Source organism: Hyperolius riggenbachi, chromosome 4 (assembly GCF_040937935.1).
Source record: "Hyperolius riggenbachi isolate aHypRig1 chromosome 4, aHypRig1.pri, whole genome shotgun sequence".
Taxonomy (NCBI): domain Eukaryota; kingdom Metazoa; phylum Chordata; class Amphibia; order Anura; family Hyperoliidae; genus Hyperolius; species Hyperolius riggenbachi.
In genome coordinates this window covers 68198572-68342750 of record NC_090649.1, presented here as the reverse complement: position 1 = coordinate 68342750, position 144179 = coordinate 68198572, and the positions used below count along the sequence as shown (strand labels likewise).

The following is a 144179-nucleotide window of genomic DNA, read 5'->3' as shown; positions in this document are numbered from 1 at the left end:
TGGGCAGGGTCCTCCTCCTTTTGTGTCCTACCTGATCATGCACCTCCATTACTGTGCACCCATGCTATGCATTTGAGTGAACCAAACTTGCCTACCCCATGCTCCCATCCAGTGACTGACTAAGCATTACCTTGTACTCATATTGTGCTGTGTGATCTGGTCTTTCTTGTATTCCTGTATTGTCTTATTGCTGTATGTCACCCCTAAATATTGTCTGTAACCTAAACTAATGTCCAGCGCTGCGTAATATGTTGGCGCTTTATAAATACAATAAATAAATAATAAATAAATAAATGAATAACTGGAGCAGGGATATCCAGCAAAAAGCACCCAATGGAGCAGCACGGAGTAGGTGGGTTGAGTAGGAGAACAATGCCCTTGGCCTGCACTTGACCAAGACACTCCGCTAGGCAGATTGCTCACTGACGATCAGGAGCCGCTGTAAACACACTAGATTATCGGTGAACTCAGCCAGCCAGTTTGTGTACAAAGCATTAGGGTGAATGGGAACTTTCATTAATCTAACGATCGCAGGCATGAATGGCTGCCTGCGTCACTTCCGAAGTAACACATTACTTCCTATTTAGCCTACTTATTGTACGCTTATAGGAAATGATGCGCGAGGACATCTTGTGGCCAAATAGAAAAATTACATCTACATACAATAGGGAATAAAAATGTTTTAATATGTATTTCAAGAGGGTATATTATCATTAAATTATGGGCTTGTGATTAGTGATGGATGTAAAACTGAAAAAATGCACCTTTATTTCCAAATAAAATATTGTCACCATACATTGTACTAGGGATATAATTTGAAAATTGCACTAACCATGACAAATGGACAAATAAAATGTGTGGCTTTCATCCACAGTTTTATGTTTTACTTTAAAACTATATTGGCCAAGATCTGAGAAATAATGATTTTTTCCATTTTTTTCTTATTACTTCCGTTAAAATGCATTTAGCATAAAATAATTCTTAGCATAATGTACCATCTAAAGAAGCCTAATTGGTGGTGAAAAAAAACAAGATATAGATCAGTTCTTTGCAATAAGTAGTGATAAAGTTATTGGGGAATGAAAGGAAGGAGCGCTGAAATGTTAAAATTCCTCTCGTCCACAAGGTGAAAACAACCTGCAGGCCGAAATGGTTAAAGCATGATTTGTATCTACTTGGAATATATTCACAAAAGTATATAAAATTTTACACAGGGGAGCAGCGTCATGGAATATGTAAGCGCTTTATAAATCAATAATAATAATAATAATATGTGAGCACATAATTGAGGATAGATTATGTGATAGATTAAGTAGATAAGGTAATTATGTGAGCACATAACTGAGGTAGGCAGGACAGCTATGGCAATACATTACTGGGAGTGGATAGGACAGTTAGGGATCCACATAGCGGGGGTGGCAGTGATGTCATAATAACCATACATACCTACATAGGAAGCAGGCATTGTTTCTGCTGTTTATTTTAATTTCCTAATTGTGTTTTGATATTTTGGTATTATTGATATTCCTTCATGACTGCGTCTTTTTTTAGACTTTGGACTTGCCTCGCCCCCTCGAGATTACAAAAGAGCCGCCGCTGAGCACAGACGTAAAATGCCCATAGTATGTCGCAACAGGTTAATAGCTCTGGGAAAAGGAACGACACAAGCAACATAAACATGGGCTAATTGTATGAGATGCCAAAAATAACTCCATCGCTGGAGATGCGATGATAAAACAGGACAGGCGGGCGGGGGAGGGGGGTCTAACAGCCAGCGTGGTAAACAAGCTTGAGTCACGCTAACATTCTTACCTTGTCTGCTGTCATAAAAGAACATTTCTTTCCCCAAGATAAGTATAGAAAAACATGAGGTGGGCAGACTGCGGTCCTGTGTCCTCAGGCTAACCTCTCAAGCTATCATTGCTCTACCTCTGCCCAGCTTGCTGTGTGCCATACACAGCGATGGAGCAAGCCTGCCGCACAAGTGTCCTCTGATGCGGACCCTGACGGTCGTACTGAGGAGACAGGGCAGCGTGGCTGGCAGCCTGCACTGTAAGCTGGTAGCGTGAAGGTGCAGGCAGTGGTTTAGTGTGACAGAGTGAGACAAATATTGCAATAACGCTGCTGTCGGGAAAGGAAAGGGGCGGAGCGATGCATCAGAGGGCTCTGCAGCTTTCATTGTGTTGTACACTGCGCCCTGGGAACTAATTGGCACTCCAGGTCTGCGTCTGGAATGTCTGTCCCCTAAAACGGCCCTGGTGCCCATACAGACAAAACGCTGTTTGGTGATCACAGAGTCAAATATTCCAATAACGCTGCTGACCGAAAAGGGAAGGGGTGGGCAATGCATCGGAGGGCTCTGCAGCATTCATTGTGTTGTGCACCGGCGCCCTGGGAACTAATTGGCACTCCAGGCCTGTGCCTGGAATGTCTGTCCCCTAAAACGGCCCCGGTGCCCATACACACAGAAGGCTGTTTGGGTATCACCTCTGGTACTTATTCATAAAGCAGTAATGCTAACCCTATAGCTCAGCGTCAGAGAGGAAGCAGTGTTGCAGTAAGTAAATGAAGAGCGTGCCACTATCAGCATTTTGTCACATGATCTTGCCCACCTCCTCCCTCTGCTGCACAGAACTTTACTCTTGTGACCAGCACTCCAGCTACAACTCAGCAGAATTCCACCCTGCTCAATGTGCAAATAATCATTTCTTCCTAATCCTGCCTTCCCCATCAACTTGCTCTGCTTGAAATAAATATTTTTTTTTCTTTCTACAATATTTTAATGAATACACTGGGGAGTGTGGCAATTTACTCAATAGAAATGAGAGACTGGACTAGAGCTTTAAATAATTTTTAGACACCTCCTCAGAGAACAGTAGGGCCTGATTATCAGTTACTAGGTCTGAGGACTTTGCTCTTGTGCTGTTAAAGGGGAACTGAAGAGAGAGGTATATGGAGGCTGCCATGTTTATTTCCTGTTAAGCAATATCAGTTGCCTAGCAGCCCTGCTGATTCTCTGCTTCTAATACTATTAGCCATAGCCCCTGAATTAGCATGCAGCAGATCAGGTGTTTCAGTGTTTCAGACTTTAAAGTCAGATCTGACCAGACTAGCTGCATGCTTGTTTCTGGTGTTATTCAGATACTACTGCAGAGAAATAGACCAGCAGGGCTGCCAGGCAACTGGTATTGATTAAAAGGAAATAAATATGGCAGCCTCCGTAAACCTCTTACTTCAGTTCCCCTTTAAGTAAGCTAAACATCATCAGTTTTTTCTGTTCGATCATCTATGCCACAACATGTCCAATCAAAATGTGATCAAAAGTATCGATCAGATACTGTCAATTGGGGGCAGAGGCAGAGGTTTAATCGTCAGCCCACAGCGTTACACTGGATTAATCGGAGATCAATCAGTTACAGATCGATCAACTTTCCATAAGTTTTCTGCTAAAATTTTTTTTGCAAATTTTATGTGCGCTGTATTGAACGAATAGATCATGATCAGAGAGGGATCGATCATTTTGCCACATCCGCTGGCAATCTATGAGTGTATGGCTAGTTTTACAGATTTGTTTACTTGGACACTCATGTTTGCTAAAAAAAAACGTATGAGGTTAAGAGGCAGGCGGAGTACCTGACAAATGAAGGTTTATTGGAAATGTGTAATAAGAAAATATGATATTTTAGTGCAAAATACATTTAATATATAAGACAAAGACAAATAACATTTATATTGTGCTTTTCTCCTGGCGGACTCAAAGCCCAGAGCTGCAGCCACTAGGACGCGCTCTTTAGGCAGTAGCAGTGTTAGGGAGTCTTGCCTAAGGTCTCCTACTGAATAGGTGCTGGCTTACTGAATAGGCAGAGCCGAGATTCGAACCCTGGTCGCCTGTGTCAGAGGCAGAGCCCTTAACCAGTACACCATCCAGCCACTGCCTATACATATAAAGCTAGTGTAATACAAAAGATGATACCACTAGTCCTTAACCACCCTGGCGTTCTATTGATTGCGCCAGGGTGGTGGCGCAGCACTATTTTTTTTTTTGTTACAACATGTAGCTAGCCTAGCTAGCAGCGGCATCCCCCGCCCCTTCCGATCGCTTCAGGCGATCAGAGCAAACGGGATTTCCTGTTTGGATTCCCCCGTCGCCATGGCGATGATCGTAATGACGTCACCGACGTCGTGACGTCAGAGGGGGTCCCGATCCACCCCTCAGTGCTGCCTGGCATTGATTGGCCAGGCTGCGCAGGGGTCTCGGGGGGGGGGGTAACCTATTACGCGGCGAATCGGCGGCGAGCGGCAGCAATCACGTCCAACACGCAGCTAGCAAAAAAAAAAAAATTTGTGAAAATCGGCACAGCAGGGCCTGAGAAATCCACCGCGGCGGTAATGTACGAGCTGAGCTCGTCATTACCGCCAAAGTGGTTAAAACAAACCTGAAATGAAAAAAAACTTATGATATAATGATTTGTATGTGGAGTACAGATAATAAATAAAATATTAGTAGCAAAGAAAAGCATGTCATATTTTTCTGTTATATAGCTTTATTTATAACATTGCATCATACTGTCACTCTGTCTTTTAACCCTTTGAGGACCGGCTGCCTAACCCCCCTGAAGGACCAGGCGATTTTGCATGGGGGGGGCGCATTTGGGGGGGTCAGGCAGCCAGATCCCCAGTGTGGCTGGGTAGGTGTGTGGTCCCCGGTGTGGACAGGTGTCTCCCCTGTAGGCAGCAACTTTAACTCACCTCCCAGGCTCCAGCGATGAGCAGCTGTGGACCCCTCCGCTCCGGCTGGCATCCCTACTCGTACTGCCGCTCAGTTCCGGATTGCGGCTTGATGACGTCATTAAGCCAGGACCCGGCACTGACGTCAGAGAGAGCGGGGATGCTTGCCAGAGCGGAGGGGAGTGCCGATCGCCGTGGGAAGGTGGGTGGATCCTCTTCTTCCCCCCCCCCCCCCCCCCACCACCACCACCACAACCACCGTTGCATCACTAAACCGTGATCAGTACGATATGCCGGCGATCGTAGTGATCACGTGATCAGAAGCCATACACGATGACTTCTGATCACTGAGGGGAGTTGTCAGCTGTCATATGACAGATTAATCTCCCCTCTCGGGTGCACATGATCGCATCGGGAGCGGAAACGGCGGGTGGCGTAGATCCTACGGCGCATCAGGCTAGAACAGCCACAAGTGCGGCATAGGATCTACATTACTTGGTCCCCAAAAGGTTAAGCTATAAAACAAAGCAAAAATGATGATTCTTTGAACTTTCCTGCAGTAAAACCTTATCTCAAGCTGTCTCAGACTGTATAGCTAAGAGAGGCTCTTTTGTATACATAGCAACTGAAACTGTTTAACTCTTCTGGCACTGGAAAACGTTAAACTTTTTTTCTTTGCTACTAATATTCTATTTCTTATGTTTATTTTCGCTTCAGGTTTACTTAAACTCTTTAACTAGCAAGTAGTTTTCGGGTAGATCCAAGAACATGACAGTGCAAAGTAGAAAATACCCTGTAAGGCATCTGCCTCATACAATAGCCCTTTTTTGTGGCTCCTGAGCTCAGAATAAAAACCACTTCCACACGATGCCCATGTTTTGTCTCCTTCATCAGAATACATAAACACGGATTTTCCATCTCTACGGTTTCCCCCCTTTTGGACTGTTCACAATTCTAAGAACTCCACAGAAAAAAAGACAAATAAACTCAGGCCGTATGTTGCACAGTCACATCTTCTGCAGAGAGGAACGTTCTGGGCGGCCTCAACGCCAAGCTGGTCTGTTGTCTCACGGGGATAATGATGGCATTGCGGTGTCACCACAATCAACGTAGACTCCTTCTGCGCCCGGAAAGCCGTCATGAATGAGGAGGATGGAGGATGCTCAGATTCCTCTGTGTAGCTTGCACAATACTTCAAGTGCTATCCCTGGAAACGGATCAGCTAATTTCAGCTATAGGGGACTTCTTGGTCTCACCCGTGGAGGTATCGGTGCCAATAGTAATGCCTATAGTAATGCTTCGATACCTCTGTGGGCAGGACCTAGAGGTCCCGTTTCCGCTAATCCCCGTGTACTGCAGGCCGGCTTCCAATCCAGGAGGGGGGCTCTGTAGCCGCCGTGGTCACGCAGACCAGCACCAGGTAACAGGATTGTAAGTGTGGCGGTGCAGTGTATGACCATGCTACACTGCTCAGGCTGGGGGCCGAACGCTTTTCTGGGCCTCCTGCCTGCATCCCCTGGGGCATCATCTCCCTCTAGTTTGTGGAAGCTCATGTACCTCTGATCATCTGCTGGGCATAGTCCACCTGGGCGCATCCACCGGGCACTCTCTGCACGTCTTCCCAACCCCCCTTTATGGCCGACTAGAACCTGTGGACTCTTAACCTGCACCAGCCTTAGAACTCCCACTTGCTGGACAGGTGAGGCTTCCGCTGTGCTCAGAATTTGGGGACTCTGCGGGGGTAGGCATATGTCACACATTCTGACCACTTTTGGGGGAGAAAAAGTGTGTGTAATGGTCCGAAAAATATGGTACATCTCCCCTCCCCCCCCCCCCCCCAGTTGCAACAACAACTCAGAGGGGGAATAGTATTTAACATGGCTCCAGTTTTCAGCGGGAGCAGGGTGAGCTGTCTTTTAGCCTCACCCTGCTCCCAAATTCGCCCGCGGCCATTTTAAATGTGCTGGAAAGGGGCCTTGTGTGTCACTGTCATTGCAGCTGTGTAGTCTCTGTTTACACGCCTGGGAGATTAATTAGATAAGTGCTTCTTACATTCACCAACGTCTTTCTAAAGCTGTTTCAAGTCTACGGAGTGGATGAGTAATGTGTTATGACTATTTGCAAGCAGAATGTTTAATAATGGCTGAAAACCTCAGAGCTGGGCTGAGCGACCTGTTAATTCTAAGTATATAGCACTTGTGCCCATGTAAATAAGTGATATTTTAAGTTACCTGTTCCTAACTCCCCTTTAAAGCAGGACAGTTAGTCACAGAATCATATTCCATTTACTCACTGCTCTGTGTTTATTATGTGGCCTACATGCAGTCTGCATTGCAAGCATTCCAATGTAATCATAAATGTTTATGTGTAATGAATCTTATCTCATTCAGCCTAACTCTACTCAGGTACATAGCGAATGAGAGGGAAGCTTGTTATCTTCCCTCCCACTTTCCTGCTCCTCACTGATTAGCTAAGGGCAGCTCAGTGTGACACGAGGCTGAGAAGGGAAAAACACCTCACCCCTCTGCAGAAACGGCTGAAATGCGATCTATGCTGTGCTCACATGTGTTTACAAAGCAAGCTAGATATGAGAGTGCAGTTTCTAGGAGAAAAATAAAGTAAGGGAGGAAATTACATCAGGATTAGCTACAGTCAGAGGCAGTACAGGTGGAAAATGCCTGGAACAGTTTTCTCTTTATTTACTATATACTCTTCACTTAAATCAAAACACGGACAGTACAACATATGTTATGTAAGTAGAACAAGTATTTATCTACTTATGGGCCATATGCAATTCACTTTTTCTTCTTAGTTTTCTCTAAGTTGATATTTTCAAGTAGTAGTAGCAGTAGGGTATTGTACCGTGTTAGCCATCAGTAAAAGCAAGAAGTTTTGAATCAGGTTGATAACATTTATTGGCTAACTAAAAATGAATAAGAATAAGCAAGCTTTTGGCCTTGCAGCCTTCGTCAGGCTTACATCCTGTTAGTTAACTAACAGGATGTAAGCCAGACGAAGGCTGCAAGGCCGAAAGCTTGCTTATTCTTATTCATTTTTAGTTAGCCAATAAATGGTATCAACCTGATTTAAAACTTCTGAATTAATGCCTTTTAAACCCCCAGCAACCAAGAAAATACTCAAAATGACTTTCATAATACATTTTCTACTAGTGTTGGTACTTTTTCAATTGTGAAATGCAGAAAAGTTGTTTTAAAGAGAAGATGAAAAATTATCACCTAGGAGAAAACTTTGGAGAAAAAGTGAATTGCATATGGACCATACATGTGTTGTTTTTTCCTGAGATAGTATGGCTGTCCCTGCTGCTTTAAATTTTATTCTGATTCAGATTCATAATTTGTATTATTGATTCATAAGGCCCCAACATATTCCATGATGCTGTACAATATAAGAAATGAACATGGGGTACTTAATAATACCGACAATGGTATGCACCAATGTGCAAAAATGCAGAATTGGTACACATAAGAATAAGGCTTCCCGACTTTTCCATTTCCAAAACCTATTTTAATTTCTTTTTTTTTAGAGTTCCACTTTAAAGCCAACTCAAGCTTATAAAGTTCTTCTTAATATTGGATTGGGGAAAGGTCAAAGGAACCCTGAGCCATCAATAAAAATGAAACTGGTACATACCTGGGGCTTCCTACAGCCCACCGTAGGTTGGGAGGTCCCCTGGCGTCCTCCTGGCTCCATTACTGACGACTTTCTGACTGAAGGTCAGCAGTAAACTTCCTGGACAGGCACGGCAAGCGTCATCACACCGGCCGCTACACGTCATCATGGCGGCCAGTATGACAGTCCTGTGCATGCGCAGTTTTCGAACTCTGAACTGAGCATGTTCAGGACTGTCACGCCGGCCGGTGTGATGACGCGTAGCAGCCAGTGTGATGACATGTAGCGGCTGGTGTGATGACGCATAGCAGCCAGTGTGATGATGCGTAGCGGCTGGCGTGATGACGCGTAGCAGCCAGTGTGATGACATGTAGCGGCTGGTGTGATGACGCATAGCAGCCAGTGTGATGATGCGTAGCGGCTGGCGTGATGACGCGTAGCAGCCAGTGTGATGCCATGTAGCTGCTGGTGTGATGACGCGTAGCAGCCAGTGTGATGATGCGTAGCGGCTGGCGTGATGACGCGTAGTGCGCCCGTCCAGGCAGTGTACTGCCTACCTTCAGCCCGAAAGTCTCCTGTAAAGGAGCCGCCAGCGGGACAGGGACAGGAGCCAGGAGACCTTGCGGCCTACGGTGGGCTTGAGGAATCCCCATATAAGTACCAATTTCATTTTTATTGGCTGTTCAGTGTCTACCACAAGACCAAGGGCCAGCTTGACATTCACCTCATACAACTGCTAAAAACGTATTTTGTTTTTACTATAAGCAGGGCCGGCCCGCTCATGAGGCGGGGTGAAACATTTGCCTCAGGCGGCATTTCTGGGGAGCAGCACCCATCTGTCTATGGGTGCGGGGGGCGAGCTGGTGGGGTAGCGGGCAGAAAGGGGGTATTGGGCCTAGCGGTGGGGAGGGGGGTCGGACCCCCCCCCTCCCTCGCTTGGGTCCCTCGATCTGCGCTCCCCTCCAGCTTTAAAAAGTGAAGTACCAGCTCTATGATTAAGAGGCAACGGGCGGGGATCACTCACATTTTCCGCGTTCCAGCGTGCGCTCCACTGTCGTCACTTCCTGCAACGCCGCCCACTGTATTGTAAGTGGACGGCGTTGCAGGAAGTGATGTCAGTGAAGCACACGATGGAACGCGGAAAAGGTGAGTGATCCCCGCCCGTTGCCTCTTAACCATAGAGCTGGTACTTCACTTTATAAAGCTGGAGGGGAGCACAGATCGGGGGACCCAGGCGAGGGTCCGACCCCCCCTCCCCACCGCTAGGCCCAATACCCCCTTCCTGCCCGCTACCCCTCCAGCTCGGCGGCCCCCCCACCCACGGACGTTTTCTAATTTTTCCTCAGGCGGCAAAAAGTCTCGGGCCGGCCCTGTCTATAAGGCACTGTAGGCACGTGCCTACAGGTGCATGATCATGGAAAGTCAGTTCACTCCCCTCCCTGGGCTCCTCCCTCTTTCTCTATGCAGAGTCCCGATGAGAGTGTAAATAAGAGGTTACTCACTTGGCTCTCTGCATTCCACTGACCAGATCTCCCTTCAGTCAGGGACACCTCTAGCTACCTATGATTATGGGGCACCTCTAGTTACTAGCATGTGTCAAGTTTATTATTGGCATGTGTTTGGTTGAATGTTTTTATTCACCGATAAGGCTTACGTACATCTTGTGTTTTATTTTATAATGCTATGTCTGCACAAGCACTTTCTCAAAGAATAAAAACACTCAACAGTGATAGATCTTTCCCTGCTTCCCTTGTTTTCCCTTTATTTAAGTAAGTTGTCTGATTTGATTCAGGTGGCAAAGAATAAATGCTACTCCAAAAACGTATCAAAAGGAAATACAATTCAAACATCCACATAATAATAATAACAATATTATTATTATTAATAATAATATACAGAGAAAAAGAATTACAGACGCAAAATAAAATACAACAAACTGGCTTACAAATTATAGTAAACTTTTCCACTGTAGAATAAAAATTAAAAAAGTGCATGTAAAGCAAAAACATAGTAACATAAGCCATTATTTACAATGCAGGAAGTATTTTGTTTTTATAAAAAAAAAAAATTGGCATATTATTCTCAACAAATTACATTTTACCTCAGTAAGTTTTTTTTATTTTTCGCTTCTAAGTCAATTCCGTGCTGTGTTTCAACAATGGCAGGGCAAATTATAAGTTTGTAAACATCCTTGGTATACATTATTATTTATTTTTATTTATTTTTTTTGCATGGATGGACCATGGTATTGTACCATACAAACTTATTACAAATATGATGTGCTTTTCAAGGTTAACTAGTAAATAAATATTGGTTTTGTTAATGTGACTGTTGCTGGAATGAAACGTTCAGAGAGTGCTAAGGGTCTAATTACTAATGGCTTCCTAAATTCCAGTACAATAAGAGACCTATTATAGGCATTAGAGATAAATACAAATTGCCAATGTGAATGGATGAATAGAGAATGAAAGAGCTGAAAATAAAGGCAGAGGTTTTTTTCATTTTTTTTCTTCTACTTAGCTATGTATTACTTTCTCAGCACCAAGTAGGCAAAGCAAGTAGTAGGCTCCCTGCACACTGCAAGGCTCTCTGCACACTGCATGCGATTCCGATTTTGAATCGTTTTTTACATCCGATTCTGATTCCAATTTTTAATCGTTACTGCATGCTGCGTTTTTTCCTCCGATTTTCTGTTGAATGCATTCAGGGAAAATCAGAATTGCAAATCAGAATTGGAAACTGATTTGGGATCGCAAATCGGATTTGCAGTGTGCAGGGAGCCCAAATCTGTTTTGCAATTCTGTTTCCCATTCTGATCATTTTCAATTCCGATTTTCCCTGAATGCAACCAACAGAAAAACGGAGAAAAAAAACGCAGCATGCAGTAACGATTAAAAATTGGAATCGGATGTAAAAACGATTCAAAATCGGAATCGCATGCAGTGTGCAGGAAGCCGTAATGTGTTGAAAGTGCTTTATCATTTAGTACTGAAAAGTTATTTCATTTATAACAACCCTGTGTCAGGATCTCTCCTGTAGCATGTTCTGTCGCTTGCATTGGAGCTGCAACTGGGCAGTTCTGACTTGTCTGCTTGCATCTGGTTGCGCATTCGCAGTGAGTCTTATTGTCATTTGCTATCACTCTGCCGTTCAGAGCAGTGCAGGATGCTGTCAGGATTCCTCCTATGGTTTGCTGCAGTTGAACTGCAGCCAGACAGCCCTGGATTTCCTACATGCATCTTGTTGCATAGTACTGCATGCATTTGATATGTTAGTCTTTCAGCTAGCAAATGGTAAACAAGCCAGCTCAGGATTGAATGATTACCATTCAGCTGTGTGGAGATTTGCATGCTTGCATCCATCGGCTGATGCCAGCATAAAAGTCTGCCTCCCCTTTTAGACCTCGCCCATCATAGCGTTCAACTCTCTGAGTTGTCGTTGGGTCTATGCTGTGAAAGTTGTTATTGTAAAAATGTATAATGCCTTGCTCTGTATTGTCATGTCTGCTGGACGTTTGCTGACCTGCGGGGGTCAGTGAAGTCCTTCTGATCCTGATAGTTTGGATTCTGCCAGCACCACGTTGGTGACTGGTAGTATTCCTTCTAGCCTTGTTCTTGAGGACAAACTATAGCAGCGGTTGCCATTAGTTTCGCTCCTACCTGTTTGTCTTGTCTGTCTCAGTGTGAATGTTGCTGTCGCTGAAACAGCGACTAGATCGGGTGAGCATTCCGTCCATCTGTCTGTTTTGTTAATTGTCATTACTTGTGCTTTAGCTAGTGAGTTATTTGAGAGCTACATTTCATACATTGCGCATCAGCACGATATATACTGTATGTACTCTAGTCAGTCAGTATTGTATTATTTGTATATTGTATTGTGTACCGACCTTTGCCTGCATCTGAATTAACGTGTATGACCCAAGCCTCTATCTATTTATCTCATGAATTATCTCTCCTTATTTGTTTATCTCATGCATTAGCATGCCTTACAGTTAAAGTGGACCCAAATTAAAAATACAAGATTTCAGAAATAATATCTATTTTCTAAATTATAATAATAAATAGCAGTCTTTTTTCAGCTGCATGATGACAAATATAAAATATTTTACATTTATTGGAGGAACCCCTCCCTTCCTTTCATATTGCCGGGACAGAATCCGGCAAATTGGTTTCCGGCAAATGAGGAATTGCTAATGGCTGCCCCCAGTATAACCCTAGTTATGCAAAGAGAAGGGTGAAAAGCATGCACTGAAATGCTCATAGGCTTAAAGGAGTGTTTATTTATCTTTGTATGTGTCAGAGTGGTGCAACTAAATATTTTGAATTAAAAAAAATGTTTGGTTTGGGTCCGCTTTAAGGTGAAAAATAAGTAACCTTTGTGAATCAACCCCCATGTTTGATCTGACACAAGGGCCCTTATGGAATTAACTTTCTCTCTTGAGTTTTCTGCTAGGAGATCATTTTTCATCTTCAATCTACAATAACTTTTCAGCATTTTGCAATTGGAAAAATACCAAAAAGAAGTTGAAAAGGTACCATCACAACTAAGTATTTTCTTGCTTGCTGTTGATTTAAAAGGCATTTTATTGACCAGTTTGAAAATATTATTTAGGAGAAAACTCAGAAGTAAAAGTAAATTGTAGATGGGCTAGAGGCCCTTATTCAATGCAGTGGCGGAAATTTCTGTACAATTTTTCTGATAATTGATTGTTGTAGGATAGATTCTGAAGACATAACAAAAGTTGTTTAGGTGGTACCATTAATGACTAACTAACTGTACAAGATTCTTTAGCAAGCTTTCAAAACTTTAAGTTTCTTCTTCAGGCATGTTTCAGAGCTGGATCAGAACCGTACCTCTGAAACATGCCTGAAGAAGAAACTTTAAGTTTCGAAAGCTTGCTAAGGAATCTTCTACAGTTAGTTAGTCAGTCATTAAAGGTATCACCTAAACAACTTTTGTTGTTATGTCTTCGGATTCTCTCCATGACTAATACCGGACCACACGCAGTAGGATAGATGGTCAATTTCTTGATTTTTCTTAAATGGGTTAAAATTGAACATGTGTGCAATACGGCGGTGAGATTTTCAAATGTTATAAACATCAGAAAAATTAATTGTAATTCTTGAACTGAAAAGAAACATAGAAAATTGTGTTGTGTGGCCAGTGGCCACCTTAAACAGGTCTCAGCTGCTAAATGATGATCTTAGCAGACAGCACTGCTGCATACAGATTTCCTTCTGTTTCACACGCTACAATAAAAGTTTTTTTGTTTGTTTTTACAATAAAGTCCACAATTTAGTAAGTGAGACTTATTGTAGTGTTAGCAGTAAAGTTGGAGGAGAAGTGGGGGGAGGGGTGGGGAGGGGGAGTGACTTTGGCAGCCATCTTGCTGTTGGGGTATTACCTTGATGTTAAAGAGACACTGAAGCGAGACTAAATCTCGCTTCAGGTCTTATATATAGCAGGGGCATGTGTGCCCCTGCTAAAACGCCGCTATCCCGCGGCTTAACGGGGGTCCCTTCACCCCCAACCCACCCCCCGCAAAAGTTGGTCGGAAAATGGTCGCTCGTATTCTTCTTCCTGGAGGCAGGGCTAACGGCTGCAGCCCTGCCTCCAGTCGCGTCTATCAGACGCGCATCGCCGTCTCTCCCCCGCCCCTCTCAGTGAAGGAAGACTGAGAGGGGCGGGGGAGAGGCGGAGATACGCGTCTGACAGACGCGCATGGGGCAGGGCTGCGGCGATTAGCCCTGCCCCAACCAGGAAGCGCTCCCCCGCTGCACGGAGGGGGTTTGGGGGGACAGGGACCCCTGTTAAGCCGCGCTATAGCGGCATTTTAGCAAGGGCACGCATGCCCCTGCTAGCTATGAGGTCTGAAGCGAGATCTATTCTCGCTTCAGACTCTCTTTAAAAAGAATTAAAGTCAGCAGTAGGATATTCCTAGCTAAAGAAGATAATGCACTTTCTAATTAATAAACAATAAGGAAATCATGTGAAATGACAAGAGTGGAAAATGTAGTTTAACTAATATTGTTTTATGCATTTCTACATAACTCTCCCATGTTCTTCTGGGTGGGGCTAGACTTTGTGTCACATGATCTCATACAACTTCCTGTTTTTCTGTGTGTGATAGACAGCATGCAGTGGTGCTTTTTAGTCTATAGAATTATATTATTATTATTTTTATTATTATTATTAATGGACCACTATCGCAAAAAAGTGTAAAATTTAAAATAAATGTAAACACATACAAATAAGAAGTACGTTTCTGCCAGAGTAAAATAAGCCATAAATTACTTTTCTCCTATGTTGCTGTCACTTACAGTAGGTAATAGAAATTTGACAGAACCGACAGGCTTTGGACCAGCTCATTTCCTCATGGGTGATAGCCTTTATTCTTTATAAAGGTTCTCCCTGAAAAGGATTTATAAAAAAAATATGCTAGCCAGCCTCCCTGCACACTGTACACTTTTTTTGGCACTTAGATGGAGCAACTGTCATTTACTAAGTGCTTTTGAAAATAAAGAAAACACTGAGATTCCCCCATAAGGTTATGAGCTGGTCTAACACCTGTCGGTTCTGTCAGATTTCTACTACCTACTGTAAGTGACAGCAACATAGGAAAAAAGTCATTTATAGCACGTTTTACTCTGGGAAAAAAGTACTTCTTATTTGTATATGTTTACATGTACTTTAAATTTAAAGCCCCATCTACACGATACGATTCTTTGTACGATTCGATTACGATTCTATTTACGATCGGATTAATTCCGACATGTCCGATCTGGATTCGATTCGATTCAATTCGAATTGCCATTGTTTTGCAATAGCAAATCGAATTGAATCGAATCGAATCCTGATCGGACATGTTGGATTTAATCGGATCGTAAATAGAATCGTAATTGAATCGTACAAAGAATCGTATCATGTAGATGGGGCTTTAGATTTTTGCGATAAGCACCTGACATTCTCAGAACAACTAATTATTGGTAACAATTTTAGGCATTTTCACCTGTCCACAAGTAGTAATTTTTAATAGCATTAAATTGCAGAAAGATTTGTATGCAGTAAAAATCTACAGTATGTTTATTGCAATTCTGTAATTTAAGTGGAAATTTGCCATCACTCCACAGAGCTTTATGTCATATTTCTCTCCAACTCTCTTGTGCATTTCTGGATGGTAGTGTGCGGTTGTATTATATTGTGTTAAAGGACACCCGAGGTGAAAATAAATGAACGAAATAAACGATTGTATATATCTTCCTTCTCCTAAAAATGACCTTTTGTAAAGCCCAATCTACACGATACGATTCTTTGTGCGATTCGATTACGATTCTATTAACGATCCGATTACATCTGGCATGTCCGATCGGGATTCGATTCAATTCGATTTGCCATTGCAAAACAATGGTAAATCGAATTGAATCGAATCCCGATCGGAGATGTAGGATTTAATCGGATTGTAAATAGAATCGTAATCGAATCGCACGAAGAATCGTATCGTGTAGATGGGGCTTAAGATATTCCACAGTTTTATTTTATGTTTAAATCTACTTTTTAAGTTTTAACTGTTTTATTGTTTTTGCTCAATGACACATTCATTGAAGTATACCAGAGCTAAAATCTATGAGCTATTGACCCTTTTTATCTCTTTCCTGCTCTTAGAAGCCATTTTCTGCTAGGAAAGTTTTTTATAATTGGAATTTCTTATCGGTGAGGGTCACACTGTAGTTATTTCCTGACTGAGTCAGCCACTTACATACCTGATATTTAGCCTTTTCAGGCAGAGAAAGAAAAAAAAGGAACACAGGCTAGTTATTTGTGTGCTTGGCACTGTACATACACATGTGTATTTCATTATGTCACAAGTCACCTCGGGTATCCCTTAAGCTTCATACACACATATGAGGACTGTCACCTACAGGGATCTTGACTCAATTCTTTGGGAATGAGTCCTGTATAGATGTGTTGTTAGCCTGCACGCTAGCTACGTGTTCTATTGCTATGGAGGAGGGAGGATGCCCCAGCGTATGATGGAGTGGTACAGAAGTGGGCAGAGTGAGTAGGGGAAGAAGGCTGATGTGCCAGGCTAATTGCTCGCTGATGCATAGAAAGAGATCAGGACAGTGGCGTAACTACAAGGAGGCAGTGCCTGTTACTGCAGGGGGGCCCAGAGATGTAAGGGGGCCCCAACTACTACTTGACTCCCTCAGATGAGGTGTTTTTATGGTTACACTAGTTATGGGTGTGAAATAACGATTTCTGAACTTGTTTTCTGACACCTGCAAAGTTGAAAGGGAAGGGGTGTGACCATTGGGGGGCTCCATCAAAGTTTTTCTGGGGGCTCCATGATTTGTAATGATGCCCTTGGATCAGGAGCTGCTATTCACACACCAGGTCCTCGGCAGAGGCAGCCGCGACCGGCCACCTTACTCGAGAACAATCTAGGGCATAAATGTCAAACTCCGGCCCGGGGCCAAATCTGGCCCTCAGAGCCATTAAATTTGGCCCTGAAGTGGTTTCCACACTTTGCATTATGTTTGGCACACTATAGACCACCAGGGAAGCTATACTGGAGGTGAAGCCCTAGAACACTAGGGAAGCCATATTGGGGAAGTAGGGGGAAAGCACTAAACACTAGGGAACTGTATAGGGGAGGGCTGGGGCAACTAGACACCAGGGAACTGTATAGGGGAGGGTGGGGTCCTCTAGACACCAGGGAACTGTATAGGGGAGGGTTTGGTCCACTAGACACCAGGGAACTGTATAAGGGAGGAACACTAGGGAACTGTATAATGGAGGGTGGGGCCTCTAGACACTAGGGAACTGTATAGAAGAGGGGATCTCTAGACACCAGGGAACTGTATAGGGGAGGGGGGTCACTAGACACCAGGGAACTGTAAAGGGGTTGGAGGGGGGCCATTAGACACCAGGGAACTTTATAAGGGAGGAAGGTGGCCAGTAGACAATGAGGTTGGCCCGCCACTAGGTCCCAGTGTTCAGTTTCGGGTCACTTTGCATTTGAGTTTGACACCCCTGATCTAGGGTGTGTACAAGGTTTACGCCCAGCTTGCTTATGCGTGTCAGAGCAGCCATTTTGTTTGAATTACATGAGTATCTATTTTACTCCTTTTTGTCCCCTAACACTTTTATGGCAATTGAATGGCTGAATAACACACCTGTTTGCTGAGGAATGGGCATTGCTATCAAACCCTAACCCCAAGCTGGTGGTGGGTCATGGGAGTGGCCACAGAGTTCTTTGGCGAAGCCACGATGGCGGGTTGTGGAAGTGGCCAGATAGTTCTTTGGCAAAGCCACAGTGGAGTGTTGTGGGAGTGGCCACATAGTTATTTAACGAAGCCATGGTGGCGGGTTGTGGGAGTGGCCACAAAGTTATTTAACGAAGCCATGGTGGCGGGTTGTGGGAGTGGCCACAAAGTTCCAGCGTTCTTTGAACAAGCCACAGCGATTTTTGCTGGCGGGATAGGGCTTAAGAGTAATGCTTGTTTCCCATTGAGTCATTAACCCCTTCTGATCACTGAAGGAGTAAATAAACTATAATTCACTGTAGGTACTCTTTGTCAGACAAACAGCTACAGTGGTGGTGGTGGGGCACTAAATACCAATATACAGCAATATATATCAGTAGGAGGGGTTTCTGTGGGGTACCCTGAATGAATTTACTGCATTCTACTATGAGTCGTTACAGGTCCTCTTTTAGCTTCTTGGTATTTATATGATTGGACATGGCGATTGGTTCGTGCTTCATGGGAAAAAAGCATGTGTCTGTGCCTGCAACTGAACAATATAGGTGAAAACCCAACAAAACTTGGCGGACACAAACGATTGGAGCCATCGTACACCTGTCCAATCATTAAAGCGGACCCGAACTCAGAACTTCCTCTCTGCTCTAAAAGATGTGCAACAGCATAATAACATTTAAAGAAAAACATTTATTTGTTACAGCTGATACAAATCTTACAATGAATCCGCAGTGTGTCTACTTCCTGCTTTCATGGGAGCAGACATATTACATCCTGTATTTACAAATGAGCTCTCTGCTTTGGCAGTCAGGTGACACAGCTGAGAGATAAAAATACAGTTGTGATTAGACAAAGATGAGGGGGAATCATACAGGCTAAACTCTCTAAATACATACAGGATGCATTCCTCTATGTTTCCCTCCTGTTCAGGTCCACTTAAAGGGCTGGTGCACACCGAGCGGGTTTTGTTGCGTTTTTACAGCCGCTTGGGGCTGCGGATACGCTTGGGTAATGTATTTCAATGGGGTGGTTCACACCAGAGCGGGAGGCGTTTTGCTGAAACGCATACTCCCGGGGTGAGGCATTTTTTGGATTGCGGAGGCGTTTCTGCCTCCAATGTAAAGTATACGAAAAACGCAAACCGCTCTGAAAAACGGCAGTTCAGAGTGGTTTTGCAGGCGTTTTTGTTACAGAAGCTGTTCACTAACAGCTTTACTGTCACCATATATGAAATCTACTACACAAAAAATGCTACCCAAAAACGCAAACCGCTAGGTAAGACGCTTCATAAAAATAAGAAAAAGCGTTTCAAAAACCACTAGCGCTTTGCGGATCTGCTAGCGTGTTTTGGTGTGCACCAGGCCTAAATGATTAGAAAAGGTTGGCTGAAAACCGCCGAGGCCTGGCAGATCCAGCATAAATAACTTCCCAGTGATCCCTTCTGTTTGAGTAAATATGGAATACATGCATGTAAAACACAAGTATAGCAGTTTAGATTTGAATGGGATTTATTGTTTAAATTATGCAAAATGTTGAATTATACATGCAGGTTCCCAGAACACAACCCTGGCAAACAATGAAAACTCCCTGTACTTGTACTTAAGTGTGGCTAAAATGTTTTAAAAAGAGGTCCATAACGATAATCTAACATACATGCACTACAGATCTTAAAGTGACACTGAAATGAAAAATAAAAAACTTATGACATAATGAACTGTATGTGTAGTATGGATAATTAATAGAACAATAGTAGCAAATAAGAGACTCATATTTTTATAACATTGCATTGTTACCTAAAATGTAAAGTTTACAAACTACACTCTGCATTTTAAATGATGAAACAGAGCAGAGGTAATGATTCTTTGAATTTCCTAGCAGTAAAACCTTAAAGGGACACTGTAGGGGGGTCAGGGGTAAATGAGTTGAACTTACCCGGGGCTTCTAATGGTCCCCCGCAGACATCCTGTGCCCGTGCAGCCACTCACCGATGCTCCGGCCCCGCCTCTGGTTCACTTCTGGAATTTCAGTCTTTAAAGTCTGAAATCACTGCGCCTGCGTTGCCGTGTCCTCGCTTCCCCTGATGTCACCAGGAGAGTACTGTGCAGGCCCAGTATGGTCTGTGACTGTGCCGTGCGCTCCTGGTGACATCAGCGGGATTGAGGACACGGCAATGCAGGCGCAGTGGTTTCCAGACTTTAAAGGGACTCCGAGCAGTGCAGAAACTATGGAAAGATGCATATAATTTTAAAGCTCTCTTTCTCCTCTTTCCAATGATATATAAACCGCCACCCTACGCCTTTCAGTTTTCGCTATTTTCGCGATTGAAGTTGCCACGGCCGCGATTTCGATCGCGAAAATATAGATAACTAAAAGGCGTAGGGCCGCGGTTTAGGTGTCGTCAGAAAGAGGAGAAAGAGAGCTTTAAAATGATATCCATCTTTCCATAGTTGCATTGTATTACACAGGGCGACTTTTTCTCAAAGTCAGCAGCTCCATTCAGCAGAAAAAGTCGCCCTGTGTAATACAATGTAACTATGGAAAGATGGATATCATTTTAAAGCTCTCTTTCTCCTCTTTCTGGCGACACCTAAACCGCGGCACTACGCCTTTTAGTTTTCTCTATTTTCGCGATCGAAATCGCGGCCGTGGCAACTTCAATCGTGAAAATAGCGAAAACTAAAAGGCGTAGGGCGGCGGTTTATATATCAATGGAAAGAGGAGAAAGAGAGCTTTAAAATGATATGCATCTTTCCATAGTTTCTGCACTGCTTGGAGTCCCTTTAAAGTCTGAAATTCCAGAAGTGAACCGGAGGCGGGGACCGCAGCATCAATGAGTGGCTGCGCGGGCACAGGATGTCTGTGGGGGACCGTTAGGAGCCCCTGGTAAGTTCAACTCATTTCCCCCGACCCCCCTACAGTATCCTTTTAAACAAACAAGAAACAGTGAAAGACAGGTTGCGATAAGTGCTTAAAAAAAAAGCACTGTAAGCTGAGTTTGGTTGGAAAGCTCAGAGAAGCTCTTTTGCATAGATAGCCACTGAAGTTTCTTAACTCTTCCTGTACTGGAAACAATATGAGACTCATATCTGTGATACTCATGTTTTATTTCTTGTACTACACATACAATTCATTATCTCATACGTTTATTTTCACTTCAGATTCCCTTTAACTCTTGTTAAAGATACCGGCATGTCACCATTATTTTCATTCAAGAACAGATGCATTGTCATCACTGGGTACGCACTGTGTAATCAGCGTGTCCACAAGGATGATAAGCAGTGCAAAACACATCATTTACAACAAAATAGACTGAAATGAACATGGTAGAAACAGATATTTCAAAATGTGATCAGCAAACAATGCAGCTAGTTTACTATCAGTACAGACACAGAGTAACCAGTTACTGTACATGCTGGAGGCAAAATGCCAGTATTATAAAATTGGGCTAGTTAGTAATAGAAATGTACTACGTTACTGATCAGAATCCCATTGAAAGGGATCCTGTAGTGGCCATAAAAGTGGTAAAGTGCAGTTATTATGAACTTTGACTTTCTTCCCGCATGCTCATTAGAATGTTGGCGGAAGGCCCTCCAGTAAATCATTGGATGGTTCAAAAACAGCTGATCCATGCACAGTGTCCTCAGCCTCCTCCTTCAGAGTGACATAAATCCCGCCATCCTTACCTCATACATGATGAAAGCAAGTGAGTGGAAGGTAGGTGGGATTTAAAGGACCACAATCACACAAAAAAATGTAAAATTCTAAAAAACATACATATAAAATGCAAATTCTCTCCTAGAATAAAATACACTATAAATTACATTTTTCCTATGTTGCTGTAGCTTGCAATTGGTCATAAAAAAACAGACAGATTTTGGGCTAATCCATCTCCTCATAGGAGATTCTCAGTATTACCTTCATTCTTTACAAAAGCACTCCCTGCAAAGGATCTATACAAAGATGCCGGCCAGCCCCCCTGCTTGTTTGCACCCTATTTTGGCCGATCGACTGAGCAACTGCAGTTCTGTAAGTGCTTTCGTAAATAAAGAATAAAACTGAGAATCCCCCATGAGGAGATGGGCTAGCCCTAAAAGACATTGGCAAAACAGTAATTTATATGTAATTTTACTCTGGGAAAAATATACATTTTAGAACTTTTTAATTAAACATTTTACATTTATTTACAATCAGGGCCGGTTCAAGTAACAATTGGGCCCTAGGGCAAGATTAGCCTGGGGGCCCCCCAACAGACACCCCCCGAACCAAAAAGTGTCATGGACCCTTTGTTGCAGCCAAATTTTCCTCCTGGGCCCCTGAGCTGGCTGCTGACCCTCCCCCAATCACCTCCCAACTTAACAGACTCTGCAGAGTACCTGGGGAGCAACAGTTAAGATGGGGAGGGACATCCTAGGGGCCCCTTACAGGCTCTGGGGCCCTGGGGCAATTGCCCATTTTCTCCTATGGTAGCTCCGGCCCTGTTTACAATAGTTGTCCTTTATGTCGGGGAGGGGCAGGTCCTGTGTCTGGGTCAGCTGTGGCCTGGAGATCAGATAACCACAGTGGATACAGCGGCAATACTAAAGTGGAAGGGGTAGAAGAATCTCACGAATCTCCCCTTCGGGGGGAGGGGGGTCACCTGTAGTTTTCCACTTTTGTGGTCACTACAGCTTCTCTCTAAGTCATTTTAAGCACACTTAAGAATACGTACCGTAATGCATAAAGAGATCTCACACAATATAAAGCGAGAAGAAGGTAAGTTATTCTATTATCTATAACTACAAATGCTGTATGGTTCTGAGTGCAGCTGGAGTCAGGACGGATATCACTGGTTTGTGGCTCAGAATGGGGCACTATGGTGCCTTAGGCAAGAGCCTGTTTCTGATACTTAACCTAAACAGAAACTCCTCGAGACTGCGGTGCAGCCAGTACCTTAGGTGTACCATATAAACCAGACATCTCCATTGAGACAACACTCTGAAAACAGTTATTAGCGTAAGAAAAGCAAAATATCATGTTCCATCATCAGTGCTAACCATCATCAAGTCATCAAGTAAGAGCATGTACCTTTTATTCAGATCTAAATACATAGACATCAATATTTTTTTTCAGATAAGAAATAAGCCAAATCTTTGGAACCGAGAAGTGCAAGAATACTACAAAGGCAGTGCATATATTTTACACGGATCTGATCAAAAATAAAGATTATAGTGCTTAAGGCTTTCCATGTGACTTCTTGTTATTATTTTTTTAAGTAAAATACTTATGTTTGTTGCTACATTATATTTCTCATTTTATGACTCCAGCTAAATTATTTTAATGTGTCTAGTCATTAAATGACATTCAGCACATCGGAAGTAAAGATCCCTGGCATAAAATTCAGCAAATCACACCGTACAGTCTTTATTCTCAGTCAGGGTGACTTGCAATATGAGAAACAATGTTAAAGGGGTCTTCTTAAAGTTAACTATATTCCCTTGGAACCCACCTTTGTTATCCAAAACAGACACCACACCTTCCAAGCCCAGATTTACTTAGCCCATTAGCAGCTACAATAGAGTTTATTTCGTTTGAGATAAGTGCTGCTTTTGGCCGCAGTCGGCAGAACGTGTTGTGCTGTAAATTCTTGGAATGCTTTGATCTCTCTCTAAATGTAACAAATAAGAAATAAAAAAATGTTCTAAAAGAAATGGGCCTGGAGCATTTCCAAGTCCGTAAATAAATTGGCTGTTAAAGGGTTAAAGCAAAGCCTTCCCGATCTATCTACATAACTACCATTACTTCACAGGTCTACTCAGGTAACATCCAACAAGAGCCTGTTCTTGTGGCCGCCCTGCCTCTCTGTATGAACACGGTTGTACTGCACATGCACATGAGTGCGAACGCGCCGGTGTAGTAGTTTTAAGACGCTCGTACATAGAGATGAGGGTCGTAAAAGAGGGTCCTTGCCAGTGGTGGTGGGGTCAAATAGGAGGAGCCAGAGGTTTCCATACACTTAGGTAAATATCTAACTTTTTTTTTGGGGGGGGGGGGGGTGTTGTGTTACTGGTTGGGATCTGAGATCATCTGAAACTATGTTTGAACACATTAATTTTAAGCTTAATGTCCTTCCTTGGCTAAGCTTTGGTTTTCCATAGTTGCTACAAATCTCTTCTAACTAGTGGACACCAAGAGAGAAAGACCTCCTGGCTGACTATTTACCCTCAGCAACCAACTTAGAAAGCAGTATTAATCTATTTCAACACCGTGGAGGAAAGGTCCATGGGGGAATAAGCTAATGTAATGGTTAAGGGCCCTGCCTCTGACGTAGGAGACCTGGGTTCAAATCTTGGCTCTTCCTATTCAGCAAGGAGATCTTCGGGCAAGACTCCCTAACACTGCTACTGCCTACTGAGTGCGCTTTAGTGGCTGCCTTGCAAGCGCTTTAAGTACGACGGGAGAAAATCCCTATACAAAAAAAGAAATTATTATTCTAGCAAAGGTGAGCTCCATGGAATAAGAACTTAGAACAGAAAGCCCCTTTTAAAAGCACACCTAGACAAACTGAGAAGCCATTTTGTGAACTCAACCAATCTTCATAAGATTCCAAACTTGATAGCTACTAGTGAAATAACTGAGTGCCTAATGCCCTGATTGGACACATTCTGGTTCAGCCCACAAAATGTCTGCCCCATGAGAACTGGCAGGCAATAGCTTCTCTTCCGTATCTACCTAGACATAGGCTTGTGAAAAAAAAATCATTAAATTTGACATTAAACAAACATACATATTTAGGGACCTGTCAGCACATTTTAACATAACAAAAACTTGAAGGGTCCAAATATTATTAAATAATTATAAATTAAAAAAAAAAAGTGAAGAAGACAAAGTTCGTTAAACAGGGGAAAATAAAACAAAGTTTATACATACAGATAATTTAAAAAATAAACATAAAATTCATACGTTTTGAGCTAATATTGTTGCGTCTGGTTTTTTTTAACTTTTTGGCTTTTTTTTGCTTGCATAGGCAAAAGTTTTTGAGTTTTTTTTAAAATTCAGATTGTACTTTTTTTAAGGCATAAAAATGAAACTGAGATATAAGTGCATTTTTCAAAAAGTTCAAAGTCTGTACCATCATCATGATATGAAATTATACAAAAACATTAAAAACAAGGCATACATTTTGTGCAGCTTTCTCTATCAGTTGAAACGTTTCCCTTTTTTCCTGTAAGTCAGGTTTCAGCATTTTTCTTTTTTGGTATAGTATTGAGCAAGTCCATTTAAATTCCTAAAATGTTCTCCTTTTTTTTTCCCAGCAAAGTTACATCTGACGGTGTTTATTTTCGTACTCGTAAAAACTATAATTTTCTTTGGAATGCTTCAGTTCAATATAAATATTAATATAAAGAAATAGTTTAAGGCAATGTGGCTTTTAGCCCTTTTTTTTGTAACAAAATGGCACAAATGTTGACTAGTTCAGTTCTATTGCTTGAGATTTTCAAGGTTTTTTTTTTTGAGTCATACTCAAAAATGCGTATCAGATATGATAGGATTAAGGCACTTTGGTATTTATTGCGAAAGTTTTTCCAAACTCCAGGGCCACAGGAAAGGGTTGTAGGATCAATATGGCCTCCACACAGACTCATCCATACGACCGCTAGAATTTAGCACAGTAGGGGAGCTACTGTGGCTGCCGTCAGCATCGACACCATCATTCTGGTTGCCCAGATTGGGGTTTAGCAATGTGCTGCCGTTGGCAGTGGTGCAGGGAGGAAGCATCCGAGAGGGGGACCGGTCGCCACCTGGAACCATGGGGAACTGGTAAGATCCTGAAGATGTACCATAGTAAAGGTAAGGTGTGCTGCTGGTTTGGAAAGGTCCACTTTGGTTCTGAGAGGAGCCAGGGTAAGGCGGTGGTAGGTAAGTATGGTAATGAGTGGTTGCGGACATACCCAGCGACATCCCTGAGGTGACTGGTGGCGTGTAAGTAAATGTTGCGGGGTAGTGCATTCGTGGGTTAGGGAAGCGGCTATCCGTTAGGGTGGAAATGCTTGTAAACTGTCTGGGATCGGAAAACGGGCCTAGTTCCGAGGCACCTACAAAAGCAAATAACAAAGGATTATTATTTTGTTTTCAAAGTTAACTTTTCATTAACATTAAAAAATAACGTCATCGGCCACCACAATGAAACACGACAACTCTCTGTACTCGGAACGATTACCGTATATTATGGTCGATTTGCTAAAATTTGAGGACATGAGTGATCCAGACAACCTAGAGGCTTTTTTTAAAGCAAAGCTAAAGCAAAAATAAACTTATAAGACAATGAATTGTATGTGCAGTACAGCTAATAAATAGAAGATTAGTACCAAAGAAAAGAGTCTTATATTGTCTTCAAGTACAGGAAGAGTTAAAAAACTTCAGTTGCTATTTATGCAAAAAAGCTTCTCTGGGAAACTCGACCCTCCGGGTCGAATGCAGTCCTGTTTTCTGAAGCACTTAAAGTGAACCAGAGACGAAGCACCCTCATGTGTTTTACCATTTATATCAGTGGGAACATTAGAGAAAACACCTACCATGCTCTCTGCTTCATTCTTCACTGCTCAGCTTGCTTCTTAACAGCCCTGATAAAATCCCCGACTGAGCATTCAGTCTGGCTTTGCTCAGGAATCATTATACCTGAGTCTTCTGTGATGTATTTTCAAGCCCAAGCCTGCCCCACTTCTGGCTCTGCTATAATGACTCAGCTATAATGATTCCTGAGCAAAGCCAGACTGAATGCTCAGTCAGGGATTTTATCAGGGCTGAGCAGTGAAGAATGAAGCAGAGAGCAGGGTAGGTGTTTTCTCTAATGTTCCCACTGATATATGTGGTAAAATACATGAGGGTGCTTCGTCTCTGGTTCACTTTAAACAGCCAAGAAACAGCGAGAGATAGATTGGGATACGGTTTTACTGCAGGAAACTTCAAAGGGGCCTTATTTCTGCTTCGTTTTATAGATTAAAAGACAGAGTGTGGTTTTAAAACTGCAACTGTGACAATATAACGCAATGTCATTAAAAAAAAGCTATATGACTGAAAATAAAAATATGAGACACTTTTCTTTGCTACTAATGTTCTATTCATTATCCATACTACACATACAATTCATTATATCATAAGGGTTTTTTTTTTCGCTTCAGGTTTTCTTTATGCTATTTAAATATAAGTACACTATCACTATGTCATACAGCGCAGCCTAATTGGTTCATTCTAGAGCCCCTCCCTTTACCAGATAGTGAGTTGCTGTGGTAAACATTACATGAAGCTGGCGTTAAGCAGAATTAAGACAAGACAAGACAAATAACATTTATATCGCGCTTTTCTCCTGGCGGACTCAAAGCGCCAGAGCTGCAGCCACTAGGACGCGCTCTATAGGCAGTAGCAATGTTAGGGAGACTTGCCTAAGGTCTCCTACTGAATAGGTGCTGGCTTACTGAACAGGCAGAGCCGAGATTCGAACCCTGGTCTCCTGCGTCAGAGGCAGAGCCCTTAACCAGTACACCTTCCAGGCAGAATTAAAAACACACATTGTATTTATTAAAGATGCAATTCACAATTATTTAGGGAAAATTTAAGAGTGTGAAATAAAACTTGAAATGATAAGGGTTAATAAATCTCGCTGTGAAGTCTCTTGTTAGTCTCTTGTTAGCACTATGACAGCAGCGTAGGAGACCTAGCCTGGAGTGAAGCATGGCAGTGACAGGGAGGTTTGTTTACAGACATTTCCGTTTTCTCCCTCCGGCTGGCAAAGGCAGCAGTTTCGTGTACACAGCCTTCGTCATAGTTCCTTAGTCATGAGCAATGGGAAGACAGACATGAGTACACAAGGGTCCGCCCCCAGTGGCTACAGAAAGCTGGAGTGCCCAAACCAACAAAAGATATTGTGAAACACATTACACTGCACCACATTGAAATGAGTATGAGGCGTAGGCCTTGTACGCATGCTACATGAAACCGGTGGCCATTAATGCTTGATTCTACCAAGAATCTAGCATGTTTACAGCCCCCCACCCCCGCGACACCTCAGCATGCGATTACCACATGTGCCCATTAGCTGCCGAAAGAACCATAGCCATGGGGGCAAGGGGTGACATGTTCCTGGGTGCAGCACTGTAAGCTCCAGTGGCGGACAAAGCTAACGTTGGGCCCCTTTGCAGAATAAATGAAGCGGGCTCCATGTGAGTGGGCGTGGTCATAACAGATCATGGTTGGATCCAAACAATGCCGAAAAGATAAAAGTACATGAACCTAGGTCACATTCTGTAGGCACTGTATTAATTTAGCACACAATTTAAACTTGAATATGACTAGGATACAAGTTATTATAACTGTTTCTCTTGAGTTTCAGAGAGAAATAAATGGAGAAAAGTCTAGTGCAGTGATGGCTAACCTTGGCACACCAGCTGTGACAAAACTACAAATCCCATCATGCCTCTGCCTCCCCGAGTTATGCTTAGAGCTGTCAGAGTATTGCAATGTCTCATGGGACTTGTAGTTCCACCACAGCTGGAGTGCCAAGGTTAGCCATCACTGGTCTAGAGGATAATCAGGCCCTAACTGGTGCAATTGCATGGGCCCTAGAGGACATGGGGCCCCTTTGCGGCTGCACAGGCCTATGTCCGCCTCTGGTGAGGTCAGCACGGCCACCTCTCCCCCATAAGGGGGACAGGCAGCTCGATGGCTGCCCAATGTGCCCCTGCTTCTCTCCCTCTGCCTGCAGAGGAGTGCAGAAGCGTTAATAACAGCAAAAAAAGGGGGGCTATGTACAGGGGAACACATCTGGCTATCTGACCAAAGGAAGGGGTCACATTTGGCTATCTAACTGGGGAGAAGGGGGCACATCTGACTATTACATTTGTCTCCACCCATGACCACGCCCACATTCTGATGCATGACCACATCCATCTTGTCCAGAGGGGGACGCAAAAACTGTCTTTGTCCCCGTTGCTGAAAACCCTAGCTACACCTCTGATGGTCGGTGCTCCCCCTGCACTAGCAACAGCACGATTGCAGTACAGCGGCGCATCTGGCTCAGCGTCTGTTGCATCCCAGCGCAATGGACAATGTAATCGCAATAAATCGCTATTTTTCAGGATGTGCAATGCAACATATACAGCGTGAAAGTGGCCTTAGTCTTCAGGATTGTAGCTTGATCACATAAAAAGCACTGCTGCCCTATTTCTGAGGGTGGGGAGTACTTTAAAATAAGTGTCCCTTTAAATGAGAAACAATTTCTAAGGCTGAGCGAATGAAACGCTCGAGGTCTGTAAACTGCTGTAAAAAATGTCTGTAAAAAGCGTTTTCAAAGGTCGACAGCGCCGGTGACCAGTTTATAAGAGGCGGCTGCGTTTCAAATGCCTCCCTCTCTCGGCTCGCTGGGGGCTCAGCTAGGATTATGAACCTGGAGCTGACGGCGGGCCAATAAGAGGGCAGCAGGACGGGCCCTTCAGCTACTGTTATGTGAAGCAGTGCATGTGTACATGGCCACGCCCACTTGTAACCAGAAAAATCAATTCGGAGAGCAATAAATAAGCAAATGAAAGCCCGACTCGGGCAGGCTGCAGCGGTCACACCTCGGCTTTCTCTCCTGCGTATATTACGCTGCCCAGGTTTTGCTCGGGGAGGAGGAACAATTAAAATGCCATGTGTTTCCAGTTACCAAGCTGCAGTAGCCTCATTAAAATGCTCAGGTCTGGCTCTGTTCCAGCCTGTCTGCCTCTCAATAGCCGATTCATCCCCCCCCCCCCCCCCCTCCGGTATAAGCGGAATGCCGTGGCCTGGCTCGCCGCTCCATGACCGCGCTCCCTGTGCCAGGCAACGTCACTTGCTATTCATGTCACTAGCCAAGAGGTGTGCAAGCCATGGGACTATTATGGACTATTATGGACAAATTTCCCTCTGCCTGATCAGATGTTGCCCTTTCTATTCAGTCGCAGTACCTATTTGTATAATTATAACAGCAGGGACAGCCATACTATCCCAGGACAAAAAAATCCCATATATACAAGTAGATAACTACTTGCTCTACTTACATAACAGATGTATTGTACTGTCCATATTTTGATTTCAGTGAAAGTTATACAGTAAATAAAAAGAAAACTGTTCCAGGCATTTTCCATCTTAACTCCCCCTGATTGAAGCCAATCCTGATGTCATTTCCTCCCTTACTTTCTTTTTTTCTCCCAGAAACTGCACTGCCATATCTAGCTTGCTTTGTAAACACATGTGAGCACAGCACAGATCATATTTCTGTAGCTTCATACTGAACAGCCCTCAGCCAATCAGTGAGGAGCAGGGATGTGGGAGGGGCAATGAACCAAATAGAGCCAGACTGACTGAAATAAGATTAATTACAGTAGGAACATTTCTGAATAGATTAGAGAGCTTGCACTGCAGGATGAGGTTCCAGGCTGCGTAATAAACACAGAGCAGCGGGTAAATGGAATTTGATTTTGTGGCTACAATTATTGTGAAAAATTGTAAAATTTAAAACACATACCTATAAATGCGCTGTGGAACATGTTGGTGCTATATAAATAAATAAATAATAATGAAATGTACATTTCACCCAGAGTAAAATGCACTATACATTACTTTTTTACTATGTCGCTTACAGTAGGTATTGAAAATCAGACCTGACAGATTTTGGACTAGTCCATCTTTTCATGGGGGATTCTCAGTTATTGCTTTATTTATAAAAGCACTTACAGTTGCTCAGATAATCTGCCAAAACAGTGTGCAAACAAGCAGGGTGGCTGGCCGGCATCTTTGTATTGATTCTTTGCAGCGAGGTAACACTAAGAATCTCCCATGAGGAGATGGACTAGTTCAAAGTCTGTCAAATCTTTTGGTTTTTTACTACCTACTTAAGTGGCAGCAACTTGGGAAAAAGTAAGGTATAATGCATTCATCGCATGCATGCATTGAGAATACAATCGAGATTGTATACCATATTTCGAGTACCAGGATGGCTGGGGGTCTACAATTCGGCACAAAGTCGGGCTATAATTGTGGAGATCTGGACAGCACAAGATAATGGCTGCAGCTCCCTACTGTGCAAGTCTCCATCATGTCTCCAAACAGCTGTCCTACAGCAATTTCAATGACCCAAAACTTGTATTGCGACTGCACAATGTCAACGTGGGCCTAGCGTGATGATGCAAGAGTCAATGGTAATGATGGCTAGATCACGCTGACAATCTACACCACAGGGGCCCTGGATAAACGTGAATGTGGGGTCACCTGCAGCTTATAGGGAACCTGCAGTGAGAAGTATATGGAGGCTGCCATATTTATTTCCTTTTAAACAATACCAGTTGCCTGGCAGCCCTGCTGGTCTATTTGGCAGCAGTAGTGTCTAAATAGCACCAGAAACAAGCATGCAGCTAATCTTCTCAGACCTGACAATAATGTCAGAAACGCCTGATCTGCTGCATGCTTGTTCAGGGTCTATGGCTAATAGTATTAGAGGCAGATGAGCAGCAGGTCTACCAGGCAACTGGTGTCGCCTCAGGCTTCTTGCACACCAAGACGTTGTGTTAGGTGGCACGTTAAGGTCGCATAACGTGCACCTAACACAACGTATGGTGCTGCAAAAGCCGACGGTAGAGTGAGCCGCGTTAGGCTGCTCGATGCCCATAATATCTCCCAGAGTGGCGCTGATTGGCCAGCGGGACCACGTGATGCGGAGCGAGACACTCCGCATCACGTGGTCCCGCCGGCCAATCAGCGCCCGCCAGTGCAGTGAATATTAAGTAGCCATGTGCGCGGCTACTGTAGCTGGCTCTCCCCGCCTCCTCCGCCCCCCACTGCGCATGTGCAAACAGTCTAACGCGGCTATAGCCGCTCCAACGCCGTAGCATGCTGCACTTTGCACAGAACGTGCAGCGTTACATGTAACGCAACGTGGGCTGTGTGAACAGCCCACTTGTGTTACATTGCTGTGCGTTGGGGGAGCGTTACAGGCGCACTAACGTGCGCCTGTAACGTCTTGGTGTGCAAGCAGCCTAAAAGGAAATAAATATGGCAGCCTCCATATTCTTCTCACTTCAGGTTCACTGTAAAAATGCATGACATTAAAGTTGTAGCCCTGCAACCCCACACTTGGGGACCCCGTGGAGCTTGAAGGCCATAGGCAGTTGCCAAGTTTGCCCCTTTAAAAGCACCAGTCCAGGACTCACACAAAACAAGCTGTACAAGACTAGGAAGGCATAGGAAAACTCCTGCCTCTGTAAAATTGGCCTCAGATGTCTGTAAATGTTGTTGCTGAAATGCGTTCCTCTCTCTCCCATCCAGAGAGCTGGGAGGTACAGCGGAGTAGTACAGTTTGTGTTTTCGGATCACTTAGCACATAATCTGCGTTGTTTTAGAACAGGAAAAGGAAGACAGAATTAGGAAGCTTCTTATTTACAAACTCCGAATAAACAGACCCCCTCCCCTGAAGTCACTAAAATTTTGCAGCGCAGAGCTGATTACTCACATTCTGCCCTTATAAACATTTCATTGTTGCTATTAGAGGTCAGGCTGATCCGAATATACCCAAATGAAAACTGAAGCTATTTGTTCTCCCCGGCCGTGGAATAATATTTACGGTTCTGCCCAGGAGTAATAACGCTGTGTTTGTTTACATCGCCCGAGCGCGCCCCGCGGAGAGATGCGAGGGCTTCAGACTGTTGATGAAAATTGATCGCGTATATTTGAAGATCAAATATTTGTCTAACATAATAGTTTCAGTGGCTCACAGTCACAAGACGCGGTTCTCACACTGCAGCGAACGCAAATAAAAAGAAAGATAGTAATGGTGGCATTAGCAGCTCGGTCTGAGAGAAGCATGTGTCAGAAGCTGCTTCAGGCGGGTTTTACACTTGTTTTGTTGCGTTGCGGTGGGGATGCGATGGGGATGCGATGCTTCTGTGGCATCCCACCGCAACGCAAAAAATGACAATCTCATGACCCTGCAGCAGAGTGCGCTGACAGGATCATATGTATAGTTCCAACCCCGCCCATGTGACATGCTAACTGCTGGGCAGGAAGTACATCACTGGGATTTCTTGGGATTCCCAATGTGACACTCATAGACTTTTATTACCCCAAGCATTGTGTGAAAGTGCAATGCTTGTGGTTGCCTTGCTCTGTTGCCCTTTTGTTGGCTTGGATACTGCCAGCGCAGCACAAGGGACCACAATAAGTGTGAAAGTCTCCATAGACTTTCATTGCTTTTGCGGACCTTTGCAGCAGAATAGTGTAATACAATGTAGGTTTAGCCTGCTAGTGTAAAAGGGGCCTAAAGGGTACCTGAAGTGAGTTTCTTCTGGCTGTTCTCCCGGCCGTAGACAGGCGCATCTAGACTGGGGATGTGCGAGAAAGATCTGAGCATGTCCAGTAGAACAGAGCACTCATACATGGAGGAAAGAAAGCTGGGTGCAAGTGGTTTTATACTACTGGGCATGCACAGACCTTACTCGCACATGCCCAGTTCAGATGAACTGGTCTATAGCTGGAAGAGAAGCCAGTTTTATTTGCCAAACCTGACTGGGTCATGCCCGGTATAAGGCCTCTTGCACACAGCAAGTGATTCCGATTCAGATTCCGCTTTTTAATCAGTTTTTACATCCGATTTAGATTCCGATTTGCAGTGTGCAGGGAGCAAACTGCAAATCGGAATCGGATGTAAAAACTGATTAAAAAGCGGAATCTGGAAGTAGGAATAGTCTAACAAAGCAGAGTGAACAGCAACCGGTCTGGCGGCCACAGCCTTAGTGGGGGAAGAAAGTGAAGGGGTGAGTACTGGAGGTTGGAGGGCATGGAGAGAGTCCAAAAGGATGACAGCAGAGGGAAAAAAGAGAAAAAAGCAGTTATTTTCCATGTAACCCAAGTTCAGCTTTAAGTGTTGAGGAACCTTTTTTCTCATCATGTACCATACTTCTAACACATGACAGTTGTCATACGGCAGAACTTTTCAGTAGGACACCCAACAAGAAATGGAGCTTGGCGTTCTCTTTTTTTTCCCATCATGCCTCACAACGCAGCCTTCTTCAAACAGGACAAGACTCATTAGCCGGAACTCCACAGCTCCCCCTGACAGATTGATTAGACACTATGAAAACTGAAGCAAAGCACGGGAGAAAAAGGAGAAGAAAATGAGGGGGGTCCTTTACTTTGAAACTAAATCTACTGTAGAACAAAAGCCAGTCTCACAGCAGCTGGTCTATTCCGAGAGGCCACCCACATTGCCACGGAAGCCATGTGACTCGCTCTGTCACATCCTGGAGTCATTTCCAGCCGGCGTGCGTGAGTTTGTATTCCGCTCGGAGAAAGGGGGGGGGGGGGGGCGGAGAAGGGACGAGATATATTAGGACAAAACATATGGAAACACTTTCTGTAAATCCGCTGCCATGAAATTTATAATGAGGCGGGAGGCTTCAGATGTGGTTGTGAGCCTGTGATAAGACCCCTGAAACAAGGACAGATGACAAGCCTACCCTCGCCTGTCTCTGCTTCTCCAAAAACAACCCCAAAACAATAATATTAACTGATGGGGAAAAGAATGTGGCAGACAAAAATATCTGGCAATCGATGGTCAAGTGGATAGAAAGCGAGCACCTGTCACTCACCATCCACCGCGATGAAGCCTGGAGATCCTGCTAAGCCTGGACCACAAAGGCCACGCTTCTCAGGATACGCGCGCCTCTCCCCAGCATCATTCATTATTCTGATCCGATTCTGAAAAGTTAATCGCTGATGAAATAGGCTGCGGGGAACCGCCGCGTTTAATCTGGCCTTTTGATAAGGCACGTTGAGGATTGCGCGGTGTCAGGAGGCTGTGACGGATCGTCTGCTGGAGGGCGCTGAGTCGCGGCATTTGTCATCCGGGATCAAGGTGGAATTAAGAATGTCGGCGTGCGGAGCGCTGCAGCAGACAAGCTAAGACTTGTTAAAAGGGGTCTCTACTTTTCCTCTTAAAGCAAACCTGAAGCGAAAATAAACTTATGAGATAATAAATTGTATGTGTAGTGCAGCTAAGAAATATAACATTAGTAGCAAAGAAAAGAGTCTCCTATTGTTTTTTAGTACAGGAAGAGTTAAAAAAAAACATGCAAAAGAGCTTCTCTGGGCTATTCGTCCCACTAGGTGGAATACTGTCCTGTTTTCTGAAGCACTTAAAGAGAACCCGAGGTGGGTTTGAAGAATATTATCTGCATATAGAGGCTGGATCTGCCTATACAGCCCAGCCTCTGTTGCTATCCCAAACCCCCCTAAGGTCCCCCTGCACTCTGCAATCCCTCATAAATCACAGCCACGCTGCTGACAAACAGCTTGTCAGAGCTGGCTGTGTTTATCTCTATAGTGTCAGTCTGCTGCTCTCCCTGCCTCCTGCAGAACTCCAGTCCCCGCCTGTATCCCTTCCCTCCCTGCAGATTGGAGGGAAGGGATAGGGGCAGGGACCGGAGCTATGCAGGAGGCGGGGGAGCAGCTGAGACTGACACTACAGATGTAAACACAGCCTCACAGCATGGCTGTGATTTATGAGGGATTGCAGAGTGCAGGGGGACCTTAGTGGGGTTTGGGATGGCAACAGAGGCTGGGCTGTATAGGCAGATCCAGCCTCTGTATGCAGATAACATTCTTCAAACACACCTCGGGTTCTCTTTAAACAACCAAGAAACAGTGAGAGACAGCTTGTGTTAAGGTTTTACTGCAGGAAAGTTCAAAGGAAAGTTCAAAGGGTCATTATTTCTGCTTTGTTTTATAGCTTAAAAGGCAGAGTATGGTCTTAAAACTGCAACTGTGATAGTATGATGCAATGTTACAATAATAATAAAAAAACAAAACAAAAACTGTAAAACTGAAAATAAAATATGAGACTCTTTTTTTCCTTGCCAAATCCTAAAAAAATCATAGGGGTGTATTTATAAACACTTAATTTGATTGCCACTTAAAGCAGAACTGTAGCTAAAATAACATAATCAATAAAATTGCTTAATTTTTAGGATATTAATGTATAGATTGTTTAGTCAGTGTTTGTTCACTGTAAAATCTTTCATCTCCCTTTCTAAAATGTATCACTGGTGGTGACATCTTTAGTACTAGCAGGTGATCTATACGGAATGTTCATTTACTGAGAGTTCTAAAGCTGGTAAAAACATTAGGGATATACCTGCTGCACTGGAGACAATGGGGATACATTAGGGACACTGGTGATATCCAGGCTGCACTGGGGACATTGGGGATATTCAGGGTACATTAGGGACATTGGGGATATCCAGGCTGCACTGGGGACATTGGTGATATCCAGGCTGCACTGGGGACATTGGGGATATCCAGGCTGCACTGGGGACATTGGTGATATCCAGGCTGCACTGGGGACATTGGGGATATCCAGGCTGCACTGGGGACATTGGTGATATCCAGGCTGCACTGGGGACATTGGGGATATCCAGGCTGCACTGGGGACAATGGGGATATTAGGGACACTGGGGACAATGGGGATATTCAGGATACATTAGGGACACTGGTGATATCCAGGCTGCACTGGGGACATTGGGGATATTCAGGGTACATTAGGGACATTGGGGATATCCAGGCTGCACTGGGGACATTGGTGATATCCAGGCTGCACTGGGAACATTGGGGATATCCAGGCTGCACTGGGGACATTGGTGATATCCAGGCTGCACTGGGGACATTGGGGATATCCAGGCTGCACTGGGGACATTGGGGATATCCAGGCTGCACTGGGGACATTGGGGATATCCAGGCTGCACTGGGGACATTGGGGATATCCAGGCTGCACTGGGGACAATGGAGATATTAGGGACACTGGGGACAATGGGGATATTCAGGATACATTAGGGACACTGGTGATATCCAGGCTGCACTGGGGACAATGGGGATATTCAGGATACATTAGGGACATTGGGGATATCCAGGCTGCACTGTGGACATTAGGGATATCCAGGCTGCACTGGGGACAATGGCGATATCCAGGCTGCACTGGGGACATTGGGGATATCCAGGCTGCACTGGGGACATTGGGGATATCCAGGCTGCACTGGGGACATTGGGGATATCCAGGCTGCACTGGGGACATTGGGGATATCCAGGCTGCACTGGGGACAATGGAGATATTAGGGACACTGGGGACAATGGGGATATTCAGGATACATTAGGGACACTGGTGATATCCAGGCTGCACTGGGGACAATGGGGATATTCAGGATACATTAGGGACATTGGGGATATCCAGGCTGCACTGTGGACATTAGGGATATCCAGGCTGCACTGGGGACAATGGCGATATCCAGGCTGCACTGGGGACATTGGGGATATCCAGGCTGCACTGGGGACATTGGGGATATCCAGGCTGCACTGGGGACAATGGCGATATCCAGGCTGCACTGGGGACAATGGCGATATCCAGGCTACACTGGGGATATTCAGGCTGCACTGGAGAAAATGGGGATATTCAGGATACATTAGGGACACTGGTGATATCCAGGCTGCACTGGGGACATTGGGGATATCCAAGCTGCACTGGGGACATTGGGGATATCCAGGCTGCACTGGGGACATTGGGGATTTCCAGGCTGCACTGGGGACATTTGGGATATCCAGGCTGCACTGGGGACATTGGGGATATTCAGGCTGCACTTGGGACATTGGGGATATTCAGGTTCCACTGGGGACAATGAGGATATTCAGGCTACACTGGGGACAATGGGGATATCCAGGCTGCACTGGGGACATTGCGGATATCCAGGTTGCACTGGGGATATCCAAGCTTCACTGGGGACAATGGGGATATCCAAGCTGCACTGGGGACAATGGGGATATCCGGGCTGCCCTGGGGACAATGGGGATATCCAGGCTGCACTGGGAACTATGGGGATATCCAGGCTGCACTGGGGACAATGGGGATATACAGGCTGCACTGGGGACACTGGGGATATTCAGGCTGCACTGGGGACACTGGGGATCTTCAGGCTGCACTGGGGACAATGGGGATATCCGGGCTGCACTGGGAACAATGGGGGTTTTCAGGCTGCACTGGGGACAATGGTGATATCTGGGCTGCACTGGGGACGATGGGGATATTTAGGCTGCTCTGGGGACACTGAGGATTTTCCGAAGCTGGTATCCTTTGGCCTCTTGCACACTGCAAGCGATTCCGATTCAGATTCCGCTTTTTAATCAGTTTTTACATCCGATTCCGATTCAGATTTGCAGTTTGCTCCCTGCACACTGCAAATCGGAATCTGAATCGGATGTAAAAACAGATTAAAAAGCGGAATCTGAATCGGAATAGCTTGCAGTGTGCAAGAGGCCTTTAGCAGCTGTATCACTGATAAGAAAAGATTACAAAAGGAAAGATTACACAAGGCGGAAGCTACCTGCTCCTAATGGAATTTTTGCATAATAGTAATAAGTCTCATCAAGGTGTGAGAATAGAAAACAAATATTTTCAAACAGACGTAATGGGCATTCCAGCAGCTGGCAGACAGACAGAAATAAGAACGTGTCACAATAAGACAGACTTTGGCAATAATGAATACAACACAGAACAGAACTGTCTAATGTTCCTTGATGATAATGTGATATTATTCTAAGTGGACTAATCATTTGCCAGGATCAGGAAACAGGGAAAACCAACACGGGGCAGGTGCTGGGTGTGGCAGAGATAACTGTCATTAGGACGCCCACGCACTGCTGTACAATAATATCACCAATAAATGAACAATGAGGGGAGATGTGTGCTGGTAGGAAACCACACATTCTACAGTGAGCTGGAATGCAGATCTATAAGTCCCAGGCTCATCTACCAATCATATGCCACACTCAGTGGTGTAGCTAAGGAGCACTGGGCCCCAGTGCAAGTTTTACATTGGGGCCCCCCAAGCACTCCATACATAACAACTGATACGGCGCACCAAAACCTGCCAAGGACAACCACAGTGTCAGAGGTGTAAGAAGGGGATGGGGAACAATTAGTTAATGATTACCACTATTCAAAGCATCTATAGAAGTGATTATTACCAGCATAGGGCCGATAAAAAGCTAATACTGTGGTTGAGGGTGGGCCCCCTGGGGGCCCCTGTGAGGTCGCAACCTCTACACCCGCTATTGCTACGCCACTGGCCACACTACACTCACAGCTCCCAATTGTCCCTCGTTTGGAGGGACAGTCCCTCTTTGGTAACCATGTCCCTCTTTCTCGCTCATTTATCCCTCTTTTAGGACTGATGTACTGATTTCTGTAAATATACATATTTTTATACCGAAAAAATGTGTTTAGCTGACTCTAAACTTTATTACCATCATTCAAATTATATGTTTCTTATTTTGATATGTTAATATGAAGGAAAATGAACCAGGATAGAAAGGACCAGTGTAGCTTGAATTATAAAACAACATACATATTTTTTTTTATGAAGTTTTTATGGTATGTGTGACTAGGGGTGTGTTGGGGGCGTGATTAGGGATGTGGTAGGGGTGTGGCTTCAGTGTCCCTCTTTCTTATCTCAATAAAGTTGGGAGGTATGCTACACTGCATGTCCCAGTATAACCAAACAGCCCTATCTGGTGGTAGCCAACACATCCTGTTGGCACTTCAAATTTGTTGGGAAAAATGGGTTACATTAACCAATGATGTTTACAGAGGATGATCCCTTTTGCAAGGTAATGAGTACAGGGAGTGCCCGGTCAAAGGGACTGGATGTTCATTCTTAAGCTGAAGCACTGTGCCATCTCTGTCCCCTGTACCTCCTCTATGCCCCCTGTGCCTCCAGTGTCCCCCTCTGTGTCACCTCTGTTCCCCTGTGCCTCCAGTGTCCTCCTCTGTTCCCCTGTGCCTCCAGTGTCCCCCTCTGTGTCACCTCTGTTCCCCTGTGCCTCCAGTGTCCCCCTATGTGTCACCAGTGACCCCCTCTGTGTCATCTCTGTTACCATGTACCCCCATGTGTCTATAGTATCCCCTTCTGTGCCACCACTAAAGGAAATGTGTCCATTACAGACTAGGGGGAGCGGTCCATCATTATTTACAGGACTGAGTAACCACATAGACCCGTGCCCTGGGAGAGACCATGCGCATTGCTAGTGGAGGTGGCAACCTCTACACTAAGCACTTCCAAAGCAATAAGGTTATTTTTTCATGTTGATGATAAGATTCATTTTTGGGAGCATAATTGGTTCCGGAAAACTCGCATCTAATCCATAGCACTTTTATACCAGAACTAATATCTCCATCAGAATGAATGGGAACTGAGAATGAAACTCAGATGATTCGTTCCACAACCCAAAAACATTTATAGAAAAATATGTAATACTAAGAACTGTGCCGTATAAAGTAAAAATGTGTAAGACTTTCACTATCTCTTTTGTATAGAGCAGCACTCATTGGCCGACCACCCACACTTGGGGGTGAGGTGTGCAGTAATCACTTCATAGGCACCACAGGAATTCCAATGTCCCTCGTTTTGTAGAGGGTGTGGATCACTACAAAACGACGTACATAAGACTTTCACTATAACAGAACCATTTCTACCTACTGGCTCACCCAAGGTACACTTGTGTGACTTTAAACTTAAAGTGTACCTTAGCGCAAAATTAAATTGAAAACGGGAGGAGCAGGCATGTTTAGTGGGCTCTCCTTATGCCCACGCCCCCCCCCCCATTCTCCTCCGCCCCCCTTTGTTACTGCCTACCGACCCCTGAATTTACTTCCTGGTTGAGGTGGTCGAGGCTGACTGTGCATGTGCTGCCCGGTGATGGACGTCCTTGTTTGCGCCGAGATCGCTCTGTGTAGACGCACTTCGTAGTTGTGATGTCACAACTACACAGTGCACCTGTGCAGAGCGCTCTTGGGCGCACTATCAAGGAGGCCTGCACAGTCAGCCACGACCAGGAAGTAAGTTTGGGGGGTCGGTGGGCAGTACCGGAGGGGGGCGGAGGAGAATCGGGGGGGGGGGGGGGCGGTGGGCATGAGGAGAGCCCACTAAACATGCCTGCTCCTCCCGTTTTTAATTAATTTCATTTTTGTGCTATGGTGTCCTTTAACAAAAAAACTTTTCCTATGACCGTTGCTTTGCCTACTTTTCAGGATTTCATGGAAATGTGACATTATACAGTTACTAAGCTCAGATGAGGAACAATCCTGCAGCGTCACAGAGAGCAGAGACATCCGCTCAGTTCGGATGACATGACGTGTGTATACGTTCTGTGCTTGTATATCCAGAAGTTACTTATATACATCAAGCCTCAATTTCAGAAAATGATTTGCAAAAGGCTCTTAAACCAAGTTAATCGCAATCCAAGGTTTTACGGTACCTTCAAAATACTACCTGGAACTTGTTGACTACTGACTTTTATAGGGTGGACACATCTATTCATCAGTTACAGCTCCCACCCACAAAAAGTCAATAAAGTCACTGGAAGTGAAGGACCCACCCTGTTCTTTCACAGGGTGTACATGGACGGTGTCTCTGGTGTATGTGAATGATTACTATCATGCCTCTATTGAGCATATTCCAGTTCTCACAAAACAAGACTACCCCTCCATAGCAAAATGTAGGAGGAAAGGACATCATCTGTCAGCACATGCCATGTCATGCACAGGAGCCTGACAGGAAAGGAGATGCATACTTCAGAATAGGGATGGCAATGCTTAAAGAGGAGCTGTTAGGTATAAGGTCTCAGAGAAAATAAACACATATACTGTATCAGTAGCTAAATATTGGCTGTACTTACATTACATATGCATTTCACTGTCCACGTTTGTACTTCACAGAATTTTTATATAGTATTTGCAGAGAATAATGCTCCTGACAGCTCATGGCAGGTTCCATGTTTGTCTGTCTCCTATGAAGCCAAATGTGATATCATATCCTCCCTGCTTCCTGATGATTCCACTCACAGAAAACCTCGTAATGAATAACACTACTGTGCAGTGAATATTAATTAGCCATGTGGCTAGGAACAATAGCGGACTCCTGTAGTGTACTCTGCCCAGAGATTTATCAGTGCTGTGCGCTGGACTGAGTTACATGCTGTTGTAACTTGACCCTGTAACTTCTCACTAGCAGCCGAGGGGAGGGCCCCAGAATGCTTTGCTGTATGTTATGCGGCCTCTCGTCCTTTTAAGAGCTTGGGAATACAGAGCCTTGCTGTCAGCACACATCAAAAGTAAGAGAGATTTTTAACTTCAGTATTGCCTTTCTGGCTTGCTTCTAAACTGTTTAACACAGGAGAATAGAGGTTTAAATTAGCTTTTGCAGCCTGACAGTTACTCTTTAAGCCGAATATAACCCAGCATTTCATCTTTGCTCTAAAACTGCGGAAAAGAAGCTCCACACAGACAGAGAGTCAAAGCTTGTCTGCCTTCATTACATAATGATTAAAACCAGTTATTAATAAGATGCAAAGTCAGCTCACAAAGCAAAAAACTGTACTTTTGGAAACCTATAACTTCTAAATGAATAATGATACTTATGCACAAATGCAAATATGATAACCGTATGGCATATAAAAAGTAGGAAAACATGTTTTTATTGAATATTACGTCAGGGTTTTAAACCGCTTTAGGAAAATATAAGGAGAAGCATGTGCTCAGTTTTATCAGCTGATAGATCTGTAAGGTTCTGATTTGCTGTGATGACTTCCTGGTTTAGCACATGACCATGACTAGCAAATCAGAGCCTTACACATCTATCAGCTGATCAATCTGATCACATGCTTCTCCATGAGTTCTCCTCAGCATTGCCATCCCTACTTCAGATTAGTTAACATCAATATGCATATATATATATATAGAGAGAGAGAGAGAGCTTAATTAAATTTGGTCCACGCCAGGATGTGATAAGGATTCCCTTGCAGGTCAGGACAAGGTATAGATAGCAGGCACTTACCTGAGAGGCGTCTAGGCACATCCGATATAGCCGGTAGCCCCGTACCTCGGCTGGACGACAATGGCGTTGTGGAATGAATGGACGGAGAGGTCATCTGGCTCAGGTATGATGGATACGATTGGTCGTAGGACCACGGCGGGGATGACTGTGTCTGCCTGGGATCTGCAATAGAACAATAAGAATATGCTGTTACTGAAATATCTATTCTACTCACTGTTCATGTGGCAAAGGTGCCAATTATATCATAATATATATATATATATATATATATATATATATATATATATATATATATGTGTGTGTATATGTATACGATGGTGTAAATATATATGTATATATGTGTATATATATATATATATATATATATATATATATATATATATATATATATATATATATATATATATATATATATATATATATATATATATATATATATCGTGTTACAGTATACTACAAGTTTTTAAATTACATAGTGAATTATCTGCACTCCAGTCTGGGATTCTCACAGTTTCTCAGCATGTGAAAGGCAGCTCCCTCCCCCCTCAGCCTCACAAACTGCATCACTGACAAGCTGAAACTGAGAGCAGAGATGCTGTAGCACACAGAGCCTGCAGGGGGCGTGCATAACTTGTCCCTATTACAACAGAGGCAGCCCATTCCTCACTGGGTTGACAAAGCTTGACAAAGAAAATAATATTAGATATATTACAGGGACAGTGCAACTAGAAAAGGCTGCAGTAATCCAGACCACATTAGAACAGGTATAGGAACTTATAGGATAGAAGAGATAAGGCAGAAATTTTTGTTACAGAGTATATTTAAAGTATAAGAAATGTAAATTTAGCATCTTTTACATTGAAATGTAAAACTGGAGACCATGAGCCCACGTGCAATTTACTAGAGTTTTCTCCTAGGTGATTAGGTGATATTTTCAAAACTTGTAAATAAAATGTGTTTTAAACCACCAGCAAGCAAGAAAATAATTTTGATTGTTGTTTTTCAACTGCTTTCTGGTACTTTTTCAGGCAGAGGTTTCCGAGGAGGGGGATGAAGTGTCACCTGTGCAATGAATTACAGCTGATCAAATAAGTATTTAACCCAAAATCCCCCCCACCCCCAATCCTACATCATTAAGACAGAGCCTGGCATGACAGGCCCAATCTTTTATACTGGAGGTACTCTTTAACATTGGTTTAACATTGGTTTCCTATGCAGAAAACGCACATGAAAACAGACAAGTGTGCTCCCAGCCTAATACTCTATAAATAACCTGCAATGTGTGATGATCCTGGCTAAAAAAAAAGCCAAAGCTTCTAAAATGATCTTGCTGCCCATAAAATGTTTACTCTCCTCTGCTAAGCTTGTAAAGTGTGTCTCTGCACTCTGTGATCTTCCCTGTGTTATCATAACATCTAGTTCAGCACACACTGCAGCTACTGAGAATAAGATGAGAGAGAACAGGTAGCCAGGAGCGAGTTTTCGCTGTAAATACTCACTGGGGGTTACATGCTGAAATCCAAAAACAGGGCTAAAATGAATTGCTACAATGTAGGACCTTGAATACATTAATGTATAAATATATGAAAATATTAAAGCCAATCTCTTGACACAAATCTAAAAAATATTGTCTAATAGATGGGTGTTCTGCTTCTCAAAATCATGAAGATGTAAGCTTTAGGAGCGAGGCTGCAGCTGCTTGGATTGCATCATCCTGCTGTTCAGGCATCAAGGGGGCGGAGCACAGACTGAATCCTTCAAAGAAGACTACTGCAGCCTGCGTTAAAGAGGAACTTCAGCCTAAACACATACTGTCATTAAGTTACATTAGTTATGTTAATTAAAATATATAGGTAATATAATCTCTTACCCACCCTGTTTTAAAAGAACAGGCAAATGTTTGTGATTTCATGAGGGCAGCCATCTTTTTGGTTGAAAGGAGGTGACAGAGAGCATGAAACACAGTTCCAACTGTCCTGTGTCCTGATCACGCCTCCCAGCTGCTAGGCAACAAGAACAACAACATCAGAAATCCCATCATGCTTTGCACAGCATCAGGGGAAAAATACCCAGGCAGACTAAAAATTAGGCTTTAGTAAGAAAAGCAAACTTCTGATGCTGTGAAACTGTTAAAGAAACGCCAAGCCTTTTCAGTGCTGCTGAGTAGATTTTTAGTCTGGAGGTTCACTTTAATGTGATTTACCTGACAGCAGCTAATGAGCAAAAGTCTACACAGACAAAAACTACCTCTGCAACTGGGTACCAACAGAGATCTAGAAAACAATTGTACAGCTTTAAATTGGAACGAAACTCAGAACATTCTGTCTGCTACAAAAGATCAGCCACAGCATGATAACTTTTATATAAAAAAAATATTTGTAATAATTTATAGAAATCCTAAAAAAATCCTGAAGCTTTAACTTGGTTTCACTTTGCAGGGAGCACTGAAAGGGTTGAGCCTTAAAGAGGAATTCCAGCGAAAATAATGTAATTAAAAAGTGCTTAGTTTTTACAATAATTATGTAGAAATTGAGTTAGTATTTGCCCATTGTAAAATCTTTCCTCTGCCTGATTTACATTCTGACATTTATCACATGGTGACATTTTTACTGCTGGCAGGTGATGTCACTGGAAGGAGATGCTGCTTGCTTATTTGGCAGTTGAAAACTTTCCCACAATGCAATGAGGTTCACAGACAGGAAACTGTCAGGACCATGGTCCTGAGATCACACTGTGGGAGGGGTTTAATCACAATATTAACTATACAGACCACCCTGATGATCCGATTGAGAAAAGGAAAAGATTTCTTATGGTAAAGGTGGTATCAGCTACTGATTGGGATGAAGTTCAATTCTTGGTTACGGTTTCTCTTTAATGCTCTCTGTTATAGGGAAAGCTGCCTCAGAGCTATCTTGCAGTCTTTTCACAGCTGCTACAAAGAACAAATTGCACACTGTGATCTGGCTAAACAAACAGAACACAGAGAAGTGAATTTCTTTAGTTAATATATGTGGAATTAGGAGTTTTCATTGTGTGCTGTGCAAGAGTTCTGGTCTACCACCTCTTCTGTTGCACTAGCCTGTCATGGCAAGGTGGCACTTAGGTGAAGAATAGATATTTCCCCTTGCCTTGTATTCTCTCCACCTGAAAGGGTGAGGCCTAGCGAGAGAGTTGGCAGCAAGGACATCCATGTCCTTTCCATATTCTGTGTTTCATTTTTTTTTTATTTCCTTAAACCTCTCACCAAAGGAAATCCAAAACGAACACTCCATTCCACACATCACACATGTGTGACAGACTTTCATAGGCCTGCCTAATGAGGTCTGGTTAAGTCATTGATGTGACCGCACAGATTACTGGACACTGGTGGAAGTCAGGGAGGTTGGGGGCCGAAACCGGGATCGCGTCCAGTCTGTGACATTTCTTGGACGGATGTTAGCGGGATTACGATACTCTTCCTGTTGGACGGAGTTTCCGCTCTTCCTGTTGGACAGAGATCCTTTTCTGCTCACAGCTCTTCTGGGTAATGCTGAAATTGGATTATTCGCTACGGAGAAAACCTTACAAGGCAGCAGGACCAATATTAGCTCCTAGTTCTAACTAGACATTTAATATTGTTTTATATCAGAAAAGCAGAGCAGGTACAGAGAACTGCCAAAGCCCTTCCATTGGGGAACTATAAGGAAGAGACAAGCCAAATCTAAGTTAGTAACAGGCAGTTTGTATGAAGACCAGAGTCGTACAGGACTGATGTTCATGACAGAGATGGTCTTCAGCAGGTTTGTCTACCGAAATTGGGAACTGGAGCAGGTCTGACTCACTGAACACAAAGAAAACTGATCTGAATCTGGCCAGTCCACTAACATGTGAACATTAGCTTCTCATCAAATGATCCCCGTGTTTATAAAACAGAGAACACTTTTGAGAGTGTCGGTATGAAATGGTTTACATAAACGTTTCAGATCCCAGCCTTTGTAGTGCTCTGGTCAGAAGCATTATGATTTTGAGAAGAAAAAAACCTGTACAGTGTAATTATAAATATAGCAAGGTAGCGTAGTGGCTAGCACTCTTTGCCCTTGCGGCGCTGGGTCCCTGGTTTGAATCCCAACCTGGACACTATCTGCAGTGAGTTTGTATGTTTGCCCCATGTCTGTGTGGGTTTCCTCTGGGCACTCCCATTTCCTACCACATCCAAAAAACATAGAGATAAGTTAATTGGCTTCCCCCTGAATTGGCTACGACTACGATACATACACTACACGATACATCCATAGACAAATTACTATGGTAGGGATTATTTTGTGAGCCCCTTTGAGGGACAGTTCAGTGACAAGACAATATGCTCTGTACAGTGCTGCAGAAGATGTTGGCACTATATAAAAGCTAAATAATACTATATAAATAAAGTTCCTTGTCAACAAAAGTTTGTCTAGTGAAAGCCTTGTTTTTTACAGTAGTAATGAAGGGTTGTGAGAGTTGGATCATAAGGAATGTTGGTGAGCATCGAAGAATCGACACATTCCAAGTGCTGGAGAAGAATTTTGAGAGTTCCTTGGACTGCAGGAAGATCCAATCAGCCAAATCCTGGCTGTTCATTGGAAGGAACAACACTGAAGATGAAATTGTTTGGACACACAATGAGAAGGCGGGGACACATTGGAGGAAACATTATTTCAACTTTCCTGTGCTTCCACTTCATATAAAATGATCAGCTATTCATTCCAAAGTGTTCCTAAAATGGGAATGTCATCTGACTTCAATAGCTGCAGACTGAGAGTGCATCGCAAACAAGGTAGCATAATTATATACAAAAGTCACAGCACAATGGCAGTATAATGGCTAAAGATGTTGCCAAAGGCTGTGACTATTCCCTTCATTCCTCCCTCCCCCTCCCGCCCTGACGAAGCCTCCATTCAGGAGGTGAAACACGTTGGGGTTTCTTTGGTTGAGGGTTATAATTATTTAGAATGAGAAAGGGAAGGGTTCAGTCCAAGTTTAGTACAACCCTATTACAAATCCCCTACTACATGCTACATTGTGTGTCACTATAATTGGTTTGTCCCTGCCTACTTTTTAAACTTTTTTTGATTTAAAGTAACAGTTCAGCCCTATCCTTCTCAAAGGTCCGATTCAGTGTGTTTATTTCAGTTCAGGTACATGAACTGTCCACAGAAAGAAAAAAAAATACTTTTAGGGCCCATTCACACTAGAAATTGCTAAACACAATCGCAAACGCTGAGCGATTTTCTGGAATTTTCCATTGTTTTTTCCTAGATATTTTCCAGCGATTTTTCACTGTATAGAAAGCGCTTTTTCAGCGATTAGTGTTTTGCGATTTCTAGTTCAATAAACTGTGTCTAAGGGCTAGTTCACACTCTGCGCTTGGAGCGCCGCTAACACACGATCGCATTTGGTTCCGCGATTGTGATTTTTAACGAAAATCTTGGGATTCTGCACAATTTGCACTTGTGATTCCCGTTCAATAGAAGGAGAATCACAGAACAATCGCCCCACGAAACACTGCATGAAATCCCAACCGCTGCAGTGTGAATGTATCCATAGGGATATATTGTAGCAGCGCTTTGTTGATCGCCGGTGATCAGCAAAGCGCTGAAGAATCGCCCAAGTGTGAACAAGCCCTTAAGGTGGCCACTAATGATCCAATTTCTAGCGAAAAATCGTTCGAGCGATCAGAAATTCTGATCGGAAGAAAAATCGTTCACTGCACCATCAACGAATCAATCTTTGCTTCCTATCTATCACAACCAATCAAGAAAATCAAAATTTTGATATGACAAAAATCCAATCGGACGACTATTCTTATAATCGTTCATAATGGATTGTGCCCATCAACTGAGATTATTTTCAACCAATCCGATCAGAATTTCTGATCGCTCAGACGATTTTTCGCTAGAAATTGGACAGTTAATGGCCAGCTTTAGTCTTCCATAAATAGGAAATTACATCTGCACAAGAAAAAGACAAGACAAGACAAGACAAATAACATTTATATTGCGCTTTTCTCCTTGCGGACTCAAAGCGCCAAAAAGTGGTGTTCTGTGGGTAAACTGCAAGGTTTGATTGGTAAAATCGCTGGAAAAACTCTGTTGATTATTATACTTAACATTGAAACGCTAACCGCTCAGAAAATGCTGCAGGCAACGTGTTTGCGTTGCAGCAAATCGCAAATCGCTTAGATGAGAACACTTCCATATACTTTTCATTGTACAAGCGTTTTCCAAAACGCTAGCGATTTTCAGCTATGCTGAAATTGCTTGTAAAGGGCCCACAGTAAGATGTACAGGAGGATGTCGCAGAGAGTAGTATTGGGTGATACTTGCTGTTGCAGTACAGGTGCTGGCGGCACAGGGAAGCTGAGAGCGATCAGACAGAAGACATGCAGATCACTAAACTTCCTGCACACACCAACCACAGCCAGCGCTCCAGCCCCGAGCCAGCCTACCAGCAGCTACTTCCTGTGTGTGCTGACGCCTCTCCCAAAGCTTCAAATATCAGCTCTGCAAGTTATCTTGTTCCAAATAATATGACTGGGGACTTTGAAGAGCAGCCTTGTGCCTGTGTGCCGCACATGCTAACGATCTGAGCGGCCTTTTATCTTGTTGGTGACAATTATGTCAGAGCGAAGACAGAAAAATGCAAATAGCAAACATGTTAACTCTTCAGCTGCCAAATACGCTTCAGGCTGGGAACACACTTGGCAGAAATGCTAGAGTTGGGGAAAACGTAGCGTTTTTGCTGGCAATGGTAGTCAATGGGCCGCATCAAAAAACGCATATAAAAAAACGCATATGCGTTTTGCATGCGTTTTATAATATGCAATTTGAAAAATGCTGGTTTTGTTGCATATTTTTTAAAAACGCATCAAAAATGCACATAATGTAAGTCAATGGTGATGCAATGTAATGCGTTTTTCATGCATTTTTATACGCGTTTTACGTTTTCTGATGTATTTCCGCTTCCTGTTATCTTCCTAGTGATTTGCATAAAACGCAATAGAAAAACGCATTTTGTATATGCGAACCGCAAACGCGTTAAAATGCACGCAAAACGCAAGAAAGAGGCATGTGCGGGAAAAAAGCCGCAAAACACAAACGCACAAAAACGCAAAAACGCACAGGACAGAAAACGTGACATTCACGCTCTGACAAGTGTGCACCCAACCTAATATTTCACACACGTCACCAGAAAGGCAGGGAGATTGTGAACAGACAAGCTTTGGCCAAAGCAAGTATTTAGTTAACCTCCCCGGTGTTTAATTTCTCTGCAATTTTTGTACCAAAAGCGGTACAAAGTGTTTCTGTATATTGTGAGCATTTTTGCAGACCATTTGCAACTTGTGGTCTTGCAAGCTGTCTGCAAGCATTCTTACACTATAAAAAAAGCACCTTTTTTTTTAGATTTTCATTAAATATATATATATATATATATATATATATATATATATATATATATATACACATACATACATATATATATGTATATATACATATGTAACTTTATTATTTGCTGCTGTGGGCATTAGTTCTGTAAATAGCTCTTTTTTTTTTTTTTAAACTTACATTTTTTATATTGGATCCAAAACAGGTGTTTGTATTCCAATACAAAAAAATGGAATTTGCCACCTGATGTAACGCCGCTGTGTGCGTCCGACACCAGGGGGCGCAGTGTCATCAGAGGGACACGCCGGGGGACCTGATTGCAGAGGGAAGGAACGCAGAAGAAGAGGAGATTGTCAAGAAGAAGACGGGAACATGCACGCAGAACAGCCACGAGGTGCCAGAAATATATTATACCACAAAGGGAAATATTATCATATATTTACATATATTACATGCCCTTGCACAGGACAGAAGGAAATCATAGAGAAATGCACCCTGTATGTAATTAGAGAGTTTAGCCTGTCTAATTATCCCTCCTCTGTGACTAATCACAAGTGTAATTTGATCTCTTAGTTGTGTCAGTTCAGGAATCTCGGCAGTCCTCAGCAGAGCAGTTAATTTGTAAACACAGGATGTTAACCCTCCTTCTGCTTCTGTAAAAGCAGGAAGTAGACACACTGCAGATTTGTTACAGGATTTGTATCAGTTGTTGCTTATCTTTTAGAGCAGAGGGGAAGTTCTGAGTTCAGGTCCGCTTTAAGAAGGTTTTGGTTGTGCCACCTTCCGGCTATGTTACATGTATATATTTATTGGCTGTGACACCGATTTTTAATCTTTACTGAAAAAAAAAAATAACGCAGTGTTCTGTGATAGTATCACACTGTGATTGGCTGATAAGACGCAGAACATTCACAACTTTTTGAAAGTTGCAGCTGTAGACAGCTCAGAAAAGGCCCTGACCTGGTTTTCAGAATTTGCGCACATGAAATAGAGCCAGTGGCACAGTTTGTATCTTGCCCCTTCCATTTTGCAGCTGCAGGACACAAAAGGGGCGGTGACACTTGCTCAGAATACTAAATTACTACAATACTACTAATACTAATACTACAATGCTACATTGTACATATTGATGCCCTCTATCGTAGGCAAACGCAGGAGGGGATTACAGCTGTCCAGAATCCCCCCTCAGACCAGACCAGCACTGCCCCCTTTCTTTCCCTGCTACTTTTAACTTTGGATGGAGCAGCAGTGTGTGTACAGAGCATGGAGCAGCAGCGTGTGTACAAAGCAAGGAGCAGCAGCATGTGTACAGAGCATGGAGCAGCAGAGTGTGTACAGAGCATGGAACAGCAGCGTGTGTACAGAGCATAGAGCAGCAGCATGTGTACAGAGCATGGAGCAGCAGAGTGTGTACAGAGCATGGAGCAGCAGAGTGTGTACAGAGCATGGAGCAGCAGAGTGTGTACAGAGCATGGAACAGCAGCGTGTGTACAGAGTATGGAGCAGCAGCATGTGTACAGAGCATGGAGCAGCAGAGTGTGTACAGAGCATGGAGCAGCAGAGTGTGTACAGAGCATGGAACAGCAGCGTGTGTACAGAGCATGGAGCAGCAGAGTGTGTACAGAGCATGGAACAGCAGCGTGTGTACAGAGTATGGAGCAGCAGCATGTGTACAGAGCATGGAGCAGCAGAGTGTGTACAGAGCATGGAACAGCAGCGTGTGTACAGAGCATGGAGCAGCAGAGTGTGTACAGAGCATGGAACAGCAGCGTGTGTACAGAGTATGGAGCAGCAGCATGTGTACAGAGCATGGAGCAGCAGTGTGTGTACCGAGCATGGAACAGCAGAGTGTGTACAGAGCATGGAGCAGCAGCGTGTGTACAGAGCATGGAGCAGCAGCGAGTGTACAGAGTATGGAGCAGCAGCATGTGTACAGAGCATGGAGCAGCAGTGTGTGTACCGAGCATGGAACAGCAGCGTGTGTACAGAGTATGAAGCAGCAGCATGTGTACAGAGCATGGAGCAGCAGCGTGTGTACAGAGCATGGAGCAGCAGCGTGTCTGCAGAGCATGGAGCACCAGCGTGTGTACAGAGCATGGAGCAGCAGTGTGTGTACAGAGCATAAAGCAGCAGCGTGTGTATAGAGCATGGAGCAGCAGCGTGTGTACAAAGCATGGAGCAGCAGTGTGTGTACAGAGCATGGAGCAGCAGCGTGTGTACAGAGCATAAAGCAGCAGCGTGTGTATAGAGCATGGAGCAGCAGCGTGTGTACAAAGCATGGAGCAGCAGTGTGTGTACAGAGCATGGAGCAGCAGCGTGTGTACAGAGCATGGAGCAGCCCTGGGGAACTGTGCCTCTGCTGTGTGAATGCTTCACTTTCCCCTTCATTAGCAATGTCAGTTGTCCTCATTATTATCTGTATCCAAACTGCTACTGATCAATCCCGTTGTTGGTCAGTCTGACGGGAACTTGCATTGTGTGTACCCAGCATGATGTCCTACCATATAGTTATACTGTATTGTACGTGGCTGAGGGAGACCTTTCAGGAATCCCCCCTTGAAAATCTTGGGTTTGCCCCTGCTCTATCTCTAGAAAGTAGACCCAGTTTTTAATGTGAATATATGTACCATGAATCTTAGTAATCTCTAGTGATCAGCCTGTTCTGTTCCCTGGCGGAGGAGAACAAGAGTAATAGCAGTCAATCATTAATAATCTGTCACACCTTCAACAACCTCAGATCAACACCATCTAATAACACGACCCCCTCCTCCCCAGAGTCCAACTCAAAACCTTTGGAGCCTTCTGTCATGCTTCCCCTTGCTTTTGGAATGCCCTGCCACACCCAATCAAGACAGCTCCAACCCTAGAGACATTTATACAAAAACTGAAAGTCTAACTGTTTAGTCCGGCATTTAGTATTACCTAGCTTTTTCCAATGTAACATATAACAAACTGCAACTATGTACTGATCTGAGACAAGCTTATGCGCTTTGGGTCCTATGGGAGAAAAGCGCTTTACAAATGTTTTGTTTTATTAACAGACTTTTGCCCAATTCAGTCGGCAACAAAAATCTTGTTGAGTGTACAAGGAATGGTCCAGCAGGATGAGCATACTGCTATTCTGTTTCTCGGGGATACATGTTTGGCAAACAATACATTCCGCTGGTTGCAGCTTTACTGTCTGACACTATGGACAATCCTGCATTCTGGTTTAGCACCCATGGTGGGAGAAGTACACCAGGTAATCCAATGGGGATTCAATCATTACCATTCCTAATGCATATGGGAAGCCAGTAGGTGGGCAGCACGGTGGCATAGTGGTTAGCACTCTTGCCTTGCAGCGCTGGGTCCCTGATTCGGATCCCAGCCAAGGCACTAACTGCATGGAGTTTGTACGTCCTCCATATGTATGTGCGGGTTTCCTCCAGGCACTCCAGCTTCCTCCCACATCAGAAAAACATACAGATAAGTTAACTGGCTTCCCCCTAAATTGGCCCTAGATTACAATGGATATATGACTATGTTAGGGTTAGATTGTGAGCTCCTCTAAAGACAGTCAGTGACATGATTATGTATTCCCTAAAGTGCTACAGAAGATGTCAGTGTTAAATACATAATAATAATATGGTTGGACATTTGACTATGACTATGTTAGGATTAGATTGTAAGCTCCTCTGAGGACAGTCGGTGACAGGACTATGTACTGTGTAATGTGCTGCAGATGTCAGTGCTATATAAATACATAATAATAATATGGTAGGACATTTGACTATGACTATGTTAGGATTAGATTGTGAGCTCCTCTGAGGACAGTCAGTGACATGACTATGGACTGTGTAAAGTGCTGCAGAAGATGTCAGTGCTATATAAATACATAATAATAATATGGTAGGACATTTGACTATGTTAGGATTAGATTGTGAGCTCCTCTGAGGACAGTCAGTGACATACCTATGTACTCTGTAATGTGGTGCAGAATATGTCAGTGCTATATAAATACATAATAATAATATGGTTAGACATTAGACTATGACTATGTTAGGATTAGATTCTGAGCGCCTCTGAGAACAGTCAGTGACATGGTAGGACATTAGACTATGATTATGGCAGGAATTTGATTGTGAGCTCCTGAGGGACGGTTAGTGACAAGACAATATACTCTACAGCCCTGCAGAAGATGTCGGCCCTATTTAAATGCTGAATAATAGTAAAGTTATTCAACCCACTGGTGTCCAACCCAAAAAATATATACATTTTGGGTGGAATTATCTATGAAACTAAGCATCTAAAAGCTCCCCAAAAAAGCCCAGGCATTTGTTGTAATCTAAAGCCTCATCTACACACGTAGATGAGGCTCCGATGTTCCTTATCAATCGAGCGGCTGATGCGGCTCGATTGATAAGATCCGACAGGACGGATCTCACCACCGCCGATTCCATGCTCGTTCCCCGCGAGGGGACAATGGCAGGGAATCGAGCGGAAGATAAGCGGCACCGGCGGGGACGAGCGTCGGCAATGCACCAAATACAGCCAGTCTGACTAAGATAAGATTTATTACAGCAGAAGCAGTACGGATTAGATTGGAGATCTTGCAATGCAGGGTGAGGTTCCAGACTGCATAATGAACACAGTGCAGTGGGAAAATGGAATATGATTTTGTGGCTAACAATCACTCTTTAAAGGCTTGGTTGAATGCTAGCAACTAAACAGATTCTGTTACCAGCAGAGAAACCAGAAGTGACAAAGACAACCTCTGTGGGGCGCTATCAGCCTGACACTGTACTGAAATCTGAAAAGACAGCACAGTTAAATAACAGGAAAAATCACTATCCCAAGCACAGAGAAAAATTCAAGCAGCACAATAGACTATTATCATTTGCGATTCTGCATGAGTTTTTTTCGTCTGCGGCACAACACTGCGGATTTGATCAAGTGTGACCCCTGCCTGAACAATTCCTGCCTGTATTCTAACTGGCACTGGCTATAAAAATAAAAACTGAAATCAGAATAATGATAATAATGTAAGTCTGCCCCTTACCTGTAATCTGACTCTGTCCTTGTGGATTATAAGGACTTGGTGCAGAGTTCAGGGAGGGCCGAGGACTCTGGGTAGGGACCCCCACTCTCATACTGGGATGAGGGATGCGCCCTAAGTCACTGAGGCGTTCAGAGAACAAACTAGGCTTAGAGTCATCAAGCTTCTGTCTGTGCCCTAGAAATAGCAAATCATAAAACGAGAGTTATTATTATGGTCAGTGAGAATCCTTCCACACAAAGCACAAAACATGCGGCTGAGAGGAGAAGCTCTGCAGAGCATCAGCCAGCCAGCGACAGAGACGACACCCCACGCCTCACAGTGATTGCATGGACCAATCAGGAACTGAGGTGTCATAAAGGAGGTCTCTATAAAGTCTCATCTGATTGGCAGGGAAATGTATACCTTTTAAATTGCCAACTGAACAAGTTTTAAAGCGGACCTGAACTCAGAACATCCCCTATGTTCTAAAATACACGCAACAGCATAATAACCTTTAAAGAAAAACATTTCTTTGTTATAGCTGATACAAATACTGCAATAAATCTGCAGTGTGTCTACTTCCTGCTTTCATAGAAGCAGACATATAGGTAACATCCTGTGTTTACAAAATTAGCTGCCAAGGCAGCCAGCTGACACAGATTATTTTATTTATTTTATTTATTTATTTGTTGTATTTATAAAGCGCCAACATATTACGCAGCGCTGGACATTAATTTAGGTTACAGACAATATTTAGGGGTGACAAACAGCAATATGACAATACAGGAATACAAGAAAACCAGATCACACAGCACAGTATGAGTACAAGGTAATGCTTAGTCAGTCACTGGATGGGAGCATGGAGTTAGGCAAGTTAGGTTCACTCAAATGCATAGCAATGGGTGCACAGTAATAGAGGTGCATGATCAGGTAGGACACAAAAGGAGTGTGAATGAGACAGGCTGAACTCTCTAAATACATACAGGGTGCGTTTCTCTATGTTTTCCTTCTGTCCTGTGCAAAAGTTAAGGTCCACTTTAAGCACTCTCTCTGCCAGCCATTTATCATTAACACGACATAAGAAACCAAACTAAGTCAATACTTTCACAAAATGCTGGCGTTTCCTGTTGGGTCATTAAATGAGTTCACATGATGGATTCTCGTCAGAGAGAGGGCCGAAAGGACAACTGATTTTAGAAGGCTATCCTCCTGCTTAGCACTTGTTGTCAGGAACTAACTGAAAAGACCAATCTCAGTACAGTGTTCCGTATATACTCGAATACAAGTCGATCTCATGTATAAGTCGGCTTCAATATTCTACCCTCTTCAGCTGGAATTTTTAAGTAAGTCAAGTATAAGTCTACATAGCAAAGTTATTGGCTGCACTTGGGGCCCAGGAGAGGTTAATGACTGCACTGCATACAGTATTGCAGTTATTAACCCCTCCTGTCCCTTAAGTGCAGCCAATACCAGGCCCCTAAATGCAGCAATTATTCACCCCCTTCACAACACATTCACTGCAGCCCAGTATGCCCCCCCCCCCCCCCCCCCCCTCTCCTGCTCCTTTCCTTGGTAATTGTTGTTCCCAGGACTTTCAGAGCTTTTTTCTTGGCATTTCCTTTATCAAGAAAGTGTCACTTAGCACAGAGCAGTGCTTTTCAGCGCTGCTAGATTTGGGCGCAGCCGGCGCCTCCATAGACTTCAATAGGAATCACTCCTATTGAAGCGCTCAGTGAGTAACGTCGGCTCTGTCAGAAGACAGAGCCGAGGTTGCTTAAACACATGATAATTCGGCCTCCAGCAATCGCTGGAAGCCGAATTATATCATTCCCCCACTACCCATGGCGGCCTGGAGGGGGAATAGCAATTAACACGGCCGGGACTTGTGCAGAAGCAGGATCAGCTATATACCGCTGTATCCTGCGCCCAAGTCTACCGGCGCCGATTTCAAATGTACTCACTTACCACAGGGTAAATTGCTGCAACTAGGAATGTCACTAATAGTACACACATAGCTCAGTGTGCTCAGTGTTTTCAGTGACTCGTGTATAAGTCGACCCCTATAAGTTTATTTAGTGAGTCAAGACCTACATTTCTAGATTTATACTGGAGTATATACAATATATGTTACAGGCAAGTGTTTATAGCAGGTAATGTATAGAATGCCTAGGCATTCTCTGTAATTAATGTCGTTCTTAGGCCCCATACACAATTCCAACGGGCAGCATCAACAGACTGGGCTGCACACACTAGTGCCAGACGTGTAGCTGACAACACGCTCTGTTGCTATGCGGGGGGAGGGGGTGGCGGACAAAGAAGGAATGACGAGCAGGCGTGTGTGTGGCGTCACACGGTGAGCGGGAGAAGCGGTGTGAACAATGGGAGTGGCGTCGCTGAGGAGGATTAGATCCGCCCAGCGGATTGCTTGTGGGTTGAAGGTCCCCAGCAGCCGTAAACACGCCCAGTTATGGATGAGCCGGTCACTATCAGCTGCCTCAGGCCTGTGTACGGGGCTTTAGTTATAGTATGACATGTCTGTGTTGATTTGCATATATTACTTTCGCTTTCCATAAAATGCCCATGCGTAATACCACACTTCCATCTGTGTAATAGTGCAGCCGCACTGTGCAGGGGCAGTACAGCCAATAGCATGGAGCCATTACTACACCGAGGAAAAAGCCATGCACAGGCGCCGGCTATCCATGCGTCCGCGCAGTGTGGTTGTGCTCGTGCACAGATGGGAGCGTGGCTGTGCAAATCTATTCAACAAGCCCTAGTCAAATAGGTTCAGAAGGTGTTGAAGTCACAGGTACACTAAAAAGAGAAACCGTAACCAAGAACTGAACTTCATCCCAATCAGAAAGCCGGGACAAGGTCCTCCATCACCCAAGGCTGAGACACCAAAGTGTGCCCCTCCATCCCTCCCACCCCAGCCATCACACACTGATTGCTATTAGACTAAGAGGCGTCCCAGGGCCCCCAACACCTTAATCTCTAGTTATCTGGCTTGCAGTCACTGCCATGTATCCCCTCTTTTTATTTCTCTCTGCTTCATACACAATAGGGGAATGATAGCTGAGTGAGTTGTGTGCCCCTCCTACACTGCGCCCCGAGGCTGGAGCCTCTCTCGCCTCTGCCCTGTGATACCCCCTTTCCCACGAGAAATCTTTTCCTTTTCACAAACGGATCATCAGGGGGCTCTGTATGGCTGATATTGTGGTGAAACCCCTCCCACAGTGTGATGTCAGGACCATGGTGCTGACATCACACTGTGGGAGCCTTGTTGCATTGTGGGAAATAACAGCTGTTTCCAACTGCCAAAAAAGCAAGCAGCAGCTACTTCCAGTGACATCACCTGCCAGCAGTAAAAATGTCACCATGTGATAAATGTCAGAATGTAAATCAGGGAGAGGAAAGATTTTACAATGGGAAAACATTGACTAAATAATTTATACATAATTATTGTAAAAATGAAGCACTTTTGTTCATTATGCTATTTTCACTGGAGTTCCTCTTTAAGAATTTAATTCCTTGAATGCCAATTTTCACGCTTTGCCTGTAACATTTTATCTCTGATAGTTTGCTGCAAGGTTTTATAATGTGCACAGCTGACACCAATCACATTGCTGTTTTCTTAACATATCAAAGCAGAACCCCAGCAGCACACAGATCTCTGGATCAGGACGTGATGAGTGTTGTTATACTCACCCCCAAGCCCCCAAAGGAGACCTTCACTTGCAAAGCTCGGCTCCTACAGGCAGAAAGGGATTAAGCTAAACGGGTCCAAGGCAAGGCAGTAGCTTTGCCTCCCCATGATAGCCTGGGGTCAATGTAGGTGGCAGCTGTGCCCCTTGACACCCAGTAGGCCCCTGGCCCCTGCCTAGCTTGCCTTGTGGATAAACCATGCTCTGCCTACTGGGTAATACAATACTTCCAGCTGGTCAAAGGGCAGAGCATGGAAATCAAAGGCCAAACGTTGCAGCTGTAGATCTCCACACTGATGGAGGTCGGTCCGTAAAGGCCTGTCCTAGCGCCCACCTGGCTGCCTCCCCCGGTGCAGAGATATAGTGTGAGGAGACTACTGGATGCCTGCCTTAGCACAGATCAGCCTGCTGCACTGCAGGCTGGGACATCCCATCCACAGTCTGATTACACTGGACCACTTCCAGGTCTCTCAGACACATTATCTTCCCTCTCTGTACCCGGATTCCAGGATTAGGCCTTGTTTGATGCTTGTTAACTCCTTACTGTAATAAAGTGTGCCGACGTAAGCCAGGTGATCTATCATAAACTACATCCCATGGAATGGAGGGGTCAGAGGGCTGCTCACAGGCAGGGTCGGTTTTAGACTTTTTGTTGCCTGAGGCAAACTTATGAGCATTTGCCCCCATCCCTCACTCCTCTTCCCGATTTAGAATGATCGTGCAGCACCTGACAATTTACTCTGCTTCATTTAAAGTTCTCAGTCAGAAAGGGCACATATGCAACAACCTGAGACACGACATGCTGCAGCTCAACACAATAACACACTGGCTGGCTGTGAGTCTGTGACAAACAAACTGCTCTCCCTTCAGCCACTCCATTCCTCCTTAGTCAGGACAGCAGTGCCACCTCCTCCCTTCTGCTGTGCAAGTCAAATGAAACACTGCTGCTCTCCTGCCTAAACCTCCTCACTCACTGCAAGACTCCTCACACAGCACAACAAGCTGCTTTTCCCCAATGATGACCTCTTCACCCCTCTCTCCTCTCGCGTCTCCTCCTACTCTGACTGCATGCTGTTAGTGTAAACACAGTACAAACATGTACATGGAGGGTCTAAGCAATACAGCCAAGGCACTAATGCTGGTGACCTCCACGTTTCTCTCATGACAGGTTCAGTAAGCCACACATAGTAAAGGCTTTATCTCTCCTTCTGTCATCCGCCATAATTCCTGAGCTGCCCGGGGCAGTGATAAGACACTGTGGTGCGTGTATGCCGGGCCTAGCCCATGCCTGTTCATAACTACATGTGTGCCTCAGGAGGATGTCTGATAAACGTCTACAGCAATAAACACCCCGAGTGAGAGTGGGGGTTCCCTCACAAACTGCTGTGAGTATTACAACAGAAAAGATGAAGATACCAGAGGGGGGGGCGACAGGGTCTCTTGTGGTTTGGAAACAGGAAATGTGTAAAGCGAAGATCAAGCGAGGTCTCGGCCCAAGCAATAAAAAACTCTGAAGACTCACAGGCCAAACAAATAGTACAGCTGTTCTGCACAGTCACTGTACACTGGGCTGGGCTGCCTTTCAGTTGCCGAGGACCCACCAGTGACAGAACGTTCTGTTAGCCCTTGTTTAGTTTGCGATCCTTTTGTATCTGCAAACGAATTTACCTTCTATGAAAATCAGAGCCCTGCTAGGGATGAATCCAGAAAGATAACTGCAGGGTTCCTTCAAGATACTAAGGGGTTTCTAGACTCTAAGCAGAACCTGAAGTCATTTTATCGTAGACTTCAATAAGTAAAACTGGTGGTATATCTGCAATCTATGCAACATTACAATAATCAACACTTTGTATCGCCAAACAAGGTTCTCCTGAGCCCAAGAGGGGTTTCTGGACGGATATGTGATCTAGCCAGATACCCCACATACACCCCAATGGCCAAGTCCCTATATGACAATCATCATTTTAGAAACTCCTAGTAGCTTTTAGGGTTCTTTCACATCAGACAACGTGTGCAGGAGCCGTTTCCTGCACGCTTTGAATTGGCTGCGGCGTGTCGTCGGGATATTGCGGTGCGACGGTGAGTAGCGACGGTAGTAATTAATTAACCCAACGGGAAAACGCTGATTCCAGACGATAAAATGCTCCCGGGTGCGTCGTACCGCAACGCATCGAAACGCAGCGTCGGGTGTGAAAGGTAAAATGAAAGTCTATGGACTTTCATTTTGCCTTGGTTAAAGCAAAGTTTCGACAAAAAAAGGGCTCTAGTGTGAAAGAGCTCTTAGAAGCAATGTGTTCTGCAGTTTTCAGAGATCAGTTGTGTATAGAATCTGCGAGAGATCAACCACCACTTGCTAATTCTAACAATCTTTCACTGGGTGTGGCCACCTCTGTAGAATCACCAACCTAACTAACAAGATAACATGGGCCAGTCTGCAGACTTGGCAGGTAAAGCTTATTTTCAGTCAGAGGTATGTGCTGGCAGCTGCACCGTACATAATGTGAATTTACAGAAGCTGGAATCTCCTGACAGCAGTATCCTACTAATGAGGTATAAATTACAAAACGTTTTATTGCACAATCTACATTGGAACTTGTTCTGCAAAGTTACTGTTAAAGTTAGTCCAAGACAGGTACATCATGCTTGTGTGAGTGCTTAATAGAATAGCTATGCAAGGGGAGGGTGGGGGAGGTTTAACGGCATAGTTGTCAGGGATGGCGGAACTGTTTCCAGGTCAAGCTTTCGGCAACTGCGCAGGTATACCCAGAGTATAACAGATTAGCTTATACAGTACTACTATACGAGAAGGGGCAGAAAGAGGATGTAGCAAATGAGTACACACACCCATTTTACAGAGTCACCTTCAGTTTAATGCCACTTCTGGTACACTGTAATGCAATTATCAAAATGTAAACTACGCATTCTAACCATCTCACTTCCAGAACAATAGCTCTCCTTCTATTCATTCACCTATAACTTTCTTACTACTTATCACAACGAAATAATCTATTTCTAGTTTTTTCGTCACTAATTAGGCTTTCTTTGGGTGGTACTTTTTGCTAAGAATTCTAATTCTTATTCTAACATTTTAATGGTAATAATAAGAAAAAACTGGAAAAAAACATTATTTCTCAGTTTCATCCTTGGTAGTTTTAAAATAATACATGCTACCGTAATAAAAAGCCACACGTTTTATTTGCCCATTTGTCCCAGTTATTGTAACATCCTATATAATAATATGAAAGTGTCCCTGCGTCCTCCTTTGTCCCTGGGTCCGTACGTTTGCGCTACCGCGCATGTGCTCGGAAAGCCGTTGGGACAGGGGGAGGACGGGGCCAGGGGGCCGGCCGGGCAGGTGTGTGCGGGCGCGCATGAATGCTGACATGCGGCGGTGACAGACTTAGAGCCCTTTTTTTAAACTAGCTTAGGCCCCCTGCACACTGCATGCGATACCGATTCCAATTTTTAATCATGTTTTACATGCGATTCCAATTTTTAATTGTTACTGCATGCTGCGTTTTTCCTGCGTTTTTCTGTTGATAGCATTCTGGGAAAATCAGAATTGTAAATCGGAATCAGAATCGGAATTGCAAATCAGATGTGCAGGGAGCCTAAGGTCTACTAGTTTAAAATATTTCCCTAGTATAATGTATGGTGCCAATATTTTATTTGGAAATAAAGGTGCAATTTTTCAATTTTGCATCCATCACTATTTACAAGCCCATGAATTAAAACAAATAACTGTAATATACCCTCTTGACATACATATTAAAATGGTTCAGTCCCTAAGGTACCTATTTATGAGTGTTTTGTTTTTTTTCACTTATTTTTTTTTTATTTTTAATACAAAAAAAACCCCTGGGTACTATGAGAGAGTGGTAGGGAAATAGTTAATTTTAAATGTAAATGTATGACTGTTTATAAAAAAAATAAAACATTGTATGTAGGTGTAATTTTACTATTTGGCCACAAGATGCCCTCCTGCATTGCTTTCTGTTGTGTACTATTAGTAAGCTAAACAGGAAGCAATGCGTGGACATGTAAGTATCGGCTTTCGTGAATGACGCGGCATCTAAGTGATCGCCGACGCTCATTCACACGGGGACTTGGATTAATGAATGGGAACTGCGTTCCCAACTCATTCTGGTAGAAGATTACATAGAAGGAGTAAGAGGCAGCCTTAAAGTGGACCTGAACACAGAACGTCTTCTCTGGTCTAAAAGGTAACTACAGTTATTATGCATCAGCACAATAACCTTTAAAGAAAACCTGTAACTTTAAAAAGTTCCCCTGTGGGGTACTCACTTCAGTAGAGGGAAGCCTCCGGATCCTATCGAGGCTTCCCCCGTCCTCCTGTGCCCCACGGCGGTCTCGCTCTTGCCCTCCAAACAGCGGCTCCAGCGCAGGCACAGTATCGGCTCTCCACTCGGAGATAGGCGGAAATAGCCGATCGCTGTCAGTCCGCTCTACTGTGCAGGAGCAAGTCTCCTGCGCCTGCATAGTAGAGTGGACCCGACAGAGATCGGCTATTTTCACCTATCTCCGTGCTGAGAGCCGCAACAGCGCCACCCGCTGGAGCCGGGGAAGGTAAATATAGCAAGCCTTGTCAGGCTTGTCGAGGGAAGGATTCCGGGACACTTCAGGGGAGCCAGCGCTGGACTGCCTGCAGCTACAGGGGAGGGGGAAGCCTCATTGGGACCCTGAGGCTTCCCCCTACAAAGGTGAGTACCCTCCAGGGGAACTTTTTTTTTGTTACAGGTTCTCTTTAAAGAAAAACATTTCTTTATTACAGCTTACAAAACTCCTGCAATAAATCTACATTGTGTCTGCTTCCTGCTTTCATGGACGCAGACATAGGGTTAACATTCTGTGTTTACAAATTAACTGCTCTACCAAGAACTGCCAGATTCCTGAGCTGACATTGCTGAGAGATCAAATCACACTTGTGATCAGTTACAGATGAAGGGGAATTAGACATAAATACAGAATGTATTTCTCCATGTTTTCCTTCTGTCCTGTGCAAGAGTTCAGGTCCACTTTAAAAACTCTTGTTTGATGTGCCTGGTGTAATAGGCACACCATTGTGTAAATAATTTACTTTTCCACTTTCGGTAAAAGCATTCAGTGCTAAAATCACTGTAATGTAAGGCCTTCTTCCCACCACTAAGCACAGAGCACATAGGAAAAACTGATTACTGACTTATCAATATATAGGCTACCTTTTACACATGTACTATATCTATCCCCATGGTCTTACACTGTGTAATATCACATCATGCTCACAAGAGGGCGCTTTTCTCTATACATTTCCCATGTCCAATAACCCAGCCCTCAGCACTTGGTCAACTTTTCTCTTCATTGATGTTCATAATCCATTTAAACTTAAATTTATATTAAAGGTGCGTAGACACACACACGCCGAGAGTGTCCCTCACTGGAAGCGGGACTCCTCAGGCGACAGTTCGTAGCCCTACAGATGCATTGAGAGGCTACAGACGCATCTCTGCTGCTATGGAGGGGGAGGAGGGATAACATCACAGGGGAGTGGCTTCCAGCATCAGGGGGGTGGAGGGGAACAATGGGTTTGTGCAGACATGTTGCGTGCTGAATCTTTATGCAATTTCAGGGGACACCTGTACATAAGCTAGAATCTTGGCATGAATGGCCAGCCATCTCGTATATATATATGAAGCTTAATATATTATATATAAGTAGATAAATACTTGCTCTACTTACATAAGATATGTATTGCATTGTCCACGTTTTGATTTTAGTGATTTTTCTACAGTAAAAAAAAGATAAAACCCTTCTTAGCATTTCCCATTTCAACTGTGGCTATTTTAAAGCCAATTTTGATGTAATTTCCTCCCCTACTCGCCTCTGCCTGATTTGCCCACCTTTCACTATATAAAGTGCATTGTCTCAGCATGAAAAATAAATGGCCAATCAGAGAGGAACAGAGGTGTGGGAGGGGAAACCAGGAGGGAAAGAGGCTTCAGCCAATCAGGCTGCATTAGTTAAGTCTGAGGGGAAGTAGAGAAGCAAAAAGGACAACCCAGCATGCACTGCAACTTCCTTTTTGTGTACCAAATTTTGCGTGTACCAAATAAGAGTCAGGTAAACTGGGGAATGATCATTTTATCAACAAGGCTGATTGCCTGGTTAGCATCCTTATTACTTGTTTACCAGATAAAAATAAAAAGATCTGATTTTAGATTTTATGCCCGACAGTTACACTTTAACTAGTACACGATCCAGCTTCTAACCCTACAGCTATCTTGGCCAAAGTTCTGACCAGCAGGGCTTAGGAACCAATCAGCTTACGACACAACATTTACGTTCTAGTGGCAATGACTTGTGCTACGTAAGCTTCACTCAGAGGTCATCTATCGTCAGTCACATCATGGGACTCCTCAACTATGCCTGATCACAGGTCCACCGCTTGATGCATACGCCATACTTGAGAGTGCCCACTAAAGTTCTACACCAGCTAAAGACCTTAGCGTATTTAAACCATAACACATCAGTCAATTTCCTCCTCTGAATCAGATGGTCACCAGCTTTCGTTGCCGCCACTCAGTAGGACCTGTGTACGCTGGCTGCGTTCCTGGATTCCGCCATTGTTTTAAGAACCCAGCAAAGGCCTTCCTCGAAGCTGCTGCCACACAAATGAGATTTCAAGAAAGCGCTGCAGATTTCCAGTCCAAGGAAAATAATTGCGCAGACAATCCAGGCTGATTGCTTTCAGCACGGCTTAACCTGTGTGGTCCACATGTGCTCATTCACACCTTGGGGAAACACAAAACTATTCTGGTGCGCTGCGTAATTAATGCCGGGCCTGAGAAGAAGATGAATGCTCAGCTAGATTAGCACCTGTCACGTTAAATATGCCATCGCCTGGGACACGCTGAGCGATGTGGGGAGGGACAGGGTCCAGGACAGCCAGGGGCGATATCCCAGTGACCTTTATTAGCTGGTCCAGGGGAGGGGCTGGGGTAAGACAAGGAGTTCCTGGGGGCTCGTAAAATAACCCGAGACTCTCTATTTAGCAGCCTTTGGGCAAACGGAACTTTAACTGAACTCTACTTCCTACAGAAAAATAATGAAGGCATTTAATAGACAAGTGAGATTAAAGAATGAATTATCTGTACGTAAAGGAAAATATGAATAAACATTCAGAACAATCAGAAGGAGAAAATAATAAATATAGTGCCTGTGTGTGTATGTGTGTTGTGTGTAGTGAGTGAGTGTGTGTGTGTGTGTGTGTGTGTGTGTGTGTGTGTGTGTGTGTGTGTGTGTGTGTGTGTAGTGTGTGTGTAGTGTGTGTGTGTGTGTGTAGTGTGTGTATGGTGTGTATGTGTATATGGTGTGTATGTGTATGTGTATGGTGTGTGTGTGTTGTGTGTAGTGAGGGAGTGTGTGTGTGTGTGTAGTGAGGGAGTGTGTGTGTGTGTGTAGTGAGGGAGTGTGTGTGTGTAATGTGTGTGTGTGTGTGTAGTGTGTGTGTAGTGTGTGTAGTGTGTATGTGTGTGTGCGTGTATGTATGTGTGTATGGTGTGTATGTATGTGTGTATGTGTGTATGTGTATGGTGTGTGTGTGTGTAGTGAGTGAGTGTGTGTGTAGTGAGTGAGTGTGTGTAGTGTGTGTGTGTGTGTGTGTGTGTGTGTGTGTATGTGTATGGTGTGTGTGTGTGTATGTGTATGTGTGTAGTGAGTGAGTGTGTGTGTAGTGAGTGAGTGAGTGTGTGTGTGTGTGTGTGTATGTATGTATGTGTGTATGGTGTGTATGTATGTGTGTAGGTGTATGGTGTGTGTGTGTAGTGAGTGAGTGTGTGTGTAGTGAGTGAGTGTGTGTAGTGTGTAGTGTGTGTGTGTAGTGTGTGTGTGTGTGTGTAGTGTGTATGTGTGTGTGCGTGTATGTATGTGTGTATGGTGTGTATGTATGTGTGTAGGTGTATGGTGTGTGTGTGTAGTGAGTGAGTGTGTGTGTAGTGAGTGAGTGTGTGTAGTGTGTGTAGTGTGTAGTGTGTGTGTGTGTGTGTGTGTGTAGTGTGTGTGTGTGTGTGTGTGTGTGTGTGTGTGTGTAGTGTATGTGTGTGTGTGTGTGTGTATGTATGTGTATGGTGTGTGTGTGTGTGTGTAGTGAGTGTAGTGTAGTGTAGTGTAGTGTAGTGTGTGTGTGTGTGTGTGTGTGTGTGTGTGTGTGTGTGTGTGTGTGTGTGTGTGTATGTATGTGTATGGTGTGTGTGTGTGTAGTGAGTGTAGTGTAGTGTAGTGTAGTGTAGTGTGTGTGTGTGTGTGTGTGTGTGTGTGTGTGTATCTTTTTCCCGTACTTTTTGAGAAAATAAATTGAATAAGCGCCTTTATGTTCCAATAAAGTACTTATGAAATATTAAATATAAATATTTCATAATTATGATTTTCAGCTGGTAAATGTTAAAACTTAGCAAGAGATTTACAAAAAAAACCCTGTATTAAGTATTGAAATACTTCTTAAGAATACCAGGCTCTAAATGAAAGTTTCTTTGTAGTTAGACTGCAGTCAGAACTGTTTAAATCACAGTGATTACTAATTACAGGCCATAAAACCCTGTGTGGCTAAAGAGAAGTAAGGAATGGTTAAATGTTCGGTAGATGGAGGTCTGTATATGTGTGCCTCACTGCTGAGCACAGATGTTCCCTAGCCCTGTGCTGGCACTTAGTGGCACAGAATATTTAGTAGCAATTATTTGATCAGCTGACATCATATAAGTCAGCTGCAAAGTCCCTTTTCAGTTTGGTCATTTTCTACAACACAGGCTATCACTGCTATCGGCTGCAATCTTCTCAGAGAGCTTCAGTCTGTGCCCACCTCCTTACAGTGTAAGCAACTAGAAGATACGATCAAAGCAGCAGCCCTGACCACAGAGTCTAAAAGTGCCCATTAAAGGTACAATTTTTTTTCATCACATGCAATTTTTAGACGTAAATTTTGATTGAAAGTAATCGGGAGGTAACTATTGATTGTTCCTATAAACGGATTGATAAGGGCATTTTCTCTTTTTGGATTTGATCGTAAAATACAACATTCAAATCAATGAAATTATCTGTTACATTTGACCATAGAATCATTTTACATTAACTTTCACCACACACTGTGCAGTTTTCTGTACAATTCAATCATAAAAATCACATGGAAAGATTGCATTTACTGAAAAAAAATTATACCAGTAATGGGCACCTTAAAAAGATTCCTTCAACACGGCTGCAACATGACACATGATCAAATAAAGACAGGATTTTTAACTGCAGCTTCCTCAAGTTTAAAGACAGCCAATTTACATTTCTTCCCAGAGACAAAATTTAAATACATGCCGCCTCATTTCCTATTTTCCTTAAATTGTAAACCTCGTAAAGGCTGTTTCTTCCTAGTGCCATAAGCAGCCAAACTCAAGTAACCTTTAGTAAGTACTGATCCAGGGTGGTCGCTACTACTAACAATAATAATAATAATAGCTGTAATAAATCTGTAGAGTTCACTTAGCCAAAAACATAATATCAATCTTCAGCTGCGACTAGTATATACAGATTTCATTATTAATACCATTTTAATAAACGCAAACCCTACAGCTGTACGGACTTTACGGCAATACGCCACGAATGTTTATTATTTGCACGTGCGGTTTGAACGCTAGGCTTAACCCTCCGCTACCCTCAGATCGTAGTATACTAAAAACACAAGCCGCAAGTCAAAGCAATCTTCTGGCATTGCGCAACAAGTACAAAGCTAAAAATAAAAGGTTGTTTTATCCCGCTATCTTGCCGTATAAACTGTACAGTAATGAACTAACGCTGTATATATTCAATTCCTCTTGAGTATAAAACTATAGCTTCTGAGGAAATAATAATAATACATTTAGGGTGAAAGAACTATTAAAATAATAACCGGCTAAATGAAAGCCACCCTTGCAATAGACTGTTGTGACAAAATCCAACTGACAGCTTTGAACCAGTTGACCAGTTACTGAGATGGGAAGGGGTGGGGCCTCTTCTTAAAGAGAACCTGTACTGAGTAAAATTATTTAAAATAAACACATGAGGTAACTTCAAATGAACATTACATAATTACCTTGCCATCAGTTCCTCTCAGAAGCTCACCATTTTCTTCTGACAATGATCCCTTCCAGTTCTGACAACATTTTGTCAGAACTGAAATATATCAGCAGCTGTCAGTAACAGCTGAGAGGAGAACTGATGTGTCCATGTTTCCCTATGGCTCAAGTGGACAATGTTACAGTTTAACTGTGTGCTGACCAGGAAGCTGTTCTGTGGTAATGGCTATTTTCAAAATGGAGGACGGAGAATTCCATTGATCACAGTGGACAAACAGGACGCGGGACAGGAGAAAGAGATTGATGAATAGACTACACGGGAGGTAAGTATGACTTGTGTATGGTTATTTTGACTTTTAATTCTCAGTACAGGTTTTCTTTAAGAAAGCAGAAGCTGATTGATCAGTCAGGACATTATACCAATTTAAGACTATCCAGGCACTGACAGTTATCAAGAGAAAAAAACAAAATTACATCTACCGTATATTACTGTATGTAATAAGTATAACTGATGTTGCACACAGCTTTTTTTGTATTTTGTTGATTTTAAATGAATGCATCTGATTAATTCAAGCTCAATTTCAAAATTAATTTTGACAATAAGGCCTAGTTAGTGGACAGATGAAATAACTGGGGCTACACGGTGAGGGTGTACATTCGCTCCATCAGTCAGTTGGCGGCTTCCAGCCTTTGGCCAGAGTACCGTCAGAATCAGTGGAGCATCATGGGTAATTTCTTTTCAGTGGTTTTGAGGTTAGCAGTACTGAGAATGTGAGCGACGTGGTGTAATTGGCGTGCTGTACTCCAGAACACGTCCCACTCCTCAAGCCTGACAGAAGTGAGTTTAACCAGTTGACCACTTATGGCTGCCAAGACCTACCGCAAACGTACCCAAAAAGACATGCGGAAACATGCGAGGAGTCTATCTATCAATCTATCTACTGTATCGATCTATCTATCTATCTATCTATCTATCTATCTATCTATCTATCTATCTATCTCTTTATCTGTTTGTCAGTCTGTGAGTTTATCTATCTTACTGCCTATGTTGTTTATTGTATACTATCTGTTATCTAAATATCTATCTTACCATCCATCTATTTGTCATCTACCCATACACCTTCCATATGCACATCTGTCTATGTATCTATCTATGTATCTATCTATCTATGTATCTATCTATCTATGTATCTATCTATCTATGTATCTATCTATCTACCTACTGTATCTATCTATCTACTGTATCTATCTATTTACTGTATCTATCTATCTATCTATCTATCTATCTATCTATCTATCTATCTATCTATCTATCCATTTCTATATCTGTTTGTCAGTCTGTGAGTCTATCTCTCTTACTGCCTATGTTGTTTATTGTATACTATCTGTTATCTAAATATCTATCTTACCATCCATCTATTTGTCATCTACCCATACACCTTCCATATACACATCTGTCTGTGTATCTATGTATCTATCTATGTATCTATCTATGTATCTATCTATCTATGTACAGGGGCAAACGCAGGATTTTTAAGGGGGGGGTTCCTGAAAGGTCCAGAAGCACGTATGTCCCGAGTGCTTCCGAATACAGGTGGCTCCATACTGCCCATGCACAAAAGTGCGCTGGCGTATTACGGAGCTGCCTATCTTTGGAAGTACTCAAGGACACTAGTGTTTCTGAGGGCTTCTGGTAGCAGCAAATGTGAACGGGGTACAGCGCTGGAACAACTCCCCAAGAGAGGAACAGGAGATAGACTTAGTTTGGACAATTCAGTGGAATATGCTACATAGTTTCACATAGCGCAAGCGATACCCATATGATGCAGGGATATATGCATCTGCGGAAGATGGCGGCGCTACATAAATACTAAATAATAATATTTTGCCTCACCAGGATTGCACTTTTATTTAGCTTTCCTGTAAGACAAGAACACACAGTCAGCTCTAGGGGAAGAGGGAAACAAAGGTGAATGAGGGAGGGCTGGTGCACACCAAGAGTGCTTCTGAGCGTTTTTCAAATCAACAGTGATTTGAAAAGCGCTTGGCTAATGTTACCCTATGTGGGTGTTCCCACAGCAGTGTTGTGATTTTTTCAAAATCGCAGGTATACTGCATGTAGCATGTTTTTGAGCAATTCATTCAAAAATCGCTCTGAAAATCACTTCACAAAATCACACTCACAAATTGCTAGCGATTGCTATTGTCATTTTGGCGTTGCACTAGCCCAGAGAGAGGAGTGGAGAAATTGAGAATAGCCTGAGATGGAGCAGAGAACTTATCTGTATTGAAGTCCCACATCACACAGGCTACTTGTCTGTAATCGGACTCCTGTCCCTGTCAGTCTCTCACACAAGTCAGAAAGAAGCCCTCCTGGAGTCTAGGGACTGTCAAAAACTTTTCAGCTTGTTATCCACACCTTATCCACACATGCAGTCATTATAACAATGAGGAGAGACCAGACAGATGTTTGCCCACAGACCCTGAGTCCAGGCAAGCTCTGCATCATGCTGTGCATATTTACCAGCATGTCTGACACTTCTGTGCTGTGGAGAGTCCAGGACTCCATAATCAACATTCTCTCACTGCAGGCTGCATCTTCTTGTGAGGGTTGTGAGGGAAGCTCGGCTGCCTCTCTCATTCTATTAGCTGGAGGGAGGCACCAGAAGTAAGAAGGGAGGGAGAATGAGGCTGTTTATATTATGCGGGCTTCCCTGGCTGAATACACAGCTCAGTGCAGGGGGGAGGTTCCAGACACCCGGAATAGCCCCCTGAGTTCGCCAGTGATGTATCTATCTATCTATGTATCTATCTATCTATGTATCTATCTATCTATCTATCTATCTATCTATCTATCTATCTATCTATCTATCCTCTTTACACTCATCCTAAATCGATCTTTATGTTATTTATCTCATATAGGGCCTGATGCAGTGAACTCAGGTAAAGTTGCCGAGCACAGGAAGCCGGTGTTAGCGTAGGTCGATAACCCATAAGCATCAGGCGCGTTACCAGGTTAACACACGTTGCTATGGTAACACGTGGACTAACATGCATTACTGTGGTAACACACGTGGCACTAATGGGTTTATGGTCTGTGTTCCCCCTGCGCTAGTAATGGTAAAATTGCTGTATGTTCTCTGTGCACAACAGCTTTATGGGAGTTTACTGCATCAGGCCCTAAAGGTGGCCATTAACAATCCAATTTCTAGCCAAAAATCGTTCGAGCAATCAGATAATTCTGATCGGAAGAAAAATGGTTCACTACACCACCAACGAACCGATCTTTACCTCCTATCTATCACAACCAACAAGAAAATCCAAATTTTGGTTTGACGAAAATCCAATCGGACAACTATTGTTATAATCGTTCATAATCGATTGTGCCCATCAACAGGGATTATTTACAACCAATCCGATCAGAATTTTTGATCGCTCAAATGATTTTTTTGCTAGAAATTGGACCGTTAGTGCCCACCTTTAGATCTATCTCTCTATCTATCTACCTACCTATCTTTTATCTATACATGTCCGATCTCCCATTCGATCGTTTTGCCGATCGATTCCTGATAGAGGTGAATGGAAAAAAATAAGAAAAACTAGCAGAAGATAAGAGCATCGAGTGGAGAATCGGCAGCAAAATCAATCGAGCGTAGAATTGAGAGGAAGAAACGACCTGTGTATTCCCAGCAATACAGTTTATAGATCTGTCTGTCTATTCATCGCATATCTTTCAGCCCATCTGTCTGTCTGTCCATCCGTTCATCTGCTAGACACCTATAGTATCTATCTAGCCATTTCCATCCATTATCTATCTGTCTCTGTCCTGAAGAAGTGCATTTACCGTTGTAGGGATGCAGCATTGCACTTTGGGTCCAATTCCCTTTTTCTCCTAGGAGATCATTTTCAATATCTGTTTAAAATAACTTTTTAAAACTCAACAATATACCCAGATAGCTCACAGTGACCCAGATCCAATACTAAAGTAGAGGGGGCTAAAAGAGACTGAAAAGCCCTCCTACTAAAAAGCAATGCTTGGTGTGATTTGCCTTCTTAACATCTAGCCGACCGCGTCATGCCGATGGGCGTGGCCGTGGCGGCAGCCCCAGGACCGCCTAACGCCGATCTGCGTAAAGTCCTGGGGCTCTATTTTGCAGGATACGCGCGCATCTCCTGCTCGGTGGGCGGAGCTGAGCTCCGCCTTCAGTCTCCGAGTGGCTATTGCCGCTCGGGAGACTGTTAGATGGCGTAATCACCGTCTAATTACCCCTACAGCGCTGCGATCAGCAGCAGCGCTGTACTGGGGACAGCCGTGTGACGCGGCTGTCCCCTTCTGAGCTACAGAGGTGATCGGCTGTCAGAGGCTGAAGCCTATGACAGCTGATCACGGGGATTGGCCGGCGGGGGGAGGGAGGGAGGGGGGTATACAATGGATTTAAAAAAACACACACTTTTTATAAAAAAAACAAATAAACACATACAAATAAACAAACAAACACTAGGGGGCGATCAGACCCCACCAACAGAGAGCTCTGTTGGTGGGGAGAAAAGGGGGGAGGAATCACTTATGTGCTGTGTTGTGTGGCCCAGCAGCTTGGCCTTAAAGCTGCAGTGGCCAATTTAATGAAAATGTGCCTGGTCTTTAGGGGGGTTACGGTCCTCAAGTGGTTAAAGTGGTCTGAAACTCTGACATAACATTCAATAAAATTGTGTTTTCCTACTTTTTATTACTCATACAGTTATTATATTTGCTTTGGTGCATAAGTAATATTGTCTGTTTACAAATTACAAGTTTCCAAAGTGTAGTTTATCTTGCCCTGAAAGCTGCCATTGCATTTTATTCAAACTGCTTTTTATTATACGCTAACATCTTTTAATGAGCTGTTCCGAGCTGTTTGTGTGCTTGAAGCCCGGAGAGCTTCACAGAGGGCTCCTTTTCACTTGTTACACTGTGTTTACACACATGTATCAACATTGGAATGCAAACAAAGATACTGTTATCTCCAGTTTGGATGCGGATTTGATGCTGAATAGCAGGACAAAGTGCTTTGTTTAACCATTTCAGTGATGTTCTGCTAAAAAAAATAATTCTGGGATAGTAGCTTTCAAGCTGTGAGGAATTTTTTAGAGCAAAGTAGAAATGCTGACTTTCGGACCACTTTAAAACAGAAGGTAGTTGCGATCATTCTTCAAGTATTTTCTTGCTTGCTGGCGGCTTAAAAGGCATTTTTGATAAAATGTGAACATATCACCTAAGAGAAAACGTAGGAGAAAAAGTAAATTGGATCGGGGCCATTTGTCTTGTTCTGTTAATGTAAAGTCGGTGGTGGCAGCGCTGCTATCCCTCTCTAGACAGGTCCCCTTGACTCTCTGTCGGGGGTTATCCTGTTCCTCCTCTCTTCCTGGATAAGTCATATATTTCGGAACACTGAAGGGAAGGCTGCCTGCCTCTCCCCAGCTTCCAGCAGTGATAATGGTCAGGTATCTGTTAACAAACTAACCACAGCCTCACTTCCACATCCACAGCCCAGTTTCCGACGCCAAGACCACACGAGAACACAATCAGGGCCCCGGCTTGCGCCATAGGACGATTTATGAGCGGTATCGAGTTCCTCGCTGCTATTCCATCACAACACTTATGATTCTCGGCATTCTTCTCCAAACCATATTATCAAAATAGTCATTTTCTATGAAAGGCGATACGCGATTAAATTGCTACTTGGTGACGCAAGGGCCCTACAATCCCTCTCTCCGGCCGTGCACATCTCCTCCAGGTCTTGCGTTCGCCGCACCCCAGCAGCCCGCCTGTGCCAAGCTCAACAGGCCGGCCTGTGCCAAAAGCCGTTTGCGGAATCATTATCGGCGCAGACATGGCGCAGGGGTCTGCGAGGTCGGACGGCCGGGTATAGAGTTTCCTGACGCAGAGCCCTGCGAATGGCATTTGTAACTCTAGACCTGCCCGCCGGGCCTCAAAGCGGGATGATTTGTTGCCGCGGAGCGACTCGGTTTTTGGATCGTCCGAGCTGGCAGATCTGTTTTCCGGGAAGTTATTTTCGCACCCTGCCATTAGAGAGGTTTGGCCGGGCAAAAAAGACCATTTTAACTTGTCGTTTTATGTAACAATGTCAGCCTCCTGCCAGGACTAAGCAACGAGTAAGTGCCAGCCTTGGCAGCAACAGAAAACTCCTCTCTCTTTATTTTTAACTTTTACAGACTGCATTTCACTAATCTGTACACTAGGGGAGCTGCGGCGCACAGAACAGTCAGAGTGCAGGCAGAACCTCTCAGAACTGCTGCTGAGGATAAAGGCAGGAGGAAGTGCAATGCTGTTAGCACCAACAAGTGAAATATAAGCTGAAATCATAATTATTACCACTAAAACACTATCCCTAAATACGGGTTTTCCTATTACAATTCAGTGTACAATGGCTGGTTGGAAACAGTTGGTGAGAAATCATATCGTACTGATGCTCTATTATTAGCAATAATAAAAAAAGCAGTGTCTATATAGCTCCAAACTAGTGGCAGCTCCAATCTTTTTTTTTGGGGGGGGGGGGTCACAAAGGGGGCAAGATGGCTGGTTGGTGGGGCCCATTTGGGTGATTAAAACTGATGTTTGTATGTCGAGCTTTAGATATTTTATCCTGATATCCTGATTCAAAACTTCCTGTCTGTAAAATACAGGTTATTGCTCTGGCTCTAGTTTATTGGCTAATTTAAAGTATACCAAAGATGAAGCATTAATAAGAATTGATACTTACCTAGGGCTTCCTCCCGCCCCATAAACACGTTTACGCAGTCTGCCGTTCTGCCGCGATGAGTCCCGATAACTTGCTCAGTGACGTCAGCACAGTCCACCGCGCATGCGCAGAAGACCCAAAGTGGATGTGACCAGGGCTGTGGAGTCGGTCCAAAAATCCACCGACTCCGACTCCGACTCCTCAGTTTAGGATTCCGCCGACTCCGACTCCTCGACTCCGACTCCTCTAATTTGCATATTACAATTTTGTTGATTAAAAGTATGTAACATGAAATTCGTCTCTTAACTGCCAACGCTTAGGAATTTTACAAGACAACTGAAGTGAGAAGGATATGTAGACTACTATATTTATTCCCTTTAGACTAAAACTAGTCCTTGGTAAGAGTACTTGTAAAAGGTACAGACCGGAACAAAGAACATCTATCAGGCCCTAGGCAATGTGACTGTGGGTACATGTAAGAGTGATGTGCAGGTACTCTGCAGGGGAATAAGGAGATTCTTCCTCTATTACACATTCTTCATGCACAATCTGAACAAGGTTTATGGGTGACAGACAACACCTCTGTGTTCAATGTGCACAGCATTCTCAGGGGATTCCCTGCAGCTCTGTGGGGAGTGCATATGTAGAGTATAGTACTACTGTGTAACAAAGTAAACCTGAGACAGATGAAATTAAAGTTTTATACATACCTGGGGCCTTCAGGATAATCAGTCCCTCTTTGTCCTCCTCCACCACCTGGATCTTCTGCTATGAGTCCAGGTACTTGAGCCAGTCTGGCGTAGTGCGCATGCACACACTCCGCCGCCAGGAGCATACTACACCTGTGCAGTACTATTGCGCAGGTGCAGAATGTTCCTGGCTGTGGGAGCGGCATGCGGCTGGACAGCGCTGACTGGCTGAATTACCAGGACTCATAGCAGAAGATCCGGGTGGTGGAGGACAGCGAGGGACTGATTAGCCTGAAGGGGGCTGGAGGAAGCCCCAGGTATGTATAAAACTTTACTTTTCATCCGTCTCAGGTACCCTTTAATTTGTAGTCCCCAAACCAAATTTTAACAACATATCAAATTATTTGATTTCATCAGCAAAGGGAGTGCATACATTTGCATAAATCAGCATCAATGCAAAATTATTTCCATCTCGTTGACCATCTCTATTAGTGACACAGCTACACATCAGGCTTTATTCTTACAGCATAGATGTTATTTAGTATATATAAGAGATTCCTGTGTACACATCATATATACAGTCACAATCAGATATGTATATCTGACCTTAAAAATACGGGGACTGCTTTATTGAAGCAGCACAAGTAACTCATTTTGATTGGTTTATTTCATTTTTGTGGACTAAGCACGGCTATTACTGTATATATACTGTATATATACATTATTTGTAATGACTATTATCTGAGAAATAGAACATTTTATCATATTTTCTATTTTAATTACAGTTACAAATTCATTAGGAGTCGGAGTCGGAGTCGGTGCATTTTTTCCCGACTCCAGGCACCCAAAATTGCCCGACTCCACGACTCCGACTCCACGACTCCGACTCCACAGCCCTGGATGTGACTGAGTAAGTTACTGGTGCTGATCGCGGCTAACACTTCATCTCTGGTTTACTTTAAAAGAAAAACAGTATGCTTTCATCATGGAAGCCTTCTTCAGACTCTCTTCCTGTTGACTAACAATGTTAGAACATACAATCACAAGGAGGTGAGGTTTTTTTTACAAATATAAGTGTCATCCAGATACATTAATTACAAGGGATCTTGCAAGGATTGTGAGGTATTAATGACAAATAGATAAGACCCCTGGCTTATTTATTGCCTACGCAGGCTGACATGGAGAGTTTTTTACAGACCCGATCCTCTTCACTGTACGCTGCTGAAGCCTGGAAACAGTTAACTGTTTGTTACTAAGCAGGGGGTAGTAAGCAAGCAGGGGGGGGGGGGGGGGACAGTGATTCCCAGGGGGGTCAGTGCCCCAGTGTGCTGCGATGTAGTGCTGCCCATGCTCCAAACAATACAGTGCTCCAAAATATTCTGCACTCTTTCAGGGTAGGGCAAATTTTTAAAGAGAACCGCACCATTATCATTGCTAGTATTGTTTGAGGTGACCCACTGGGAAACTTGATAAGGAACAATTCTCCAATCACAGCACCCTCTACAACTTAAAGTGTTGTAATTGGCTGAATAGTGTTAGTGTAGATATATTGCTACAACCTCTCTCAAACCTAAGATTTCCAGAGGGTCCCATCATCGGAGAACCGTTGAAACAGCAACCAATCACATAGCCGGAACTTCACCTCAACCATACTAGTACTGAAAATCAGGTGGTTCTAATTGGCTACCAAGTAGTAAAGTCACGGCTGATTGATGGTATTACAGTGCTAACACAAAATAACATTTTCATGGTAGATATTTGATGTCTATTCAGTGCAGAAGAGACACGGCATTGCAATCAGAGCCAGATTTCTGGAACAGCTACAGAGGCCCAGGTCTTGGGCAGCTGCAGCTCAAGGGGGCACCTGGTCATGACTAAGAGGTTGATACATAAGAAAGTGAAGGCTGCAAGTGGGGAACAATACATAAAAAAAAGAAGCTGATGTCCAAGGGAGTTGTTCATGAAAGAGAGGTGCTGCAGCACATGGATGTTACTCATGGAAAAGGGGGCGGCACATGGAATGGGATGGGCTTTGCTGCACAAGGAAGGGGAGTCACAACACCCTTGGCCTAGAGACACAAAAAGTATAAATCCGACCTTGATTGCGACTCCCCTCCCCCACGGCATTGTGGCCCAAAAATGCTGTAACTCACAAATGCTTGGCTTTTAAAAATAAAGAGCTTCCACCCTCCCTGCCACTAGGAGAGTCCAAGTATTAGTGCGGTGGTTGAGGCACCTGTGGGAGGCGGCTTACTGTGGACAGTGCAGTTATGGGCAGCGGCTTAATGTGAGTGACGGCCTAGTGCGGTGCACAATTCTAACCCTAGTGTTTGCAATTTCTAGTGGGTATCAGGTCTAAATATGGTCAGAATCATGTAGAGCTCATTTTCAACATACTGTATTTAAAAAAGAAATCCCCAAATTTAAACACTTTTACTACTAGCACTTTTAAAGTGGACCTGAACTCAAAACTTCCTCTTTGATCTAAAAGATAAGCAACAGCATAATAAACTTTAAAGAAAAACATTTCCTGGCATCATGGAGGCAGACAAAGGGTTAACATCCTGTGTTTACAAATTAGCAGTTTTGCCGAGGCAGTCAGATGACACCGCTGAGAGATCAAATTACAATTTGTGATTAGTCACAGGTGAGGAGGGATTAGACAGGCTAAACTCTCTAAATACATACAGGGTGCAATTCTCTATGTTTTCCTTCTGTCCTATGCAAGCGTTCAGGTCCCCTCTTTGGCCCTGTAATTGCCAGTTTTAGGCAGTGTTTACAAACAAAAAACATGGCTGCTAACCAGCATGTGATAGGCTGAGAGAAGCTCAGTCTGTGACTCATACAGAGCCTGGAGGGGGCATGGAGAGGGTGTGTATAACTTCTACCTATCACAGCAAAGCAGCACATTCCTGCCTGAGCGGACAAAGCTGACAAAGGAAAGAAGATTAGATTATATAACAGAGAAAATACAGCCACTGTGCAACTAGGAAAGGCTGCAGTAAGACAGACCACATTAGAACAGGTATAGGAATTTATAGGATAGAAGAAATAAGGCTGAACATTTTGTTACAGAGTCTCTTTAAATGCGGATCAAAGATCTCCCAAGAGAGAAAGCTGAGGAAGTCAAAGGGACTTAGAGATGTGGCTCCACAGAGGGACATTCAGTGATGGTTATGAGCCATAGCTGTGGTAGGAAGGTGCAGCCCGGCAACCAAGATCCACCAGATGGGTTGTGTAATCGAACGTCTAGGAGTTTCGGGGACGGCGAGAGCTATTTTGGTCTGTGAGCCCCTCCCCCACACTTTCCGAGGCCTTTCTAGTCAAATTTTGCTGAATGGAATCTCTCTGTGGCTCCAGGCAGACCCTTCTCTCTCCAGTCATAACAATGTTTAGTTATGATGAAGCTGAACCCCCCTCAGCGGGATTCGGTTATCCTCACATAAACATGGCTCTGTACTGCGTTTCTTCACCGAGGGTAAATTCATTGTTTCCTCTTGCGACCCCCCAAAAAAAGACAAACTGCTTTTCAATGGGTGATAAAACTGAAGCTACCAATGTCACTCTGCTCTTTCTTAGATTAAAGGGGGGCTCCAGCCAAAACTATTACAGTAATTTGTGGAAAGCGCTGATGTGTTACAGCCTCTTGCATTATTGTATACATTTCTATAGATCTGAATCATTTCCCACAGCCCAGTGCAAAGAATTTTTGGGAAAAGTCAAATCTCTAAGGCCCTGTTCACAGTGCTCAGCTGCGTTGCAGAATTATTCTGCATGTCAACTCACTGCCCATACAATGCTATGGGCCTGTTCACAGTAATGGATCGCGTTATTGTTACTCGCTGCATGCCGGCTTTGAATTAAAAGTCTATGTCCAGTCTCCATTGCAGTTCACAGTCATTATAACGCTTGAGTTATGCAACTGACCACTGTGAGCCTAGTCTTAGTGTCCTTCAGGGGGCGCTCACAAACTATTGCCATCATGGTCAAAGGCTAGTTGGGAGGGGGAATAGAGGGAAAGGGAGGGGAAAGAGAGAGATGTGGCAGGTGGGGGGAGGAGATAGAGGGAGAGGGAGGAGGAAGAGAGAGATGTAGCGGGTGATGGGAGGGGATAGAGGGAGAGGGAGGGGAAGCAAGAGATGTGGCGGGTGGGGGGAGGGGATAGAGGGAGAGGGAGGGGAAGAGAAAGATGTAGCGGGTAGGGGGAGGGTATAGAGGGAGAGGGAGGAGAAGAGAGAGATGTAGTGGGTGGGGGGAGGGGATAGAAGGAGAGGGAGGGGAAGAGAGAGATGTGGCGGGTGGGGGGAGGGGATAGAGGGAGAGGGAGGAGAAGAGAGAGATGTAGTGGGTGGGGGGAGGGGATAGAGGGATGGGGAAGAGAGAGATGTGGCGGGTGGGGGAAGGAGATAGAGGGAGAGGGAGGAGAAGAGAGAGATGTAGCGAGTGATGGGAGGGGATAGAGGGAGAGGGAGGGGAAGAGAGAGATGTAGCGGGTGATGGGAGGGGATAGAGGGATGGGGAAGAGAGAGATGTGGCGGGTGGGGGGAGGGGATAGAGGGAGAGGGAGGGGGAAGAGAGAGATGTGGTGGGTACGGAAAAGAGGGAGAAGGAGGGAGGGAGGATGGAAGAGAGAAATGTAGCGGGTGGGGGGAGGGGATAGAGGGAAAGGAAGAGAAAGATGTAGCAGGTGGGGGAGGGTATTGAGGGAAAGGGAGGGGGAAGAGAGAGATGTGGCGGTGGGGGGAGGAGATAGAGAGAGAGGGAGGGGGAAGAGAAAGATGTAGCGGGTGGGGGGAGGGGAAAGAGGGAGAAGGAGGGGAAGAGAGAGATGTAGCGGGTGGGGGGAGGGTATAGAGGGAGGGTAAGAGAGAGATGTAGCGGGTGGGGGGAGGGGATAGAGGGAGAGGGAGGGGAAAAGAGAGATGTGGCGGGTGGGGGGAGGAGATAGAGGGAGAGGGAGGATGGAAGAGAGAGATGTAGCAGGTGGGGGAGGGGATAGAGGGAGAGGAGGGGAAGAGAGAGATGTGGCAGGTGGGGGGAGGAGATAGAGGGAGAGGGAGGAGGAAGAGAGAGATGTAGCGGGTGATGGGAGGGGATAGAGGGAGAGGGAGGGGAAGCAAGAGATGTGGCGGGTGGGGGGAGGGGATAGAGGGAGAGGGAGGGGAAGAGAAAGATGTAGCGGGTAGGGGGAGGGTATAGAGGGAGAGGGAGGAGAAGAGAGAGATGTAGTGGGTGGGGGGAGGGGATAGAAGGAGAGGGAGGGGAAGAGAGAGATGTGGCGGGTGGGGGGAGGGGATAGAGGGAGAGGGAGGAGAAGAGAGAGATGTAGTGGGTGGGGGGAGGGGATAGAGGGATGGGGAAGAGAGAGATGTGGCGGGTGGGGGAAGGAGATAGAGGGAGAGGGAGGAGAAGAGAGAGATGTAGCGAGTGATGGGAGGGGATAGAGGGAGAGGGAGGGGAAGAGAGAGATGTAGCGGGTGATGGGAGGGGATAGAGGGATGGGGAAGAGAGAGATGTGGCGGGTGGGGGGAGGGGATAGAGGGAGAGGGAGGGGGAAGAGAGAGATGTGGTGGGTACGGAAAAGAGGGAGAAGGAGGGAGGGAGGATGGAAGAGAGAAATGTAGCGGGTGGGGGGAGGGGATAGAGGGAAAGGAAGAGAAAGATGTAGCAGGTGGGGGAGGGTATTGAGGGAAAGGGAGGGGGAAGAGAGAGATGTGGCGGTGGGGGGAGGAGATAGAGAGAGAGGGAGGGGGAAGAGAAAGATGTAGCGGGTGGGGGGAGGGGAAAGAGGGAGAAGGAGGGGAAGAGAGAGATGTAGCGGGTGGGGGGAGGGTATAGAGGGAGGGTAAGAGAGAGATGTAGCGGGTGGGGGGAGGGGATAGAGGGAGAGGGAGGGGAAAAGAGAGATGTGGCGGGTGGGGGGAGGAGATAGAGGGAGAGGGAGGATGGAAGAGAGAGATGTAGCAGGTGGGGGAGGGGATAGAGGGAGAGGGAGGGGAAGAGAGAGATGTGGCGGGTGGGGGAAGGGGATAGAAGGAGAGGGAGGGGAAGAGAGAGATGTGGCGGGTGGGGGGAGGGCATAGAGGGAGAGGGAGGGGAATAGAGAGATGTAGAGGGTGGGGGGAGGGGATAGAGGGAGAGGGAGGGGAAGAGAGAGATGTGGCGGGTGGGGGGGAGGGGATAGAGGGAGGGGAAGGGGAAGAGAGAGATGTGGCGGGTGGGGGGAGGGGATAGAGGAAGGGGAAGATAGAGATGTAGCGAGTGGGGGGAGGGGATAGAGGGAGAGGGAGGGGAAGAGAGAGATGTAGCGGTTGGGGGAAGGGGATAGAGGGAGAGGGAGGGGGAAGAGAGAGATGTGGTGGGTACGGGATAGAGGGAGAAGGAGGGAGGGAAGAAGAGAGAGATATGAAGAGGGACAGAGAGATGTGGAGGGTGAGAGGAGGGGAGAGAGCAATAGAAAGAGATAAACATTTGAAGAGGACATAGTCCGGTAGGAAGAAAGAGACAGATGTTAACGAGCTGCTGCAGGTAATAAGAGGTAAGGATGGGGGAGTGGGATAGAGAAATACACCAAACTTAAAGTGAACTAAACCTTTGACATAACATTCAATAAATATGTATTTTCCTAATTTTTATTACCCATACAGTTACCATATTTGCTTTTGTGCACAAGTCATATTGTCTGTTTACAAATTCCAAAAGTACAGTTTATCTACTCTGAAAGCTGCCATTGCATTTTATTAATAGATTTTAATATATAAACACAGCAGCTATCTAGTGATGATTTCTCATATGTCTCTGCTTGTCAGCTCCATTTCTGCACCTGGCTGGCTGTAACTAATTGTATCAACTGGGGTATGTAAACAAAAGATAATGTTATCTCCTTTTCCAATAAGGATCATAAGCTGAAGGGGCTTTCCACTGAAGAACAAAGTGCTGTGTTTAACTGTTTGAATGCCGTTCTGCTACAATTTTTTTTCTGGTAGTAGGTTTAAGGCTGTAAATAATCCTTAAAGAGAAACTCCAACCAAGAATTGAACTTTTTCCCAATCAGTAGCTGATACCCCATTTTACATGAGAAAGACAATGATTTTCACAAACAGACCATCAGGGGGCGCTGTGTGACTGATTTTGTGCTGAAACCCCTCCCACAAGAGGCTCTGAATACCGCGGTACTGCTGGCAAACTGCCACAATGTAACAATGATCAGAGACAGGAAATAGCTGTTATTAGCTGTCTGTAACAGACAGAGCAGCTAGAAACAGCTAAATAACCTGCCCACAGTAACAATGTCACCATGTAATAAATGTCAGAAAGTGAATCGGGGAGAGGAAAGATTTTACAATGAGCAAACACTGACTAAATCATTTATACATAATTATGGTAAAAAATGAAGCACTTTTTTTACTACATTATTTTCACTGGAGTTCCTCTTTAAGGTCCTTTCAGACCACTTTAAACTTATCTATTAACTTATTAACTATTTCTCAACTTATTTACTGTATCACCTCTACAGCATTTATGAAGCAGAATTATAAAAAAAAAGGGAATAAAAAGTAAAATCTGTACTCACTGAAAAACCATATTGCACAGGTAAGGTGAAAACCAGTGGCAATGACCAGTGGTGGGCCGAAATTTCGCATAGAAATTCGCAATTACATACTGTAATCGTCATGCGAAATTTCAAAGAAAATCATAATTAATTTTGTATGTAATATTTCATAATTTCACATAATTTTTTGCGTTATCTCACATCATTTTCTGCCGACTTTAATAGCGGGTAATAGCAAAGGCCCCATACATGCTATTGCTACCAAAATTGCTACATATAATAGCAACAAATGGAATAGCGGGTACAAGTCAAAAAATAATTAAAAAAAAAAAAGACCTTGTAGTTTTTGAGAAAATTGATTTTAAAAATGCAAAGAAAAAATAGTTTTTAAACTGCCATTTTTAAAAAAAAAATTCTTTACATTTTTAAAATCCATGTTCTCAAAAACTACAAGGTCTTTTTGGAAAAATTTTTGACTTGTACTCACTATTCTCCTTAACTTATGTAGTCATTTTGGTAGCAATAGGATGTATGGGGGCTTTGATATTCACTGCCAAAGTCGTCATGAAATTACGCGAAAAATAGGAATGATTATACAATATCAATTACATTTACAAATCGTAATTACATACAGGCGTACAGGGAAAATGTACGCAAAATTTTGCGTAATCTTAATGAGCTGATTACGGTCATCACAAGCAATGACAGAATGCAAACAGGAACTGACAGGGGGCTTGATTCACAAAGCCGTGCTAATGCATAGCATGACCGCGCTATGCGTTTAGCATGCAATGTGATGCGCGTGAAGGTTTACACGCCTAAAGATTTACGTGCGCGCGCTAACGTGGCAAAGTGTGCGCATTAACGCGCAAACACCTTTGTTAGCGCGCACACATAAATCTTTATGCGCATTAACCTTCACGTGCGCCTCACATTGCGTGCTAACGCACAGCACGTTCCTGCTATCCGTTAGCACGGCATTGTGAATCAAGCCCAGAGAGTGACTAAAAGGGGCAGAGATATATAGAGAAAGAGATAGAGAAGTGTAGAGAGTTAGGAAGTGGAAAGTGAGTGAAGGTGAGTGACAGAAATAGTGGGGATGAATGAGAGCGCCGGGCCTGACAAGGAGGAGATGCAGATGGACATTAAGTACGGTAACCAAGGCCACGTGGGAATAAGGGTGGTTGAAAGAGAATATCTATATAACACACACACGAGGCAGCGCTGGAAACGCCAGAAGCGCAGCAAATTGTCTCTTCCAGCAGCTGCTTCCTGTCCTCACCACTTCCTGCTCTGTCCTTCTTGATGAGGGGTTGCAAATGAGGACAGCGAGAGAAAATGCACAGACTCATGTTATGCAGAAACAGATATCAGGGTCTGGGCGGAAGAGTCCAGAGCTGGCAGATGTACCTGTGGAGGCTGCATACAGCCCATGTGAAGTCACCATGTGGAATACTGCAGGCAGTGGCGTAGCTAGAGATCATGGGGCCCCATAGAAAAACGTTCATGGGCCCTCAGATGTAGGCACGCTTAAAGGGGCACTATGGCGAAAAATTGTAAAATGTTAAATATGTGCAAACATAGACAATTAAGCAGTATATTTTTTCCAGAGTAAAATGAGACATAAATTACTTTTCTCCTATGTTGCTGTCACTTACAGTAGGCAGTAGAAATCTGACAGAACCGACAGGTTTTGGACTAGTCTATCTCTTCACGGGGGATTCTCAAGGATTTATTTATTTTCAAAAGCACTTAGGGCTCTTTCACATAAGAGCTTGCGTTGGAGAACGCTCAAAGCATACGTTTTGTTGTATGCGTTTTGATATGCGTTGCACTGCAGTGAGTGTGCGTTTTTAATCCGTTTTCAATGCGTTACAGCACATAGGAAAACGCAGGTAATTTTTTTTTCTTTTAGTTTTCAACTTTCTACATTGTTCCTCTGTTGCATTCTGGGACTGATTGCCTGCGTTAACGGATTAAAAACGCGCATAGTGTGCGTTTTACATTGACTAACATTGTAACGCATAAAGCTAGCGTCGGACGAAAAACTGCACCTGGGTGCAGTGTAACGCAACGCACAAAAAGGCTGCGTTATATGTGAAAGCTAAAATGAAAGTCTATGGACTTTCATTGCACCTTGGGTAACGCAAACTTTACCCGTTGCGTTGAAACGCAGAAAATCTGCCCTAATGTGAAAGAGCCCTTAGTGAATGGCAGTTGCTCTGTCCAACTGCCAAAAAAATGTGTAGCGAGCAGGGAAGCTGGCCAGCATCTTTGTATAAATCCCTTTTAGGGAATATCTTTATAAAGAATAAAAGCCTTGCGGAGATGAAGAGATGGCCTAGTCCAAAACCTGTCGCTTCTGTCAGATTTCTACTACCTACTGTAAGTGACAGCAACATAGGAGAAAAGTAATTTATGGCTCATTTTACTCTGGAAAAAACTACTTCTTATTTGTCTATGTTAGCACATATTTTAAATGTTACAATTTTTCGCCATAGTGCCCCTTTAAGAAATGCCTCCTGCCCCTGCTCTATGGATAGGAGTTAATTGGCCAATTTACATTCTCGTGCAATCAACTCTGCACATAGTTCATGGGCACTGAGACAAAGTCAGAGGGTGGGGGAACACAAGAAAGTAAATGGTGACTACATTAAGCACCCACTGGCCCCCTCTCCACCAGGGCGCCTTAGCAGCTGCTATGGCTATTGCTACCCCCCGACTGCAAGTTTTCTATTATACCTGGCACACACCGATGCAATTTTCCATCAGATAGTCAAATCGATTATTTCCCAAAGGTCTGATCTGATTTCCAAACGTTTTTCTCACAGATCTTGTATAGAAGTGACCGTCAATCTGACAGAAAATTGCATCTTGTTTACCGAGCATTAGGCCCCTTTTTACATGACAGGCCATAGGGCCCGTTCTCACCTGAGCGGGAATCGCGCGATTTCCGCTCATGGCAAACCACTAGCGGTTTAGCAAAAACCGCTACACAATGTAGCGAGTGGCAGTGTTCTCACTGCCGTGGTTGCGGTTAGCGATAACCGCAACCGCGCTGCATGCAGCGGTTTGCCGGCGACGAGCGTTCCATGATTAGCGATCGTGATTAGCATGCAAAGCACGCTAATCGCGATCGCTGCAGTGTCCAGTGATTTTTCCGCGCTAATTGCAGGAAAATCACTCCCACAAAACGCCTTCGGTAATCGCCGGCGTTCTGCGATTGTAAGTGTGAACGGGCCCTTAGGTGTCCTTAAAGCTAGTGAAAAGCGAAAAAAAAAATAGATTCTTACCCAAGGAGAGGGAAGGCTCTGGGTCCTATAGAGCCTTCCGGCTCCTCTCCCGGCCCCCGTTCCAGCAATTGGTCCTCCGTTTAAATCCCCCGCTGCGGGATTACAAAAATAGAAACCGAGAGCCCAATATGGTGAAGTATGTTTTGGAAGAAGGGAGATGATATGTAACGTAAGTATTTATACTCACAAACCAGGGTTACCGCATAGGCAACCACTGAAGAAGCAGGTGGGGAGATTAGACCTGTCCCCACTCAGGGTTAAGATGTCGCTCTCTGTGGATAGAAGAAGAAGGAGGGTGTATCACCCTTCCACCAAGGGTGGATAACTTACTATGTAGAGGTGTACAGAGGCGACAAAAGAGTAAAATACGCTAAAATCATCTAAAACCGTTCAGGAGGCGCCTCCTGAACGGTTTTAGATGATTTTAGCGTATTTTACTCTTTTGGCGCCTCTGTACACCTCTACATACCCCTGCTGCGGGAGGCTTCGGAAGTCTTCGTGATTCCAAATCCTCCCGAAGATGGGTGGCTCTATACTGTGGCAGCTCTATACTGTGCATGTGTGATCAGTATGGAGCTGCCTGTCTTCAGGAGCACTTGGGCTCGCAAAGACTTCCGAAGCCTCCAGCCGTGGCAGAGGGCAGTCTCTGACAGGCTGAACACTGCTCCCGGGGAGCCAGTGCTGGAACGCGGGTACTGTGAGAGAAGCGAGAAGGCTCTATATCAGGACCCAGAGCCTCCCCTCTCCTTAGGTAAATCTCTGGTTGCTTTTTTTCTGGTTCCCATTGGCTTTAAGGAGGACCGGATGCTTTTAATGCATGTGTGTCTGGGCTTTAGTGGCTGACAGAAAGCATTACGTAAGTCCGATACAACTTGCTTCTGTATTTGGAAGCACGATCTCACTACCAAACAATTTCTCTCATGAAAAGTCTCTGGACTAACATGCCCAGCTGTTGTGTGTGTGAAATGCAGTCATCGGTGCGCAGAGCAGCAGACAGGGACACAGTGAGGGGACTGCCTGCAGATGTGACAAGGACACAGTGAGGGGACTACATGGTGACAGGGACACAGTGAGGGGACTGCCTGCAGATGTGACAGGGACACAATGAGGGGACTGCCTGCAGATGTGACAGGGACACAGTGAGGGGACTGCATGGTGACAAGGACACAGTGAGGGGACTGCATGGTGACAAGGATGCAGTGAGGGGATGGCATGGTGACAAGGACACAGTGAGGGGACTGCATGGTGACAGGGACACAGTGAGGGGACTGCGTGCAGATGTGACAGGGACACAGTGAGGTGACTGCATGATGAAAGGGACACAGTGAGGGGACTGCCTGCAGATGTGATAGGGACAAAGTGAGGGGACTGCATGGTGACAGGGATACAGTGAGGGGACTGCATGCTGACAGGGACATAGTGAGGGGACTGCATGGTGACAGGGACACAGTAAGGGGACTACCTGCAGATGTGACAGGGACACAATGAGGGGACTGCATGGTGACAGGGACACAGTGAGGGGACTGCCTGGAGGTGTGATAGGGACACAGTGAGGAGACTGCATGGTGACAGGGATACAGTGAGGGGACTGCATGCTGACAGGGACATAGTGAGGGGACTGCATGCTGACAGGGACACAGTGATGGGACTGCCTGCTGACAGGGACACAGTGAAGGGGCTGCATGGCAGGGATGCAGACGTGACAGGGACAAAGTGAGGGGACTGCATGGTGACAGGGACACAGTGAAGGGACTGCATGGTGACAGGGACACAGTGAAGGGGCTGCGTGGCAGGGATGCAGACGTGACAGGGACACAGTGAGGGGACTGCATGGTGACAGGGACACAGTGAGGGGACGGCATGGTGACAGGGACACAGTGAGGGGACTGCCTGTGTTGTTGTGTACAGCTCAGCCTGCCATGCTGCGTGCCTCAGTGTGTGTAAACAGCCCCTGTATCCTTGCATCAGTTCCCCGGAACGTTGCGCAACACAAATGCCTCTTGATGTGTCATTTCCTGCCTGGCCAGCGGCCCGGCTCCTGGCAGTCAAAAATTACAGAAGAAAAAAAAAGCCAGAAACTGAATGATTTGAGAAACTGAAATGATGCGTCTCCCACCGCCTGCCTGTAACAGTGAACAATGATTGTAGGGGACATTATGAGCTCAGTAAGAGAACTGGAGGGGAGAGAGTGAGGAACGTTTATCAAAACCAGCGTAAGGAAACATGGGGCAAAACTGCTGCAAAAAGAGCATTATAATTAAGGTCACTTCCAGCTTCCTTTTCTGTTTGTTCACCTAAAAAAACGCAATGAAAATTGCATGCATTGTGTTTTTCCTGCACTTCCCAAACGCGCGCATATAAAAAGCGCTGCAGGCACTGCGATTGCGATTTTCTAAAATCGCATTGCACCACTGTGTACAGTGCCTTGCAATCGGCTTTATTTTCATGGAGCAATTGAAAAATCGCAGCGCAATGCAGCCAGTGTGTACAGGCCCTTAGACACGCATTGTGCCTGCTTCATTTGCCCTGCGTTTGTGTTAAAGTCTATAAGATCCCAAGAAAATCACATACCAATCGCAGTACTAGGCAATTTACTTGCAATTTTCCTGTTTTATGTACTGTATATACTCACGTATAAGCCTAAGTTTTCAGCGTAAAACGTGCTGAAAAGTTGCCCCCTCGGCTTATATGCGAGTCAGTGGAGCAGAACAGATGGAGGAACAGGTTTTGTTACTGGCAGAGTAGCGTGAGGATTTGTGAACTAGTGATCCTGCTCTTATCAGCTGGCTCCCTATTGTGTCCGTGTCCCCCATCCCCTGCACCATGGTATGCAGAGTGTGCTGCTCAAGACTACCTGTGTTCCCTGGCTCATGGAGTTGAGTGCAATGATCGATGATTCTTCCTGTGTGGCAATTGCTGTGCCTCATATCTATGATGCCATCTAGTGGCTTCTTTGAGACACAGCTGTATCATGCTTGGGGCACATCTGGCTATGAGGAGGGGGCTGACTTGTACTGGGGGAACATCTGGCTACTGTGGAGGGGGCTATATTGGGGCGGGGTCTTATATACGAGTCAATCACTTTTTCCTAGTTTCTGAGGGAAAAGTGGGTACCTCGGATTATACACGGGTCGGCTTATATGCGAGTATATATGGTAATCCTCCCCCCCCCCCATTCATTACTAGAAATACACAAGTGCAATCACACCATAAAAACAAATGGTTGGACAAAAACCAACACATAAATAAATGCTGCATAAATAATTCCCACTCTAATGCCTGGTACGCACCATGCAATTTCCCTTCAGCTAGACGGTCAGATAATTTACGACAGGTCCGATCTGATTTACGATCGTCTTTCTAATCGATTTTCCAATCCTTCTATACAAAAGTGATCGAAAAAATGATCGGAAATCTGATTGGACCTGTCGGAAATTATCTTTTTGACCTGTTTTTTTAACTGACGGGAAATTGCATGGTGTGTACCAGTCATACAGATAGTCATACACTAGTAGATGTATGGGCAGATCAACTCAGAGATAGATGCCTCTGTGATCAAATCTATCACAAATTGCCCTCGCGCCGCCTGCCCCCCAAGTATAAATTGTTGTGTACCCCCCTCACCCACTGTTTTCAAGCCTCACCTCTCAGCTGCCACAACTCCTGTCCTCCTCCGGTCCCCGCGAGTGTGCGTAACGTGAGATGTCACGCATGCGCCAGTGTCACGTGATACCACACTCGCGATGGCAAGAGGAGGCCAGGAATCACGCTGGAGTAGAGCTGAGACTTTAAAACACAAACAATCGAGCCCTTACAACCAAGATTTTCCAGCCTGTTCGGTTTGACCATTTATTTTTTTTTGCCATATTTATTTCCTTTTAAATAATACCAATAATATTAGAAATAACTGATCTGCTGCATGCTTGTTCAGAGTCTATGGCTAAAAGCATTAGAGGTAGAGCCGGATCACCAGGACAGCCAGGCAACTGGTATTGCTTAAAGGAAACAAATATGGCAGCCTCCATATACCCCTCGCACTTCAGGTGTGCTTTAAGGAAGTAAAAAAAAGATTTTATTGAAGTAATTTGTCCCTGTTAACAAGGTGTACCGTCTTCTCAGGACAGGAAGTGATGTGGATGCTCACCTAGCGACACAGAAAAAGAAGCTGGAGTCCTTATTATCTTTGTGATGAAAGAAGGCTGAAAGCAGAACAGCGATAGGAACTCTGTGAGAGAAATAACAAGTGCCTGGTATAGGGAGAGGGTCCAGTGCCTGCTCACTCAAACAGACATCTGCTAGAATGATGTTATTGTCATCTGTCTGCCCCCTTAAAGGATACCCGAAGTATCCTTTAAGGGGGCAGACAGACTTGTGACATGATGAGATAGACATGTGTATGTACAGTGCCTAGCACACAAATAACTATGCTGTGTTCCTTTTTTTCTTTCTCTGCCTGAAAGAGTTAAATATCAGGTATGTAAGTGGCTGACTCAGTCCTGACTTAGACAGGAAGTGACTACAGTGTGACTCTCACTGATAAGAAATTCCAACTATAAATCACTTTCCTAGCAGAAAATGGCTTCTGAGAGCAAGAAAGAGATAAAAAGGGTCAATAGTTCATAGATTTTAGCTCTGGCATACTTCAATGAATGTGTCATTGAGTATAAACAATAAAACAGTTACAACTTAGTTACAACAAAGTAGATTTAAACATAAAATAAAACTGGTATATCTTAAAGAGACTCTGTAACATGAAAAACATCCCCTGGGGGGTACTCACCTCGGGTGGGGGAAGCCTCGGGATCCTAATGAGGCTTCCCACGCCGTCCTCTGTCCCACGGGGGTCTCGCCGCAGCCCTCCGAACAGCCAGCGACTGTGCCGACTGTCAGTTCAATATTTACCTTTGCTGGCTCCAGCGGGGGCGCTGTGGCGACTTTCGGCACGGAAATAGACGGAAATACCCGATCTCCGTCGGGTCCGCTCTACTGCGCAGGCGCCGGAAACTTGCGCCTGCGCAGTAGAGCAGACCCGACGGCGATCGGGTATTTCCGCCTACTTCGGCGCCGACAGCCATCAGAGCGCCTGCGCAGGAGCCAGGAAGGTAAATATTGCGTCACCGCTGTACGGAGGGCTACAGCGAGACCCCCGAGGGACGCAGGACGGCGTGGGAAGCCTCATTAGGATCCTGAGGCTTCCCCCACCCGAGGTGAGTACCCCCCAGGGGCCGTTTTGTCGTTACAGTTCCTCTTTAAAAAGTCATTTTTAGGAGAAGGAAGATAGATACAATCGTTTATTTCATTTGTTTATTTTCGCTTTGGGTGTCCTTTAACCTAAATGGCCATAACTTGTATTTGTTTAATTCACTGATTAAAGAGACTCTGTAACAAAATTTTCAGCCTTATTTCTTCTATCCTATAAGTTCCTATACCTGTTCTAATGTGGTCTGTCTTGCTGCAGCCTTTCCTAGTTGCACAGTGGCTGTATTATCTCTGTTATATAATCTAATCTTCTTTCCTTTGTCAGCTTTGTCAGCTCAGGCAGAAATGTGCTGCTCTGCTGTGATAGGTAGAAGTTATACACACCCTCTCCACGCCCCCTCCAGGCTCTGTATTAGTCACAGACTGAGCTTCTCTCAGCCTATCACATGTTGGTTAGCAGCCGTGTTTATTGTTTGTAAACACTGCCTAAAATTGGCAGTAACAAGCCAGGATTGCAGCAGGGAGTGGCAGAAACAGCACAGAGGGGCACAGGAGAACATAATGAATAGAATGGTATGCTTTTTATTGTAAGAATTTTAGAGTACAGATTCTATTTAAGTTTCACAACTTTAGCCCAGTTTTAGTTTCATGGGCCCTTTAATAATGTACTGCTTTGTTTTTCTCATGTCATTTTTTTTTCATGTCCCCGCCCCGGCAGCCACTCCCTGTTCTCATACAAGACATATACTGTACATCAAGGGAGTTCACTTTCTTTTTTTTTTCTGTTTCTCTGTACATCAGGATAAAAATAGCTCAACATACAGTATGCTATACTAATTAAAATCTTCTGCGTTAAGGGGGGAGGTGGCTTCAAGGATTGACACATACTGTACTGGACGCTATTTGATCAGTCTGCATCCTAGTAGATGACTTTTTCTGAATTCCCCAACCCTCTCTGACTGTCTCAGGTCCCTTTCACATATCCTCTGGTACGTCGTCGTACGCTACCATCCCCCCCCCCCCCTGCAAGGGCAATGAAGTCTATGGAGACTTTATAGTCACGCGATGTGTCATGCTCCACTGGATGTAGTCAAATCGCTGCAATCCCGTTGCTTTATGGCATGGTCTGTGCCTACCACATGGATTATGCAGTAATACAAGTCTATGCGACGCAGGAAGTGTGCACAATGGGAGCACAGTGCGACACGGCGCACATACGTGGACTGTCGGGAGTCCCGGTGACGTACCTACTGTCTAGCAGGGACTTCCTGTCTAGCAGGGACTACGTCACTGAAAGGGGGAAGGACTATGCATATGATAGAGGCAGGATATTGCTCTGACTGGAAGTTAGCAATTGTGTTTGTTGCAGTTGGCATTCAGTTTAGAGGTGGTGGGGTGAGTTCCCTGGAGGTGAGAGGTCCAGGGCTTGCCCGCACTTCCCTCTAGGTGTCGCATGGTGGTTTGGGGGCCCCAGTGAGTGAGAGAGACCTGGGGCCCCTGGGCTGTCATGTGGACCAGTGTTTGTGATTTTTAAATTTATTTTTTGCAGCTTCTAGGATGCGGTTGACAGGTGAGTGGTTAGGGAGGGGACCGTGTGGGAGATGTGCCTACACGGGGCGTCCCTGTAAACGACGCAATTCACGATTGCGTCCAACCGAAGCCTCCCACCTGAATGCTAATCTATGTAATTCCTGCTAGGTATGGTACAGCAGGCAAAGGGTGTATGACAGTACACCTGATTGGCTGACTGGCGTCTGCTGGCCAGATAGAGGCAGGATATTGCTCTGACTGGAAGTTAGCAATTGTGTTTGTTGCAGTTGGCATTCAGTTTAGAGGTGGTTGGGTGAGTTCCCTGGAGGTGAGAGGTCCAGGGCTTGCCCGCACTTCCCTCTAGGTGTCGCATGGTGGTTTGGGGGCCCCAGTGAGTGAGAGAGACCTGGGGCCCCTGGGCTGTCATGTGGACCAGTGTTTGTGACTATGCATATGATCCTGGCGGCGAACTCTACTACAGGACTCCCGCAGACTGACCGGAGTATTGGTGAGTGGTGACATACTTCCTGTCCAGCAGGGAGTACGTCACTGAATGGGTGTGGGACTATACACATGACCCCGTCGGCTGCAGGGTCATAGGAACTGCAGATTCGTGTGGTGATCCTGTGGCAGGCTTCCCTGATGTGGGATAATCACACCACACAAGTATAAAATCAGCCTCAGACTTCAAAGAGATTAAGAAGACTGATTTTTCGCTGTTCTTCTGAGCTCAACCAAATGATTTCATGCTAACTAGACTAGAAAAATTGTGCCTTATTTATCAAACTGACAGTAGGCAAGAGCTGTTCCCCTGCCCTTAATAGTCAATCATGTTCTCTCCTGCAGCATATAGTCGCTAATTGTCCTTCCATTGTCATAGGTTCACCATAAGCGGGGTTGTCAAACTCAAGTCCTCAAACATTTTTGGCATAGCTTAAATAAATGGATGGGGCCAATGGCATGGTGTACGGCGGAACAGTACGAAGCAGGTGGGTAAACATAAAAATACCCCCAGGCTGTTCTTGGCCATTGGCCAAGAAGATCTGGTTAGGCTGGTCGCTCACCAATGCATCAAGGTGGATTTGGTGGCCACCATACACATGCTTGAGTTTCGGCACAGATGGCTATGACTTGGGTAAGAACCATATAGCATGTGTACAAGGCTTAAAGCACCTCTGAAGTCAGTAAAAAACAATGGAATTAGACCCATGGTGGGCTAAAATACCTAATCCTTAGTCTCCTCTTGCTGCTCGTTATCTGCAGGGTCCCTCCCGTTCCTCTTCTCTCCCCAGGAAAGGTCTCCCTAGTGCCAATGAGAGATTCTGAGCTGCGTATGTGTAAGTTCTGTACCACACATTGTAGATGAGCACATCCCTTTGCTGTGCACGCATTTTTCGGAATTGTGCATGCACTGTTCTGAATCGCTCATCACTGCTAGGGGTACTTCCAACAGGATATTCAACTTAGAGATCCAATCAAAGAGGACCAGAGACAAGGAACAAGATGGACCCCAAAGACAGCATGCAACATGAGGAGTCTTAAAGAGACTCTGTAACAAAATGTTGAGCCTTATTTCTTCTATCCTATGAGTTCCTACAGCTGTCTTACTGCAGCCTTTCCTAGTTGCACAGTGGCTGTGTTATCTGTTATATGATCTCATCTTCTCTCCTCTGTCTGGTCTGTCGGGCTCAGGCAATCAGACTGGAATGTGCTGTGCTGCTTGTGATTGGATAGAAGCTATACACACCCTCTCCAGGCCCCCTGCACACTCTGTATGACTCACACTGAGCTACTCTCAGCGTATCACTTGCTATGTCTTTTGTTTGTAAACACTGCATAAAAATGGCAATTACAAGCCAGGATTGCAGCAGAGAGTGGCAGAAACAGCACAGAGGGGCCCAGGAGAACAAAATGAAGAGAATGGTATGCTTTTTATTGTAAGAATTTTACAGTACAGATTCTCTTTAAGGTGCCTGTTAACGATACAATTTTTTTCACTAAATGCGATCTTTTGATGTGATTTTTACGATCGAAAATAATCGGAAGGTAATTATCTATTGTTCCCATTTACTGAACGATTCTTTCTTCAAATTCGATCACAAAATCCAACTTTTGAATCGTTTGAATCCAACTTTTGCAATTAACCAAAAAAACCTTTCCTTATTGATTGCCTTCATAAACAGCACATTTTCTATACAATTGGATCATTTAACCACTTGAGGACCCACCCTTTACCCCCCCTTAAGGACCAGCGCTGTTTTAGGTGATCTGTGCTGGGTGGGCTGTGCAGCCCCCAGCACAGATCAAAGGGCACTCAGAGCGATCAGATCGCCCCCCTTTTTTCCCCACTAGGGGGATGATGTGCAGGGGGGGTCTGATCGCTCCTCCTGGCTGGCATTTTGCGGGGGGGGCACCTCAAAGCCCCCCTCCGCGGCGAAATCCTCCCCCTCCCTCTCCTACCTGCTCCCCCGGGAGATCTGGGCTGCACAGGACGCTATCCGTCCTGTGCAGCCAGTGACAGGACGTCCCCTGTCACATGGAGGCGATCCCCGGCCGCTGATTGGCCGGGGATCGCCGATCTGCCTTACGGCGCTGCTGCGCAGCAGCGCCGTACAAATGTAAACAAAGCGGATTATTTCCGCTTGTGTTTACATCTAGCCTGCGAGCCGCCATCGGCGGCCCGCAGGCTATTCACGGAGCCCCCCGCCGTGAATTGACAGGAACGGCTGCTTCCTGATTAATTAGGCTGCAGCTGGCGACGCAGTACTGCGTCGCTGGTCCTGCAGCTGCCACTTTGCCGACGCACGTTATGAGTGTGCGGTCGGCAAGTGGTTAAATCACGTCGGAAGATCGCATTTGGAGAAAAAAATGTACTGTTTATGGGCACCTTAAGAATAAGGCAGTTTATACTTCCATGGGCTTAATTCAATTTTTCCCCAATTCAGGTGTACTTTCAGGCCAATGTGGGAGAAGCCAATTCATCTGTATGATTCAAATCTGGTTCAGGACACAATCTGAGTGAGATTTGTGTGTTTACACTGTGATTTCAAAAATACTCCTAATCTAAATTGTTCCCCATAAAACTGACCTTAGACTATGATGGGAAAATTAGACTAGGATTATGGTAGGGATTAGATGATGAACTCCTCTGAGGGACAGAAAGTGACACTACTGTGTACTCCATAATGCGCCGTGGAAGATGTCAGTGCTGTTTAAAGTGAACATAAAGTAAAAAAAATAAAATAAATATATATATATATATATATATATATATATACATATATATATATATATATATATATATATAGCCCATTTACTTAGCTGGGGTTCCTTCCAGCCCCGCTGAAGTCTTGCTAGTCCCTAACCGTCATCCTGCACTTTGCTGTTCCTCCAGTGTCCCCCTCCACTGGCCGTGCGAGTCCTCTCTCCCGCAACTGCGGCCCGGAGCATTCTGCGCATGCGCTGTGGCAATTTTTGCTTACTGCGCAGGCGCAGAACGCTCCCAGCCACGGGAGCACAATAGAGGATGAACGTGGCATGCGACCCCACATCCAGCATCGAAGGGGGACACCGGAGGATTGGAGGAGAGCGGAATGAAGGCCAAGGACCAGGAAGACTTTAGGGGGCTGGAAGAAGCCCCTGGTAAGTATAAGGGGTTTTTTTTTTTTTTTTTTTTTTACTTTACATAAAAGTTTGAGATGGTCAATGAAGTACAAATAATTGCAGCATGCTAACTCCTGCAGCAAAGTGGAAGTTTCTGGCCAGTCGGTACTCCAACCAGAATACAGTTGTCATGTTTGCAAAGAAAACCAATTTAAACTAATTTTTTTTATCTGGTGGCCAATTCAAATAGAAAGATATTAATAGCAATTAGATAGCAATTATAGCAATTTTCTAACGAAAGCGGAATTTCCCTCGACTATCAGCAGATAAATCATAGGGCTCGATTCACAGGGACTTTTCTCATGAACAACTTCTCCTTATCTGCTTCTCACCTTATCTATATCAGACATTTTATGCCCCCAGCAAGCAAAAAACACTACTAAGTATAAAGTGAATTAAGTAAAACTGAAGTTAAGTGACTGAGAAACAACTCAGTCGAATCCGCAGTTTCCCCGCAGGCAAATCGCGCGGGGGAAATTCTGCCATAGGACACAATGGCGTCACCGGCCAAATCGCTTACCTTAGTGATTCGGCCGACATCGCCATCAGTTTCCGTGCGGGAGGCTGCAAATCCCATAGCCGTGTATGGCACGGCTTATGGGATTCGTCAGCGATCCCGCAGACCCGGAAGTGCTGCCGCGCGTCTCGCAGCCGCACGCGGCACTAGTGGAAATGGGCCCTAAGTCATTTTTTTTTGGTTTTGCTTATAAAGTGCTGGAAAGTTAAACTGACGCCGAACAGAACTAAAAAATGCAATATCAAACTTACCTGGGGCTTCCTCCAGTCCCACGTACCACGTAAGGTCCCTCGGGTGACTTCTGGGTCCCCCTCAGATCTCCCACTGGCGGCTCCTTTAGCTGTGCAACTTGGCTGGGAGTCGTGCGCATGCGCGCCTGAATCGATCATGTGTCCGCCACTGTGAGCGTTCTGCGCATGCACAGTTCTGGCAAGAATGAACCACGCATGCGCAGAACACTCACGGCAACAGGCACATGATCGATTCAGGCGGGCAGACGGGCCACACATGCACAGTTGCGCACGACTCCCAGCCAAGTCATGCAGCTAACAGAGCTGCCAGCAGGAGTTTCGGAGGGACGGACGCCGTCACTTTAAAGATAAGATAAGATATGTAGGTGAGGAAAGATAATCCTTAAGATTATTACTTAAGATGCTGACCGCCATCGCTCTGAATTGCGGAAGTGTGAGCAGTGATTTTACCGCGCTAATTGCAGTAAAGCAATTCACAGTGTGAATGGGCCCTTACTGACAGGGGCGTAACTAGCGGGGGAGCAGCCCAGAGGTGTGTGGGGGGAGGGACACAGCCCCTGTGACTGCAGGGGGGCCCAGAGGTGTGTGTGTGTGTGTGTGTGGGGGGGGGGGGGAATAGCCCCTGTGACTGCAGGGGGGCCCAAAGGTGTGTGTGTGTGGGGGGGGGGGGGGGGGGAACAGCCCCTGTGACTGCAGGGGGGCCCAGAGGTGTGTGTGTGTGTGTGGGGGGGGGGGAGGGAACAGCCCCTGTGACTGCAGGGGGACTCAGAGGTGTGGGGAGGGGGAACAGCCCCTGTGACTGCAGGGGGGCCCAGAGGTGTGTGTGTGGGGGGGGAACAGCCCCTGTGACTGCAGGGGGGCCCAAAGGTGTGTGTGTGTGGGGGGGGGAGCAGCCCCTGTGACTGCAGGGGGGCCCAGAGGTGTGTGGGTGGGGGGGAACAGCCCCTGCGACTGCAGGGGGCCCCAGAGGTGTGTGTGTGGGGGGGAACAGCCCCTGCGACTGCAGGGGGCCCCAGAGGTGTGTGTGTGTGGGGGGGGGACAGCCCCTGTGACTGCAGGGGGGGGGCAGCTACTAACCCTCCCTCCCTCTGATACTACAGACCATGAGTTTATGTGGCTACACATGTTATGGGCGTGAAGATCATGATACCCACACTTGTTTTACAGAGCCTTGTAAGATGGGCCCCCAGGCTGTGAGGGTCACCAGGGGGAGGCAAGTGAAGGATTAGGATTGTGAAAATTGTGGGACTCCATCAAAGCTTTGCTGGGAGGCCCCATGATTTGTAGTTATGCCCCTGCTTACTGGATTATACCCCTGCTTGTAGTGGCTGGCTAGTGTACTGGTTAAGGGCTCTGCCTCTGACACAGGAGACCAGGGCTAGAACCTCAGCTCTTCCTGTCCAGTAAGCCAGCACCTATTCAGTAGGGAGTCCTTGGGCAAGACTCCCTAACACTGTCTATAGAACGCACTCTGGCGCTTTGAGCGAGTCCACCAGGAGAAAAGCTCTATAGTAATGTTCTGAGTCGACTGAGGTACCATTTGGGCGCTCCAATAACCAAGCCATCAGATGGTATATTTAGATCCATGCCCGGCGTCGGAATCCGATGCCACGGCTACTTTTTCTGCGCTGCCACGGAGTAATCCTCTCTCGTCGTTTTACAGCTCTTGCTTTAGAGGCCTTTCGGAGCTATCATTTCTCATTTCCGTTATCTGTCTGCCATAAATCATTTTTTGTTACAAAACATTTTCCCCCTGTTATCAGCGGAGTATAAATATTTCTTGCTGGTTCTGGGCGCTCGACCTCAGCGTGTCAGTCTGACACTCTGCAATCTGCTATCGGCGGAAAGCACAAAAGCAGCATTGTGTCAGCGCAACGAGTCTGCTGCGAAATATTTCACATATCCAGACGAAGGCGAGGAAGCCAGGTTCACTTAGCTGAAACCAACCATAGTAATTGCTGCTAATTCTCCGACTTCAAACAATTATTTCCGCCAGCAACACAATAACGGCGCATGTGGCGGTTTTGACAAGTTTGGGGTGGTGGTGGTTGTGGGGAAGGGGTGGGGGGGAATGAGGAGACAGGAGATGAGACGAGAGGCTGGACACAGTAAGCCACACTGGTGTCCAGGGAGGACAGGCCTGCATTATTGCTGTTGACAGTTTCAATGAAGCTTATTGAGATAGGCGTGATTCTTGGAAAGTAGCACACAGCTGTTATTCCCAGTATTTCAGTAAGCCGCCTCTCTCTCTAGTTTTTTTCTATCGGAGAAATAGCGAAAGCTGACACAAGGCTCAAAGTGAACCTGTCATGAGGGATTCAAGGAAACAGCCATGACTGACTTTGTTCTAAAAATACAAGCAGGTTTCGGTGTATGGCGTAGTAGCTTTGTGCACCCAGAACACCTATGTGGTGAGCAGACATACAGCTACCTCAGTGCTGTGACTCCCGCCCCATCCGAACTGAAACAGCTATAAAAAGAAATCCATCAATGCCACCTGTTTGGAACTCTTCCTATTTTGACACACCCTCTTTCAAAGCCGATTTATACTTTTACCACCCCTGGGCCAAGTATGTTGGGGCTGCCGTTCCATGAGCAGCAGCAACCCTCCTATTCCATCATGTGCAGCCCCCTCTTCCATGTCTAACATTCCATGTACAGCTGTTTTGAGCATCAACCTCCTTTTTTCATGTGTTGCTCAACATTTGTAGCCGCCCAAGGCCAGGCCTTTGTGGCCTTTCCAGAAATCCGACCCTGTCCTCTTTAGATAGTAGTATTTATGCACGGAAGTAATTCAGTCCTGCTTGGCTGGAGGTGTATTGTGATTCCAGCAAGTTACAATTTATCTCCTGGTGAAATGTAGCGAGGGCTGTATTGCTAAGTTTCGTGTCTTTGTCAGAGATGATCTAAGAAGCCCATAAGCATTGTTCTCCAATTTATCGCTCCTGCTCGAAGCTGCTCCATCAAACTCCTCACCATTGTCCCTCCAACCCCGCGCCATAACTACACAACATGGCACAAGGCAAACGCAAGTCTATTTAGCACTCAGCCCCAAACTGTTGCCTGAGGGGATCAACTTACGATCTCTGTGGGGAGCTTTTTCCGTGCGGGTCTTACGCAGTTTCTATATACATACTGTACCAAAAAATACGAAACAACCCTGACGTGTATCTACCATAAGCCATACTAACCTGATTCTTGGGTGTGTAGTCCGAAAAAAAAGATAAGAGCAAAATAAACTCTAACCAATGAATAAGCACTGATAGCATACTTTTGTTTTTATATATGTGTGTACCCATCCACTGATCTCTCAATCTCTGGAGTGCAGACCATTGTATTTGTACTATAGTTTGAGGCAGAGGACCTTTGATGCCCACGTCCAATGGTGGACACATACGTTTGGGGAGGTGGAGAGTGTTGAGCAGTTTTTTTCAGTAATAACAATGTGTACTATACGTTAAAAAATGATGTCATGGAACAGGTGCAAATCAGAGGCAATGCAAGATGATAAGAATAACAAAAAACGTTATACACTGGTATTCATTGTATAGGAGCGTAAGCTCACCCAAACATGATTGTTCTGTTTTTGGCTGATTCTGATCGGATTAATGATTGGCCAGGGGATTCCAAAAATTGTTTGGGACCTCTACTCCTAATATTCCTATACAGGTCCCATCAGGGCAAGTCACATGACTATGGGTGGTATGGGGTTATGCAACTTATGTCATTAGGCAAGTCAACACCCACCACCGGCTCTGAAGGCATTAAGGAGGTACTGCGCCGCATGCCATCAGGCAGGACCACACCCACCTCTGGCTCTGAAGGCATTAATAACATATTGCATCACAAGGACGTGATATAGTGTTTTTTTAATATGGATGCCACAAGCAATATATAAGCAATACAAGTATTTCAGCTTTAAAGTGGCAGGTGAATTTCCTTGTCAGACATTCCTCAAAATCAGATCATCAGTTTTTGGAGGGAGTATATCTAATTACAATGAAACACAGCGGTACTTACGCCTTGGTTCCCTTGGTCCGTCCACCGTCACTTTAATGGCTCTGTGGTAGGTGGCGACTTGAGGTGGGTTTGTAAACACGGTGATCGTTAATGTAAAACTTTTACCTGGAAAAACAAGGAGGATTGGGAGTTAACACTATGAACTTCCTCAAAAAGTCAGTTTTCCAAATTTTTCCCCAAAAAACTCCTACAAGAGAAAAGCTTGTGCTAAGTCCTCTGTAGTAGCTGGCACTGTAATAAGCACACTGTCTCACAAAGTTTTGCAGTTTGTCACCTTCGGTACAGGTAAGTGCCATCAAACATGAGCATCGGTGAAACCCCCGAAAACTAAGACAAAAGCAGACCTAGAAACTATTACTAACAGAGGCAAACATGATCCAGAGACCACCTTACTCTGAAAGCAATGCCCATCCCAACTGTGCAGAGATGTTCCAACATGTCCAAACAGACTTTCTTATCGATAAACTGCACAAAATCGGTTGAATGTAAGTTGATCGTATATGTTGGAGCAGCAAATGACTGGTAATTATAATCAATGTGATCAAAACAGTCACGGATCGATCACTAAGATCAATGCTTGTATGGCCAGCTTAACTGTTACAAGCCCCAGCAATCAGAGGAAATGACGTACCTTCCCGGAAGTGATAGAGTGATGCCAGCCACTGCCATGGTGATGTGGTAATACCAATCCAGAACCTGACAAGAGACCTGTCTAGAAGTTCTAGCATGACAACACTGTTGGAAATTCGCTGGTCTGCATGAGGATAACAGGAGATTTGGAAGGACAGGGGCTCTTAGTATTAGGTGAGGTGGAGTGGATGAGACAAAAAATAGTGGCAATGGGCTTCAAAGAGGCACATTAAAGAGGAACTGTAGTGAAAAATAACATAATGAATAACATTTCTTATATTTTGCAATATTCATTTACATTTTTACTCAATTTGCCCATTCTAAAATCTTTCCTTACCCCGATTTACAATCTGAAAATTACCACAGGTGGCGACATCTTTAGTGCTGTCAGGTGATCTCTACTGAATGTTTGTTTACTGAGAGTTCCATGAACAGAGGGAGATATTGCTTACTTGGCAGTTGGAAATAGAGAGGGAAAGAGTAAACCAAATATCGATAAAACTGTGTAAAAAAAACCCAGCAAAAATAGGAAAAGGTTGAGGTGGCTTACCTCAATGACGACAAATTCGTATATGGAATAAACTAATTTTATTAAGCACTAGGCAATGCGTTTCGTGGGTCTTTGCCCACTTCCTCAGGCCAAATACAGTTCCAGGAATAAATCAAACCTGCTTTTATCCAGGGTGTCTCTTTTGGTCACCCTACACATTCGGAAACAGAGGTTATTTCCCACAATGCAATAAGGTTCACAGACAGGAAACTGCCAGGACCATGGTCATGACATCACACTGTGGGAGGGGATTCACCGCAATATCAGCCATACAGAAATCCCTGATTATCTATTTGAGAAAAGGAAAAGACCTCTGGTGGGAAAGGGGGTATTGGCTATAGGTTGGGATGAAGTTCAATCCTGGCTTAAAGGATATCCGAGGTGACATGTGACTTAATGAGATAGGCATGTGTATGTACAGTACCTAGCACTACTATGTACAGTGTACAGTGTACAGTACACTAATAACTATGCTGTGTTAATTTTTTCCTTCTATGCCCAAAAGAGTTAAATATCGGGTATGTAAGAGGCTAACTCAGTCCGGAAGTGACTACAGTGTGACCCTCACTGATAAGAAATTCCAACTATAAAACACTTCCCTAGCAGAAAATGGCTTCTGAGAGCAGGAAAGAGATAAAAAGGGTCAATAGTTCATAGATTTTAGCTCTGGCATACTTCAATGAATGTGTCATGGAGCAAAAACAATAAAACAGTTAAAACTTAAAAAGTAGATTTAAACATAAAATAAAACGGTGGAATAACCTAAAAAGTCATTTTTAGGAGAAGATAGATAGATAGAATCGTTTATTTCATTAGTTTATTTTCGCTTCGGGTGTCCTTTAAAGTTGTTCTTTAACTACCTGCCGACCGCTCCATGCCAATTGGTGTGAACGCGGCGGCAGCCCCAAGACCACTACACGCCGATTAGCGTGAATGGCTTCTTATGGGGTTTACTGGAGAGCAGCGATCGCCGCTCTGAGACTGTTAGACGGCGAAACCACTGCCTAATAACTATGTACAGCGCTGTACTGGGGACAGCCATACGACACAGCTGTCCCCTTGGAGGACACAGGAGCGAATCGCTGTGATAGGCTGACTGGGGGAGGGAGAAAAAAATATTTTTTTTAAAAATGCACAATTTTATTAAAGAAAAAAAAATATTTGTAAAAAAAAATAAACATTGGGGGAGCGATCAGAGCCCACCAACAGAGAGCTCTGTTGGTGGGGAGAAAAGGGGGGAAATCACTTGTGTGCTGAGGTGTACGGCCCTGCAGCTTGGCCTTAAAGCTGCAGTGGCCTACTTAGTTAAAAATGGCCTGGTCACGAGGGGGGTTTAACACCACGGACCTCAAGTGGTTAAGTGACATTTGTGGAACTGTGCAGCCGTAGATATATCCATGCTCACGGATTAAACACAGTAAATGTCTTTCTATTGCTGGCAGCATGGGTACCAAATCAATACATACTTTTATTGATAACAATCTGAAGATAAGTATGAGTGGCCACCACCAATGCATCTCTAATAAGTAAACATATACCCCTGTACAGACATAGGAATAAGAATATGCAGAGCCAGCCCTCATTTATGACTTTCCACAAGCCGGAGAGAAATAGTGAAACAATGACTGTTTGGCTGGATGCAATGAGATCAGGCTAGACCCTCTGACAGTTGTAATCTGTTAAGATATATAACGGTTATTCCTGTCGCACTGAGACTTCTGCAAACTGTTTCAAGACAGGAAGAAGTGGGCGGGAAGCATTGACTCAACTAACAGTCAGAAGTCCCAGGCTGGCCTGCTGTCTATGTAGATGCTTCTGTTCCTGGTTAAAGGAGCCATCTCCCAGCGGGACAAAGCATCCTGCTACTGCCAGCCCTTGTGTGACAGACAAAGATCCCTCAGACCATTGTCAGCTTCCCACAGAACAGCACGGCCAAGTCTACACACAGCCAGAGGGACTACGGCCATGACATTGCTGACAGGAATGATGTATGCAGCAGGGACGATAACTGTGCCCTATCACACGTCCCTACACATCCCAGCATTTCCTAGCGCAATCCTGAGGAATCCCCGCCCTGTCGCTAGGTCAGGCAATGATTGTGTCCATCATGTGATGTAAACAGACATCATGTGATATTTAGTGACGAATGGCAGGATGGGAAATACCTAGCGTGTTATAAGTGGAGACAGGTAGCAAAAATGGGCTGATAATGCCCCAATATTGGATATCAGTTGGTTCTATCACCTTGTCCATTCATTTTTGATAAGACTATATCCCCACTCCCCAAGTCCTTTAGACTTCCTAACCACACGTTTTTCAAGGGGGCGGCCCAACAGGCGACTTCTTGAGACCTGAGTGAGGACGGGATTTCCTCACTTGCTTGATACTATGGTTGCTGGTTTTGCAGCCCGCCTTTGTGAGTAATGTTACTTATACTGTATATTATTCACGCACTTTGCTTGATATGTTACAAAATAAGGGGCTCCTGTGTTCTTTTTGTGTTTTTGTCTCGGGAAGGTTTTTTTTGGAACCTCGCCAGATGCCTATCAATGTACTAAAGCAGGATGGGATCACAGCAAATCAGGGCTTTGCAAATCTATCAGCTGATCAAACAAATATCAAACTCCATGATTTCTCCTAGAAATGGCAATCACTAATGCCCACGTTTAAAAAGAAAAAAAAAAGTTTATTTTCCTTTTTTTTTTTTGCTGACAGAGCCTTGCTTGACACAAAAAGTTCACATGTATGGACTGAGCTGAGTAGTGCGTTTGGAAGTGATCCTTGATTTAGGGTTGGGACCCACTAGAGTGATTTTGGCAGCTTTTTGGATCGCCGACAATCGCCGGTGAGTCCAAAAAATGCTTTGCTAATGTATTTAAGTGGTCGGGAATCCACCAGTGCGATTGTGATAAGGGTTCATCGAAGCATTTTGCGCTCAATGTTATGAATAGAAGTGCTGCAAAATCGCTTTGTAATGCAACGTGAAAGAAATTTGGGGGCCTAGCATTTGGATTTTTAAATAAACCTAATTATACTTACCGAGTGTCCAGATGGCTGGTTCCACCCGTAGTCCCGCCCCCTAGCAGAAGAGGTCACAGGCGCTTCTCTGATTGGTCCAAGAGAAGCACCTATGACCTCTTCTATTAGTGGGTGTGGCTGTGGATGGAAGCCAGACAACGGGGCACCTAATAAGTATAATACAGTTTATTTAAAAAGAAAAAAAAAATGCAACGCATATAAGAAGCGCTGTACAGTTTACTGCAGAGCTTCAAATCAGAGGGAAACGCAATTGAAATCAGTCTAGGAATTGTTGCACCCAGAACTTGTGTGATTTAAAGAGGAACTCCAGTGAAAATAATGTAATAAAAAAAGTGCTTAATTTTTTACAACAATTATGTATAAGTGATCTAGTCAGTATTTGCCTGTTGTAAAATCTTTCCTCTCTCTGATTTACATTCTGACATTTATCACATGGTGACATTTTTACTGCTGGCAGGTGATGTCAATGGAAGGAGATGTGGCTTGCATTTTGGCATTTGGAAACAGCTATTTCCCACAATGCAATGAGGTTCACAGACAGGAAACTGTCAGGAACATCACACTGTGGGAGGGGTTTCACCACAATATCAGCCATACAGAGCCCCCTGATGATCCGTCTGAGAATAAGGAAAAGATTTCTCATGGGAAAGGGGGTATCAGCTACTGATTGGGATGAAGTTCAATTCTTGGTTACAGGTTCTCTGTAAAAGCCCTGCATTCTTAATGGGTCCCAGCCCTTAGACAGCGAAGCTCACAGACGTTAGCCGAGAAGATCACAGATCCCTTGAGAGTGCCTGATAGTCTTGGCAGCTGCCTATTGTGCAGGTAGTACTCTGTGACAGGTTCTCTTCGGTTGTGTATGAAGTGCACTCATGTATTAGCAGGCAGGTACAGGCCCATATCTCCTGCAGACAAGAAAGGAAGAATCCTCACTGGCAAACTCTGCTTCAAAGAGACGAGGAGGAGGGGGAACCCTAAGATCATAAGAATGAGAGGGGAGGGGGTCATCCTTGTTTGGACATAATTACCCTCCATCAAAAGAGGCTTTCTTCATCGCCCATGCATGGAAAGCCTGCTAGCGGTTACGTCTTCCCCCTTTTTTTTTATCCTTTTTTAAATATTAAAACTTCTAGTTGGGCAGCCGGCCAAAGCCTGGAGTCGATATCGCAGCGTGTAGAATACGCTTTGTTTTTCTTTTAAGTCCCCAAGATAAATTGGGCTCATAAGCTTTAGCAAAGAACACATTGGCCTCTGTATGTCAGCTTTGAGGGGGTCACAGGCCAGATTGCACTGGTGTCACAGACTGACAGGAAAGTATCACTGTAAACTCCAGTGTAACTCCTGCACAGGACAAAAGGAAACAGAGAGAAATGCACCCTGTATGTGTTTAGAGAATTCCCAATCATCTGTGACTAATCACAAGTTGCAATTTGATCTCTCAACTGTGTCAGCTGGCTGCCTCAACAGAGCAACTAATTCAAAAACACAGGATGTAAACCCTTAGGGCTTCATTCACTAATACAAATAGCATGCCTTATCCGGGTTAACACACTTTAATAGAGATAACATGTCTTATCAAAGTTAACACACCTTATCAAAATTAACATGTCTTATCAGAGTAGCATAGCGAGCACTAGGAACCCGCAAGGGCTCAGGGCAAGACGAGTGGAGCCCTCTTCATTGCCAATTCGCAGACATAAGTTTGTAGCACTCACTATGCTACTTTGATAAGGCGTGTTAACTTTGATAAGGCGTGTTATCTCTGATAAGGCGTATTACCTCATATAAGGCATGCTATTTGCCTTAGTGAATCAAGCCCTATGTCTGCTTACATGAAAGCAGGAAGTAGACACTGCTAATTTATTGCAGGATTTGTATCAGCTGTAACAAAGACATGTTTTTCTTTAAAGGTTATTAGGCTGTTGCTTATGTTTTAGAGCAGAGAGGAGGTTCTGAGCTCAGTTTGGCTTTAACACCCTCTAGAACTGATCAGCACAGTCCCATTTGCTCCTGCTACACTGACATAACTTAGCAATGCAGCAAAGCCTAATCCAGCAGTTCCTCCTTCAGTCTGAGTGCCGCTGTGAGGGTGGGAGCACACTATACAGAATCGCATATGAGTTTTCCATAACACATCAGTGGGAAAAGCATATGCGATTCTGCCTAGTGTGTTCCTACCCTGAACAGGAAATTTTGGGTATGACATTCATCATACAACGTACTACTGTCCTGTTTACAAGGACGCATACTTCAAAGCATCTTCCATGTCCGTAAACCCAAAGTTGACAGCAGACTGAATAAAACTACAATTTCAAAATGGCTTGTCAAGATTTTTTATTTTTTTTATCAAAAAGTTCATCTTTGAGGAGCAACTGTAACCAAGGATGGAACTTCATCCCAATCAGTAGCTGATACCCTCTTTCCCATGAGAAATCTTCACCTTTTCTCAAACAGAGAATCAGGTGGGCCTATATGGCTTATATTGATATGAAACCCCTCCCCTCCTGTGATGTCAGGACCGAGGTCCTGACAGTTTCCAGTCTGTGATCCTTGTTGCATTGTGGGAAATAACAGCTGTTTCTAACCGCCAAGCAACCAGTATCTCCCTCTGTGCATACAAATATCTATTAAAAAAACCAACCTTTTAGGCTATCACATTGTTTGGGGGTTGGTTATAAATAATGGCAGTTGGTGCTGTCTGGTTTTTTTTTTCATGTCTTTCAGTAAAGATGATGACGTGGAGGCTGATTGTGGATCAAACAACATGAACAAATTACATGGCGAATATCAATCATTTCTTGATCTCTTTTTTTTTGTTTTTTAACTTCTCACTTTGTAATGTATTGATTTATTTTTTTCCTTTTCGCTAAAGTTCCTCTTTAAGATCAGATTCAGTTTGTAGGACATTTAAAGGGAGCCATGACTTTAACTTCTTTTTCGGCAACTGGCTTGTACACGACCTTGAGCAACTTTTAGTAAATGTATTGCTGTACATTTTTAGCTTCCTTACATCTTGCAGACAGAGCTCATCTTTTCTGTTGTCCCCTAACACAACACAGAGTAAACACTCTCCGGTATACAGAGCATAAGAGAACTGTGTCCATGGTAACAGAAATAAACAAGAAAGACTGTTGATATTAAAGTATGGGTGTGTAGAACCTAGAAGGAGGAAAAAGGGAAAGGATAAACCATAAGCTTTCAATATTTGTCACCCGGAGAGATTTTCCTGGGAATATTCTGGGAATGATTTTCACACCGATACACAGCTTGTTCTGTTCATTAGAGAGGGGAAGGGGGAGAACAACAGAGAGGTACACTGGTGGGGGCACTACAGTAAAGGGCGGAGACTCAACATGACTCCTCTATAATGGCGTTTTCGGTGAGTTCGGGAGCATTGGTGTAGCAAAAGCCTCAAAATCCAGGGAAATACAGTGTCCCCTGTCCCGTCAACAGGGCTTGCACTGGTTGGTTATCAGAACTACGGGAACTCATTGGTCCACCTACTTCTACTTCCTCCGCTCGTCTGTGCTTCTTGTCTCCATGGCACCCCTACAGTCACATCTTTCCCCCAGTGACCCTCCAACATGTAATTTCAATATGTTCATGTTGGCGGAAAATGCAGTGACCAGTGCTGATTGGGGGGCCTCAGGAGACTGGAGTCCGCTGTTCAGGTCAGGGTAAGGAGCAATGTATCAGGACAAGCAGGGGTGTGACTAGAACTCACTGGGCTCCATAGCAAGATTTTTGCAGGCCTCCCCCAAAGGGTGCCAAGTCCAAGTCCAAAAAATCTTTATTGACAGGACCAAATACATTTAGCCAAAGCAAAACATTAGCGTTAACATTGCAGGGGGTTGTTAAGAGGTTATAGGAGTGGGGAGTGTATAGGGGGTTGGGGTATACAGTCCATAAGGGTGATAGGGTGCCTATTTAATGCTCTGCCAATTCTAGTCATGACATTGGCCAGGGGAAACCTGCATTGGATTTCCGAACGCTCTTCCCACGGAAGATCATTCCTTCCCACAATCGGCCAACAAAAATCCAGTGTGTGTATTTAGATTTACAAAGGTCCTGCCTCTCCCCAGCAGTTTTCCCTGCTTCCAATGAAGAGATTTTCCCCATTTCCTGCCTGGACAGTGAGTAATTTCTCCCCAAAAAGAGTCACACGGCAATAAATCTCAGAGGATATTCTATCTCGCTTCCTCTGCTCTATCCAAAACTTAATAAGAGCTTTTGTTGGCTTTAAAAGAAGCAAGCTGTTCTAAGCAATAGCCATCGATATCAGTAAAAGTATCGTTTAATAAACTCCATATGGATGATGAAAGTGCTTTTGAACAGCACTTCAGGGCTGTTCTTCCCCATTGTTAGCATTGTGTGCTGATTAATCAGCTCTGGCTGAAGTAGGCGTGTCATACTGAAGGTGTCGCCAGTTCAGCTCATACCACAATGACAGGGGTTACGCCCCCATAATGTGTTAGTTTGAATTATAATTGAATTGCTCCCAACTACCTGTCTCCTCCCACACGATACAAGACTACATGATGTTTGGTCATTGACATGCAGCTGGAGTGCGCTGTGACTACTGGTGCTGTGCATTTCATGATTGCCTTATACCGTGCTGACGCCTGTAGTGCCCCCTAGTTGTGGGTTCAGTAGCGTCAGGACTTATTTATATCGGTGCAGGGGTGGTCCTTCCATGAAGCAATGTGAATAATGTGCTTCAGGGCAGCAACAATCAGAGGGTGGCAAGAGACGGCCCCCTTCCCAAAAGTTTCTCCTCCTTGCACTCTACCTCCCTAGATGCGAGGTGCTGCTTCATTCACCTGCTCTCAGTGTTCCAACGATGGCATCTCCCGTCCAGTGTCTGTATCCATGGCTTCAGTGGTACTTCATGTCACCTGTTACATGCTACCAGGTCACATGAGGTGCCGCTGTAGTCAGAGAGGAAGGAGAATTAGTGGCTGGTGATCTGAGAGCGAGTGAGTAATGCGGTGCTGGTGCAGCCCATACCCGGCATCCTGGGGATCAGATGCTGCGGGCCAGCAGAGAGGAGATGCTGTCTTGGAGGAAGCAAAGGGAGGTAAGCTTAGTGCCGATGCCAGCAATGCGCAGCCCAATGTGTCTCTCTTCTCCGGCTTTGCACACACATTGGCTGGGGCGGGGGTAGGCGGGTTGGGGGGAGGTTGAGGCGTCCTCACAATGTATTGCATCAGGCACTAAAAAGTCTACAACCAGCCCTGTATCTGTGCAATGCAAAATGCAATTCAGGTGCCTAGTGATTTGTTACAAGTCAGCAACCAGTATAATTCCGATACGATTTCACATGCGATTCCAATTTTTGACGCAGTTAAAAATAGTCCTGTGGTTTCTATTACACAGAAGATCATAAGATTTCGATTTGCAATTTTCACTGGATGCTTGCTACACAATAAGAAAAACAGAAAAAAAACGTAGCATGCAGAACTTTTTTTAATCTCATGAAAAATCGGAATCGCATGTAAAATCGCATCAGAATCACAATCGGAATCGCATATAGTGTAAAAGAGCCCTGCACGCTGCATTTTTTCTGCGTTTTTCTACTTGTATTGCTAGCACCCAGTGAAAATCAGAATTGCAGCGTAAAAGAAACCTCTCAGATCGCTTAAAAAAAAAAAAAAAAAGAGAACCCGAGGCAGCCTAAAACACAAATACGACATACTTACCTCCCCCACTGCAGCTCGCCAGGATCTTATAGAAGTTTGTGGCCGCAGTCCCCTTCATGCACAAGCACAGCCATCCTGCGTTTGCACGAGTATTATACTGGTACTTGAAAGAAAAAGCTGTGCACCTTCCTCGCAGACTGCTTTTATTTAGGCCTTCAAACAACAGCCAGCGTATGCAGCATACATATGAAACAGAAATTGTCAATGTTTGTCAAACCTGGATTCCATGGAGGTGTGGAGGTGGTTGGGGAAGAGGTGACCAGGGGATGTAAGGACGGCACTACAGCCGTTTCACGCCGTCTGGCGCTTGCTCACGTGCGTGTGTCCTAAAAGTCACCTCTTCCCCAACCACCTCCACACCTCCATGGAATCCAGGTTTGACAAACATTGACAATTTCTGTTTCATATGTATGCTGCATACGCTGGCTGTTGTTTGAAGGCCTAAATAAAAGCAGTCTGCGAGGAAGGTGCACAGCTTTTTCTTTCAAGTACCAGTGTGTTCCATTTGTGCCCTGCACTAACCAACGCTTGATGCACTTCCCCCTGCTAAAACAGAAGCCCAACAACATGGGGTGTCAATAAACGGGGTGAAGCTATCGCAGATTTCAAGGAGCTAGTCCCACCCCCAGACTGAACAGCTGAGTGCCGAGTGATTTTTTTCTTCTTAAAGTGTACTATCCATTGTTTGCACGAGTATGGTCGCACCTGCACAGAAGCATAGACGAGCGGCTCTGGTTTACTGCACAGGGCGTACTCGTGCTGGCTCAGTATGGCCACGCTCCTACATGTGGGCAGTGCAGCCAGGGGCGTAGCAATAGGGGGTGCAGAGGTAGCGATCGCATCGGGGGCCCTTGGGCCAGAGGGGCCCCAAAGGGCCCTCCCTCAAACACAGTATTAGCTCTCTATTGGTCCTGTGCTCATAATAATCACTTTTATAGATACTTTGAATAGTGGTAATCATTAACAAACTGTTCCCCATCCCCTTCTTGTATCTCTGACACTGTAGTTGACATTGGCAGGTTTTGGTGCGCAGTTGCAGTTATGTATAGAGTGCTTGGGGGGCCCATTGTAAAACTTGCATCTGGGCCCACAGCTCCTTAGCTACGCCACTGAGTGCAGCCATGATAATATATGTGACAAGCTCTTGTTTGATATGTTCAGGGGGTCTGCGTGCGTCACCGGTGGGGGCCAGGAGGACGTAGGAAGCCTCTGCAGGATCCAGACGCTTCCATCTTCCTAGATAGTCTTGTTTATTAATCCGCCTCAGATTCACTTGAAATTTCTGCCACTCTCTGCAGTCAAAGCAGCTGCGTTTCATTCCCAAATTCCGATTGGCTGTGGCTTTCCCTCGAAACCCCAATCGCAGGGCCCAGTGATTATTATACTGCCAGGTGGGCTGGACAACCCTACCACAAAACAGCACAAAACGGCGCAGGGAAATTTAGGCGCACCATGCGCTGCTATAGACCGTAATAAGAATTACGGCTTTAGCGGCACTCAGACAGTAATTTGGGCGGAGCAGTAAAAGAGGCAGAGCCCAAATTTTTTTTAAAACAGCGTAATTCGTCCATCAGTAAAAGCTGCCAGCCGAATTACATCTTTCCCCTGAGTCCATGGCGGCCTGGAGGGAGGATAGTAATTAACGCTGCCAGGACTTTTGCAGGAGCAGGTGAGACCTTTTCAGCGACACCCTGCGCCCACATTTCCCGGCACCGGTTTCACATGTATGCACACTGCTAATAACAGGATAAAATAACAGAATTTGTGATCCCACGTTAAATTAAATCTGACTTGTGGTGAACCCTCAACAGAAATTCCCTCATATGTAAATGTGTTGGGAAACTGCAGAATGTCCTCAGCATGGTGTGCTTGAATAATCTGCAAATGTTTATTTCATTCGGCATAGCGGGATGGACTCAAGGTCCAGCGCACATACTTTACAGGGAGCCTGGCCTTCAGGCAGGGGAGTGACTCAGAACGCCAGCTCAGGGCTGGGACATGATACAGGCACTCTGCTCTCCTACTTCTCCTAAGATGACAGACTGTCCAAAGCACTAAATGCAGAAAACTAGAACGTATGTCTTCTTTCATTGTGATGCAGAGAACAAGCAGCCCAGTGCTTATGGAAAATCAGCAGTCTGTGCACCGACATCTTAAGCCTGGGACACACTTTCAATTATGATTGGCCAATCATCCCTGACCAATGTTACCCCCTCTATGCTTACCTATACAATCTGTTCATAGTATTTAATATGTTGACCCTCGTACTACACAGAAGTGGTAGAATCAAACAGTGATTGGCCAATTATAATTGAAAGTGTGTAACAGGCTTTAGAATGTATTGATTTTGTGGCAGAAATATAAGGGTGCACACACACATCCAATTTGGATTGGATTGGCAATTCATTGGCCAATTTTACCTTCTGCATTTAGTATGAGTGCCCATGGATATATAATACTCTGAACATATTATGGGTAAGCTCTCATATACCATGGAAGTGGTAACATTGATCAAGTGATTGGGCAATCAATATTGGATGTGTGTATGGATCCTTATAAGGCTGGCCATCCTACCTAATAAAAGGCAAGTGTCCCTGCGTCCTGTCCCTGTGTCAGTGATTTTGCGCTATTGAGCATGTCCTGCTCTGACGGACCAGGGGCGGGCTAGCCGGCCAGTCGGGCAAACGCGTCAGGCGGGTGCGTGCATGGCGGTGACAGACCTAGAGCCCGTTTTTAAACTGGCTTAGGTCTCTAGAACATTTATAAATTGCCACCCAGTATAGCAAAAGGATCGTCTCCTCTCTGAAATAAATCAATTCAGGGAGGTACTAGGAGAGCTCTAACTGGCCAACTGCCACTGCCACTGCCCACCAATCCTATCCCTGGTGTCACATGACTAGAGATGGTGACAAATGGCCGGTGGGAGGGCATAGTGAAGGGAAAAGGGGCGCATAATTTACAAGTCAGGTCTAAAGATGGCCACACACCATACCATTTTTAAAATATCTTTTCAATTCAAGAATTGTACAGTAATCATTTTTTCTGACTGATTGTAACATTTTAAAAATCTGACCAATGTACCACACATGTTAAATTTTTTCCCCAATCATGAAAAAAATGATTGGAAACTCAGAAAAAAATTGCTTGAGTCTGTATATAAAGAAATTGACAATCTACCCTCACACCATTCAATGTTCATAAACATTGATCAGACAAATCCAACAGTCCCAATCTTGTTTTATCGAAGAAAAAAAGGAAATTCAATCAGATTTATCGAACAAATGAAAGAAAAAGAGTTTTCCATTTTTATACACTGAAGCTGATTGTTTTTATCGAACTGCCATAAAATTGGATCATTTTATTGTACAGTGTGGCCACCTTAAAGGAACACTATCGTGAAAAAACTAGGCAGTTAAAATCTGTCAGAACCAACAGGTTTTGGACTAGTCCATTTCCTCATGGAGGATTCTCATGTTTTTCTCTGTTTTCAAAAGCATTTCCTCAACAGCAGTTGCTAAGTCTAAAAGCCAAAATAGTAAGGTACCAGCCTCCCTACTCACTTGCACACTAATTTGTCAGTTAGACTTTCCAACTGCTGTTCAGGAAATGCTGTTGAAAACAAAGAAAACCCTGAGAATCCCCCATGAGGAGATGGACTGGCCCAAAATCTGTCAGTTCTGTCAGATTTTAACTGCCTACTTTTTAGTGGTCCTTTAACTGTTATCTCAAGCCTGTACACACCACCATTGGTGATGGACAAGTCATTCTGATATGAGAGTCTTACCTCTTCCACTTCTGCCCACAAATCTCAAGTCGTTAAACCTCGCCACTTGATTCTTCATGACGGCAGATGCATTCCTGAGTTCTGCGGAGTAATTCTCATCGTTGCCGGCCATCACAGTAACCACAGAGCCATCCGGTACTTCTCCCAGGGCCACCACCTGCACCATACAATGCCAGGAGTTAATGCAATGCCTCTTTATAAAGGGCACGAAAAGGAACATTTTCCTAAAAAGTCAGTAAAGTTCTAGAACTATATTCAGCAACTTTCTAGACACGATATATGGAGTTGCAATGAGGAACATCACTAATCCCTAATCTTCACATGAAATAGCCTAAATCGATTCTCCTTCAATCCAATCAAAATAATCGTCCAGGAAAATCGAGTAATGCATGGGAACCTTAAGGCTGTGATTTGTTGGGGATCACAGTAAAATCTATCACTTCATTAAACTGATCACGTAATCGACTATTGCTTCTGCTACACACCAACCCTAATCAATAGTTTCCTAAAGTTAAACCTTGATAAAACAGAACTCCTAATCTTCCCACCCCATGCAGTCTCACCCCCCCCCCATGGATATCTATGTCACTGTCAACGCAACGGTACAATCATCTGCCCAACCACACAAGCCCGCTGCCTGGGTGTCACCCTGGACTCAGCCCTCTTCTTCACCCCCCACATCAAAACTATTGCTATGGCCTGTAATCTCCATTTACACAACATCTCAAAGATCTGCCCGTTCCTGACCCCTGACACTGCTAAACCCCTTGTCCATGCCCTCATCATCTCCCGCCTGGACTACTGCAACACCCTCCTGTCAGGCCTCACTCAGAACTGCATCACCCGCCTACAATCCTACATGAACACAGCAGCCAGTTTGATCTACTCCTCACACCATTCCGACATTATCAGCAGATACACACCTGGCCACCCACTTCGCTCCTCCAACTCCATCCTACTCCTAACCACCCAATGCATCTTGCACTTCCATGCTCGACTACAGGACTTCACTAGAGCTGCCCCCATCCTGTGGAACTCTCCCACTGCCCATCAGGCTTTCCCCCTCCTTCAACACCTTCAAACAAAACTCACTTCTTCAAGGAGGCCTACCCCACCTCAACGCTGCTCTCACTCTCTCTGCCGAAAACCTCTTGATGCAGCCCCCCTCCTTTCATGTCACCACCCCCTGCCCCTAGATTGTAAGCTATTGGCAGGATCTTCTCTCCTTATATATCATACTTGATTGTGCACTCTACCCAGAATAATGTGAATTTGTATTATTGGGACTACCATTCCAGTGTATGATCTGGCATTGTACTACTTTCCTGTATTGTGTTATGTACAGTATATTATTGCTTATTACCTGTACTGTGTTGTTTATCTCATTGCTTATTACCTGTACTGTGTTGTGTATCTTATTGCCTACTACCTGTACTGTGTTGTATCGTATTGCCTATTACCTGTACTGTGTTGTGCACCTTATTGCTTATTACCTGTACTGTGTTGTGTACCTTATTGATCATTAGTGACCTTAGCCCGTTTAAAAATGGGCTAGGTCTGTCACCAATCCGTGTGCGCGGCCGTGACGCGCGGACGCACACACGCTCGCTCCTTCTGGCCCTGTCCTCCCTAGCTTTCCTCAGTGTCTCTGTGTCCCTCCCTGCACATGCGCAGTGCAAAAAAGCAACGGACACAGGGATATAGCGGACGCAGAGACACAGGGATATTATATAAAGAGATTAACTGTATTGTGTTGTGTATCATATTACTAATTGCCTGTGTTGTGTTGTGTATCTTATTGCCTATTACCTATAATGTGCGCTGTCGTATTGTATTGCTTATTACCTGGATTGTGTTGTTGTATCTTATTGCTTATTACCTGTATTGTGTTGTATCTTATTGCTTATTACCTGTACTGTGTTGTGTATCTTATTGCTTATTACCTGTATTATGTTGTTGTATCTTATTGCCTATTACCTGTACTGTGTTGTGTATCTTATTGCCTATTACCTGTACTGTGTTGTGTATCTTATTGCTTATTACCTGTACTGTGTTGTGTATCTTATTGCTTATTACCTGTACTGTGTTGTGTATCTTATTGCTTATTACCTGTACCGTGTTGTGTATCTTATTGCTTATTACCTGTATTATGTTGTTGTATCTTATTGCTTATTACCTGTACTGTGTTGTGTATCTTATTGCTTATTACCTGTACCGTGTTGTGTATCTTATTGCTTATTACCTGTATTATGTTGTTGTATCTTATTGCTTATTACCTGTATTATGTTTTTGTATCTTATTGCCTATTACCTGTACTGTGTTGTGTATCTTATTGCTTATTACCTGTATTATGTTGTTGTATCTTATTGCTTATTACCTGTACTGTGTTGTGTATCTTATTGCTTATTACCTGTACTGTGTTGTGTATCTTATTGCTTATTACCTGTACTGTGTTGTGTATCTTATTGATTATTACCTGTATTATGTTGTGTATCTTATTGATTATTACCTGTATTATGTTGTTGTATCTTATTGCCTATTACCTGTACTGTGTTGTATCTTATTGCCTATTACCTGTACTGTGTTGTTGTAGTATCTTATTGCTTATTACCTGTACTGTGTTGTTGTATCTTATTGCTTATTACCTGTACTGTGTTGTATCTTATTGCCTATTACCTGTACTGTGTTGTAGTATCTTATTGCTTATTACCTGTACTGTGTTGTATCTTATTGCCTATTACCTGTACTGTGTTGTTGTATCTTATTGCTTATTACCTGTACTGTGTTGTATCTTATTGCCTATTACCTGTACTGTGTTGTTGTAGTATCTTATTGCTTATTACCTGTACTGTGTTGTATCTTATTGCCTATTACCTGTACTGTGTTGTTGTATCTTATTGCTTATTACCTGTACTGTGTTGTATCTTATTGCTTATTACCTGTATTATGTTTTTGTATCTTATTGCCTATTACCTGTACTGTGTTGTGTATCTTATTGCTTATTACCTGTATTATGTTGTTGTATCTCATTGCTTATTACCTGTACTGTGTTGTGTATCTTATTGCTTATTACCTGTACTGTGTTGTGTATCTTATTGCTTATTACCTGTACTGTGTTGTGTATCTTATTGATTATTACCTGTATTATGTTGTTGTATCTTATTGCCTATTACCTGTACTGTGTTGTATCTTATTGCCTATTACCTGTACTGTGTTGTTGTAGTATCTTATTGCTTATTACCTGTACTGTGTTGTTGTATCTTATTGCTTATTACCTGTACTGTGTTGTATCTTATTGCCTATTACCTGTACTGTGTTGTAGTATCTTATTGCTTATTACCTGTACTGTGTTGTATCTTATTGCCTATTACCTGTACTGTGTTGTTGTATCTTATTGCTTATTACCTGTACTGTGTTGTATCTTATTGCCTATTACCTGTACTGTGTTGTTGTAGTATCTTATTGCTTATTACCTGTACTGTGTTGTATCTTATTGCCTATTACCTGTACTGTGTTGTTGTATCTTATTGCTTATTACCTGTACTGTGTTGTATCTTATTGCCTATTACCTGTATTATGTTGTTGTATCTTATTGCCTATTACCTGTACTGTGTTGTTGTATCTTATTGCTTATTACCTGTACTGTGTTGTATCTTATTGCCTATTACCTGTACTGTGTTGTTGTATCTTATTGCTTATTACCTGTACTGTGTTGTATCTTATTGCCTATTACCTGTACTGTGTTGTTGTAGTATCTTATTGCTTATTACCTGTACTGTGTTGTATCTTATTGCCTATTACCTGTACTGTGTTGTTGTAACTTATTGCTTATTACCTGTACTGTGTTGTGTATCTTATTGCTTATTACCTGTACTGTGTTGTGTATCTTATTGCTTATTACCTGTACTGTGTTGTGTATCTTATTGCTTATTACCTGTATTGTGTTGTGTATCTTATTGCTTATTACCTGTATTATGTTGTTGTATCTTATTGCTTATTACCTGTATTGTGCTGTCGCTCACCCCTGTTATCATTGTCCATAATCGTATGTATTATACAGCGCTGCGTAATATGTTGGCACTGTATAAATCCAATAAATAATAATAATAATCCATATTTCTGCGTTGCTGTTTTTACGACTGAACTCTGAACAGTTAAACCCCAATCCCTTAATAGAATACACTCGTACGTTTTAACAATGCTAAAAATATTCGTAACTTATACAAATGAATCTCGGGCCTGGCAGAAAATAACTGAAATAGTTGCATATAAATGTGCAAAGGCTTTAAAATCTCCCATATGTTAAGCCATATATCTGAATAAAACTCATCGTTAATGCCAAATCCAAGCTGCTACAGAAACACTAAGCAGGGCCTCTGCCAAGCAAATTGAGTCTAGTTTTCAAATTATATTTTGTTATTAATTTTATTGTTCGTTAACTCCAGGTGACCTCAGCTCATTAGTTAAAAAGATCCCTGCTGTCCTTTAAATGTGCAGGCTTGTATTATTTATTATTATTAAAGCCAAATGGACTGTATAACATCCATGCCAGGTAAGGGTTAGGGAACGTATGAGAAAGACGTTACGCAGAAGTCTGATGTCATTCAACCAAATCGGCAGCCGTAAAAAATATAATTATGTTTATATACTAGTATTTCCATCAAATGTGTTTATAAACAATTATGACACATTTGTGAGATTACCCAGCAGGGCCGCTTTTAGGCATAGGCTGCGAGGGCAGATGTCCGGGGTGAAAACTGTAGGAGGGGCCACCACAGAGCTAGTCTTAGCACATTGGCCTCAATTCACTAAGATCATGCTGGAGATAATAAGGCAAGAGAAAACTTACCTCACACAGTGAGAGAGTTATCTTATCTCTTCATTCCTTAAGTTACCTCCTCTGTAGTTAATTTACCTCCTCTGTAGTTAATTTACCTCCTCTGTAGTTATTTTCACATGCAGTTAATTAACAGCCTGCCTTTAACTCTGGAGTTATTTTAAGGATTGGAGAGTTAACGTAAAGACAGAAGAGGTAACTTTAGGTTTGCCTGAGGTAAAATGTTTCCTGAATACCACATGCCTTATCACCATGGTAACAACTCTAGAAACGTTATTAAAGACAGGAGATAAGCTTAGTGAATTGAGGCCATTGTACTTTACGGAATTCTTATAGCCAACTGCTAGGTCCATTAAGAAAGGGGTGCATGGTAATTTTAACACCTAAATGGACACTGCTGTGTTGGTTATTGCAACTCTGATTGTATTTACAGGACAATATTCTGACCTGTAAAGACACAGGTTATACATAAAGGCCTAGTTCACACTACAAATTGCAATTGCAAGTACTAAGCTTTTTTGTTAGTTTTTTCTTTTTAACAATTACCTGCGTTTTTTGTGTGATTCGCGTTTTTTGCAAGCGATTTTGTAAGCGTTTTTGTTTCGCGATTTTCTGTGTGCAAACAGGAAGTGCGCTCTTTGACTTGGAACTGAACGTCTTTTAAAGCAATCTTGCTTGAAAAAACACTCACAAAATCGCTGTTCCAAGTGTTTTTAAAGTGATTTGCGATTTTCCTATAACCTGCACTGAAGCACAAACGTTCGGAAAATGGTGCGTTTGCAAAGAAAGCTCATCGCTCATGTGACAACACTCACACTGGATTTAATTACACATACGCTTTTTGAGCGCTTTTAAAAATGCTATCAATTTAAAAAAAAGCTCAAAATGCTCATAGTGTGCACAAGCCCTAACACTGCAATGTTTATAAAGTGTACAAAACTCAAAGCCATTATTGAAAGGGTTTGTTATATGCAGGTCTGGATTTACATCACAGGAGCCTGTAGGCACAGATGTCCTGGCACCCTAAACTCCGCCCTCCATGAACCTACAAACACCCGCCGAACCGCACCACAAGTGTGCTGGCTGTCCAGCTGTCACTCCTCCCTTACTTCTCTATGCATCATAGGTACAGGTGTCTCTTAGCATTGGGTAGCCAGAGGTACCCTCAGTAGTAGTAATTAACTAGTGGTGCCCACGATTGAAGGGAGATCTCACCACTAACGGTCCAATTTCTAGCAAAGAATCGTTCGAGCGATTAAAAAAACTGATCAGAAGAAAAATTGTTCATTACACCATCAACGAACCAATCTTTGCTTCCTATCACAACCAAAAAGAAAATCCAAATTTTGGTTTGACCAAAATTAAATCGGTCGACTGTTTTTATAATCATTTTTAATCGGTTGTACCCATCAATAAAGATTATTTACAACCAATCGGATCAGAATTTCTGATCGCTCGAACGATTTTTCCCTAGAAATTGGACAGTTAGGGCTCGTTTCCACTATCGCGAATCTGCATGCGTCCAACGCATGCAGATTCGCACATGTAATGCAAGTGGATGGGCCTGTTTCCACTGTAGTGTTGTTGAGGTGCGTTTTTTTCAGCGGTAAAAAAACGCACAAAAGAGCCAACGAATTCGCCTGCGAGTGGAATGCATGCGAATCGCCGCTAATGTATTTAATAGTAAAAACGCATGCGTTTGTTACATGCGTTTTTACCCGCGATTTCGCACCTTTTTCAATTTTATTTTGCCCTGGCAGTGTCATGGTTAATTTCGCATGGCACCCTGCCATGCGAAATCGCGGGTAAAAACGCATGCGGAAACGCATCCGCATGCGTTTTTACAAGCATCGGAATGCCGGCGAAATCGCGTCGCAACAGTGGAAACAAGCCCTGAGTGGCCACCTTAATTTTGCCAAAACCTATCTTATGCTTCACTTATTGCAACATCTCTATATATGTAATGTTAAGGCCATATATATTTTTCTGTGCTATATACCTTATTGTTTTTTTTAATTTAAAGAGACACTGAAGCGAAAAAAAATATATGATATAGTGAATTGGTTGTGTACTATGAATAATTACTAGAAGATTAGCAGCAAAGAAAGTATTCTCATATTTTTATTTTCAGGTATGTAGTGTTTTTTCTAACATTGCATCACTTTATAATATGTGCAGATTACACAACACTCAGCATTCAAAATGAGTCTTTCAGAGCAGTCTGTGAAATAATGACCTCTCCTCTAGCAGAGGAAAAGTAAACACTTCAATTACAGTTGAGATAATAAAAGTCAGATAACAGCCCTCTCCACGACTAAGTTAGTCGGAGAGCTTAAAGGTAGCCATACACTGGTCGATGTGCCATTAGATCGACCAGCTGACAGATCCCTATCTGATCGAATCTGATCAGAGAGGGATCGTATGGCTGCCTTTACTGCAAACAGATTGTGAATCGATTTCAGCCTGAAACCGATTCACCATCTGCTGAGCTGCTCCTGCCGCCTGTCCCCCCCCCCTCCCCCGTATACATTACCTGATGCTGGCTCCGGGTCCTCTTCTCCGCATTGCACGGCTCTGTTCCGGATCCATTACGGCGCTTCCTGTGTTACTCCGTGACCAGGAAGTTCAAATAGAGCGCCCTCTATTAGAACTTCCTGGTCACTGCAGTGACACAGGAAGCGCCGGGATGGATGGAGCCGGAACAGAGCCGTGCAGCACGGAGAAGACGCCCGGGAGCCAGTCTCAGGTAATGTATACCTGATCGGATCGGCCGCCGCTAGCGACGCGCACTTTACCGGCGGGCGATTGAGGGTAATTTCCCGCACGGCGCGATCGACGGACCGATCCGATTCCGGGAGGGAATCGGATCGGCGGCTGCGTTTACCGCGAACGATTGGCAGCAGATTCGATCCCAGGATCGAATCTGCTGTCGAAACGGCCGGGAATCGAGCCAGTGTATGGCTACCTTAATAGCTTTTTTGCATAGAGATAACAACTGGAGTTTCTCAACTCTTCTTGTACTGGAAACAATTAGACTGATGTATCTGATCTTAATGTTTTTTTTCTTAGCTGTATTACACATACAAATCATAATATCATCATTTTTTTTCGCTTCAGTGTCTCTTTAAACGAAGTAGAGCTCATGCTATGTCCTAAGTGCCTTACTTATGTTTTTAAAGGCACAACACTCGACCTGAGGAAGCGGTTTGTATCCGCGAAACGTGTTGTCTTTTAAAAGTGCTAAATAAAGTATTTATCTTTTTATTACCTAGTGTGGATGGACTACTTTTTAAGGTAGGGCCATACTTTACCCTTTATTTGTACAATATTACTCTGCAATAAGATACACAATACTTTCACACCACGGGAGCCTTCTCCACCATCCTGTAGGCAACATATCGCTTATCTCGGGGTGCCACTATTTAGCTAGGTATGGGGGATCCCTACTGTCCCCATCTTAGGGGGGTATTTTGTAGGTGACGCAACCCTAAAGCTGTCAGGTTGGCTGCCATAAGCACGTGTCCTGTACTATTAAGGTGACCACACACACCATACAATTAAAAGATCCAATTTTTCGCTAATTCGCTAATTACAATCAGTTGTCCCAAAAAATCAAGAGCTTTTCTTTGTTTTCGATTGATAAATCCGATCGTATTTCGATTTTTGGAGATTGGACATGTTGGAAATTTCAGACTTTAGGGGCCCATACACCTAACGATTTTCCCGCCGATATACAGCAGATTCGATCAATGTGATCGAATCGGCTATGAAATCGTCACGCAAACGCTGACAAAATGATCGATTTCCATCCGAAATCAATCGTTCCCGTCGCTTCCCATCGATCCGTCTGTGCGGAAGATTTTTCTCGATCGGCGGCGAGTCAGGAGTGCGTTGATAGTGGCTTTCGAATACCCGACGACCGACGCAATACAGTGGAGATACATTACCTCTTCCGGCCGGCACGACTCCCCCGGTCTCCGCTGTCTCTTCTCTGCTCCGGGCTCCAGGGCTGCAGCTTCACTGAACTTCCTGTCCCGCCCTCTACTGTTTAAACTTCCCCTGGACAGGAAGTTCAGTGAAGCAAGCCAGCCGGACCGGAGACCAGCGCGGAGAAGAGACAGCGGAGACCGGGGGAGTCGCGCCGGCCAGATCAGGTAATGTATAGCTGGTGGGCAGGCGGCGGCAGCTCCACAGATTGATCGGTTTCATGCTGAAATCGATTCACAATCTGTTTGCAGTAAAGGCAGCCATACATACGATCAGAGAGGGATCTATCTGTTGGTCGAATCTGATGGCAAATCGACCAGTGTATGGCCACCTCAACTTTATCAAGAATTGTATGGTGTGTGATGAGTTGTCAATTACTTGATGTACAGTTCCAATCAATTTTTTTTTCTGAACTTTCAATTATTCTATTCATGATTGGGTAAAAATTAAACATAGGTGTGTGGTACATTGGTCAGATTTTTGAATTGTTACAAATCAGTCAGAAAAAATGGATTGCTATTCTTGAATTGAACAGATATTTAAAACATTGTATGGTGTGGCCATCTTTCGGCTCTTTAGCCAGACACATGACCTCTATAAGGAGAGTTGGGACAGCCCTGACACTTGTCCCCTTCTGCTGAGAACTCTTTCACACCCACACAACAACAACACATGATCTGGGCCTCGCCATCTGTAACCGACACCGAAAGCGGGGACACCCCACAGAGGGGGAATTACCCGCAATGTGGCATGTGGGTGCTTCTCTCTCCATCACTCATCAATAGAGATTGTTTGAAAGTGGCTACAAATAAACAAGTCCTCAGCACAAGTTAAATCAGACCTGAACTCAGAACTTCCTCTCTGCTCTAAAAGATAAGCAACAGCATAATAACCTTTAAAGCAAGACATTTCTTTTTTTACAGCTTACAAAACTCCTGCAATAAATCAGCTCTGTGTCTACTTCCTGTTTTCACTAAAGCAGAAAGGGTTAACATCCTGTGTTTTCATATTGGCTGTGTCTGCTGAGGATTGCCAGATTTCTGTGCTGACACAGCTGAGAGATCAGATTACACTTGTGATTACTTGAAGATGAGGAGGAATTAGACAGCCTCTTCTCTGCAAAAACACATAGGTCTTGATTCACAAAGCAGTGCAAACTGTTGGCACGCTGGTGAAAAGCCCCTTATCACACCTAAACTCAGTTTAGGCATGATAAGTTTAGGCGTGATAAGTTTAGGTGTGATAAGTTTAGGCGTGATAAGTTTAGGCGTGATAAGTTTAGGCGTGATAAGTTTAGGAGTGATAAGTTTAGGCGTGATAAGTTTAGGCGTGATACGTTTAGGCGTGATACGTTTAGGCGTGATAAGTTTAGGCGTGATAAGTTTAGGCGTGATATGTTTAGGTGTGATAAGTTTAGGCGTGATAACTATAGCACCAACTGGGTTTGCACCGCAATGCACAGCTGATCAAAAGTTTTGCACTAGCAAAGTCTGGTGCCCGAAACGTCGCATAGAGTTTAATGGCGCTGCTTTGCGCGCTGGACTTTGCGATCTAAACTTATCTAAACTTATCACGCCTAAACGTATCACGCCTAAACGTATCACGCCTAAACTTATCATGCCTGAACTTATCATGCCTAAACTGAGTTTAGGCACAATAAAATGGTTATCACGCCTAAAGTCTTTAACTGGGTTATCACCGCTTTGTGAATCGAGCCCATAGGGTGTATTTCTCTCTGTTTTCCTTGTGCCTGTGCAAGAGATCAGGTCGAGTTTAAATGACCACTGCCACTCAGTTCTCACTCGTTGGGAAATAAAAGGGCCCAGTCACTTCAGCTCCCCATAATATTAGGATTAATGGCAAACATTATTTAAGCCTGGTTAACCCGCATAAATGCACAGATAATCCACAGTGGTCCTACAGGTGCCCATAAACGGTACAATATTTCCCTCAGATACAGTTATTCAATCAGATTTTTACAATCACAATGTTCAGAAAATCACGCAATATGTGGAGAAAATCGTTGTGAGACAATGCTATGGTCAATTAGAATACAGAATGTTGTCGACTGGAATGTTGGATTTTATGATCGTATCTGAAGAGAGATAGTTCCCTAAGTGACCTGTTTATACGAATGGCCGATCGTTACCTTCTGATAACTTACGATGCTGCATATCTGATCGAATGATCACATTTGAGGAAAATACTGTACCCTTCCCCCTCCTTGTGGTCCTTTTGGTAAGCAGAAGTGGAGAGAGGTCAGAGAAGGTGGTTGGTGGGCCCCTTGACACCCACTAGGCCCCAGGCACCTGCCTAGCTTGCCTGGTGGATGATCCTGCTCTGAATGAAGTTACACCATTGATGTGAACCCCCAACCTTTGCCTAATGCCCAAATTCTTCCCTGTGAAGGGAGGGGAAAAAGAAAGGAAAACTCATATGGTCCTCAGATGATCATATATTTGATTAAATTACGTTACTTTCAATAAAAAATGATAGATGGAACTTAATTGGATGCGAATGGCCAGGATTCTGCTAGTCTTTATACTACTTTTTATAAATGACCTGCGATATGTTCTCCTCCTGCTCGTCTGCATTGTACCAAGATTCAACTGCAGACATGAACCAATAATGAAAGCTGAACAACAGATATGAGTATTATTTAGCTTTCTGATATACAGTAGATGCTATCAGAACTACAAAGATATGTATCATAAGGGCAGATGTGGCTTTATACACCAGAGCACTGACTGTAGTGCATGTATCTGGGTAATCTAGCCCCTATGGCAAACATTAAAATTGCCCCCCCCCCCCAGTATAAGTCACCAGAGTTAGCCTCCTAGTATACTGTAAGTAACCAGAGGTAGTACCCAAGTATAGGTAGCCAGAGGCAGTCCACCCAGTATAGGTAGCCACCCAGTTTAGGTTGCCCTCCCAGTATAGGTAGTTAGAAGTGTCTTCCCAGTGTAAATAGCCCCTTTAGCATAGGGAGTGAAAGGTGTCCCGCCCCCAGTATAAGTAGCCCACCAGTATAGGTACTGGTAGGTATTGGTATACGGAAGGTACAGTATAAGTACCTCCCGTATAGTAGGGGGGTATATATATAGGGAGGTATCCTCTCAGTATAGGTGTATAGGTAGTAAGGTGCCTCCAGTATAAGTGCCCCCCCCCCCCATCAGTATAGGTAGTGACTTCTGTCTCCCAGGATAATTGTGTCCTGCCTCTCCCCCCCCCCCCCACCCCCAGTATAGGTGGTAAGAGATATTTCCTAGTATAAGTAGCCCCCCCATGTAGTTAGGGTAGTAAGAGATGCCCCCCCCCCCCCCCCCAGTGTAGGTGGTGAGAGGTGTCCTCCCAGTAAAGGTAATAAGAGCCTGGTGTCCCCCAGTATAAATACCCCCCCCCCCCCCATGTACAGTAGGTAGTGAGTGGCATCCCCCAGTATGTTGGTGCAGCAGAAAGGATGAGGGGGCATGGCGCCCATGGCACGAGCCATGCTTACACCCCTCTAGATATGCCACTGAGTGCTAAAGCTCATACCAGGGGACTACTCTTTTCTGGCAGAGCTGCTAAGCCTCACTAAGCCTCTCAAGCCTGGTCTCAGACACACCCATTGTAGGCTGGTGGAATTGAGCAGTTATTGTTCTTTATTATCCAATCCAAGGGTATTTGACAAAGTTCTCTTTTACCCCGGCACAACAGCTCTTTATACAGTAATTCCACACTTCATGTAATCATGTAGTAACTGATGACAGCCTCATTCAATAACCACAAACTTGCCTGGAGGTACAAACCGTGCAGTGTGGAGGTGTGAGGTTATCACTCATACACATGTATTCCTTTGTATAATTACTATTATTAAGCATTTATAGAGTGCTTACAGAGTATACTCATCATTCCCTGTCACTATCTGTCCCTCAGAGGAGCCCATAACTTATTAACCTTACTACAGTCATAATGTAATGTTCCTACTAGAAATAGTCAACTACTTTCTCTGCTTCCCCTGCGCTCTTGCAGTTTGGAACTTGCACCTGTGCAGTTCCGATTCGCATGCTGTTGCTAGGAGAAGCTTCCTGGTTTTCATATTCAACTGGAGGATTTATTCAAATATGAAATTAAAAGGGGACTGGGAACCAAGGGAACCCAGAGGACAACGAGCAGCGCCAGGACATTTCTAAACACTTCCTGACGTCTTGACAAAGACCAGGTGATTGAAACATGTAGGCGGGGAGGAGGTGGAACCTGCTAGACCTCACTTCCCATGTGGTTGAAACATGGAGCTCCGTGTATGTGGAGGACCTTAGCGTGTCCCAAAGCACTTATCCTACTATACCTGGATTACCAGGACCCCCTAGGTGGACACACACTCTCTGCTGGCAGCATCCGACTAGAAGTGGTGAGATCCACGGTATGCACTATGCGCATACAGAAAATTGGCATTATAAACATCTTGAGCGTTGGGCTTAACGCATTGTGAGTGTGACGCCGGCTTGTGTGTATGGTGTATGTGGGACTGTTCTTCACTGCAGGGATTAGCCAATAGGCTCAGGGGTTCCCCCGATTCATGCTTTTGGGGTGGGGAACCTCCTGCTCTGTAGGAAAGTACGGTTTCTCTGTTGGCAAATAAAATATGTTACACAAAGCTGAGCACTGCATTTTTAGTATTTTTCCACTACATTTCTAAACAGGTAATCCAGTCACTGTTTAGCCCCTAGTTTAGGGGTACTTTAATTAGGCTTCAAAGAGGCATCAGAAAATTTCGGAGGACTGGTGAGTAAACGCTGACACCCGTCTCTGGTCCACCAAGTCCATGTAGGCCAGTATCAGCTCCAAGCACACGTGAAGGCATATATACTTTATGTATCCACACACTTGATCCTTCAGTGCTACGTTCCACTCTTCTGCACTGCTCTGCAATTATTTGAAAGTTTTCCTCTTTCGGAATAACATTTAAATGTGACCACAATTTCCTGAAGTTCCCTTAAACCCCTATATATATTTACATTGAGAAAGTGCTTGCTGCAGCCCTTCTTTGCTCCCTGGTGGTCTACTGGGGGCACTCCGTATAAGAAATACATCTTACTGACTGATCCTGGCCACAAGCAATCTGTACAGGCCTCACTCGCTTCACTCAGAGCCATTCTGTGGAATACGAAACAAAACGCTTGAAAGATTAGGGTGGTTTCCCAAGAAAAAGGGTAAGTTATTCTGAAAACCAAAACAATCTAATAAATGCTAACAACAAAAAAATCATAACCTCAACAGACTCTGAGGCCCAAAGGGACTTTCTTTCCACTTCCTACTTACTGTACAGTATTTGGGCGCTTCCAAAGGGCAGTTGTGAGCAATACCAGTGGACATAGTAACTGGATTTGACACAGTCACCGGTTTAAAAAACCTGAGACAAGCCTATTAAAGGTCAGATATCCTGAAAAATTGTAAAATGTAAAATTCATACAGAAAAAAATGTAGATTCCCCCCAGTGCAAAACACACCATAAATTGTGTTTTCCTTTGACGCTGTCACTACAATAAAAAAAAAAAAAAAAAAAATTCAACCAATCTGACAGGGTTTGAACTATTTGATCTCCTTGTGGGGGATTCTCTGGTATTTCTTTATTTACAAAAGCACTTACTGAGCAGCAGTTCCTTAGTCCAACTGCCAATATAATGTGCAAACGGGGAGGCAAGACTGCTGGCATCTTTGTATAGATCCTTTCCAGTGATGGCTTTTGTAAAAAATGAAGGAGATGCTGAGAATCCCTCATGAGGAGATGGACTAGTCCAAAATTGTCAGATCTATGAGCCTTTTCTTTACAACACAGAATTTTAACAATATGTCTACTTCCATGAAAGCAGGAAGTAGACACACTGCAGATTTACTGTATGTGTTTTTTTCTGTAAAGGTTATTATGCTGTTGCTTGTCTTTTAGAGCAGAGAGGAAGTTCTGAGTTCAGGTCCGCTTTAAGAAATCTACACCCTTGCAGGGATAAGAAGATCCATGCAAGGAATAGATTTCAGCTGTGAGTGTTTGGGAGAGGCTAAAGAGAGCCTGTCATGGAAGAAAAAGTGAGTTTGCAAACTTCTGGAGGGGCTCAGCAGATCAACGGACCACAATGGGAGGAAACCGAGGGACCGGTAAGCACATTAGTACTCTTTCTCCTGTGACAGGTTTATTTTATGGAAATCCTATAATGCGCTGTCCACTTAAAATGTCTAAAGTTTCTAAAGTTCAGCATGTGAACTATTAGTCCTGTCCAGTCACAATATACTAAACTTGGAGTTCAGAGAATTCAGTTCCAGCATGGTACCTATAAGCATTTTATTTGGAATACTTTAGTGGAGAAACTGATCCCTGGCACCTTGCACTTTTAGGCAGAGCCGGGACAAGGTCCTCCAGCACCCGAGGCTGAGACACCAAAGTGCGCCCCTCCATCCCTCCCACCCCAGCCGTCACACACTGATTGCTATTAGACTAATAGGTGCCCCAGTGCCCCCAACGCCTTAATCTCTAGTAATCTGGCTTGAAGTCACTGCCATGTATTCCCTTTTCTTATTTCTCTTTGCTTCAAACACAATAGGGGAATGATTGCTGAGTGAGTTGTGCGCCCCTACCTACACTGCGCCCTGAGGCTGGAGCCTCTCTCGCCTAAGTCTCGGCCCGGCCCTGCTTTTTTCTCACTGATATATTGTATTGCATTGTATCTGACACTATTTAGCGAACGATAGTATGGTGCGACTCATAATCAATGAAGAGTTCACACTTTTTCAGCTGCATTTCTATGCAATGGATTCCATTGTGATAACCAGGGCTGTAAAGTGGGAGTCGAGAAGGAGCAATTTTTTGTACCTGGAGTCGGAGTTAGAGTCAGTGGTTTCAAAAACTGAGGAGTCAGAGTCGGATGATTTTTGTACCAACTCCACAGCCCTGGTGAGTATTTGACTAAGAAATCAGAGTTGAGGAGTCCAATTTTGGATACCTGAAGTCGGAGGTTTCATAAACTGAGGAGTCGGGTGATTTCTGTACCAGCCCTGGTTATATCGCAGAACATGCAGTGCGCAGCTGAAGTCACACGCATAGACATTAACACTGTTGGTCAATGGATAGTCGCTTCTTTGCTAGTCATTGCAAATCTTATATTTTGTTGCGTTGTTTGTATGCTACAACGCAATGCATCCCCTCCTTCTGTGCAGTCCGCGATAATCCAAAGCCAGGTGGATGTGTTCCCCCATATAGCCTATGGGGGGGGGGTAACGTATCTGCCCCAGGCTACAGCCGGACCATCGGAGCGGACACTACACTGTGTACTCCCGCTGATTCGGCACGATTAGGACCCGAGCCTTAGTCAAGAATCAACAAGTCCTAACATTGGGTTTTATCACCCCCTTCACACCTATTCTATACTCTTGCTTTGGCAACGAGAAAGAATTATCACTCTAGTTTATCAAGAAAACAAGTCAGCAAATAATGCTTAAGAAAACCGGCAGTAACCTGAGACTGAAATGATGAACTCGTTATCAGTATCATCTCTTTCTTTCTTACGAGAATAATACAAAAAAAATAAAACAAATCTGCCTAAACAGGTGGTAAAAAATGTGACACTCACATAAAGCATAGTTAAAATCCTGACACTTTAGGGTAAACATAACATGACAAAGGGCTGAACTGATTCTTATCTCTGTACAGGAAACAACAGTTGCTGTTGTGAAAGGTTACCTGTGGCTAGTAGCAACAATATACACAAAACTCTATTTACTTTCTAAATCATCTCGCTACTGGAATATTTTTACAGGTGAAACTCGAAAAATTTGAATTTCATGCAAAAGTCCATTTATTTCAGAAATTCAACTTAAAAGGTGAAACCCATATATGAAATAGGAACCCTTTGCAGGTGTTTTTGATGAATTAGCTGATCAGAGTCTGACACGTTGAGCCTAGAATACTGAACATTTTCACAATATTTTACTGCTCTGAGATTTTGATTTTGGGGTTTTCATAACCTGCAAGCCATAATCATCAAATTATAACAAACAAAGGCTTGAAACGTCTCGCTTTGCATGTAATGAGTCTATTTCATATATTAGTTTCACATTTTTAAGTTGAATTTCTGAAATAAATAGACTTTTGCACAATATTCTAATTTTTCGAGTTTCACCTTTATTAGATTAAATTATGCAGAGAAATACAAAAAAATATTGTTTTTTTAACTAATCACTGGATTAGTGGTGTAAAAAGTCTGTGTGTCAAATTAACATACTTGCAATTTACCAAATAATTTCTAAAGAAAAGCCAAAATAAACACACTACAAATGACTGAGTATTTCTGATGGCGCTAAACAGCTATAATTAGTAAAAAAAAAATAAAAATATAACTTTAAACTCAAAATGAGCCATTTGTAAAGTAAATGTTTGCAGTTCAGAGAACTATCGGTAGTACTACTCCCACAGGTTTCAATAAATCGTATTGGGCATTATGAATTTTTAGTAGAAAGCTTTTTTTGTAATCTGTTTTTTTTTCTGTACTATATATCAATTTATTATATATCAATAATTCTTAATATATAAACCTACATTCATATATATCTTCTTCTATAATAGCTATATAGCATATTTTTCAAACCCCTTTTGGAAAAAAAAGGATTCTGTTAATACAGTTTTATAAACACCTTTTATTAAGGCACTAGGTAGTGAAAAACAAAAACAAAACCTAAAAACTATTTTCTAAACACATATGTGGGCTTCTCTCCTACAAGGAGTGTCTTGCACCCTCGAGTCAATCGTGTTCACTACTAGTACTCAGCCAGGTTTAGGGAAATAGATATAAATCATTTGATTTTTAGCTTACTCAATGAAATGGCCAATTGTAGAGAACACTACCTTAAAGTTTTCTTTAAATAAATTGATCTTAATCAATTATTTTTCTAATTGATGGATTTTAATAGATTTTGTAAAAATAATTGATAAGCACCTGATGAAGCGTTTCAGAAAATTGTATCCGATTAATTTATAAAATCACTAGTTAAAAGTTAAAAAATTTTAACCACGCATGATCACCTTACACCTGATAGGGAATTTAAAGTACATACAACCTGAGGCTTAATGATCAAATCAGAATTAAGCTTGCAAGGGCAGGGATGTCCTCCCACTGTTTCTTATTTTGCTGCAACTTATCATATGAACGTGTACCAGTATTAGTGTTGTCTCAAACCACACATCAACTGAGTATGTATCTGGATGTCCTGATTGTACAGAGATTTGAAGTTCTCTGTATCTATGCTCCCCACTAGTTGCTTTGGATTATTTGACAGCGCTACAGTAGATGTTGGCGCTATATAAATAAAATACAAAAAATAAAATGATCATTTCGTATCATCTGAGTACATGGGATACACAGAATTAATATTTTTTTAACTGTGGTAGCCAAAGAGCACTTCAGCTCCTTCAAATGGTCCTTCTGTTTTCTACTTTAACTTCTCATGGATGAAAGTTAAAACATTAAACGGTTAGAGAATTGTAGGTCTATAGTTTAGCATAACTACTTCCTGAGATAAGTCAACCAATCAAAAGTTCTCTCTTGTTCTCTCTCCTTCTCTCCTTTTACAGACGCTTGTCCCCCTATCTCTTGCCTGTTTCTGCTCACGGTCAAAGTAGCTCTTTACACTTGCAGCTTTTTACTCTAAGTGTTATCCTACAAGATAAAACTTAATCTATTTTTTTTTAAATACAGCAGCTTGAAAACTGCATGCACTCACTTAAAAGGTGTCTGTAAACAAAAAAAATTGTGTTTTTTTGAGAAATAAAATGAAACACATGTTGAGAAATAAAATGAAACAAACATGTGTTCTTACACAGGCATAAAATGCTGAAAAAATACCTTCTTTAAAAAAAACAAAATTTAATATAAACAAAAATATAAATGGAAATTAAAGAGTGTGAACATTCGTGTTTAAATGAAAATCCGTAATTAAAATTTAGTTTAAGTTCTGCTATAAAGTCAGTTTATAAAGCACATTATAATATTATGCCCTGCATAAAATATTAACAAAAAATATTTTAAATTCTAGATTCAATATTCTGAAAAAGGGGCACGCAAGAAGCTCTCGCTGCGATCTATATTTAGATTTCTGTACTATAGGTTTATGTTTGTGACACAGCCTCAATGTGTTCAAGCACACTGAGGCTGCGTACAAAGACTTCTTGTTTTATAGGCCAGTAGAATGCCACTGCTACAGTAGCTGGGCCTTAATAAAAATATCCTTACTCAACCACTGCCCACAAGCACCCCCTCTGCTGAATATTTATTGTGAGACGTTTGCTTGCAGAACTGGTGTGAAAAAAAAAAAAACATACACATAACTGATCCTCTCTACATCCGGTTGTACAATGTTGTCGATACTGTTAAAATTGTACAGGTGTTAAAATTATGGATCTGCATATTAATAAACAGCAACCTTTTCAACAGGTGCTAAAAAAATGAATTTTAATAATTTATTATTCAAAAACACACATAAAGATAAAGTTTATTTATGAAATTTTTGCTATCTAATTGCTTACTAGACATGTATGTATCCTGGGATAATTACAATCTGACTATTTTCCAGTGTGTTCAAATTTTGCGTTCAAAAGAAACAAGTAACATTTGTTAAAAAAAAGTAATTTTTGTTTGCAAAAAGTTATCAATAATCGTAATTAAAACTAGTACCTGCAAACTAACCTGTTTTCACATCATCATGGTTATTTAAAGGGGCTGTTTTATCACCACTGCCACACCGAGGCGGTGATTTTGATAACACATAGATTAATCAAAGACAGAGCCATAAATGACTGGATTGAACTGAAATCATTTTTTTCCTACACATTATTGCTAACAAATGTACTTATTTTTGTTTTTATAAAGCAGGTTGCTAAAAAATAAATCGAAAAAAGATTATCAGGACAGGGAGCCAAGCTGGCTGAATAAATGACATGCTGTTTCTCTCGACTCTCTAACTATAATGACCACAACGAATCGTACATAGTCCTGACAAGCTCAATACAACAGGAACTGAGCATAATAAGAGTATTTTTTTTTTATAAAATGGAAGACATCTGAGCAAGCTGCATGTTTGGTGCTATCTGTGTGAACAAGGGTCAGAGTTGGGACAGAAGCCTGAAATTTGTTTCATCAACATAAAATGGACTTGAATTTATTTTGCTGCAGAAATATATTTTGTTTTAATGCATCTGTCCCCAGAGGACGACTCTGCTATGTTGCTGAGTTGATGCAGAGCCCCCTCTGGGGATATTTGCTGTAAATTAAAATACTTGGCTTCAAACTTGCAGCAGGAAGACATAGACAAGCAGGGTTAACTGTTCGGCTGCCAAATCAAATACAGTTTTTATTCAAACTATATCTGAAATAGCAAAATTGACGAGATAAGTCTTCTAACAGAATCCTTGTCAGCTAACTGGTAGGCAAAGATGTTTTAGAACACTTCAAAGGTAACCCTTAACACAACAAGCTGCTATACTAACACTGAACATAAATTTTGGGGTTAAAAGTCTCCAATTTAAACACGGTAACCTGACTTCATATTTTTGTCAACATCTGTCAATAATTTCCGAGGACTATGACATCAATTGACTCTATTTTTAGCAATAACGATTGTTTAATTTATTATTTCATTACGTTCGGAAATTTATGTCGCTCAAATCCAATTGATAAAATTTCAGTTGATAAGCAATCATGCCTGAAAATTCTATTGAGAGGGTGAAAATCAATATATTTAATAATCCGAACATTTGTATAGCGCTTTTCTCCTGTCGCACTCAAAGCGCTTAAGAGCTGCAGCCACTGGGACGCGCTCAAGAGGCCACCCTGCAGTGTTAGGCCCCGTTTCCACTATCGCGAATCCGCATGCGTCTTGCGTATGCGGATTCGCATAGACAATATAAGTGAATGGGCCTGTTTCCACTTATGCGTCTGCGGGAGCGTTTTATTGTGCAGAGAAAATCTGCACGGAACACCCTGCAGAATTCGCCTGCGTGTGGAATGCAGGCGAATCGCACACAATGTATTTAATAGGGAAATCGCATGCGTTTTCCCCATGCGTTTTTTGCCGCGAATTCGCATGCGAATTCGCATAGGTACCAATGTAAATTCACACAGGCAGTGACATGGTTAAAATCGCATATACCCTCACCTATGCGAATTCGCGGCAAAAAACGCATGCGGAATCGCATCCGCATGCGATTTCATCAGCGGTGGAATCCAGGCGATTCTGCACCGCAATAGTGGAAACGAGCCCTCAGGGAGTCTTGCCTTGAACTCCTTACTGAATAGGTACTGACCCTAGCCAGGATTCGAACCCTGGTCTCCCATGTCAAAGGCAGAGCCCTTAACCTGTACTCTATCCAGCCATGCATCATCTCTTCCACATCAACCCAAACAAATTGATAAACTGTATCTGTTTTTGACCAATTTCTGAGAAAATTCTATCGGTATAAATAACAGCAATGGGGTACATTGATGGATTCTACATGATTACTATTTGGATCAGGAGTATCGTTCATTTAGCTGAAACGATCACAAATTGCATAGTGGGTACAACGTTTTACAGGACCCTACAAAGGTATGTTTAGAAATTGTAATATCAATTGCACACCTTGTAAAGTAACTTCTCAGTTTAAAAAAATTAGCTTGAAATAAATGCTATAGGGCATACATTCCACCCAGCAAGTTACATGACTTGATCCTGCTATGCAGAATTATTATGGAGATTACACAATGCGATTGGCAGAGGGGATAATTGCAGAGTCACAACTTTAAAACCTCGCATTGTCAGAGCAATTTAAGGTCAAGAAGGAAAGATTTACAATAGACTTCACTTTTCCAATGAAGCAGGTGGCAAACTATTAGTCTGGAATTATGAAATAGAGGCTACTTAAAGGGAATCTGCCACTTATGAAAAAAAGTGGGTATGCAGTAGTTACCCAATTATATAAAATAGTGATATTATTTTACCCAATGTAATGCTACAATTTACTAATAAATTCAGCCTAGATAAAACTATGCTGAATAATTCTCAGAAGCCACCAGAAACCATAAAGGTCTCTTAGTGCGCAGCTTCTATGCATCTGATCAGCTGATTTTTGCGATTTGTCTGAAACTCATTGAAAAAGTTAGCTAAAACCACAGATTTTCCACCGCTGGTTAGTGGGCAACAGTGCAAAGAATGTAAAAAGTAAAAGTGATTTATGCAGTGTCTGAACTTGATTTACAAGTGATGTGGTCTTGATTTTGTGGGTGGCAGATTGACTTTAAAGGAAATACATTAAGTTCTGTTGGAAGGACATAAACATTCACTTTTTTTTTTCATTTACATAACCAGTTTAGTAAAAAAAAAAAAAAAAGTTACATTCAAAAAACACCAAAAGGCAATAGACAATAGACATATAATATTATCTGAGGTTAGCACAGTTACAAAGAAGTTTCCAGCACTTTAAAGATTTGTCCCTAAAAAATGTTTTGCCTTGTCTTTGGAAATGTCAATTTAAAATTAAATAAATAACGGACTATACCATTAGGTCTCCCTATTTCTGCTTTATTACTTAGTAACGTAAACTGATTCATATAAGCATGTCAATTGTGTGTAAGTGCCAAAAAGAAAATTCTATATTGTCTTAGCTAGCTATACAAAAAAGTATTGGCAAGCAAGTTGTCTCAGATTTCAGCAACAGTGTCAATGGAAATCACTTGCGATGCTGCCAGTGAGGTTCTATAGGTAGTTGTGCTCTACTGTGCGTTCTGGTTCACCGTGACCTTGCTGGGTACTCTGTAACTCTGGGTAGAGGTAGGGGGATGAGATCTTGCTGTTGTTCCCTAACGTCTACCATCATTAATGAACCTGAAGGTGGTATTATCTAAGCAGACCTTATCCAAGATGACCTAACCTTCACTTTCAGTACTTTTGGTAAAGGTACCTCATGGGACACCTCAGTTATGAGGTAGCTCAAGCTATAGTAAACTCACCCCCAAAAAACAAAAACATTTTTTGTAATTTTCTTTGTAGCAAACTCTCTTATGGAAGCTTTCAAAAATGTAAGGGGTGTTTTAGAAAAATGTATAGACTTTTAATAACTGGTACTCAAGAGGAACAGAGAGGTTATTCTAATATGCAGTAAGCAGTTTAGGGCATACAGATTCAATAATAATCAATTAGCTTTTAAACCTATATTTGAGGGCTTTTGCTCCTGTTCTTGTTATGTGATCGTATAACGCCCAACATGCCCCATTATGAAACTCTACCTCTTCAAAACCGACCTATACAATGTCCTGTCTGATCTATATATAGCCTGTGACCAATCTACTGCCATCCTCCTCAACCTGTCGTTTCCTCACCTTATTAGAATGTAAGCTCTTTTGAGAAAGTCATTAACCCCCCCCCCCCCCTCACGTCTTTGCCAGAGTTTGTTACATTTTTATGATCTTCTCCCCTAATTTAATGTACAGTGCTGCGTAAGATGTCAGCATTTCATAACGGAAAATAATAATTTAATAATTCAAGCTACACTGCAGTCTAACTCATTTAGGGCCTGCACTTATTTCATCTCACAAAAGTCCGAAAAAAACCTCTGGCTGCTGTAAAAAGAAGTATGGATTTAAGGGTTCAGCTCAGTTTTATTATCAGGGACATTCTAAGGACAAACAATTCCAAAATGGATGGGGCAGCACTAGACTGTGAGAAATTGGGGAGGTGGCCAGGGATGTAAATAGGTGCAAAAACGTACATTTAAAAAACAAAACTGAACTTCTCTGCACCCCTAGGGGTAGTCATGACTGCTTCACGAAGGCTTGGACCTTTTTCATTACACTCATCATAGTCATTTTATTTTTCAAGAGAAAAGCATTAAACAGCACAGTCCTTAGTGGATTCATCTCATTATCCGAACCTCACTTCAATAGTTTAGCTATACGAAAAGTGCTGACATTAACTGCAGACTACTTTCGGGTACTAAAATGCCTGTGAGTATCTAACATCGAAAGGGATCCTAGTATAAAATCACTACTGGCAGAAATTAAGAGATAATGGTCAAACATTGTGCTATCAAGCCAACAGTGCTGTTCAGTGTTACTGAGAACTCTGTGTACTATGAAAAAAATGTCCTCTGCCAGAGGTACACAACCCCCAGGAGATGCTTCTGCTTATCCTATATTATAAAACTATCAAGGGTCTTCTTCAGTCAAAGGTGTATATTCCTCAGGAGGTACTTCTGAAAAGTATTCCTGAACAGAGGACCTCAGCCACTTCTGGCTGAGGTCCTGTGTCCAGTCTAGGAGTACTTTTCAGAAGTACTTCTGGTAGAATGTTGGGTTCTCAGCCTCAGGTACATTTATGCAGAAAGGGGAACTTATAAAGGTATCATAGGACACAGGTCCACATCCAAAGGTACAAGTACCCCATGAGGCACTTCTGGATGACCCCTGTGACACAGGTCCTCAGTCAGAGGTACATATACTGTTCATGGGTACTCCTAGAATTTAACCTGATACACAGGACTTCAATTAGAGTACCACCGGAGGTACTTCTGATAGGTACCCTTGGACTCAGGTCCTCAACCCATAACAGGTCATTCTGAATAGTACTGTATTCTAGGACATGGGTCTTTGGCCAGAAGTAGGACTACCCTAGAGGTACTTCTACATGGTTCAGCTGATACTTATACCTATCAATGTAAAATGATCCTAACAGCATTACAAGGTAAGAGATAACTAATCAAGTATAAAATCATCTCTTGGCTTGTCTAACAACTCAATGGAACACATTAATCCTAATAAACTGAGAGTTTATAGTTAAAAAAAAAATAATTATATGTCAAAAGACCACTTGAAATGTGAATGGGGTATTTGAGTTTAGCTGACCCCTATAATTATAGTGTACTTCATATGCCAATGCCCCATATACTATTATACTAGTGTATTAAATTGTTCCCTATAAAATTATAATACACTCTGAATTTTGTGCTGTTTAATCTTTTTACTAAATCTCTGATGATGAGCAGCAGCAGTGCTGGGTCCCTGGTTGGAATCCCAGCCAGGGCACTATCCGCATGGAGTTTGTATGTTCTCCATGAGTCTGTGATGGTTTCCTCCAGGCACTCCAGTTTCCTCCCAAATCCCAAAAACATATAGATAAGTTTATTGGCTTCCCCCTAAATTGGCCCTATACTACAAGACACATACATAGACATATGACTATGCTAAGGATTAGATTGTGAGCCCCTCTGTGGGACAGTTAGGTTAGAAGACTATATAAGATATCAACGGTATACATAACTAATAATAATAACAATCAGTGGACAGTGGACCCTTGCTGGCTAAAATGACTAGATGGTATCTGAGAGGGGGTGGGAAGTGGGACCTTATAGTCCACTTATTGAAATTACCTTTTTTAGGGACAAATCTTTAGAGCTACCCAGGTAAGAATCGGAAAGGACAACATAAAGTGAACGATTATAAAACATGCCCACCGACCCCCCATCACCCACCTTGAAGGCCACCGGCAGGGTCTTGTTGCAGCGCCAGTGGGAGGGCAGCACTGAGCACAGAAAGTTGGGGCTGTCGGTCCTCACCAGTTCGGCCGGGTGGTCGGCGATGATCTCCACCATGGTGCGGTTGTCGTGTGCCCGCAGCCTGGGCACCGGCAGAGCCGCCTCCTGCTGCTGCTGCTGGGGGGGCTGCGGGGGCACCGGGCTCACGTCGCTCATCTTGCCGGGCTGCAGGCTGCTGGAGGGCGGGCTGAACCTCCGGCTGGTGCTCGGATCTACGGGAATACGCATCACAACAACAGCCACGGGTTATTGGCAAGGCTGGTGGGGTGGCAGAGGAAGGTAGGAGGGGGGTGCGGGGCCCTCCGGGGTGTGCAATGGCTAGATCAATCACTCAGCAACAGCAAGCCATGGCAAGCCCGGGCGCTGGAGGGGGGCGCAGGCTGGAGCTGGGGGATCCCTGGATGTCAAGATGGGGGGGGGGGGGGGGGGGGGGTCCCTGGATGAGGGTGCTGGCTGGAGCTGGGGGATCCCTGGATGTGGGTGCAGGCTGGGGGGATCCCTAGATAGGGGTGCTGGCTGGGAGAATCCCTAGATGGGGGTGCAGGCTGGAGTTGGGGGATCCCTGGATGAGGATGCTGGCTGGGGGAGCCCTGGATGGTTGAAAAGACTGGCTGTAGTTTGGGGGTATCCCTGGATGGGTGAGCAGGCTGGCTGTAGTTTGGGGGTATCCCTGGATGGGTGCGCAGGCTGGGAGATCCCTGGATGGGTGAGCAGGCTGGCTGTAGTTTGGGGGTATCCCTGGATGGGTGAGCAGGCTGGAGCTGGGGGGAGCAGGCTGGAGTTCAGGGGATCACTGAATGAGGGGATGCAGTGCTGGGTCCGCTGGACTGTCTCTGAAGTCAGCGCAAAGTCCTCTGTCTGTAGCTTGTATGATCAGGAAAAAAGTCTGCTAGATGCTGCTGGTGATCTCTGTACAGTCTGTCCAGTAGGCTGCGGGGCTTCCAGAACCCCTTGGATGACACACGAGGCTGTGTGGCTTCTGGAGCTGTCACTTCAGGTGCAAGCTTTGTGCTGGATCCTCTGCTGGACTGTGGAGCAATTGCCTGTGAAGGATCTTCTATTGTCTGTGCTGGTTCCTCTATTGCCTGTGCTGGATCTTCTATTGTTTGTGCTGGATCCTCTATTGCCCGTGCTGGATCTCTTATTGTCTGTGCTGGAATCCCCTATTGCCTGTGCTGGTTCTTCTGTTGCCTGTGCTGGTATGGTGCTGGTGAAATCCTCTGCCTGGGATATTACAGCGTGTCTCTCTCTCTAGGTGAACTTCCCAGGCAGCTGTCTATTACCCAACTGAAGTCTGAGCTGCTGTCTAATTGGATGTATAGAGAGCGGATGTGAGTGCACTGCCTGTTAGACTTCCAGTTTCAGTAGCAGTGTGCGCTCTGTGAGATCCCCTGGAGGAGTCAGCCCCTCTGCTGGATGTCAGTGAGGTCCTCAGACAGCAGTTCTCTCTGGGCTGAAGGTATGGATGAGCTGCTTGATCCCCTATGTAACTATCTCCTCCTGTAGGCTATAGACAGTGCTTAGGCATCAATACATGCAGGCTTGTTTGGCGTAAGTCTGGACTCTCTTCTTCCTATAGAGACAGACACCCCCGTACTAAGCTGGAATGTATATCCTGCCTCTGTATAACGTGAAGTTCACAGGCAGTATACACTCTATAATTACAGTTCACATGCAGCACTCTCTTTAGAACGTATAGAGTAACAGTCTATATGTAAAGCGATGTATAATGGGATCCCTCTGATGAACAATGTCCCCTCCTAAATGAATATGCTATTCTGTATTTCCAGTCTATAAGGGTCTATAGGCTAATCATCTGTTGTAACAGGCTATAGGATACCGCTTTATGTCCAGGCTACCTGGTAGAGAATTCCAGTCTATAGGATAGCAGTCTGCCTGGGACAGTCTATAAGATTCCAGTTTACTTAGACTGGTCTATAGAATGCCTGTCTGCCTAAGCACTGAGTATAGGAAAAACGTCTGTCTAACAGAGTGCCTAGCATTGTCTGTATAGGGTTACCAGTGCCCAGCACTGTCTATAGGATTCCAGTCTGCCTATTACTGTCTATAGGGAAGCAGTATCCCTAGCACTGTCTATAGGGTTACCTGTCAGCCTAGCACTGTCTATAGGGTTACCTGTCTGCTTAGCACTGTCCACAGGGTAGCAATCTGCCTAGCACTGTCTCTATAGGGTACCAGTCTGCCTGGCATTGACTATAGGGTAGCAGTCTACCCGACACTGTCTATAGGATACCAGTCTGCGTGACACTGTCTATACAGTACCTGTGTGTCCAGCACTGTTTATAGGGTACCAGTCTGCCCAGCACTGTCTATAGGGTACCCGTCTGCTGAGCACTGTCTATGGGTTACTAGTCTGTCTATAGGGTACCAGTCTGTCTATCACTGTCTATAGGGTACCAGTCTGCTTAGCACTCTCTATAGGATAGTCTAGCACTGTCTATAGGGTACCTGTCTGCTTGACAGTCTATAGGGTACCAGTCTGCCTAGCACTTTCTATAGGGTAGCAGTCTGTCTAACACTGTCTATAGGGTACCAGTCTACCTATAGGATTCCAGTACCCATCCACAGCAAAGTGATATTAGATATATCCAGTTTATAAAATCCCCTCTAAACTCACTATAGAGACCCGGAAGACAATTGAATAAAGACTCAGCCTGGAACTCTCTATAAAGTTCTGAGAAGCAATGCTAACCCCATTTAATTCCCCGTCTTTCTGTCTGTAGGTAGGTATGTCCCATACAGTACTGTATCATCAGAGGGTCTCCATCCTTCAGTCCTGGAGCTGCTATGACTGCTGCCTCTTCCAGTCCATCCACAGAGCCGCTTCCATCCGCTGCTCTCAC

The 144179-nt window shown here is 44.0% G+C and overlaps 1 protein-coding gene across 2 annotated transcripts; it reads right to left on the bottom strand.

Annotated features, from left to right (window-relative positions):
- Positions 1–25141: 25141 nt before the first annotated feature.
- On the bottom strand, positions 25142–141741 carry RUNX2 (RUNX family transcription factor 2). 2 transcript variants are annotated; one of them, XM_068280156.1, is made up of 6 exons: positions 141253–141741; positions 115904–116060; positions 102202–102306; positions 54974–55147; positions 42536–42697; positions 25142–25690 (listed from the first exon to the last, which is right to left on the bottom strand). In XM_068280156.1, exons 1-6 carry the CDS (start codon positions 141541–141543, stop codon positions 25215–25217), a joined length of 1365 nt encoding a protein of 454 aa, XP_068136257.1. In that variant the 5' UTR covers positions 141544–141741; the 3' UTR covers positions 25142–25214. The 2 variants fall into 2 exon arrangements, with proteins under 2 accessions (XP_068136257.1, XP_068136258.1); XM_068280157.1 differs by lacking the exon at positions 54974–55147 and having other exon boundaries at positions 141253–141740.
- Between the last annotated feature and the right edge of the window lie 2438 nt (positions 141742–144179).

Bases quoted from the DNA above. Each gene is read 5' to 3' on its own strand.
- RUNX2 (XM_068280156.1), bottom strand. From the start codon at position 141,543: ATGCGTATTCCCGTAGATCCGAGCACCAGCCGGAGGTTCAGCCCGCCC. The intron at 116,061-141,252 runs GTGGGTGATGGG...TGTATGGTGCAG, and splicing joins CCCTGCCGGTGGCCTTCAAG to GTGGTGGCCCTGGGAGAAGT. The intron at 42,698-54,973 runs GTAAGGGGCAGA...GTTCTATTGCAG, and splicing joins AGGACAGAGTCAGATTACAG to ATCCCAGGCAGACACAGTCA.